Source organism: Miniopterus schreibersii (assembly GCF_964146895.1).
Source record: "Miniopterus schreibersii genome assembly, chromosome: 1".
NCBI classification, from domain to species: domain Eukaryota; kingdom Metazoa; phylum Chordata; class Mammalia; order Chiroptera; family Miniopteridae; genus Miniopterus; species Miniopterus schreibersii.
Genome location: NC_138101.1, coordinates 179,238,640 through 179,372,748, shown reverse-complemented (window position 1 = coordinate 179,372,748; position 134,109 = coordinate 179,238,640). Strand labels below are relative to the sequence as shown.

General features: G+C 42.4%; 3 protein-coding genes and 5 pseudogenes across 12 annotated transcripts; 2 read left to right on the top strand and 6 right to left on the bottom strand.

Moving 5' to 3' along the window:
• Positions 1 to 2,638: 2,638 nt before the first annotated feature.
• Positions 2,639 to 31,883, bottom strand: TTC9 (tetratricopeptide repeat domain 9). 4 transcript variants are annotated; one of them, XM_081119542.1, is made up of 5 exons: positions 31,296 to 31,883; positions 9,025 to 9,207; positions 6,784 to 6,859; positions 3,926 to 3,955; positions 2,645 to 3,851 (listed from the first exon to the last, which is right to left on the bottom strand). In XM_081119542.1, exons 1-5 carry the CDS (start codon positions 31,699 to 31,701, stop codon positions 3,839 to 3,841), a joined length of 708 nt encoding a protein of 235 aa, XP_080975668.1. In that variant the 5' UTR covers positions 31,702 to 31,883; the 3' UTR covers positions 2,645 to 3,838. The 4 variants fall into 4 exon arrangements, with proteins under 4 accessions (XP_080975669.1, XP_080975668.1, XP_080975667.1 ...); XM_081119543.1 differs by lacking the exon at positions 3,926 to 3,955 and having other exon boundaries at positions 2,639 to 3,851; XM_081119541.1 differs by lacking the exon at positions 2,645 to 3,851 and having other exon boundaries at positions 3,858 to 3,955.
• LOC308548283 (ferritin light chain pseudogene) lies at positions 24,127 to 24,626 on the bottom strand (annotated as a pseudogene). Its single transcript has one exon. The product of its transcript is annotated as a ferritin light chain pseudogene (transcript).
• A 29,579-nt stretch (positions 31,884 to 61,462) lies between the features above and the next one.
• MED6 (mediator complex subunit 6) lies at positions 61,463 to 78,130 on the top strand. Of its 2 annotated transcripts, XM_081119518.1 has the most exons (9): positions 61,674 to 61,725; positions 65,107 to 65,195; positions 65,690 to 65,849; positions 67,159 to 67,250; positions 69,402 to 69,484; positions 69,954 to 70,062; positions 73,133 to 73,248; positions 77,078 to 77,105; positions 77,714 to 78,130. In XM_081119518.1, the coding sequence occupies exons 3-9, from the start codon at positions 65,821 to 65,823 to the stop codon at positions 77,842 to 77,844; spliced, it is 588 nt and encodes a 195-aa protein (XP_080975644.1). In that variant the 5' UTR covers positions 61,674 to 61,725; positions 65,107 to 65,195; positions 65,690 to 65,820; the 3' UTR covers positions 77,845 to 78,130. The 2 variants fall into 2 exon arrangements, with proteins under 2 accessions (XP_080975643.1, XP_080975644.1); XM_081119517.1 differs by lacking the exon at positions 65,107 to 65,195 and having other exon boundaries at positions 61,463 to 61,725.
• A 16,662-nt stretch (positions 78,131 to 94,792) lies between these two features.
• Positions 94,793 to 101,074, top strand: LOC308552287 (disintegrin and metalloproteinase domain-containing protein 20 pseudogene; annotated as a pseudogene). Its single transcript has 2 exons — positions 94,793 to 96,854; positions 101,023 to 101,074. The product of its transcript is annotated as a disintegrin and metalloproteinase domain-containing protein 20 pseudogene (transcript).
• Positions 101,075 to 105,846: 4,772 nt separating this feature from the next.
• Positions 105,847 to 109,001, bottom strand: LOC308556858 (disintegrin and metalloproteinase domain-containing protein 21-like; the record flags this gene model as incomplete). Its single annotated transcript, XM_081136563.1, is given in 3 exon segments — positions 105,847 to 106,597; positions 106,689 to 108,617; positions 108,620 to 109,001. Coding segments are annotated over 2 exon segments (2,160 nt in total). The 3' UTR covers positions 105,847 to 106,597; positions 106,689 to 106,839.
• A 5,471-nt stretch (positions 109,002 to 114,472) lies between these two features.
• Positions 114,473 to 116,232, bottom strand: LOC308552282 (survival of motor neuron-related-splicing factor 30 pseudogene; annotated as a pseudogene). Its single transcript has 2 exons — positions 116,149 to 116,232; positions 114,473 to 115,205 (listed from the first exon to the last, which is right to left on the bottom strand). The product of its transcript is annotated as a survival of motor neuron-related-splicing factor 30 pseudogene (transcript).
• A 1,598-nt stretch (positions 116,233 to 117,830) lies between these two features.
• On the bottom strand, positions 117,831 to 120,229 carry LOC308552279 (disintegrin and metalloproteinase domain-containing protein 20-like; annotated as a pseudogene). The gene has a single exon. The product of its transcript is annotated as a disintegrin and metalloproteinase domain-containing protein 20-like (transcript).
• A 3,858-nt stretch (positions 120,230 to 124,087) lies between these two features.
• LOC308556853 (disintegrin and metalloproteinase domain-containing protein 20 pseudogene) lies at positions 124,088 to 126,673 on the bottom strand (annotated as a pseudogene). Its single transcript has one exon. The product of its transcript is annotated as a disintegrin and metalloproteinase domain-containing protein 20 pseudogene (transcript).
• Positions 126,674 to 134,109: the final 7,436 nt, after the last annotated feature.

Here is a 134,109-nt window from a genome sequence, read left to right as displayed (position 1 = left end):
TGCCTCAAATCTTTGGAATGTTAAAACAGCAAAGTAACTTTTGGACTGGGCCTAAGGCAACATTGTGTCCCAAAGAACTGTTTGCAAGGATTACAAGAAAGCAAATATGACTACTGGACTGATGACTACTGTACTGAAAGTTGTTTTGAATCAGCATCTCTATGTAAGCTTACCTGCACCAATAGAAATGCCTGCCTTAACTGATGTAATTGTTCCCCTTTCCTTCCTCACGAATACTCTTTACTTTTGTCTCCTAATCTGAGGAGTTTGGATTTGGATTTCTGCCCAAATCTGAGTTTGGGTTTTTGCCTATATCAGTACTTTTTGAATAGCTATTCTTTTTTTATCTCAAATAAATGCTTTTTGCCTCTTACTTTAGCCTTTTATTTTTAGGTTAACATTTATTTAAAAGAGAATAACTTTACAGCGTTACATTTTTAAAAAGACAGGTGCTTTGTGTGTGCTAGCTAGTTCAGTGTCCAGAGTATTTATTGTTCATTGTCAGAAAACTGATATGAGTTCCAGTTCTGACTTTGTTACTTACTAGCTGTGTGACCCTGAGTAAGTCACTTACCTTCTCTGGACTTGATCCCTCATCTATAAAATGAGAGAGCTTCAGGATTCCTTCCAGCCCCAACATTCTGTTGAAAACAGGGCAAATCTACCTTTCAAATGTAGGCTCACTTCCAGAAAAGCAATTGCATGGAACAGCTGCAATCTCCAAATTTTTGCAGGAGCCTCTGCCTCCTCCCCCTCTTCCATGTCTTAGCAAATATTAATAGCCAAGGGCCTCCGTGAGTGTGGTTTTTAATAGAATTCAATTTCAGTGCATTTAGAGTGGGACTTTTCATGCTGACTTGGTAATTTGAACTGTCAGGCCTGAGGGACCGAATCCATTTTCCCTGTCTCTGCTGCTGGCCCTGGGCTGGTGGGGCGAGAGAGTATAGGCATTGGGAGTGGGAAGCAGGGGTTTCTTAATCAAAGTGGCTGCAGATGAGCTATTCTGACATCACATCCAGTCTCGTCTTTCCAACCTTGAGGCTGGGAGGAGAGTAGGCAATGACTGTTCTCTTTCCTGACAGTCGCCTTCACATTGGAGCTCAGAAGCCACTGGCCTCTGGGTGGAACAACGGGAAGGAAACTGTGTTGCTCTTTGGATGTGACTAAAAGACTGTTGGTTCTGGAAAGCATCAGAATTATCCCAAATGATTGCTATAAATTCTCTGGTATGCTAGGAGACAGCGTGCGGTGCAATAGGGGGCTTCCTCTGCCCCCTGCATCACCCAAGTACTGGTCCTGTTCGACCAGAGTAATCCAAGGGCCTGTCAGAAGCTGTCTTCCTTCTAGAGTTCAGTGTGGAAATATGGAAGACAAACAGACAGGTTTGTCTTCCACATGAATGCAGCCACACTATAAATGAAGAAACTGAGGCTGAGGGAGTGGGGAAGGACATGAATGTTTATCTCATGCTTACTCTGTGCTAGGCACTGAGCTGGGAGACAGGTATTTCTTAATCGTCCCAGCACCCTTTTAAGGGATATATAATATTGTCCTCATGTTTAAATGAGGCCAAAGAGGATCTGAAAAGTCAAGCAACTGCCCCAAGGCCACATAGCCGGTAGATGTCAAAGCTGGCATTCGAATAAAGCTCCATCTATCCACTGCTGAGATGACATCGTCTGAGGTAGTGGAGCCAGGGGCTCTGCTTTACCTGCTGGTCTACCTCAGCAGCAGCTCTTTAACCTGCCTGGTCATTAGAAACCCTTCAGCACTTAAAAACAACAGCACTATAGTATCTTGAGCATTTCCCCATGAGTGATTCAATGGGTCTAAGGCAGAGCCTGAGATTATGCATTTTTAAAAAGCTACTTCAAATTACTCTGATGTTTGGGAAAGCACAGCAGTGGAGCACATGGCTTCTCTTATAACCCAGGTCTCCTAGGATTTCTTTAGTTCTCAGGAGCACAGATCCAATCCAGCCCTGCATTTACCTCAGGTAACATCTGCCACTGATGTGACCTGATGCTATTTTTCATCCATCCCAGGCTCAACGCTCAACATTTATTGGGCACTTACTGTGTGCAGACATGGTGCTAGGCATTCTGGCTGCAAAAATGAACAAAGCACCATGCCTGCCTTGAATATCCAGGGAGTGGGGGAGGCAAACATAAACAGGAGATTCCAATTCACTGTAGCAAATGCTTGCCAGAGGTAGGTTCATGTTGCTTTAGGATTGCAGACTAAGGGGTCAGGGAAGGCTTTCAAGTAGTGATACTTAGGGTCCTAAAGGAGTTAGCAAGGCAAAGAGGGAGTTGGGCAGCTAGGCAGAGGGAACAGCACGGAAAGGCCCAGAGACCCAGAACAAAGGGCTCAGGGGATGACAGGCAGCTGTGCAGCAATGGAAGGGAGGGTAGCTTGAGATGACGACCAGCAGGTGAGCCCAGAAGAGTCAGTGGGAAAAATCACATGCAAGCCCTCGTGGGTTATGCTAAGGAATCTGGCTTCAGAAATGATGAGGAGCCACTACAGATGTTCAAGCTATGGAGCGATATGGTCAGTTGTGTTTCAGAAAGGCCACCCAGACAGAAATGGGAGAGTGAGCCACAGGCAGAAGAAGCCGGCAACAGAGGAACAAATTAATTGCAGAATTAAGAATTTATGTTTGTCCAAAAAAGGACCATAAACAAAATTAGAAAGCAAAGCACTTAGAAAGCATATTTGCCATGTTTCTTGACAAAAATAACATTCTTAATAAAATTACATGTTGATAGTAAAGGTAAACATACCAATATCGAATAAATAGAAAATTCACAAAGAAAGAAGTACAAATAAGCATATGAAGATGTTGTCAGTAATAATCAAAGAAATGCAAGTTCAAATAACATTGACATCCTAATATTTTCCTATCAAATTGGTGAAGATTTGATAAGTGCTAATACTCACCGTGAGTGAGGGTGCAGGGAGCAGGGCACTCTCAAGACTGCAAATAAGAGAGTGCTTTAGTACAAACTCTCCAGAGGACAGTTGGCAACTGATATTAAAATTCTTAAAGATAGCCAAGCAATGTTTCCTTGGATTTTTATCCTAAGAGTCATAGAGATGTGCAAAATTTAGCTGCAAGAATATCTATTGCAACCTTATTTACAATGAAGACTGGGAACAAAGGAAATAACCACCATTAGAAGATTGGTTACCAAATGAGGGCCCATCTGTATACTGGCGACAATGTTGAAAAAGTTTGAGAGACATACAAAAAATATTACGTTCCTGATATAGTGAGGGAAGTAGCACAGGGTGCAGTGTCCACATGCTACCATTTGTGTGACAAAAGAATATATATACATATGTTGGAAAATGCTTAAATGTCTCTGGAAGGATATACAGGTATTGGGAGCAAAACTAGATGCTGGCAGATGGGGTGGGAAAGAGATTTACTTCTTACTACAGAGATTTTTTTAATTTTTAAATTTTGTGTCTACGTACGTATTACATATTCTAAAATATAAATACACATTTTGAAAAGTAAGTTATTAAAGTGTATATATACAGTGTGATCTAGTTTTTGTTTAAAAAACAACAAGCAAACTGTGTATGTGCAGATGTACATTTATCCCAAAGAGAACCAAATGATACATCCCAAAGGATTATGATATTTGTCTTGGGTAGTAGGATTGTGGGTTAGTTTGTCTCCCCTCCCTAAAATTCTACAATACACATATGAGGCTTTTACAATAATTACAGGAAAAGTATAATTTTTCCCCTCCGAAGAGTCTATCACAAAAGTCCAAGCAGGAGACGACAAAGCAGGTGAGGTCCAGGTTAGTGCTCCAGGTAGAGTTCAGCAGTGACATCTGCAAACACAGTGTGTAATTAAATGACAGTCCCCATTTGGGGGAGGAGTGGGGAGAAGGTAAGGTGAACACACCTGATTTTACTTAACAGCTCTCTGAAGTTTCTGTTGGACAAATGAACAGAAAATTCACCACTCAGACAAATACCAGCTAATACCCCCAGGCAGCTTCTTCCTTTGGGATCATTTAACTTTGGGTCACAGTGAACAGAGTTCCAATAAGCATGTGGACCTAAGTCACCAGACAAGCAGGCAGCCTGTACACTTGGACTATGAGGTCCCACGAGGTCGTGTTCACCTGGTTTTGGTGTTCAACCTTTCTCTTGGGAAGGATGCAACAATCTTATCCCCTCCTGTCCAGCCCTGCCACAACTCACTCTTTGAGGCAAATCCTCTCTCCTGACCCATGTTGGAAATAGCTACTCTGAGTCCTTCCTGAATGCAAGACCAAAGGAAGACCCTGCCAGTTTGACCGGTTCTGCAGGCCACCTCTGACCCCATCTTACCCTTCAGATTCTAACAAGCAGTTCACCAACTCACAGGCTTTCTGGGCTGAAGGCTTGGGGACAGGGGGGTTTGCATGTTTGCCTATCCTATGTATACCGCAGGGTAGTTTCAAATTGGGGTCCCGTGAAACCATTTTGGAGGAAGAGGGCAGAGAGAAAGACGTGGTAGGGGTGGGTAGAATGTGGCAGCTATAAAGGCCTTTTCCTTTTCCTCTTATCTAGAGGTTGAGCTACAGGCAAGCAACTGTGGGCCCTTGGATATTTCTAGCACTTTCTTCTGGTCCAGTTAGAAGCCTTTGAGAAGCTATGTGAATATCACTTGTGCTGCTGGCTTCTGGGCCCCTCAGCAGTGATTAGATCCTGCAGTGGTGGAGCCTCTGATTAAACAAATAACCCATAATTAACTCTGTATTCCCTTTTCCTCTCTGCCCAGAACTATGCTTCTTCCCCGATGCTGGGGATGAAGTGAGGAGAGCTAGGTGGGTTGTTTGGATACGTGCTGGCCCTTCAGCAAGTAGAATGAACAATACACAGAAAGAACTGCTGGGTCTTGGTTATCTTTTCCTGGCCTGTCACCTCCCTGTCCACTAGGGAGTCTAGTGCTAGTGACTTTTTTTTTTTTTTTGCTTTGGGCATTTTAAATACAAGAGGCAGCTCATGTACCACCATTGACATAGTCAAGGCTTTTCAACAAAACATACATGGTCCTGCTCTTGAATGGTCGTAACTGCTCGATATACTTTGTAGAGCAGCAGCTAACGATAAAGCAGTTCATAGCTAGACCTCTGGGGTCAGATAGACCTGGTTCAAATCCTAGCTATTCCACTTAAGGCCATGCCACCTTGGGATAGTTAATTTTCCTGGTTTTCAGTTTTCTTATCCATCAAACAGAAATGCTATCTCGTAGGCAATTGCATGAAAGAAATGAGCTTATACATGTAAAGATCTGAGGATAGTGCATTTAATAAATGCTAACTATTAACATTATTGCATCTGTATATATATATTAATTTATACAATACCGTCTCTCACCAATCACACTAAAAATACATGAAAGTGCTTGAAAAATTTAAAGCGTTGTATAAATGATACGTGTCCTTGGTAATCATCTCACGTGAGTCTTTCTCAGCTCTTCCACGGGACCACGTCCTATGCCCCACAGCGTATTGCACATTGACAGGCAAACAATAAGCCCTCAGGAGATGTTTCTTATTGGACTGAAGCAACATGGCATAAAGAACAGATATCAGGAGACTAGTCTGGGATAAAATTAGTTTAAGGCAGGAGAGCCAGTCTGCAGTCGTAATTTATTCATTCAACAAATATTTGTTGAACACATTCTCTGTGCTAGATATTGAGTCCAGCTACTGTCATCAAAAAGAGGAGGTACAGGTCCCACAAAGCCCAATCCCTGGGCTGCCTCGGCAACCCCAGCCTACTCTAAAAGCACAAAGGTGGCAGCCAGTATTGTTTACCACCGAACAAATGGCCCAGTGCTTTGGGGGAAGCCCCATCCTGCCTGGCTGTAAGTAGCTCTGAGTGAGTTGGGGGAGGGAGTAAAAAGGGAGGAGTGGGCTGCTTCCAACAGAGATGACAGGAACTGCTGCCTGTTCATTTATTTTTATTTACACTTAATTAGTCCACTGTTCAGTTGCCCAGTCTATGCAATGCTCTCTCCCTCCCCACGTCACCTACATGGTCAACCCTTGGCCCACTTGACCCTGCCCTTCTGCTGTCACAGCTGCCTGCGGGGGGGATGGGAGAATGGTATGTGTGGTCACCAGAGGGCATTGAGAGTGGGCTTCAGTGGCATGTGAATCCTGGCAGAGTCTCAGATCTCCGAGGGCGAGAGAAGAAAGCACAAGCCAAGACAAGAAGGGGAGGCAGGGGCTGAGGCTGCTGGGGGCGGGGGGGGGGGGAATCCAGTGTACAAATTCACGGCCTCTTTCCAGGCTTAATCAGTGCTCCCGGTATTTGTCTCATCCCTGGGTTTGTCACAGTTGCCTTGAGATGCTCTGGTCTGTCAGAAAGGTGTGGAGGGTCCAGCAGTGGGCTCTGGGCCTGCTGCCTTTGGGATGGTGGTACACCCGGCAGGCTCTGCCTCTGGCAGAAGCTCAGGCTTCCTGGCCTGTGGGAGTCCTCCCCAGCTCCTCAGCTGTCCCCACAGAGGTTAGGTCCCTCTCAGTGGCTGACTTACTAGAGAAGCGGCTATCTCCATTGTCGGGGCAACCCACCAGATTCCAAATTTGTGTCTCCTTTTCACATTGGGAGTAGACAGAGTTGAGGGGCAACAGGAGGAAGAGCTGGGAGGGGGGCTAACGGAAGTGGGGAGAAAGGACCAGAACCCAGGGAGGGGCTCTCCACCAGGGGATGCCTAGAAGTCCAGGGTCAGGTGCAAGTGCAAGTCTAGAGAGGTGTTGTAGTTACATGGCTTCCTTCTCTCTCTGGGAGCATCGGCTGAGCTTCATCTCCGTCAGCTGGATATACCGGATCACGTTGGTGTCTGCGAGGAGAGAAACACACCTTAGGGAACACTTGGTGAGGGCAACTATTTGGTCTACAGCTATCTCTGAAGATCATGGACAGGCCAGGCTCACTCAGCCAAGGTCCGTGATGGCTGAGAGGGCAAGCGGGATGCCAGCATTCTTCTCCACAGCCTCTTCTTTGCAAATGTGGACGGGTCACACTGACCCAGGGACAGACGATAAGGAGAGGAGAGGAGGAGGGATCTCTCCCTTTATTTCTATGAAACAGCATACTCCAGTGCTCCTGAGTCAGCACAGTTAGTTGAGGCTCTGTTTAGAGTTTAACCCCAGGCACCTTAGCAACTTCTCTGAGCCTCCTGTCTTGGCTGCAGGAAACCACCTTCATTTTTGAATGCCTACTCTGGGCCACATTATCTCATTTAACTCTCAATAAGATCCTGTAAGGTATGGAGCATCATCCTCACTGTGACAAAAGGGAAAATTGGGCCCCAGAGAGGTTAAGTGTGATGCCCAAGAAGATACATAGTATGTGGTGCATCTGATTCCAAAGCCTGCCTCTCCTGAGGATCATAATACCTTCCTCATGACATTGCTGTGAGGACCAAAACAGGTTAGTCTAAAAGTGCTTAATCTGCCCAGCCGGGCATGGCTCAGTGGTTGAGTATTGACCTATGAACCAGGAGGTTACGGTTCGATTCCCGGTCAGGGCACATGCTCAAGTTTCGGGCTCAATCCCCAGCAGGGGGCGTGCAGGAGGCAGCTGATCAATGTTTCTCTCTCATTGATGTTTCTCTCTCTCTCTCCCCCTCTCCCTTCCTCTCTCTGAAATCAATAAAGACACATTTAAAAATAAATAAGTAAAAGTGCTTAATCTAATGATAAATATTAGTTGAATGTAATTTTTTAAACTGAAGAGTTTCAAATGACTTTGCTTCATTGTCTTATTTTTGTCCTTATAAGTAGAATCAGACCACCTCACCTCAAACAGGGGAATTATTCCCCAATCCCACCTCTTAAATTAGTGAGCGGGGTATGGCATGGAACAGCTGCTCAGCTCTGCACATACCAGCATATAAGAGTCACAGGGCTGCCTGAGATGTTTACTTCCAGAAGTAGAAACGAATGCTGTAGAAAATGCCAGGCATGGCATCTAGAACAGTGCTGGTATGTAGTAGGTATTCAAGACAATTCTGTTGAATGAGTCCAGTTCTTAGTCCTCAAGTGGGTTACAGTACAGTTGGGGGAACTCAACTGATATACAGAAAACTAATCAACACATAAAAATAATGATATTGGTGTTCTTACAAAAATAAAGAAAAAAGTGTATACATTTGGAGGTTTGCAAATTGATCCTAAAGTTCTGAAAGACTTCTTGGAAGGAGAAGTGCATTTTAAAAAACTGACCATATGAACAACAATGGCAGCATCCAGTCAAAGTCATTGTTGAAATGTTACCTCTTCAGAGAGGCTCTCTCTTACTACCAGGTCTACAATAGCACCCCATTTACTCTTGATCCTGCTTTATTTTCTTCACAGCACTCAACACTACCAAATATTACATTATCTTTCCATTTGTTTACTGTCCGTCTTCCTCCATTATAACCTAAACTCCTTGAAGTTAGCAGCTTTCTTTTGTTCACTGACATCTACCCAGCACCTAGAATAGTTCCTGGACCATTGCAACTGCTTAATCAGTATCTGTGGAATGACTGAATGGCCGAGCTAGTGGTACAGATAAGGCATGCTCTAAGAAATGGGATCCGAATGGAGAAGGCAGAGCATGCTTCCTGGGAGATACAGGGCTCAGCAGTCAAATCATTCCTTTGCATTTTGTTTTGCCAACCAACGTGGCAAAAGGAGGGGCCAAGCTTTCTTACCCACATCCCTGGTTCCCAGCAACAAATCTTGGCACACCATAAGAATTCAATACATGTTTATTGGATAAGGGAAGAAAGCTGGATTCTGGGTTAGAAAAGACAAAGAATTCCATATTCTATTGGAAGAGGTTCCCAAGCTCCCTGGAAGCCAGACCCCAGGCAAATGCATGGGCTGTGTGCTCTCCTCGTTCCAGGTCCTAGTGCCCACCTGACCCCATATTTGCATTTCTCCACCTGCCTGGCCCTGCACCATGAGAGCTGTCTCACTGAGAAGGCCCAGGAGCTGCCAGAGGGGGCTGCCTTACCTGTTGGCTGTCGGGTCCTTGCTTCTTTCAGGTAGTAGAGTGCTTTATCATAGTCCCCAAGGTGGTAGAAGGCCACACCAGACCGGTAAAGGGCCTTGAAGTTCTCCCCTTCCTTCTTCAGGACTTTGAGGCAATACTCCTTGACTCGTTCATAGTTGACCAGCTCCGCCTGGAGCAGGCAGGCTACAGGAAAGACAAAGAAGGGAAGATGCCATCAACACAGCAGCAGGCTCTGAATGTCTCTCTTTGGTTCTTTCTTCCCATCCAGAGAAGTTTAGGAGTGTTGGGGCTTTACATGGGGGGTCATGCCATAAAATGTGTCATCAAATAATCCTGGTTCTAGGACCCAGTTTCATCACCAACAAGCTGTATGACTGAGCAAATTCCTTAGCCTTGGATTATGGGTTGAATTGCGTCCTCTCACGCTTGCAAAAAAAAAGTTGGATTCTGAACTCCCCAGTACCTCAAAATGTGACCTAATTTGGAAATGGGGTTTTTACAAAAGTAATCAAGTTAAAAAAAGGTCATCAGAGTGGGTTCTAAACCAATATTACTGATGTCCTTATAAAAGGGGTGCTACAGGTTGAATGTTTCCGTGCCCCCCACCCCCCAATTCATATATTGAAAACGAATTCCCAATTTGGAGGTAGGGTCTCTGGGAAGTGACTAAGTCATGAGGGTGAGGTTTTCATGATTGGAATTAGTGCTCTTATAAAAGTGGCCCCAGAATGCTCCTTCATCCCTTCTGCCTTGTGAGGGCACAGACTTAGGTGGCAACGCTGCTCCTTCCCGCCAAGACCTGGCTGGGCGGGGTGGGGGAGATGCTGGTGCGCTGCTCCTCTGTGCTCAGGTCTCTCCCACACTGGAAGACAGTCCTCAGTTGCTGATTTTAATCTTCAGGGATCTCACTTCAGCTGTTCTGATCCCTGAAATAACTTCCTAGGCCTCAGAATGGCTGACTGAGACCAGGCATTTCATTGGGCATTGTGGACAAAACACATCCTTCTGCAGAGTGAGGGGCAGGTGAACCACAGCTTTTCAAGTGGAAGGTGTGAGGACCAGGAAGTGGAAGAGAATCTGCCTGATCTAGAAACTAACCCATCAGGTTTCACTGGCCACAGGGCAGGAAGCCAAACAAGTTGACCAAAACAAGGGTGGGCCTGGGCATGGGGTCCGCTATTGTCACAGAGGATCTCTATGTGCTGACCCACCAGGTGCTATCCCGATGAGCTGATGCCACCAGTTCCCCTTCCTTTTCCTCCCCCAGCCAGGGGGTCTGAGGCCCCACTGCCCCTCCCCACCCCATGCCGAGGGTCTGCCTGGTGCTCACACAGCTCTGCAGACAGGGAAGGGTTTCTGCCAAGAGGTCACTGCGTGTGAGCCTCTGGCTGCTACCTGTGGGGAACCAGGCTTCAACATCTATTCCCAGAGCTACCGGATTTCCTGTCTGTAACTTCCCCATGCCCCGTCTGATGTGGTCTCGGCCCTCTTCCCATCCAGCTCTCCACCTCCAAACATACTTCTGTTTGCTGACCTGAGCAGTCTAGGAAACGGACGTTTGTTTTTTAAAAAAACAGCTTTTGAACATCTAAAACGGTGGGGGGTAGGGAGAGCAAAGAAGCCTGGAAATGGAAAAGATTCCCCCTCTCCCAGGGCAAAAGGAACGATAGCAATCAATTTCTGGGACTGATTTGGTGAAAATGTCATGAATTCCCCTACAAATCAGGTGGGAACTGTGACACCTGGCTATGGACTAGGGTTCAGATCTGTTGGGATCAGGAAGGTCACAGGGTGTGGAGCCCCTGCTGGCACAGAGGCAGAGCCCAGGAAGACAGAGAAATTTAGAGTTAGCTCAGGTCGGGGTGGGCTGCCATCCAAATAAGGAACCAGGGGTTCATCAGGGGAGCCAGGCCAGAGCTCTTAAGAGGCTCCAGAGTTGAAGAGGTAAGAGAGTCTGGAAAGCTGCCCTCAGTCCTACCTACAGGTAATTTTGGGGCACCTCTCTAGTCCGGCTGGGGAGCTGTTTAAGGTCCATATAACAAGCCCATAGGATAGATAAGCTGGGGTGTTTTTAAGGCACATTTTAGAGCTGAGAAAGTTAAGAAGGAGAGGTTGACCAGCAGTCTTCTGACGTTTCTTCCACGTCCCTGTGCCTATTACCCAGGGCCTGGGGGCTGCAGCAGACCCTTAGAATAGGTCAGGTCATCCCACTGCCCTTCCTTTACCTCAGTGTTAATCCCTTACCCTGTGTCAGAGGTGGCACCCAATGCCTTACATATACCCTGTCCTCTAATCATCACAATGGCTATGCGAAACAGGTTCTATTTTTATGTTTGTTTGTTTTAGAGATGATGAAACCCAGTTCCATAGAAATTAGGTAACCTGCTGAAGGTCACTCAACTAGGAGGTGGCAGAATTATGATATCCACCCACTTCTGACAGGCTCCCAAGACTGTGCTCTTGACCATGGGTGTCTGTGAGTCTGTATTTGAAGCCTTTGGAAACCCACATAATCCCTGATAAAGGAAGGACAGGTGTAAACTACTTTCCTCTGAGTTCCATGGTTCTTAAGGCCAAAAGTGATGCTTAGCTGCACTAGGCACCGCTCAGGCCACAGGGATCAGGTGATGACCCAAACACTCCATCCACTAGCTCCTTCCTTTATGGAGTTAATGAATTGGTGGGTGAGAGAGACAGATGTTACATTATCTTAGATACTCCAATGTGCCAAGTGCTGTGAAGGAGAAGGGATAAGTGGAGGGAGGGGCTCTCAACCAGTATAAAGCATCATGGGAGGGCTTCTTGGAAGAAGTGGTATTTCAGGTGAGTTGTAAAGATGGAGGGTTTCTCAACCTCAGCTATAAACATTTTAGGCTGGACAATTTTTTGTTATGGGGGATGTCCTGTGCATTGTAGGATGTTTAGCAACATCCCTGGCTTCTACCCACTAGATGCCAGTGTGACAACCAAAAAAACTGTCTACAGATATGGCCAAATGTTTCCTAGGTGGTAAAATCACCCATTTGAGAACCACTGGATGTAGGTGGAAGGGAGAAAAAGCTTTCTAGGCAGAGCCGAGAAAGAGAAGCTGGAAAAGCAAGATAAAACCAGAGCTCAGGAACTCACACAATTTCCATAGTGGTGCAGCCACTATGGAAAGCAGTATGGAGTTCCCTCAAAAAATTAAAAATGGAACTGCCATTTGACCCAGTGATCCCACTTCTAGGAATATATCCTAAGGAACCCAAAACACCAATCAGAAAGAACTTACGCATCCCTGTGTTCATAGCAGCGCAATTCACAATAGCTAAGATCTGGAAACAGCCCAAGTGCCCATCAGTAGATGAGTGGATAAAAAAAGCTGTGGGACATTCACACCATGGAACACTACGCAGCTGTAAAGAGGAAGGATCTTTTATCCTTTGGGACAGCATGAAGGGAACTAGAAGGTATTATGCTGAGTGAAATAAGCCAGTGAGAGAAAGACAAGTACCACATGACCTCACTTATATGTGGAATCTAATAAACAAAATAAACTGATGAACAAAATGGATCCAGAGACATAAAAGCATGGAACAGACTGAGGGATCTCAGAGGGAAGGTGGGGAGCAGATGGGGAGAGATTAATCAAAGAACTTATATGTTTATAAGCATAACCCATGGACACAGACGTTGGTATGGGGAAAGCCTGGAAGTGGGATGGATGCGAGGTGGAGGGAATCAATGGGGGTAAAAAGGGGGACATCTGTAATATTTTCAACAATAAAGATAAAGAAACTTAAAAACAACAAAACACCACCACCCCCAGAGCACAGACTCTTAGGGTCCTGCTGAGAATCTGGGACTTTATTACTAGGGCAGGAGTGGATCTGGAGGGTAAAATGATGGTGACTAGGTTGACTCAAGTGGAGGCAGGAGAAAGGGATTAATTTTAAGTGGCATTCAGGAGATAGAACTGATGAGCATAGGGAACCCCTGAAATGTTTTCTCTCTGTTGTGACATTTGTGGGGGTAGAGAGCTTCATCCAGGACTCGCTGTGGCCTTACCAACAGTCCAGGACTGCTCATCCTCACTGTTGTAACCTGGTCTCTGTTCGAATTAAAGTCTGTAATACAACAGTCTCTGTGCTCTGCTATACAGTGTCGATCAATGTTTTAAAGAGTAATGGGATGGGAATCAGAAGAGCTGGGTTCTAGCCCCACCTTTGCCACTAGCCAGCATTAGAAAAATCACTTTCTCTTTCTGGGCCTCAGTTTCCTATCTATAAAACGAGGGGCCTGCACGTCACTGAATAATTTCTACATCCATTTTGATCTAACAGCCTATGAATACAACAAGGTTCACCACTTAATAGAAGGATGAAATTGTTCCACCGGTTCCTTCGAAAGAAACTCCGTTCTCCCTCTTGCTTATGGGGAGGAATCTTCTGCTGGGAATGAGAATCAGAACTGGTAGAACAGCCATCAAAAGGGCTTTGAGCTCTGGCCAGTGTGGCTCAGTTGGTTGGGCATTGTCCTGTGCACCAAAAGGTTGCGGGTTCAATGACCAGTCAGGGCACATGCCGGGGTTGCAGGTTTGATCCCGGTAGGGGGCATGCAGGAGACAGCAGATCAATGACTCTCTCATCAGTGATGTTCCTATCTCTCTCCCTCCCTCTCCCTTCCTCTCTCTGAAAAAAATAACATTTTAAAAAATCTTAAAAGTGGGGGGGGGGCCTTCAAATGTAAGAGAATTCTCCTGTATGGAGAGATATTTTATTTTTTTGCATAGAGACTGGATTATGCTCTGATGACTTCCCAAGACTAGGCTCTGGGGCAGGATCTTCCCTAAAGGGAGTAAGCACTGCCATGGGAGTCAATCTCAGCAGAGGAGGCTGTGGACTTGGGAAGGCAGGTCTCAGGCTAGATGGAGAGGGAGGTTGTTCTCATCTATGACCCTGACTCTGAGTATATATTTGGATTCAAAGATACAGTCATTGAGGCGCAGAAGGGGTGCAGGATGGGGAGACACATCCACGGTAGACATGTGAAGATGGGCCTGGGCTCCCAGACAACCATATCTAGGAGTTCTTTTGAAAGAAACATTATTGACCTCTGGTATTTGACAAGACTGAATAAATGCTACAACTTAGAATGAGCCAAGCTGTGGAGAATTAAGGCAAGCTTCTTTTCCTGCATGGGGAGAGGTGCTAGAAGAGACACGGCCTTCCCTGAGCCTAACACGGTGACAGCAGTGGTGGCCAGTGCAACTCACAAGAGAAAGGTACATTTGGGAGACAAGAATTGGGGCTGTAAACCTCCAACCACCCATCCCATGTGGAGGTTCCTCTTCCACTGCCCACCTTGGGTGGTTCAGGTATGTTTCTATGAAAAAGGCAGGCAGACTTTCTTAAGGGGTCTGTGGTAGAAAAAGTTAGAGAACCAGCAACTTAAAGAACCCCATTGCACACTCATGCACTCAGACAGGGGAAATCATTTGATATTTCCCAAAGCAACCACACTGAGACCTCCGGCTAAAACATGTCAGGTTCTCCTGGCTCTGGCACCTGTTTTTTGTTTTTCCTGGTACACGCAGGGCATAGTGACTGCCTGGGCAAAGTGCCACTCACTGGCACGAGATGAAGGGAAACTGGATGAGAGGAGGAAGGAGGAGTTTATGTAGCCACTGGTTTCCAGCTGATCCACTGTAGTTCGCCCTTCCCAGCTGAACAGAAGGGAAGCATGGGCTGGGCGGGAGGGAAGGGAAGACCCATTTGGGGCCAAGGGTGGGGTGAAGGAACCTACTCTACGAGGCTGCCTCATTGTTATGGGTTGAATAGTTTCCTCCCAAAAAGATATGTTGGAGTCCTCAGAATATGATCCTATTTGGCGAGAGAGTTTTTATAGAGATTATCAAGTCAAAATGAGGTCATTACGATGGACCTTGATTCAAAATGGCTGGTGTCCTTATAAAAAGGAGAAATTTGGACAAAGAGACAGACATGAAGAGGAAAGACAATGTGAAAAGACACGGGGAGAAGACGGCCATCTACACCCCAAGGAACGCTGGAGGCTACCAAAAGGGAGGAGGGGAGCATGGAACGATTCTCCCTCACAGCAGTCAGAAAACACACACCCCTGCCCACACCTGGATCTTTGAATCCTAGCCTCCAGAACTGCGACAATCCATTTGTTATTTGAAGCCACCCAGGTTGTGGTCCTTTATTCCAGCAGTCTCAGGAAATTAATGCATCCTGCTGCTCACTCCTTTGGGAGGTGGGACCAAGAAGTGGCTATTCTATTACTGGGAGAAAATTTCCCAAAAGTTAATGAAATTATTTGATTGGCTTTCTGATATATTTCAAAGGGCACGGGCATAGCAGCCAAGTAGAAGGAGCTTGTATTGGACAGAGGTGACATTCAGAATACTTAACAGCTGGTACAGGTTATAACCAAACTGAATAGGCACAGAGTACTGTGCCAGTTCTGGGGTGTCCTGGCTGAACATCAGTGGTGGATCTGGAGATAAGAGTCCCGGGCTGGAATCCAAGCTCCACCACCTACTAGCCCAAGCCCTCAGCCTCGGGCATGAGTTAATCTCCCTGCATCTCGCTCCTCTCATGTGTTAAACGGAGGTAATACCTACTGTGTGGGAACTCTTGTGTGGATAAAATGAGATAATTAATGTCTTATATGTCTCAAACAGTGCTGGGCACTCAAACTGATTCTCATAAATGCTAGCTCTTTAGGAAGCCATTTGTCAAATATGGTTTCTCCAGCAACATGTACCTTCATCAGAGAAAGTTTCCCTTTTGGGTCCTACCCACAATGATACATACACAAAGCTACAGTTTAATTTAAAGCAAATTCTCAAGAATAGGTCAGGCCCTGGCAGGTGTTGCTCAGTGGTTAGAGCATCAGCCTACACACCGAAGGGTCACAGGTTCGATTCCCAGTCAAGGGCATGTTCCTGGGTTACAGGCTTGATCCTTGGTCAGGGTCAGGGTGCGTGAGGGAAGCAACCAATCAATGTGTCCCTCTCATATTGATGTTCCTCTCCCCTCTCCCCTTTCACTCTCTCTAAAATCAATGGAAAAAATATCCTCAGGTGAGGATTAACAAAAAATAAAAAGAATAGGTCAGATACATTTCGGGGGGTGATTTGGAGGCTCTTTCTACAGCAGAGCCATGGAACATGGAGCGTGCAGCGAAATGACGGTAACATTTACTTAGGAGGCTGCACCACAGGACTGCTGTGACCCACCCAGTTTCACCTTTCCACGAAAGTGCCGAGGGTCTCTCCTGCATACACAAATGCTTGCATTCAGAGTTCTGCAAACAACTCTCTTCTTTTGATTTCCCATTTTTGTTGCAGGGCCTAGGATGTACATAAACTCACACTTGCCACAAGTGTTTCCCAGACGTAGGTTTGATGCTTGGTTCTACTGAACGCTTTTCCTTTCCAAGGTGTGTTTTCCCTGCTGCGGATGGGCGGGTACATGCAAAGAACATTCCCAAAGCAGCTGTGCAGCCAGAAAAGGGAGCTTGAGGGAAAGAATGGGGTGGGTTTCTGGGTCTTTCTTCTTCTCATAGATTAGACAGCCTCTGAGTCAGCAGCTGGTTCTGCCCCCACCCCTCCACACCCCACACATTAGTGCTGTCTGCTCCCTGTTCTCAGCCCCTTCCCTCACCACGAATGGATGGGTGGATCCCACAGTCGCTATCTGCCTGACAGCTTTATGGATGGGGTCGAGGGAGGGACCCAAAGTACTGGGCTCCTCTGGTGTCCTAATATTAAGGAGAGCTAGGAGCTCTAAAAGCCAGCATGGCAGGCAAATTAATAGGCCTGGATTCTCAGTGTCTAGGGCATGAGAGAGCCCATGAGGGAAGAGGGAAATATTTTCAGCGCAGACGTTGCTGGCCAGGTTTGGTGCCTCTGAGCTAGCTCAAGCAATACAGTGTCCCTAGCACTGGCATTCACTCACTTGTCTTTGAGTTACAAGACCTCGCCCCTCAGGGTCTCAGTGCTGAAGTGGGTAAAAATGAAGGTAATTACGGTCGCTCTCTACCTTTTCCTTGAAGGCTTATTGAAAAAGTCAGTGCTTCCCAAGCTCCAGACCCTGACACCTGACCAGAACCTCAGAGGCAAGTGTTTCTCATTAAATCATCTGTGGAAGCTCATTTAACACAGAGATTCCCAGACCCCAGGCCCGGCAATGCAGATTCGCAGATTCCCAAGAGTTAAGGTGGACCCAACAATCCACATTTTAATAAGTCCCCAATGGATGCCTATAGGTGGGCCTCCTTACCTCCTGAGCTGGTACATTCTAGCATTTTGGATATATGCTTCTTAAGGATCATTCAATGGGTTAAACTATGAGAACCCAGGACAGCCATGGCAACCTCCAGGATTATCCAAGAGGCAAATAGGTCCCAGATGGCCATGTTCTAGAGCTGGGAAATCTACATATGTGGACAAACAATTGTTCTCAGTCAACTTGTGACACTTTAGGCTTTTCTCTTCTTAGTGACTGGAGACTTCTCACTGGAGAAGAGGAGCCTGGCGAGGGAAATGGGGAAGCAGAAGGCTGAGATGTTCCATGATGAGCTCAAGAAAATCTAGCCTGGCACCTGTAGGCAGCATTCATCCATCCTCCCAGAAGGGAAGTAAGAGTAAGAACACATAATTTTTATTAAGCATGAATGGGCCAGGCACTGAAGTTCTAGTATTTTGCCCACTTTCCAGATGGAAAAACTGAGGCCCAAGGTAGTTCAGGCACTTGCCCAAGGCCACAGAGCTAATAAGAGTGAGGGCTACAATTTGAACCTAAGCCTTCTGGTACCTAAGGCTGTGCTCTCAAGCATTATGCACACAACCCTCTAGGATGCTCAACTGCCTATAGTGAATTTTAACTCAGTTCCTTCCTTAACTCAGTAGATTTGAGGCCTGAGTTCTGATTCTTGTGAGGCTTACGTGTGAGACTTGATGGTGCCAAACCATGCTTGCTTTCTATGTATACTTCTCATCTGGAAGTTTTCTATAGAGCACTCCAGAACCTTCTACCTCACTTGTTTCTCTGCATTCAAAGAGAAACCAAGTGCAGAGAATGTATACCAACACTTTTTTTTAAGTTCTAAAACCACCAAGATCTCTCATTTCATTGAGAGTCTACTGTTATCCTAATACAGCTGACATGACACATCTCTGGTTTCTTCCTGAAACATCTTACCTGGTGCTTGTAAACTAACCCCTACAATATTATTTATAATTGAAAATTTTTATTGAGATAGTTGTAGCTTCACATACAGTTGTAAGAAATAATACAGAGAGATCCCCTGCACCCTTTACCCGGTTTTCTCCCAATGGTATCATCTTATAAAACCACAGTACAATATATTGACTATATTATGGACATGGATACAATCCATAGATCTTATTCAGTTTGCCCTAGCTTTACTTAAACTCAAGTGTGTATGTGTCTAGTTGTGCACCATTTTATCACATATGTAGGTTCCTCTACCTTGAAAGTTAAGTTACAGAACAGTTCCATCACCATAGGATCCCTCCTGTTTCCCTTTTATAACTACATCCATGTCCTTCGTGTATCCCACCTCCTCTTTAACCCCTGGCAACCATTAACCTGTCCTCCATTTCTAAAGTTTTAACATTTCAAAGTGTTATATAAATGGAATCATACAGTATGAAGTCTTTTGGAACTGGCTTTTTTTTTTCCCTTTCACTCAGCATAATCCCCTTGAGATACATCCAAGTTGTTGCGTGGGTCAGCAGTTCATTCCTTTTTATTGCTGAGTAGTATTCCATAGTATGGATGTACCATAGTTTGTCTGACCATTCATCTGATGAAGGACATGTGGGCTGTCCTGGGGTATTCTGAATAACGCTTCTATGAACATTCACAGACAGCTTCCATTTCTCTAGGATAAATACCCAAGAGTGCAATGACTGGGTCATAAGGGAAAGCACTCATTCAGTCTCTCACCACTAAGTATGATGTTAGCTTTAGTTTTTTGGTAGATGCTCTTTATCAACATCAGGTACTTTCCCTCTATTTCTAACTTGCTGAGAAGCCCTTAGCAAAGCTCTTCAACAAAGATCCATTCACCATGGCCTGCGCCCAGAGCTTTGGGAGGAAAAGCGAAAGCATTCAAACGAGGTTGATATCTTCAACGACTTCATATTCTCATTCGCCCTTTACTGGCCACGATTTAGCTGTCAAAGTGGTGGGTAAAAGAGCTAAGGTGAAAAACCCATCTAAAATCTTAAAAGCAGAAGGCTTACGTTGACAGTCCTTTAAGGACTATTGGAATCTGCTCAAGAGAGTTGTGATGCCAAAGCCTGAGGTTGGCTCATTTTTGTGGTGCTTGCCACGTGCCACACTGTTCACGGGGAAGGACACAGCCTGGTGCTGCTGCAGCATCCTTACAAGTTCTCCGGGCCGCGGCCCCTCTCACTCTTGATCTCAATGCCATATACACAGAGAGAGACTGGGGTAGCAGGAAGAAGGCAGAACAGGATTATTTTTGTGGGAGTCTTCATTAACACCCCTTTCTTGGGTTGGAAGTGGGACTTTAAAGGGACCAGCTGGGCCATTTGGATTATAATCATGAGTATATGCCCAGAACTATTCAGAAGAAATCCATTGCCTGATATGATCTTTTCCTTGTTGGCTCTGGCCAAGGACACATGTCATGCCCATTGGCAGGAATTCTGAGCCAGGATGAAGGGAAAAAAAATCTCAGAAGCCAAAATTCCATCCTGTTCTCTTTTTGGACTTTAAAGAATGCCTCCCCTATTTTTATATCCTCTCCCACCATTTCTCTGTGACCCCAACAACATCTCTCCTGTTCCCATGGCCTCTCCCACCATCCCTCCACGACACCAACCGTCACGTCGCCAGATACAACTGGGGATAAGTCAGTTGACGGGCACATGTGTAGCAGAAAGAGCACCTGGGTGGCTTCTCTGTGGCAGCGCTGTGTATTCCTAGCAAAGGGCAGGAAATCACCTAAATATCCACCAGCGGGAAGCTGGTTAAATAAATAACAGGACATTGGTATAATGGAACATGACACAGACATCAACATCATGCTGTAAAAAAATACACAATGACACTGAAAAAAATGTTTTCCACGGAAAATACTGGTGGAAAAATAAAGGCTGTAAAAGTTTGTGCAGTACAACTGGGATCTTGTGGAAAACATGAGTGTGTGTGTGTGTGTGTGTGTGTGTGTGTGTGAATTTGTAACAGTGGGCGCCAGAATTCCTCTCGGGAATTCTTACAATCCCCTCACCAACTGCTTCAGTGAAGAAAGTGAAGCTTTGAGATCAGTGGGCTCCTCTGCATAGAAAATGAGAGGAATCTGAGAGCAGGAGAACCTAAGATGTGGAGGGGGGCTGCAGGGGTGGGGGGTGGAGGCTGAGAAGCACGGTAGGTGGCTGGAACCTGCCAAACAAGGGAAGAAGTCAGTGAGAAATTCCTGGTAGCCTGATGCTCAAATGAGTTTTAGGAAAAAGAATTTTGAATATTCAGTTCGGAAACTCCTTCTGCGTCCTGTAACCTGCAGCGAAATCTGGTTTGATTCTACAGCCCAATGCGGTGCCAGGGGCCGTGAAAGGGTAGAAGCAACAAGGGGAGGCAGAACTGGCCCTTGGTTGACCCCCAGGTCAAAGGAGCAGCATCCCATGGGGCTGAGGGGTAAAAAGGAGACCGGGGTTCAAAGCAGTGACCCCAGCATGTGTGAGACAAACTCCTTCTTTTATAAATAAGCTGGAGAAAGGTGGACCTTGAAGTGGGTTGGCTGTGGTTTGGTTTACATGCACGTGTTACATACACACAGAGGGAAGACTGGAAGGAGAGAAACCTAAATAGGAAGAGTGGGTATCTTGGGGTAGGGGGACAGCAAGTTGAGTTTTATTTTCTTATTTGAAGATCATTTATTTTCAACTCTCTTCTGCTATTACCATATTTTACTTTTGTAATTAGAAAACTATTTTTAAAAATCACCCCTATCCATGCTGTCTGCAAAGAGAGCAAGGAGGAGAGGTGAGAGAAAGGCTCCGGAAGATTCCCCAAGCAGAAAGCCTGTTCGTGGGGTGCTGCCTCGGGGGAAACCCAGGCTCCCTAGAGGACCCTGAGCAGTATGGTGGGGGAACGCCTGGAAGCAGGGATTGAAAGGATGGACCAAGGGACACACTTGCTAGTGCTTGCATATGCAGGAGCCCTGGTCACGCCAGGGGCTTTCCTCATTCAACACCAAGGAGGAGCCTGGTAAGCCGGCAACACCAGGCACACAGGGCAGGCAGAGCAACCACAAGGCTGCCAGCCTTGCAGCCTCTCCCTCCAGATCTCCCTCTCACGGAGGCCTTGACTTCCTCCATTTTCCCTTCCCACCAGTAAGCTTCTCACTTGTTAAGCTCCCCAGGGAACTCAACTGATCACAGCCTGCATCTTCTCTCCTAATTCTCTGCTTTTAGACTTAGAACTGGTCTGACGTGTGAGAGAGCCTGAGGTTCTTTCACTACTAGTTCAGTTCAAAGAAAGGGTCAGAGAACCCTGGGGCAGAATAGGGAAAGTGGCAGAGAGCAGACACTGTCTAACCGAAGCTTACTTGCTTGTACAATGGAAGAAGAGTCAATGGGAAGTCAGGATTCAAACCCAGATCCTCTCATGCTAAGTGAAGTCCTTTCCCATTAGGCCACATTGCCCCGCAGGTTTCCTGGGGTCTAGGTCTGCTGCTGCCTGTCTGTTCCTCTGGGTCCTCTCTCTTCCATCCTGTCCTCACTGGCACACACAGGGATACAGTCCTCTCCTTATGTAGATATCGGGGAATAGCCCAAACAAGTTCCCAAGACCCAGGGCCTTCACAACTGGGGGTGCAGGTTTGTTCAAGAAAGGAGCTCAGTTCTGACTACCTTGAGCAACAGGCCCAGAATCATATCCCAAAATGCTCACCCCTCAGGGATCTCCAGCCTTGGGCCAAGAGCGGCAACTCTCTGAGATGCTATTACTTAGCCAGCAACTGTGCACTGAAATGCTTGGTCCTGCCAGTCCATTTCTTAAAAGTTTTTTTTTTTCTTGCCATTAGGATTTCTTGGTCTAATGCAGCCAGAATTGCCAGGTTTCTGACAGTGAATGACTGCCTGCTGACAATCAAAGTCTGAATTTTGGAATAATCTGGGAATATATAGCAGCAATAGGTAATATTTGGTGCTATCAACTTAGATTCTAGGACTCGGGTAATATTGTATGTAGGCTCCCAACCCTGACCCTGGTACCCCTCAGAGACCCTCTGTTGACTCTATCATCCTGGGAGGCTATTACCTTATTTTGGTCTACCCTGAAATTGCAAGATTTGCCTTGGAAATCTTAGTTGAGATCTTTCAATGATTATTCATCAGCACATACCAGTAAACTGAAATAAAAGAGAGCTTGCTTTAAGTTTCCTTCCCAAATCTGGCTGCTACCAGAGAGAAAGGCCAAGGGGGGAGGAGGCTAAAGGGCTTTCAAAGTCCTAGAGGTTTAACTCTTCTAAAAGGAGACCTGGAGGGTATCTGACCCAACCTGCCCTGTTTACATAAGAGGAAACTGAAGCTCAGAGTAGTGTAACTTGTCCAAGGCCACAGAGCAAGTTAGCAGGAGAATCTGGGCTAGAGCCCTCGGTCCCACGGCCCCATGCCATGTTTTGAGAACAGAAAGGATTTAGATTTGGCCTGTGAAGAGCCATGGTGAGCGTCCAGTAAAGATTCCACGAATGAGTGTGTTTCCTTCCGATGCTCTCTGGCTGCTGTGTCTGAGCCACTGCTGGGCAGGACTTCCTAGACTCAGGGGCCAACAAGAATCTTGGACACTAAGCATCTATACCATCCCTTCATTAACACCAGAGGCACATAAATGATATTCAGGACCAGGTTATATCACAAGCTCTGAGCCAACTCTCTTCCCTGACTCAGCAGATTCAAACGGTCACTAACATGCTACTGAGTCCAGAAGGGCATCCCCTTATTGTGGGGTACCATGCTGCCAGGATCTAGCCCTGTGTGTGGACTGGGGTGGTGGCCACTGCAGAAAGAGAGATGAGTCCTATTTGGGATAATAAGAGAAAGTTTGGGATAATTTTGCTTGACATCTTTGGTGTTACTATCAGACAAGTATAGACAAGGCATAGGTGAGATCCAGAATGGCATTAAAAATTATGTTTATAAGGTGGGTTTTCTTCAGGAAAATAAAAAGAAAGCAAAACTATAATTTCTCTACACAGATAATTCCATCATTTTTCTTACGACAGAAAAGCAATACTGCATATAGTTAGAAAAGTCAAACACCAGAGAAAGATTTAAAATAAAAAGTTAAAGAAGACATGGAGGAACCTTAAATGCACATCGCTGAATGAAAGAAGCAAATCTGAAAAGGCTACATACTGTATGATTCCAAGTACATGACATTCTGGAAAAGGCAAAACTATGGAGACAGTAAAAAGAAAACTCAGTGTTTGCCAGAGGTTAGGGGTGGGGAATAAGGGATGAACAGACAGAGCACAGTGGATTTTTAGGGCAGTGAAAACACTCTATGATACCACAGTGATGGATACATGTCATATATTTTGTCTAGACCCACAGAATGTACAACACAAAAGTAAACCCTGATGTTAACCATAGACTTAGAGCGATTGAGATGTGTCAACAAAGGTTCATCAGTTGTAACAAATATACCACTCTGGTGGGGATGGGGAAGGCTGTGCATGTGTAGGGCAGGGAGAAAATAAGAAATATCTGTACTTTCTCCTCAATTTTGTTGTGAATCTCAAAATGCTCTAAAAACAATAAAATCTTAATTAAAAAGTTAGTCTCTGTCCACAATTCCTCTGCCCAGACCCTTTTTCAAGTGAAGTTAACAGCTTCACTTGTATGATTTCTGATAAAATTTTTTTTCTTTTTCTTTTTTGCTGCAAAGAGCTTTATTGTTTCCATTTGGTCCAATGCATGGGAGAGGGCTCCAGGGTGGTTAAAAGAATGGCTAGTGGTTGCAGAGTGAGGCTCAGGCAGAAGCCAGGCACCCGGGGATGCAGAAGGGCCCCTCAAAGATCTCTGGGCTCCAAAGGCTCCTAGTCCTGCTTGAGGGGGAGCCTTTCAAAGAGATACTCGCCCAGCCCGGCCTGGGGGCCGCCAGCTGTGGAGGTGAGGCAGGTGTCGCCCGTCTTCTTGATGAGTTTCACCTCCGGGAAGTGACTCTGCAGAAAGTCACAGAGATGAGGGTCTGTGCGGGCAAGCAGATCCAGAGGGGCCTGGCTCGGGATCCTCTCCAAGGCCATGCGGCTTCCATGGCGCCCTGAGTTTTGCCCCACTCATCCTGGGAAGGCTTCAGCACGGCCTGGAAGAGAACGTGGCCATGGCACTGGTTTTTCATCTTTAAGAGAAGCTCAGCGCCCTTGGGCTTCTCTTTGGCCAACTGGAAAAGTGGCCCAAGCCCTCCAGAGCCACATCATCATGCTGGAAATAGAAGCCCAGAGAGAGGTAGGTGTGGGGCCCGCAGAGGCAGGTTGGCCAGGCGGTTGACAGCAGCCTCCACCTTGGTGGAATATTTCTGACAAATTTGGGAGCTCATGGTTGGTCAGCAATAAGGAGTTAAGCTGAAAAAAAAATGGTGTCGGCTGGTCTTGGAGGCTGAGGATGGCTGAGGTCGTTCCGAAGGTTGAGACTGGAAAACAGGTTGGGGGTGGTCGGAGGCTGGAAGGGGTGCCCCTGGGTCTGTTCCATCCAAACACTGTTGAAGCAAGAGACAGATCCGGGCGACTGCCAAGGGTACTGCTCAGATAATCCTGAATGCAAACACTGTACTATCATATATACTTATGCTAGTTTATGCCCCCCCCCAATGGGAATCATATTAAACACTGTTCTGCATTTTTGCCTTTTCATGTAATAACAGATTTTGGAGACTGGTCTATATTAGCACATGCAGAATTACCCCATTCTGTGTAAGGGCCACAGCGTTCATAAAGAATGGCAGGAAGAAGTTTTCTTTTTCTTTTTTCTTAAAGAAAGGCAGACTGCCACATGCGGCGCCTCATTTGGATGTGCCTGGAGTCTTGGAAGCGTGACTACCCTATGTTCTCCTACAAATGGGCCTTGAGAGCTTGTTTGGAGGTTCTAGCAGGGAGAGCAGCTGCTCGTATACCCTCGACTGAAGACTGATCGTCCTCTAGCTGGGAAGGTCCTCCTCTTCGACCCAGTGTGTAGCTTCAGGAGGGATGCTCATGGTGCAGTGAGGGAGGAAGGTGACACCCGCCTGGCCAGTCAGATCACCCTAACCAACCCTGGTGATCAATGGGGTGACAAATGTCGCTGGCAGACTGCCTTCACATCTAGAGAGAAATTTTCTTTTAAGAGCTGGAAATGACCTTTGGGATCCTAGAATCCAACCCTAGGTTTTGATAAATCAGAAAACTGTGGCCCAAGAGGTCAAATTCCTTGACCCAATGCACCTAGCACATTAGAGTCAGAACTTGTAGTTCAAGTCCCTGTTCACCAAGTCACACTTCCTCTATGTTAATTAGGAAATTGCTGGTTGGTTTATTGAAACAGTTGGTTTTCATCCTAGCTGCTTGGAGCAGGCACAGCCTGGTGGTGAAAGAGAACAGCTGGAAGGAGAAAATGTCTTGGCCTTCCTGTCTGTGCTGCAGCCGAATCCCCTTGCCTTGGATGGGGCACTTCCGTGTATTGGCTGTAGAGACTGACTTCAAGATGTCCTCACCAGTTTCTGGCTAAGAGCCATCCAATTCATTTCCCTTGGAGGTAAACAAGGAGCTTCAGAATCCACTTTAGAAACTCTGCCCAAAGTCTACATTCAGGATGCTATTTCCTTGAAAGCATTCTACAAGTTCCTATTCTCACATCCGTTTTTGGAAGATGGTCTTAGAAGCCCATTTACAGGCTTATGATTTGTTGGTTAAGGTGCTGCCCAAGGAACAGCCTCAGATCAACAATAATTTGGCTAATCAGGTTCTCCCATCCAGATGGCAAGATATTGCCTGAGCTTCTTTACATGCCTCTCTTCTTTCCTCTTCTTTTGACCAATTCTTACCCCAACAACTCATTTTCTGGCCACCAGGCTACCACCTGTCTCTAGCTCTTGACCTCCTTTTCACCACTGAGTTCTTGCATTTGTAATTCATGTATCTTTATACTTGGTTCTTTGGTTCCAAAACAATTTCTGTTGAAAACCCTTTGTCTTAGAACCTGCCTCAGAGTCTGTATGTAATTTTGCCCACTTTAGTCATATCCACCCAGTCATCTTCTAATGTCCCATTGAAGGTTGGCTTCAAGGGTGGGAGACTTATGCAGTCACACAGGACCCATGCATAGAGGGCCCTGTATTCGGCTTAATGATCTGCTGTTGCCTTCTTAAAATTCTTACTAACTTTATCTTTGAAATTGTGTTTTGTAAGTGAAGTCTGATGGGACAGTGGAGCATGAATGTGAGCAGGAGAGATAGGCACACCATTCTTTGCAGCCCCACTCACATATAGCAGTGATAATGCCCCATGAGCACAGAATTCCAGTGGATCCACAATGCATGAAAGTTCAGGAAGACCCAAATCCAGTACAAGGTAAGAGTGTTAGCTCTATAAACAAGCAGACATGCTGGCAGCCCCAAGAGGCTATGCTTTCCATTCAATCTAGAAATTGATTCAAATGCAGAAAGGAAGCAATAGTGTTCTAAGAAACACAAATGACCTAGGAACCCATCATATCCTTTCCTACTTATGTTACTTCCCTGAACTAGCCAACGACTAGTACTGAAAATAATGACATAGAAAGAAAGAGTAGGGTAGCCTACAGTTCCTTTTCCTTTTCTTACTCATCAGAAAGCCAAGTTTGGTAGAAAGTGTGTACATAAAGTAAGCATATAAAGAGGTGAGATAAAAACAGCTGAGTCTGTTTTGTCAGCATTTCCACTGTTCTAATAAGAATAAACTACATATGCATGTATAAGCTACAGAATGTGAATTGTATAATTTATATGTGCTCTTATATTTCCATTTAAAAGTGGCACTGCACAGTATAAAGATGAACATTAATATTCATGCCAATAATTTAAAATTTTAATATTATATTGACATTAAATAGCAAATAAATAAAAAACCACCACGTCAAGTCAAGGGAGAGAGAGAAAGTATGAGAGGAAAAAAAAGCTTTATCTTTTAAGAATTTTAATGACAATTCTCCCGTTTTTTGAACAAGGAGCCCCACAGTTTCATTCTGCACTGGGTCCCACAAATGATGTAACTGGCCCTGGTCCCATGGCTTCAAGTCATGTCCATAAGCACTGATAAAACTGGTTCCCACGTCAAGCCTTTTCGCAGTGTGACTTCTCTAGGCCCTGTCCTGGGCTTCAATTGGGACCAGTGGATATTATCTGCCCCTTTGCTAAAATAAACAAAATATCTCCCAAACATAGCTCTAAATGGGTGGGGAAATGGAGGTAAAATGACACGGTAGGGGCTTACCCAAAGTCACAGAGTATGCCATGGACAGAAGCGTAAGTTGACTCTCATCTTGTCTTTAGATCTAAGGCTGTAGCCATCTCCACTGGCACTTGAGTCTCAAACATCATTTGAAATACCAACAAAGTCATTATGTGTTGCAACCTTTTGATCACACCCCAGCTGGGGCCACCACAGCCCCACAGGAACAGATGTAGAACAAAAGCTCTGCCCTTCAAGAGGTTCTGCACAGAAAATTCCAAGGCCCCAGGGGAGTACGGTTTTGTTCAAGGTCAAGAGGAGTTGACCAACAGGCCAATACAGGCTTCCTTTGCAGGCTTGGTAAGGATTAGATTCCTATATCTCAACAGGCAAGTAAGACTATCTTTTCTAATCATTGTATCAAAGCCATTAGGAATTCTTAAGGAACAAGATGCTTCTTTTCTCTTTCCTTGAATTTCTTAGAGAGTAAAATATGCAAAATCAAGCCCAGGCATCTTGTACCACTGGCCAGATCCCTACGAATCAGAAGAAACTCCAATCCAGAACAGACCACAACCACGGGCACTTCGCAAATTGCCTGTACACCCTTCACGTGGTCCCCTGAAGTCATCCAAATGGACTTTTTAGACTAACATCTCTTAGCACATTCTAGATGACCCCTTGCTATTGTCTTGGAGCCTTTTGTGCAGAGTACAAGGGTCCATTGAGTCTAGGTTTCCTCCAGGAGCCTCACAACAGCCTTTTGTTTAGTGCTGTGATGCCCTTGGCAATACAGCCTCTACCTCCAGGTACTTCTGGGCTAATCCAAATTCCTTCCAACGCCCAAGCCTCCCCCTCTATGCACAGCTGTGCAGAGGAGGATGGATCCTTGAGAGAACATCTTCAGACTGCTCCTGCCTGGAGCCTGCTGCGCTGCTCAGCTGGCACTGCAGCCCCAATGGAAAGGTCAGTTGCCTTTTTGCCAGAACGAACTTGCAGTAGCTGCTTCCTTTTGGCAGACACAAGACGGAAAGGGCCACACTGCACTGCTCTAACTCTAACAATAACAGTGATCATCTTTCCTTCCCTTTCCATTAGATAATAATTGTAAATACACATTTAAAAATTTTATATCGCCATTTAAAATAATCTTCACGAAAATATTTTAATGAGATGTAAGGTGCTTCTGACATAATGGTAAGTGGAAATAAAAGCAGGATACCAGAGATCCTTTGCTTTATAAACAGTTTACATTTTATGTATAGAAAGAAATACAGGAAGGAAATATATCACAATGGATTCCTTTAGGTGGTGGGGTTAAAGGTAATTTTCTATTTTCTTCCTTAGACTTTTCGGTATTTTCTAAAAGACAATACATTTTATAGGTATGGATCACTTTTATAATCCAACAAGAAAGGACACTTTTCTGTTTGCTAGAATTTCTGCAATAGTAGTAACTGATTTTATGCATTGTCCAAAAGGAAACCAACATCAGGCTTCTACTTCTCCAGGTGACTTCTATGTGGATCCTTTCTCTCAGTTGAGTTTTCTATACAGGTTACCTATTAGTTTTTGTTGACACTGCTCAGCTTGTAATCACTCTTCTTTTCTTTTTTATGTGAAACTTGACAATATTTGGAAATAGCCCTGTCAGAACCTTGAATCAAGGTACTGTATTTCTTTCTCCTGGTTATCAGAGCTGAGAGCTCCCAAGAGAATTTTCCAAGTGTGAGGGCTCTGGAGTCTACCTGAGATTGGACTCCAGGGAGACAGAAGCCTACAGGATGCTGACTTTGTACAGCAAGGTGTGATGATAAGAACATAGATTTTGGAGTTATATGGCTCTAGGACCGCAGTGATTTTTTTTCCTTTGCAAAACTGATGATCATTATTTCTTTGAGTTGTTTCAAAGATTTTAAAAGACAATGTATGTAGAGGGTGAGAACCAGAGAAGGCGGCAGAGTGGACAGCTCCTCCACTTCTGCCCCTACCTTCCCCACACTGAAGTTTTTCAAAGTTGGGGGGGGGGGGTAGTAGGGGCAGAAGTGGACGAGCCATCCAGATCTTAACCCCGCCCTGACTGGGCTGGCCTGACCAAAGTCAAACACATCTTTGGTTTCACCATGGAAATATAACCACCACTTCTGGGGTGGAAGACAGGCAGAGCTAGCCACAGGCCAGCAGCCAAAAGCATGGGATGAGGGGCAGCCCCAGAATGCCCATGGATAATACTAACTATGGCTCCATTACCACTCTGAAATCACCGCATCAGTGATCCAGACTGCCTCTTCCTCCACCCACAGCCACTCTGCCCTTTAACTATTCATCAGGCAGTAAGGAGTATGCCAGAGACTTATAGGAAATAGAGGGAGTCATACTGTACCTTGTAAGGATTAAAATATTCCATCTTCACTATGTTACTACTTTACCTGCTGCTGTTTTAACTAGGACTGTTATCAGCACCAACATTTCTACAACTGCTACTGCTATTACTATTAATTTAAGTTTGTAAACTACAATTTTTAAAGTGCTTGGGTTTTGCCCGATGAAAGATGATACTGGACATGGCATTATGGGAAGGCAGGCTGGCACTGGAAACCTCAAAGGGAACAGAGCAGATCTGCACTTAGGAACAGAGCAGAATTATCGATATATATATTTTTTCATCCCCCAGCTGCCTGGGCCCCAGCCACATCCCCAGCCACACCCAATCACTCTCCTGACCCTACTCAGCTCCAATGTCTGTAGCCAATTTAGGCAATTTCAAGAGTTAATGGACTTTTGTTTGGTCAGAGGAGCCGCACCATGCCAAAATCCCACCTAATGGGGTGGGAGAAGAGGAGAGCATGCTTTTAACATACAAGGCCATTGCCTCTGTCAGCATCTCCCACCTTCTAACAGGATGGCCCTGGAAAGACCCAGGCTCTTCCTCTTTTAGTGACTTTAAACTTTCCTGTGCCAAAGTTAAATTTTTAGAAACGTTTATGACTTCGCCCTCAACCCCCAAAGTGAACTCGGGAATGTGTACCTCACCTTCTCACCCCAGGAGAAGGGCTCCCTTTCTCCTCCCACCCAGCAGCCAGCCGGTGCGAGGGCCAGCGCTGCACAGAGCGCGAGTGAGGCAGGGAGGAGAGCAGAGCGCAGCACAGCTCCAGCCCAACCCTGAACCAGGCTCTGGGAACAGGCTCTTCACCTGGCAACCGGGCCCCAGCAGAGCTTGGAGAGAAGAAAGTGGCATTTTGGAGTCCATTTTCCTCACGATGCTGAAGGCATGTTGGCACACTGCCCTTTGCTACTGGGGCCAAGGGAACTTGGGGAAGGGCCTCCCTCACCCATGGGGTCATTTAGGGGGAAGGGGAGGGCCAGCCCTGGCGTCGATGGTACCCGCCGAGAGAGCGCAGCCACTGGGCAGACAGTGGATGCGGGCGGTCCACCCTCGGCGCCGCTTCCCGCATTGGGAAGCTCTAGCAGCAGCACTCGCCGCCAGGCACACTGGGTCCCCTTCTGTCTCTGTCCAGTTATTTATAGGCGAGGTTTATGATGGATGCGGAGGAAGGGCGCGGGATGACAATGAGTTTGGGAAGGTATAATGCCGAAAGTCACACTTTTCCCAAAGCGCCCACCCACCTCGGCTCCTCCTCCCATTGCAGCATGGTCCCAGAAGGGGAAAGGGCGACGCGGGCGCGCCGCAGGGGTCGGCGGTGACCCCGAGGGCCGGGGCCGCGGAACGGGGGCCCGCGCGGCCCGGAGGCCGGGCAGGCCGGGGCGGGGGCCGGGGCCCGGGGGCGCGGCGCGGCGCGGCTCACCTGCCAGGCTGTTGTAGCAGTCGATCTCGATGGCTTCCACGGTCTTGCTCTGCTCCTCCGAGAGGCGGCCGGGATGGGGGGGCCCCGCCGGAGAGGCCGCACGCGAGTCTCGCTCCCGTTCCCCGGCGGCCGGGAGCAGCCCCTTCAGCTCCAGCAGTGCCCGGTGATATTTGCCGATGGCTTCGCGGAATTTCTTGTCCTTGTAGCACTGCGAGCCCTGGCTCTTGAACTCGTGCGCGCGCCGGATGAACTCCGCGGGCTCGGCCGCCGCCCCAGCCTGGCTCCGCGCGGGAGCCCCCACGCCGCCGCCCGGGACGCACAGCGGCGGCGACGGCCGCTGCGCCTCGCCGGCCCCCGGCGGGCTCGGGTTCCCTTTGGTCCCGGCCGCCGAGCCCGTCCTCTCCATTCGGCCGCAGCCCGGCGCCCCGCGCGCCGCGATCACCCCGCCGCCGGCGCCGCCGCGCCCTCCCGGGTTTTAAAAGCGGCGGGCGCCGGCCGGACGTCTGGCGAGCTTGGCCGCGGCCGTGACACCCCGCGGCGGCCTGTCGCCCCGCACTCCCATTCTCCTCGCGGGCTGCGGGAGGCGGCTCTCTCCTCCTCCTCCTCCTCCTCCTCCTCCTCCTCCTCCTCCTCCTCCTCCTCGGATTGCCTTCCCTCCCTCCCCCACTCCCGCGCGGCCCGCCCTCCTCCTCGCCCGCCTCTCCTCCCGCCACCTGCGGGGGGTGGGGGTGGGGAGCTGGCCTGCGTGCGCTCTGGGGCTAGCGGTTTGGGGGACGGCGAGCCTGACTGGGGTGGCCGGGGGTTGTCGCTGACCCGGAAGAAGCTTGGCTCGCCTGAAAGAGGGGAGGATTAATGACAAAGGCGGCCCCATTCTTTCTCATCCAACGCAGTCCTCCGAGACTCGAGGGTGGGGGCGGGGTGTGTAGGGAGCGGGGACGCCTGCGACGAAGCGCATGCAGACTCACCCTCGGTACATTTCTTAGAAACGAAAAAGGGAGGTGCGGCGAGGAGCAGGGGGCATAGGCACAAGCTACCGCTGTTGTCTTCAGTGAGGCGTTAATGTTTTGAGGCGGCGGGGCCTTTCCGGTGTGGAACCGTGTTGCGGCCCAGGGGCGCCGGAACACCGCGCTTCAGCGCGCGGGGCGCTGTGCTCCAGAAGCCCCGGGCGCGGCGCCCCTGGGCGCCGGCAGCCGCGCGGCGTGAGTCACGGCTTCAGAGACGGAACACACCTGTTCCTGTGGGTCCTCGGGCTCGGCGTGCAGACGTTCAGGTTTCCATTTACAGGACGCTGCCGTGCCCCTTCCCAGGATGTCACTTCTTACGTTCATTCGTTCTTCGGTCAGCCCTGAGTGCGGGCTGTTCGCGGGGATTTGTTGAGACCACCGCGCAGTGAAAGATAGGCGAGTGACTGGCCTGCTCTCAAGTTAACTCCAGTCTCCTGAGGAGAGAGACACCACCCACCCTTAGAGCCACTCTACCAGATAAAGATGGGTAAGCCTTACCAGGGAGGAACAGCGAGTGCTGCGAAGCTCCAGTGAGGGGAGAGAGAGGTGGCTTTTTAAGGAGCGGTGGATCAGAAGGCTTTATGGAGGAAATGGCATTGGAGGGCTCTGAAAGGTGGGTAGTAGAATTTGGGCATGAGTTAGCAGAAGGCTGAGCAGAAGACATATCAGCCAGAGTGAGGAAATAGAGCAGAAGTTATGATGTTTGAAATCTAGAGTGTGTTTAGGGCAGACTGGTTTGATTTTGTGACTTAAACAGAAAGGATTCTGTTAAATTATAGAGGCATATGAGTGAAGAATGTGGATTTTACTTTGTACGCAATGGACAAACCTGACCTTTTTAAAGTACTTCCCCCCACTCCTTTATGATGCTAAGTAATGTGTGTGTGTGTGTGTGTGTGTGTGTGTGTGTATTCATTCTAAAGCATTGGTTTTCAAAGTGTGGTTTCCACACCTGCAGCATCAGTGTCACCTGGAAATCTGTTAGAAATGCACATTTACGGTCCTGCTCCAGCTCTATTAAAATAGGAAAATCTAGGGTTTGGAGTCCAGCGCCTGTCCTTTAACAACCCTCTGGTAGGTTCAGATGCACACAGAAGTTTGAGAAACCACGCTCCAAAACCCTGCTAGTCAAAGTGTAGCCCTTGGGCCAGTAGCATCAGCACCACCCTGTTAGAGATGCAGAATCTGTAAAATCCCAGACCTGCTGATCCAGAATCTGCATTTTTAACAAGATCACCACGTGATTCCTACGCCATTTGAGTGTGAGAAGCACCACTCTAAAGGATTTGCGAACTACAGGAGCAGATGAAACTCCCAACCCTACACTGTCACTCAGATATATTCTTTGTTAATAATTTTGATGTAATCCCTACAGGTGGTTTTCTATACATCTATATTTGTACCAAGTCCCCTTTTAACAAACATGAGTGGTATGAGACAATATATACAATTTCTTGCTCTTTATTACTTTATATTATATGTGACTAGTCTTTTAAGGCCTCATTAAAAAAAAAAGTTTATATTGATTTCAGAGAGAGGAAGAGAGAAATAGAAACATCAGTGATGAGAGTCATCCATAAGCTGCCTCCTGCACGTCCTCTATTGGGGATCAAGCTCACAACCGGGACATGTGCCCTGACCTGGAACTGAACTGTGACCTCCTGGTTTACAGGGTGCGTCTCAACCACTGAGCCACACTGGCTGGGCTAAAGCCTCATTTTTAATGGTTTTATAATATTCATTTTATGTCTGGATTATAGTGGACTTAACCATTTTCCTATGGTCAGACAGATTGAGTCCAATTATTTGCTATTATATAGAATACTGAGATAATAAAAATAATAGATACCATTTTTATATAGTGCTTACTTTGTGCCAGGCACTGGGTTAAGCACTTTACATATAATAATTAATTTAATCCTCATAACAACCCAGTGAAATAGGCACTATTATTATCCCCATTTCCATACCAGCTCACAGAGACTTGCCCAGGGCCACACTACTAATATGCAGTAGGGCTGGGATTTAAATCCAAGTAATCTGCTTTCAGAATTTATACTCTTAACCATATTTATACTTAAGTGTTTGTCCTGTTTGTCCTTACAAGAAATTCTGGTGTCAGTTTTTAAAAATGTCTTGAAACATATTGTCAGTTTGCTTTTTGGAAAGGTGGTGGTTCCACCTGCAATGTACTAGTTTTGCAACATCCTTGCGAACATTGAGGGTTAAACTTTTAAAGAATATTTTCTAATTTAATAAATGAGAACTCTGTATTGAATGAGCTTCGAGCTCTTTAATTAGAGTAAACATACTTCACACGTGTAATTGTCATTTATATAGTGCTGAGGGCCTTTATTTGGACACACTCTTAATGTACTAAGTGATACCTTCTACATTCCAGTGCCTTATTTTTCTAAGTGCTTGAACATCTCTAATCTCATTTAATCCTCACCTTAGCCCCAGAGAAGGAAAATGATTGTCTCCTCACACAGTGTTTTCTGACCAGCGAGACGTCATATTTGTTCAGTGGTTAAGAGGCTTTGGGCTCAGATAGGTGTGGGCTGGAATTCTATCTTTGCTGCTTCTTGGGCAAGTTATTCAACTTCTGAAAGCTTCAAATTTTCTCACTCATTAAATGGGGATACTCCTCACTCCATAGAGTTGTTGTGAAGCACACTGTAAGGGCTGAACAGATAGGAAAGTTTAATCATTACTCATTAAATCCAGTCGTTACTGGATCCCATACAAATGTTATGGCAGCCCTGGCCGGTGTGGCTCAGTTGGCTGGAGTGTCATCCCATGCACTGAAGGGTTGCAGGTTTGATTCCCAATCAGGGCACATATCTAGGTTGCAGACTCTAGCCCCGGTCGGTTGTGTATGGGAGGCAACCAATTGATGTTTCTCTCACATTGATGTTTCTCTCTCTTTTCCTTTCTCCTGCTTTCTCTCTCTCCAAAAAGAAAATATCAATTAAAAAAGAACATATCCTCAGGTGAGGAATTAAAAAAGTTATGGTGCCCGGCGTGGCATGGCTCAGTGGTTGAGCATCGACCTAGGATCCAGGCGATCAGGGTTCGATTCCCGGTCAGGGCACGTGCCCGGGTTGAGGGCTCGATCCCCAGTCAGGGGCGTGCAGGAGGCAGCCGATCAATGACTCTCTCATCATTGATTCTTTCTATCTCTCTCTCTCCCTTTTCCTTCCTCTCTCTGAAATCAATAAAGATATATTAAAAATAAATAAAAAAAATAAATTAAAAAGTTATGGCAGCCTGGCTGGTATGGCTCAGCGGTTGAGCATCTACCTAGGACCCAGGAGACTGCCGATCTATTCCTGGTCAAGGCACATGCCCGGGTTTCAGGCACGATCCCCAGTAGGGGGTGTGCAGGCGGCAGCCGATCAATGACTCATCACTGATGTTTCTCTCCCTCTCCCTTCCTCTCTTGGAAATCAATAAAAATAAAAATAATAAATAAATTAAAAAGTTATGGCAGACTCTAGTTAATTCATATTTTCTGACCCTTGGCCTTTTTTACTTTAAGGTGAAGAGAAGACACTGGGGGTTGGGTACTCTAGTTTTTATCATTAACTTCTTACTCAGGTAGGAATAGTTACTGAAGGCAAATATTAGATGAAGATCCATACGTGGGATTTGGCCACTGTCAGAAATAAGACATGGGTCATGACGATTATAACTGTTTAAAGGTGAGAAATACTGATGTGCCAAGTTGCTTTTTGTTTTCCTGCTCTGACCTGGCTTAATGGTACAGTATCTCATGCTTAGATTTGGGGTTTCAAGATAGGGCTGCAAGAGACATGTAATCTATGTGGTTCTCTCCTGTGTATGAAACACAGCTCAACATGAGAGCTTAATACTAGCTTGGATGAAAGAGAGCATGAGCGAGGAAGGGAGGGAATATTATGGGCGGCGGGATGGAGTGAGAGGAGACTTACTATGCCCATCTGTCTTGCTCAGCAGAGCTGTGTGTGTATGTCTAGAACTGTTTTGTTTGCTTGTCTTTAGTATGTTTCTGTCTCTTTCTGAGCCACTCATTGGTAAATGTGTGCTGGTTTCTCAAAAATTGTTTTCTCCTTGTAATTAAATAGGTGCCAACGAGAATTTCTCAAATATCCTGTCATTAACTATTGACCATATGCAGAGTACTATTTTTGAAAGTGAGCAAAGATCCAAATGACAGACAATTTGAGCATGGATTTAGGATTCAGAAACTTACTGCTTCTCAAACTTTACCAGACATGTGAATCCCTATCTTATTAAATGCAATTTCCTGATTCCATTAATCTAGGGTGGGGCTCAAGATTGTGCATTTCTTTCTTTTTTTTAAGTATGTTTTTATTGATTTGAGAGAGAGAGAGAGATAGAAACATTGATGGGAGAAAATCAACATCAATCGGCTGCCTCCTGCAAGCCCCCTAGTGGGGATGAAGCCCGGACCTGGAATCGAACCAGTGATCTCTTGGTGCATGGGTCAGTGCTCAACCACTAAGCCACACCAGCCAGATAGGAGTTGTTCTTTAGATTAGCCAGATTCCAGGAAATTAATCCGTCCACATTTAAAGGGCAGTGGTAGGAACCTGCAGGCAGCTTTCTCTTCCACTTCATGCAGCAGGAATAGGTATTCTAAGCCAGGGCCTCCTCTTAGGAGCTGGCCATCTTGTTTTCTCTTCCTCAGATGCATCACCAAGCATACTTTTTATTGCTTCCATTTCTGGTTCAAATGTGGCAGGACAGAGGGTAGGAAGATTTTGGTCTGTGGGGGGAAAGGGAGGCTCATGTGGGTCTTTACTGTAGGCTGCTTGCTCCAACCTTGTTTTTACAAGGGAACTCTGAACATAAAAACTGGGCATCTATTCAGGTGAAAATAGAGTAGTGTTTTGATTTCTTATCTGTTGATGGCCCCTGAATGTATTGCTTGCTTATGAACCTCACCAGGGAGAAAGATGATTAAGCCAGAGTAGGTTTCTAGGACTCATGATCCTTTGGCCCAATGTCACCAAAACCTCTCCCTTCATTCATCATGGGCAAGCACTGGTTAGATCCCAATTAATCCATCCTATGAATGACCATACCATTAATGGGATAACTCATTACTGCTGAGTTGTGCTGGGAGATTTCTTAGAGAAGATATATGTGGAGCTATTTTGATGGAAAGAACTTGGTGCGGTATACAACAGAAGGCACAGTGCTCCTGCTGGCTTTATGGGTCTCAGGCTCTGTGTCTGCCCTGGGTCTGACCTTGTTTCTGCTTCTCTGAGTCTCTGCCTTTCTCACTGCCTACTGGTCTTAGCAGACTGAAGCCCCCTTCCTTTCTAAAATCCCTGTGGAGCTTGCATACCTCCTCAACAGATGGCATGTGCTTCTTTTTCTCTTCCTTCAGTTCAGTTTCTTAAGCATATGGGAAAGACATATATTTGAATCTCTTTTATACTAATCAAGCTGTTCAGGGTTTGGTCACATGCCAAACAAAACAAAGCTATTTTGAGGATGTTTTCCTAATTGCACTCAACTTCACATTTTACCTGAGAAAATTACAGAATTTCCATCACCAGTTTTTATCCCTACTCAATTTTCAATCATCCTTCTTTGGAAAAGTGGAAGATTTTTAACTATTTCATGCCCAGATTTAGCATTAGCCATATGAGGATAATGTGAGCTTCATATTTTCATTCATCCTACCATTTGGCCCCTCACCCCTACCCCAACAACAAATTTCTCTATAATTCCAGAGTCCAGCTTAGTCTGGCCTTATTTAGAAAAATAAGGCCTCTCTGCTTATCTTTACACTCCTACTACTCAGTCTACTTGGCACTCCCCAACCTTCCCATCTCCAATACCAATTGTAGCCCTCCATGGGGGCCACAATACCAGTTACCTACCACGATACCTTTCCCTATTCACGTGGTCCTGTCAATCCTGGTGTCTGAGCCCCCACCCCTCCACTTGCTAGAGTTATTCCAGTCTTGGCCAATCATATTATTCCGTCTCCCTACCCCACAGTAATTGGTTCAGGGAGGGGCACATGACTTAAATAGAGACTACGAGAAACTTCCATGAGATTTATATATGGACATTGGGAGAGAAAAATTCTTTAAGTTGGGAGGATTTGAGGTGAAGACTATCAGGGGCTGTCTTGCTTACCACCTGGAGAAGGCCTATCTGAAAAATGAAGTTGAACAGAGGCAGAAAGGATATGAGGGTGACAGTGCTCCGATAGTATCGCTGAAGTTCTTAGGTCCAGCAGTTTTTAATGCCAGCTACACTTCCTAGTATGTGAATGAATGAATTTCCTTTTATATTTGAGCTAGTTTGAGTTCTCATTTACAACTGAAAATCTATTGACTTACGGATTTCTTCTCAGGTATTTACTCTCTTCACTCTCCACTTCCTGCCACCTTGGTTTGGCTGATGTTAGCTGGTAGCTATAGCCATGCCTCCTGCCTAGAAAACATGCATTTTTCAATTTCTTTTACACTCATTAAAAAATAGTTTACTTGCCCTGGCCAGATGGCTCAGTTGGTTGGAGCATTCTCCCATACACCAAAAAGTTGCAGGTTCGATCCCCAGTCAGGGCACATACCTAGGTTGTGGGTTTGATCCCTGATCGGAAGGTGCATATCCCAGTTGGGGCAAGTACGGGAGGCAACCGATCAATGTTTCTCTCTTTCTTTCCCCCTTCCTATCTCTAAAAATCGATAAAACATATTCTCTGGTGAGGATTTAAAAAAGTTTACTTATTAATTTATTCTTAACCTTGTATTATGAAAAAATTTAAACAGACACAAAAGAAAGAACACAACAAATCTTCAAGAACTCATCACCCAGCCAACAGAAACAATTAGCAGCAACCAGTATTATTGCCATATGTTCAGTTTTCCGCATGTGCTATATTCTCTCTTAGATTTCTGTGCCTCTGGACTCGCGCTTCCCTGTGTGTTTCATCATTCTGTATTTATTTGCTTGCTCTTAGAACATTGGGCCTTTCAGCCAAAGTCACCCAAATTTGCTTCAAGATTTAGCATAAGTGTTGCCTCCACTGTGAACCCTTATTGACCTCTATTCACAAGTTTGGTGTCCCTTCTGCTGTGTTCTGGTAGCTTCTTTTACATACTTTTATATTACCATAACACTTATTCATTCAACAAACATATACTGAAAATTTTCACCGTTTCAGGCCTTAGAGATCTATCCATGAGCAAAACAGGCTAAAGTCGTCACCTTCATGGAGTGGAGGGAGACTAACAATAAACGTCATAAATAAATTATACAGAATGTTAGAATGTGATAAGGGCAACAAAAAAGGGGAGTTTAAGGGGTATTGGGCATGTGTGTGTGTCTTCAAATTTTAAATAAGGAAAATCAGGTAGGCCATACTTATTATACTGCAGGATGGTTATCTGCGTATTTTTCTGTCTCTACAACTGGACTACAGCTCCTTGAAAGCAGGGATTGTGTCTTATTCTTTTCATAGCCCCAGCACCTACTATAGTAGTAAGCACTTTGTAATGATTGTGGAATCAATGGGATAAATAGAAGGATATAAGATACCAACTTGAAAGACTTTTTGTGTCAAGGAAGTTTTTTAAAAAACAATACATATTCATGGGGAAAAACCCAAATAGTGCTCTCTATAAAAGAGTATGATCATAAAAATTAAATTTTCATTCTAGCCCTGTTCTCAGATCTCCAAAATCCTTCATAACAGCATCCACTCTTACTTGTTTCTTATGCATCACCCCAGAGGTTATCTATCTATCTATCTATCTATCTATCTATCTATCTATCTATCTACCTATCATCTATCTATCATCATCTATCTATCATCTATCTGTCTATCATCATCTTCAATTGTAAGTACTATCTTGAAAATCACTGTATTTCTGTATATAAAGAACTGCCGCATTTTAAAATATAGCTATATGGTATTTATACGAATATATCAGAATATATTTCAACAGGTTTCAGTTGATAGATAGTTTAGTAGTAATGAAGATGTTTTGGTGAGTCACTCCATTAGTTGCGAAGTCAGACTGCACTGTGAATTTGGGGATCACATTTTTCATGCCGAACTAAGTCAACAGCTCCCCGTGAGGAGGAGGTCAGTCTCCCCACCTCTGCATATATATTTAATTTCACTACAACCCCATGAGGTTATTATGATGCTCACATTACAAAGAAGAAGCCTGAGGTTTTCAGAAGTTAGGTAAATTGGCCAAGGTCAAACAACTTGGAAGCAGGGAGCAGGCCTGCCTGACCCCAAAGGCCACACCTTTTGCCACCATTGGAGTTTTTGGTATTTCTACTAGGGATGAAATAAAGAGGATTTACACAGATGGCCTGGGGGACTGTCTTAGATGATCTTTAAGATTCTTTAAGAATATGGAAATGTTCTAACACTGTGCCACCCCCACCATCTATTCTCTGCTGTTTTCTTTCTGGCATTGTGCCCTGGGAGACTGACCCCTGAACCAGCTGGGCTCCTCTGCCCTCTTACTGCTGATCAGCTTTGCTCCAAGGAAAGCATCAACATGAGACTGGAAGATAGGGTATGTGTGAGAGAGTAATGTATTTCTTTCCCACTCCCTCTCTGCTTTGGCACCATGGTTTTAGGGGTGGCTAACTCCTGCCATTATAATAGCTATGTCTGGGCACCCCCTCCTCCCTTGGTCTACCTGGAAACACAACTTCTGCCTTTTGCCCAAATACCTTTCCTCTCTTGCTAGTCTCTGGAGCTTCAACATTCCTTGGTTCCTATAACCATGCCCAGGCTTTTGTAAATAGTCTTTGAATGAAAAGTCTCTTTAGATGAACCATTGCAGTTAAGAGTTTGTTTCCTGCCATGATCCTATTATAAATACTATTTTAAGATGTTATTTCTTCTAGGAGATGTTTAAGGACCTGATACTGAAAGACTCAATGAAATTTATCTCTAATAGAAATTTTTCAGTTAGTGGGTGAGCTGTTTAGAGCTAATCTGTACTTTTTTACTCTCAGTTTCTGTCTACTTGGCAGCAGCCTCTTTGGCCAAGTGCTGAGATTCGCTCTGCTATTCGTATGTAAGGTTGTGAGTATGTGGATTTTTTGGTAATTGTTATTGATGTCACAAATTATGTTTCTATATATTTATACCCATTAACATAGATTTATAGTTATTTTAATGTTTTTATCATTTAAATTCTATGTACCAAAATTATAATAGTACAGGTTACTATATCTGTCCATGTCCATTTATAACATGAAAATGTATGAAAATGTAAAATTCTCTGGTAAAGGTAAATACATGAACATATTGGAGTTAAGTTGTTATCGAGTTAAAATAGAATGCTATCACTTTAATTGCAATGGTGACTTGAAGGACTCTTTTTCATAATCCTTGTAGACCAGGTCTAGTAGTAACAAATTCTGTCAGCTTTTGTTTATCTAGAAAAGTCTGAATTTTTCCTTATTTTTTTGAAAGGCAGTTTTGTTGAATACAATATTCCTAGTTGGCAGATTTCTGTGTGTGTGTGTGTTTTGTTTTGTTTTGTTTTGCTTTCAGCACTATGAGTAAATCATGCTACCCTGTACTGGCTTGCAAAGCATCTGCTGAGAAAACCACTGATAATCTTATGAAAACTTCCTTGTATGTTAGAAGTTGCTCTTCTGCTGCTGCTTTCAAGATTCTCTTTATCTTTGACTTCAGACAGTTTGACTTTAATGTGTCTCAATGTGGTTATCTTTGGATTTATCCTAGTTGTAATTTTTTTTTGCTTGTCTTTTATTTTTGTTTAAAATATTACAGATGTCCCTTTTTCTCCCCAATGACCCATTCCACCCTGTCCCACCCCCCTCCCCAGCCCCCCTCCACACCATTGCCTGTGTCCTTGGGTTGTGCATATATGCATATAAATTCTTTGGTTACTCTCTCCCCTCCACCCACCCGCCCTCCTCCATCCCTCTGACATTTGTCAGTCTGATCCATGCTTCCATGTCACTGAATCTATTCTGTTCATCAGTTTATTAAGTTCTTTAGATTCCACATATAAGTGAGATCATGTGATGTTTGTCTTTCTCTGCCTGGCTTATTTCGCTTAGCATAATATTCTCCAGGTCCCTCCATACTGTCCCAAAAGGTACAAGATCCTTCTTCTTTATAACTGCATAGTATTCCATGGTGTAAGTGTCCCACAGCTTTTTAATCCATTCATCTACTGATGGGCACTTGAGCTGTTTCCAGATCTTAGCTATTATAAATTGCGCTGCTATGAACATGGGGGTACATATATCCTTTCTGATGAATATTTCAGGATTCTTAGGATACATTCCTAGGAGTGGGATCACTGGGTCAAAAGGCAGCTCCATTTTTAATTTTTTGAGGAACCTCCATACTGTTTTCCATAGTGGTTGCACCAGTCTGCATTCCTAGTTGGAATATTTTAAGCTTCTTGAATCCGTGTGTCCATTTCTTTCCTCAGATTTTGGAAATTTTGGCCTGTATTTCTTCAAATAAGCTCTCAATCCTTTTCTGTCTCTCTTTGTCTGTGACTCCCTAATATGTATATTAATCATCTTGATAGTGTCCCATAAGTACCTTATGTTCTCGTTGCTTCATTCTTTTTTTCTTTTTACTCCACTGACTCCAATGATTTCAAATGACTTGACTTCAAGTTCACTGCTCTTTCTTCTGCTTTATGAGGTTTTTGTTTTGTTTTTTGTTTTTAGAACACCTCAGCAAAATAAAATTCCGGTTTATTGTTGGACATTGTTTCACACATACATCAAACAGGCCAAAAAAAAAATAAACAGCAACTTCAGACAAAAAAAGGAAAAAAAGAAACCTTTTTATCTTTGGCCTTTTAACCATCTCATACAAACCAACTACTTACAGTACAGCTAAGTACATACACAAAAAGTTACTGGAATGCTCGGAATAAGATTGTTTTGTTGTTGTTGTTTTTGCTTTTTTACAAGGTTTTTTTTCTCCTTTGAGATTATAATGAACATGGTCACACCACAAGTAAAGTCAGAAGTAGGACAGAGAACGCTCCAAAGGCTGGTTTGGTCATCCCCAGATCATTACAAACGGCTGACCCCTAACAATATGTACAAAAATATAAAATGTAAATAAAAAATACAAACAAATTTTCCTTTTTAAAGTACTTTTAAGAAAAAAAAGCAGGGCCTTGGAAGTTTGGGTTCTTTTCTCCTCCCCTGCTGCAGATTCACGTTGTGGTTTTGGCTGGGTGGCGGCGAGTGCGGGTCATCCGCGGGCGGGCGGGAGTCTCTACTCCAAGGAGACCACGTTTAGGTTCTGAGTTTAGATTCTGACACGGGACGTGGAGGGGGACTAGGTCACGGCGGCCTTTTTTTTTTTTTTTTTTTTAAGTTTAACTTTTCCTTTTTTGCTGTCTAGTCATTCTCGTCGGTTTTCTGCTTCTTGGTGTCAGCATCGTCATCCTCGTCATCTTCAGCGGCCCGTTTCCCCGTAGCTGCCTCGGCCTCCTCACCTTCATCTCCGCCTTGTTCCTCACCGTCACCCTCCTCCTCCTCCTCCTCCTCTTCATCGACCACATTGTGGGCCTCCCGCTCCGCATTCGCCTCGTTAGCGTTCCCGTTCGCGGGCGCATCTCCTCGGTTCCCTGCCGCCTCCAAGTCCTCGGTGGCGCTCTCGGAGCCGGTGTCCACGGCCGTGTCTGACACGGTGGGACACGCCGGTGATCTGATGCAGCGGATTTTTTTTTTCCAAAGCGAGCGCTGGAGGACTCTGGCAAAGAAGCTGCCGGAGTGGCTGTGACGAGTGCGGAGGCGGCCACAGGAACGGTGCAAAGGTGGCTTTTCAGAGCAGCCGGTGGGGACTGCTTCATGAGGTTTTACGTTGAACTCCTATAATAAACTTTTCAGTATTGCTACTGTATTATTAAACTCTGGGGTTTCTGTTTGGTTCTTTTTTATAGTTTATATCTCTTTGTTGATATTCTCATTTTGTTCATGCATTGTTTTCCTGATTTCATTTAGTTGTCTGTGTTCTCTTTTAGCTCATTGAGCATCTTGATGACAGTTACTTTACATTCTTTGTCAGATGATGCATAGATCTGTGTTTCTTTAGAATCTGTTTCTGGAATTTTATTTTGATCCCTTGATTGGTCCATATTTCTATGTTTCTTTGTTTTCCATGTAATCTTTTGATGGGATTTGGACATTTGAAAAACCATCTTTTCCAGTCTTTGTATATTGGCTTTGTGCTGGGGAAGACCTTCACCAATGGACTCGGCTGCAGGTTCTAGGACATTTCAAACCTTTTCTGATCTATTGCTCCCCCTGGTGTCTACTTGGTGTCTACTTGTGGTTCTGCAGCTCTAACATGCTGCTTGCCTGTTTTCAGTGGCTTCCAAACTCTGGTATCAGTCCTTTCAGTGGTCCAAATCAGGCAAGATAGAAACCAGTCCCCCAATTGCCCCCAAATAAGCTAGAATGCTGGGCACGTGGTATACTCTTTTATTTCTATCCTGAGGGAGAGCTCTGGTATGAGGGATTTCCTCTTGGTTGCTCAGCACTGTACTGCAAAAGGGAAGGACAGGGATAGGCATGCCAAATGCTGCAAATATTTATACCTCTTTTGTTGGAATCCCGTCTGTTTTAAAATGACTGGATACTATAGCTTCTTGACTAGTCTCTAGATTTCTCACAGAGTCCCCTTAAGGAGACTTTAAAAAAAAAAAATATATATATATATATATATATATATATATATATATATATATATTAATTGATTTCAGAGAGAGAGAAAAAGAGAGGGAGAGAGAGAGATCGAGAAACATCAATGATAAGAGAGTCACTGAATGGCTGCTTTCTGCACACCTTCTGCTGGGGATCAAGCCCACAACCTGGGCATGTGCCCCGACTGGGAATCGAACCACCATGTCCTAGATCATAGGGTCGGTGCTCAACTGCTGAGCCACACCAGCCAGGCTTAAAGAGACTTTTTATATATTTTTCCTAATCACCCCCCATGGTGTGTGTTTTTTAAAGAAGGGAAGTTTTTTTGTTTTGTTTTTAATCTTTATGAGATATAATTCATATACCATACAATTTACCCATTTAAAGTATACAAATTAATGGCTTTAGTATATTCATAGAATTGTGTAATCATCACTACAATGAACTTTAGAAAATTTTCAATAACCCCAAAATAAACCCCATACCCATCAGGTATCCTCCAGTCCCCTAGCGTCCTTTCCCCTTCAGCCCTAGACAATCACTAATCTATTTTCTATTTCTATAGATCTGCCTTTCTGGGTATTTCATATAAAAGCAATAATATAATATGGAGTCCCTATGGTGTTTTAATAGGACAGACATACTGTATATTTGTTTATGTACCACACATATATCTGTGCTTTATACATAAAGAGATTATTTTACATTCCCCTCCCAAGAACCAGTTTTTATTGCCCCCACTGAGAATGCATCATCCAAGGTGACATGTGGTTTCTGCACAGTATCTTCCTAACTAGCTGCAGATACCAAAACTGTGAGTCATTTGTTGACAATACACGATTATCAAAATGAGGTGTTTGTGTAATGGATTATAATTACTACCACCACCCCCAGAAACTGGGTACAAGGGAATGAACTCTTCATGAGCTTAAATAGAAGTGAATGCAATTTTCCTGACTAGGCTCAAATATGACTTTACAAATGAAAAAAACTGATCCTAAAATCTGGCCTCTTTTACCTGCCTCTACCTTTGAATGGACTTACTGAATAGCTTTCAGTGTCCTCCCTGTTCCATTGCTATTTTTCCTGTTCAAGCCCATGTTCTTTTTTACTTAGACAATAGACAGTAGTACCTCCAGTCATACCTTTCCAACCATCTTTTATATAACTGCCAGATTGAGCTTTCTAAAACAAAAATCTGACCTTTTAATACCCTAAGTAAAAAAGTATCCAATGGTACCCCCAGTGCTTATAGGATAAAGCCCAAATTACTTATCATGGAATACAGTCCTCCAGTTATAGGGCTTCAATCTTACTACATCTTATACTCACTAATTTCATTCATTCTTCACTCTATCCCCAATACCTAGACATAGGGAAATGTTTGCAAAACTTTGAGTATGCCAGGATGCTTCTTGTCTACACATGTTTCCCTTCCTTTATCCTCCCATTTTCTCTCTCTTCTCTCCTTCCCACCCCATCTGGAGAAAACTCATTTTTCATATCAACTCCAATGTCATTTCCTAAACAAATATGTGAATTCTGAAGGGGGAAAAAAGGACATCTACTATGAAGGGCTCCTAACGGCTAACTGGACTCAAATTGTTAAAAAACAGAGGCTAGCAGCCATTTCTGCACAAGGCCTCTTATGCAAACTGCACTTCCCAGAGAAGCCTGTGCTGAACTGTCTGCCTGAACTGCGTTTCTGCCAGCTGAGCCAACCCTTCTAAAGGAGTTCCTGATAGCCTATTTCTTTTTTTTTTTTTTTTAATATATCTTTATTGATTTCAGAGAGAGGAAAGGAGAGGGGGAGAGAGAAATAGAAACATCAGTGATGAGAGAGTCATTGATCAGCTGCAGCCTGCAACCCAGGCATGTGCTCTGACCGGGAATCGAACCCTGATCACCTGGATCCTAGGTTGAGGCTCAACCGCTGAGCCACGGCCTGCGGGGCCTGATTCCCTATTTCAACAGGACTGAGGCTTTCCCCATCCAATGGGAACTGTGCAGCTCCAGCCAATCAGAGAGGCTCTGTTCTGACCCATCAGGACAGTGCCTTTTGGACCAATCAAACTGCGAGAATTCGGAGTCCCTATTTGCATTGAGTATGCCTCAATCAGGGACCAGGGGCAGGGACTCCTAACCCCAGGGCTATATCACAATTGAGCTGTTTTGCACTGAAGAAAGTTTCCTTCTTCACCACACCCCAAATTGGGAATTTCTGCCAGCTTTGGATTCGCACCAATGACCAACCATTAAAAAATCCTTTGCTGAAAATTCGATCCCATTGCCCCCACTGTTTTCTGGGTAGAATTTCTTAATTGCTAGAGTGAAGTAACAGTATAATAATAAGTATTCACAGTAATTATCGACTAAATGAAAAAAAAATGGGTGTGTACTCTTTCCCTAGTTCATTAGTAGAAGAGTTAGCTGGTGGTTGTTGTTTTTTAATGCTACATCACTGTCTAGGAGAGCTTATTCATCCCCGTGGGCCTCAATTACCAACTCTCCACAACTAACTTCCAAAGAAGCTCCAGTTCTGAATCTCTCATTGCTTACCAGATATTCCAGTGGGAAAAATAAACCAGAGGCAAGGATAATAACCTGAAGTCTATTATAATAATCTAAGTGAGAGGCAGTGAGAATGGAAATTAGAGAACAAATTTAAGAGACTTCTGAGATATGAATTGCATCCAGGCCAGATAGGAAGACTCTTGCCAATGCTCTGAAATGCCACAATATGTACTGATGCCTACTTCCCCTATGGTGAAGGCTGACACCGTCAGTGCTCACAGAACTGAGGAGAGTCAAATATTTTCAGAGCACCACTCCTTTTCCCTTCCTTTCTCTTCTCAAAGTCTGACATCTAGGAAATCAGCAGAGTTGGGAAAAAGGAAAGAAAATTCCAGTTTCTCTTCTCCCTATCTGAGCTCCAGATCTGATCTTTGGTCTTGCATTTCTAAGACATAATATATAAAATCAACACTGCCGACTATTCTTAGTGATTGCATGACAGATCAAAAAATTTCCTTCATGCTCTCTATTCACAATTTATGGCTTCTAACAGACTGGCATGCTGGATACCTAAAACCATCTTAATTTATTAGCAGATCTGAGTTATTCTGGATTTACAATGAGGAACAAGGCTCCAGAACAAAATGCTCTGTGTGATCTGTCAGGTCTGACCATTGGCAATTACAAGGCTTTGACTGGCAGGCCTCACGGGGGAAGCTGCCCTCCCCACACCAGACTTGGTGCACAGCCAGTACATTGTAGTTATCTGGAGGGAATTGCAGTCGAGAACTCAGATCCCTTGGAGTCAGCCATGCTCAAAGGCATACCTGCATCCCCAGCCCAGGCACTTCTATTTGGAGTCCTCTTTATCAGGGGGCTTCAGTGAGACATTTTCCAAGCACCTCCACCAAGACCTCATTAGCAGGGGCCCTTGGCTGAGGCAGTTTTCTTCACTTTGACTCAGTACCTTTTGACAGCTAGCCTTTCTCCCCCTTCCTTGCTGTGGCCCCACAGGTCCATACAAAAGCAGGAACTTTTTGTTCAGGACTCTTTGGAAGTGAGATGATATCCCCCATTTTTGCTTCTATTTGATCCTTGCCTGCTGTTCTTCCACGGGGAGAAATATGGAAGACCAGAGTGTGCCTTTCTCTTTTGCCTCTTGCCTGCACTGTCAAAGTAAGTGAGTCAAGTGGCTTGGCTGTTACTTTCATTTTGGCTGGTTATCCTAATTGACCACCTCAACACCTGGCAGCAGCTTGGCACATCTGTTTGGTTTCCCTGTTTGAAATAGGTATAAGACTATTCCATCCCAACCCCCTTCTGTTAAGGGCTTTGGGCTCTTGAAACAAGAGCTTTTTTATTATATATGCCATGCCATATGTTCTACTTTTTCTTTTCACTCCAGCAAGATTCAAATAATTTGAGAAAAGGAGAATGGGTAACCCAGATGCACATTAGGCTACATTGGATAGAATATTGGAACCTCTAAAGCAAAACAAATAGTGATCCTTGGCCTACAGAATAATGTGACTAATTTTGGCCAGATGGAGCATGATTATGAATTAGCTACACGTAGACTAGATTTGAAACACTAAACAACGACCCACTGCATAGCTTTAAATTATACAGATGAGGCTCTTTGCCCATCGTGGTTTAATTATTTTCTTGGAAGACATTATATTTCTTCATTCAGGAAGCCTAATGAATTTTATAATTACCTTTTCCTCTGAAGTCCACAGTGATGTTTCCCCATCTGAATTGGTAAGGAAGAGCCCACAGCAGGAAACATTACTGATGTGTGAAAAAACTCAGGACAGCACTCCTTTGCTGGCATTACCATTTTTGCACATACCCAACAGCCAATTAAGTGCTTGCATCAGTGGGCCTGAGGGAGGAGAGCACATTTCTTTTATCCCTTTGAGGTCTATATTGCTATTAATTTGATAGCTCCTGCCTTAGTTTAGTATATTGTCACCTCTTGTCTGGATTGCTAGGAACTATTGCCTAGTATGCATCTAATTCACCCTCCACACTGACATTTAAGTTCCCATTTTCAAATGCAAACCTCCATTGACTAGCCAATGCCTTTAGGATCAAGTCAAACTCCTAAGCAAATAAGATCTGAAACAAACAGGGCTCAAATGTCCCTTCCAGTCTCATTCTCCAGCATCATCACATTGTATGCTCAAGGCACAATATACTTGCTCTCCTTTAAACAAAATTCCTCCACTTCTGTGACTTTTCACCAGCTATTCCTCTAGTCAAAGCAAAGTGCCCATCTTCTGTCCTCTTGTAGGAAAAATCATACTCATCTTTTGATACCAGTTCAAATTTCAGTTAACATGTTAAAGGCAGAACAGCAAAATGGGAAAGAGTAAGGGTACTGAGGACTTGGGCTCCACCAGTAATCACTGTATGCTTGAGTACTTGTTTAACTTCCCTAAGCTGCTTTTTCCTCATGTGCAGGCTGGTGACTTTTTCCTCCCAGATTTATTGAAGTATGATTGACAAATGAAAGTAATCTATTTAAAAATATATTTATGTTATAAAATGTGATGACTTAATATATGTATATATTGTGAAATGATTACCACAATCAAGTTAATTAATATCCATTACTTCACAGTTACTTACCATTTTGTGTGTGTGTGGTGAGAACACTTTAGATTTACTCTCTTAGCAAATTTCAAGAATATAATACAGTATTATTAACTATAATCACCATGCTGCACATTAGATTCCCCAGAACTTATGACCAACATCTCCCCATTTCCCTCAGCTCCTGACAATGACTATTTTAGTTTCTGGTTCTGTGAGTTGGAAATGTAATTGTAACTAATGCTTACAGAACAGTCACGGGGATGTAAAGTATAGCATAGAGAACATAGTCAATAATATTGTAATAACTATGTAGGAGCCAGGTGGGTACTGGAAATATCAGAACACTTTGTAAAGTATATGATTGTCTAATCACTATGCTGTACACCTGAAACCAATATAAAATAATACTGAAAGTAAATTGTAATTGAAAACATTTTAAATGAAAAAATGAGGTTGTTGGTAGAAGTAAATGCAGCAATCTTTTTTTAAAAAAAATATTTTTATTGATTTCAGAGAGAGGAGGGAGAGGGAGAGAGAGATAGAGCTATCAACAATGAGTGAGAGTCATTAATTGGCTGCCTCCTTTGCACCCCCTGCTGGGGATGGAGCCTGAAACCCAAAACCCAGGCATGTGCCCTGACTGGGATCCAACTGAGATCTCCTGGATCACAGGTTGATGCTCAACCACTGAACCACACCGGCTGGGCAATGCAGCAATCTTTTTAAAATGCTTAGCACTATGCCTGGCATAGCAGAAGTACTTAACATGTAAATGTTTATTATTTCTATTTTTGCTGACATTTTCTCCAACTCTGTTATATTTGAACTTTGTTCTGTTTTAGCTTTTATGTCTAGAATTACATTAATTTGGGTGGTTGAATGACCAAGGTAACAGTTCATTACCAACTCTATTCGAACTGAGATCTCCTGGATCCTAGGTTGATGCTCAACTGCTGAGCCACGCCAGCCAGGCCACTTTTCACTTCGTATTACGATATTGGCTGACATGGCCATTCTGGACCCATGCACAACTGACAGCTGAAAGATAAATAAAAATGAAAAGATGAATAGAAGAAAATTTGTTTTTCTGAGTGATTTGCCCATGAGCAGACAGATGTTCTCAGGCTTGCATATGTATCTTAAAGAACAGAGCCCTGGGGTGCTAGCACAGATAGAATATTGTTTTACATTTCACATGGCTACATCGTATATCCAAGTAATATATGCAGCCATAGTCTTTAATTGCATATATCTACTTGGGAATAACTTACGGCATGGACTGGTGACATGAGAAAAGATGCTCTGTTACAAATTCTGTCATTTTAAACCTTTTTTTCTGTTTTTAGTTTTATTTGGCTATTTTTAAGTTTTTTAAAAAAAATCTTATTTTAACCTGGGTCTGTGAAATGACTTTGAATCTTACACTTCAATACCCACAAGAAAGTAAAGAATTAGCTCACATTATATGTCAGGTTCACAGAAAGCCATACTCACAGGGTCAGAGATCTGTGAAGAAAAGGATCACTTTATCTAGCAGGAAATGGAACATAAGCCCAGAAATTTTCTTCCTACCAACAAATATTTGGTAGATGTTCTAGTATAAATATACTCTATACGTGGCCCTAATAAAATTATTTCTTTATGTTCACATATTTTAGATTTAGAAATAAATAAAATGTAAACTGCAGATCAACTCAGTAGGAGGTAATTATGAGAGAATGCGGAGAGCATAATAACTAGGCAGGGGAGCCTGGTGTCAGAGTTACCAGGCAACCAATCCCCAGAGAAAGTATCATGAAAGTGGATTGGGAGATAGAGTCATCCAATCATCCACATGCCCGGGCAATTAGGTGTCTGAGAAGACAAGGAAATGAACATGTCATCATTTCGTGGAGCCTTAAGAAAATTTCTTGGCAAGTCATCAGAGAGAGAATGAAGAAAGGGGAATGGTTGGCCAACTCAGATTCTATTAACCATTTCCTGCCTTCCTCCTCCTAATCTACTTCCCTCCAACTAAAATCACATTTATCACTAATAGGCAGCATCTACAAAGTAATAAACTTTTTTTAAAAAAGTTTTTCTCCCCATTATAATCTCGCTTATTCATGAGTAGATTTTTGTGTGTTGTGTAAATGTGTGTGTATGCCTGTGCACGCATACACATTTGCTCTCCCGTGAAGTGGGCTGAGAGTGTGAGTGAGGGAAGGGAGAGAAGGGCATTCAAAGTTTACAGGTAGAATCATTTTCAAGGATTCAAAGATATAAGCTTCCCGTGCAGTTCCGGAATCCATGAGAAGCTTAATGTTGTGGGGTTTCAGGATGTGGAGCAGTGGTTTGGGATTGGGAGATAAAACTGAAAAGCAAGTTGGGGACTATTTACATTTCATCCTGTGGTAGAAAATAGGGAGTCAGTAGAGAGTTTAGAACAAGAAAGTACTTTTTAAAAATATATATATATATCTTTACTGATTTCAGAGTGAGGAAAGGAGAGGGAGAGAGAGAGACAGAAATATCCATGATGAGAGAGTCATTGATCGAGCCCACAACCCGGGCATGTGTTCTGACCAGGAATCGAACCCCGATCGCCTGGATCCTAGGTTGACACTCAACCACTGAGCCACGCCCGGCTGGGCAAGAAAGCACTTTTTAAAGAGAAGCTCCCTATAGTGACAATGATCAGGCAAGACAGAATGGGTGTGGGGATTAAAAGAGCAGCAGTGGAGAGGCAGAGGAGGGGGCTGATACAAGAGGACCCTGAGGAGAACGGACAAGATTTGGAGCTACATTGGATGTGGTCAGTAAGGAAGAGGGGAGGCAAGGTTTCTTAGCTAAGATCAAGAATCCAGGCAGGAGGGAAAATCTTTCAGTCTGGGACACAGAACAGCAAGTTAGAGCTGTCCAGTAAGCAGTGACAAATGTGTTCCTGGAACTCATGAGAGAGGTCTGGATTGTGAACCATGGTAACATAGATGGAGACTGAAGCCATGGTGTGAGATCATCTAGAAAGGAGGGTAAAATATAGGAAGAAAAAAAAGATGAGGCATGGAACTAAGGACTAGAGAATTTGTGGAATTCTAATTCTAATAAAAGGAAGGAAGGGAAGCCAATGTAAGAGATAATTAGGAGGAATGGTCCGAGAGGCAGCAGAAATACTAGAGGACAGTACAGCCATGGAGAACAGGTAGGGGCAGTTTTGAGAAGATGCAGTGTTTGTATCCAACACCTAAAGAATGCATTTCCCTCTTAAGCACACATGATCATATAAGGCCTAAAGCAAATCTAAACAAATATAAAATAAGTATTACATAGAATGAATATGTTCTCTGAGAACAATGCAATTAAGTTAGAAGTTATTAACAGAAAGATAGATCTTAAAATTCCATATATTTGGATGTTAAAAAACATGTAAGTGCCCAGCTGGGCATGGCTCAGTGGTTGAGCATCGACCTAGGATCCAGGAGATCGTGGTTTGATTCCCGGTCAGGGCACATGCCCAGGTTGTGGGCTTGATCCCCAGTAGGGGGCGTGCAGGAGGCAGCTGATCAATGTTTGTCTCTCATTGATGTTTCTCTCTTCCCTCTCCCTTCCTTTCTCCCTAAAAAAAATCAATACATATTTTTTTTAGAAAAAGAAGTGGGATGACATAATATGTGTAAATTTAGAAAATGAGAATGTTGAGAAACTGAAACATAGTGATGAAGAGCAGTGTGCCAAATATTTAAGAAAAGCCTGTATGACGAAAAGCTGTTTATCTGGATGGTGACCACAGGGAGGAAGGTGACTATAGTACATTATCAATCATCCAGGAGCATAATTTCCTTTAATTAATCGGAAGTCATTCCCACCCTCTTTATTGAAGAGCTTCTTATTTTTCTCTTTCACTTGTACTCTTGCACTTGCATATCAAATGATGTAAGTCCCCAAATCACAAAGCCCCAAACATGCACACTGTATGTAGGGGAGGTACATATCTATAGAGAAGGGAGTAGATTAACCAGCATTACTGATTTTATAGAAGAGATGGTACATAATAAAAATTTTGTTGTGTGTGTTTGTGTGTGTGTGTGGTTTAAGACAATAAAACCTTATTTCCTGCTCCTGTCTGGGGGGCAATGTAGGTCAGCAGGGTGGCTCAGCACCTGTGGCCAGTCATTCAGAGACCCCATTTTCAATCTATGGCCTTATGGTCTCTCTGACTAGACTAGTGAGAGAGAACTGGCTGGTGACTGCAGAGAAAGTGGAAAAGGCATCAGTGCTTTTAACCATCTTGGCCTGGAGATGAAACTCATCACTTACATTCATATTCCATTGAGAGAACTAGCTATGTGGCTCCATCTAGATGTAGGGGGAGTGGAAAATGTAGATAAGTGAACTCAAGTAAATAAGTTTGAGAGCAGCTAGCTCATCTGCCACAGTCTCATTTGCAAAATGGGAGTAATAGCTCTGCTCCATAAAACTGTGAGAGAAAAATTAGATAATTCATCGAAGTGCTTACTTAGCATAGTGCCTCCTGAGGCATAATAAGTGGTTCAATAAACAGCAAATATTTTTGACACCCATAAACAACTTCTGATTAGAATACTTTTCTGGCATTCTACTCCTTAAAATCTTTAATAGCTTCTCATTTTCTTTGAATAAAATAAAAAAAGTAAATTTACAAAGCCCTCTATTGTCTGGCCCCTCCCTACATTCCCAGTTTCTTCTCACCATTCCTCCTTCACTTACATGATCCAGTTTATTTATATTGGCCTTTTTCTGTTTCTCAGACCAAGCCTTTTCCACCAGGGTCTGCAGTCTGCCTGGAAAACTTGTACCCCAGCTCTTTATGTGGCTGGTTCATTCTTGTCCTGGTTTTAACTCAGATATATCACCTCCTCAGAGAGGTCTGTCCTGACCATCCTACCCAAAGTAGCTTCCTACAGTTGTTTCCTATCTCACTCTCCCCCAATTTTTTGTTATTACAATCTGTCTTACTACTCTGTTTACTTATTGTCTGTCTTTTCCATCAGACCTGTTGGCTGCTTGAGGCCAACTCTTGGTTTGTTTACAGTTTTGTTTTGTTTTTTTTAATCTTTTAAGTGTTTATTTTTTAGTTTTAATTTTTTAAATTTATCTTTATTGTTGACAGTATTACAGATATCCCCCTTTTTTTCCCCATTGATCCCCTCCACCCCTCCCTCCTGCCTTTGCCACACTATTGTCTGTGTCCATGGGTTATGCATATAAGTTCTTTGATTAATCTCTCCCACCCACTCCCCCACCCCACCTTCCCATTGAGATTCATTAGTCTGTTCCATGCTTCTTTGTCTCTGGATCTATTTTGTTCCTCAGTCTATTTTGTTTATTAGATTCCACATATGAGTGAGTTCATGTAAAACTGAATCAGGAAGAATCAGAAAACCTGAATAGGCCAATAACAACTGATGAAATCAAAACAGTAATAAAAAAAAAACTCCCAGCAAACAAAAGCCCTGGTCAGGATGGTTTCACAGGGGAGCTTTCTAATTCTTTAAGTTGTAGGATTAGATAGTTACTAAAAAATTTTCTTGCTTTTTGAGGTAGGCCTGCTATGCTATGAACTTCCCTCTTAGGACTGCTTTCGCTGTGTCCCATAGATTTTGGATGGCTGTGTGTTAATTTTCATTTGTTTCCAGGAAGGTATTTCTTTCTTTCTTGATCTTATTGGTAACTCACTCATTGTTTAATAACATGCTATTTAGCCTTCATGTGTTTGAATGTTTTTGAGTGTTTTTACTGTAGTTGATTTCTAATTTCATGCCCTTGTGATCTGAGATGCTTGATATGATTTCAATCTTCTTGAACTTGTAGAGACTTGTTTTGTGTCCTAACATGTGGTCTGTCTTTGAGAATGACCCACATGCACTTGAGAGGAATGTATATTCTGCAGCTTTGGGGTGAAATGTTCTGTAAGTGTCAATTAAATCCATCTGATCTAGTGTGCCATTTAGAGTCATTGTTTTTGTGTTGACCTTTTGTCTGGAAGATCTATCCAGTGAAGTCAGTGGGGTGTTAAAGTCCCCAACTATGACTGTATTGCTGTTGATCTCTCCCTTAACATCTTTAAGGTTATTATTGATAGGTCCTTATTTATTGCCATTCTAATTCTTTATGCCTATGTTTCTCTATTTCTTCTTATTACAGCAGTCCCTTTAACATTTCCTGGAATGCTGGTTTGCTGGTGATAAATTCCTTAGCCTTTTTTTGTCTGGGAAGCTCTTTATTTCACCATCTATTTTGAATGATAGCCTTGCTGGATGGAGTAGTCTTGGTTTCAGATACTTGTTTTGCATTACCTTGAATACTTCATGCCCTTCTCTTCTGGCCTGTAGAGTTCCTGATGAGAACTTAGCTGACAGACTTATGGGAGCTCCTTTGTAGGTAACAGGGAGCTCCTTTGCTTTTCTCTTGCTGCCTTTAATATTCTCCCTTTGTCTTGAATTTTTGGCATTTTAATTATGATGTGTCTGGGCATGGGCTCCTTTGGATTCTTCTTGCTTGGGACTCTCTGTGCCTCCTGAACTTATGTGACTTTTTCCTTGACCAGGTTAGGGAAGTTTTCTGCCATTATTTCTTCAAACAGATTCTCTAACCCTTGCTTACTTTCAACCTCCTCTGACAGTCCTATGATGTGAATATTGTTATATTTCATGTTGTCCCACAGCTCTCTTAGACTGTCCTCCTGTTTTTTAATTGTTTTTTCTTTTGGGATCTCTAATTGAGTGATTTTTTCTACCCTGTCTTCTAATTCACTGATCTAATCCTCAGCTTCCTCTAATCTGCTGTTTATTCCTTCCAATGTATTCTTTATTTCTGCTATGTCATTCTTAATTGCCTTCATAGTTTCCATATCTTTTTTTCATCCTGTTGAGCATCCTTACAATCAGTAATCAGTATTCTGATAGATTGCTTATCTCCATTTCATTTATCTCTTTTTCTGGAGACTTCTCTTGTTCTTTCATTCAGGGATTTTTTTTTTTGTCTCCCCATTTTGGCTTCCTATTCAGGTTTGTTTCTATGTATTAGTAGGCCTGCTAGGACTCTGTCTTTTTGGAGGGCCTCTGGTGAGGCCAACGTCAGACTCTGTTTGTGACTGGCCTTGAGTATCCTGTTTGGAGGTATCAACAACCCACAGCTTGAGGACCCCTCTGTTGGGGCTGGGTGCATTTGGACAGGACCAAGATGCACACCAAAGTCTGCTTTTCCAAGGGTCAGGTCCAGAAGCAAATCAGGCAAAGACTTAAAGCCTGCAGGTCTGAGGTCTGCCTCTGCCTGCAGGCTGATTAATCTGATTCTCTTAATGAGCCTCAGGCTGTGGAATCTCCACAGGGTGGGGTGGTTGATTGTTATCAGTCTCTTAATGAGCCTCAGGCTGTAGATACTACGTGGGGTAGGGCTACAGGTTTTCTAGCAGTGTGGGGTAATTGCTTCCCCCATAGGCAAAAGCTGCTTGGAAGGTAAATGTCTGCCTCTGCAGTATAGGGGAATGACTCAGCACAGGAATCCAAAGGGGTACCCTCTGAGCTCTATCTCCAGAGCCCACAACCCCAGACTCTCCTCACACAGCTCCAGGCCACTCTGCCCTCCCTCTGCTGTAGGCCAAGGTGAGCGGCTGCACATGAAACTCTGTGTGTTGGCTCTGTTGGAAATATGCTTTGACCATGTCACAAATAAAGACACAAGAAATCAAAAATAACTCAGAAAGGCAAACTGTACTTCTGCAGAAGGGTGCAGACCTACCCAAATCAGGCAAGCAAGCACACTGAACAGGAGGTCTGTTCGGCTTTTATCCCTAATGCGAATGCCACTGTGCCATACCCTATTGGTTAGGTTAAGGCTTCATAATATAAACCAACTGGCTAATTTAGAAAGTGCACATGGGGCGGATTACTATAATGGCAGGAAGTGGGTACATCTGGGCAACTGGACACATGTACTGAATACAAAATGGAGGATGTTAAGGTGGATTTTTGTTTAGTTTGGCCTACCTCAATTACTTTGATAGAAAAGATTATTTTCTTCCTACAGCTCTTTAAGAGGGTGTCTGCATTTCCAGCCATCTCTCCCTGGTAGACAGAAATCTAGATGCTTTTCAGCCAGATGTTATGTGGGCTCCTTTCTCAGTTCTGGTGCTCTTGACTGGGAAGCCCAGCCTGGGGTTTAGGCCCCAGAGTCCTCAGTGGGAGCCCCCCACAGCTGATATATCCCTCTGGGCCATCAGCTGCTGCCTATGGGAGCCCAGCCATCCCTCTTGCACTTCTTGCCAGTCTCTATGTGGGCTCCACTTTTCCTCCTGGGTTATGAGGGTGCTCTCTAGCTCATCTTCAGTTGCAGTTGATTATTCAGAAGGGTTCTTCTATATTTTAGTTGTAATTCCAGTTTGGTCCCGGGAGAGTGTCAGTGTAGCTTCCACTCAGTCAGCCGCCATCTTTAACCTGAGAAAGTCGGTTTGTTTACAGCTTTATCCTCTGCAACTAGAGCTAAGCAAAACATTTAGTAGGTATGAAATAACTGATGACCAACTGAATGAAGGAATGAACTAACTAAAGATAAACAGAAGGTCTTCTCAGCTGGGTCTTTCACCTTAGCCTATCAACATATCCACATTTCCCTATTATTATTTCTGTACAACTTCCAGGTAGTTCTCTAGCTCTAGCCTTCCCTCTTAGCCAAGCTTTCTGAAAGCACAGTCTATACCCAATGCCATTTTCCTTTACTTCTGAACATATACTCTCGTCTGGCGTCTGCCCCAACCATTCCACAGGAACTAGTCTTGTTGGAGGCATCCTCTTTACCAAATCCAATGCTTGCTTCAGAGCTCTTACTTCACTTGTCTGCTTGATATTGTTGAGTACTCCTCTCTTCCTGATACTCTTCTGCTTTGACTGCATACTCCTATAGATACCTGTGTACAGCAGTGGCTATCAAACTGAGGGCAGTTTTGCCCCCACCACCTGGGGAGATATTTAGCAATGTCTGGAGATATTTTTGGTTGTCATAACTGGGAGGGGGGCTGCTAACAGCACCTAGTGGGTAGAAGCCAGGAATGCTGCTAAACATCCTACAATATAAAAGACAGATCCCATACCTCTAGCAAAGAATTATCCGACCCAAAATGTCGATAGTGCAAAGGCTGAGAAATCGTAGTGTACAGAATGTCCTGCAGACACTTCAGGCACAACATGGACATGTTTAAAACTAAGTCATTACCTTTTATCCCCCCATCTACTCACTTACTTTATTCTTAATCTGATTAATGGCACTTATCTTTATAAATCAGTATCTTGGGAATCATTTTTTATTTCCTTTCTCTACCACATTAGGCGCATCTATTAGTCACTAATTCTCTTTTGATGCTATCTCCTAAATGTCTGTAATCATTTCTCTTCCCTCAGTTACCACAGCCTTTGTATGAGTATTGACATCATTTAGTTTGCAATAGTATCCTAAACTGACTCCCTGATTTGAGTTCTATAAACTCCTCCAACTCATTCTCCCTGAATAAGCTTTCTAAAATGGAAGGCCAAACACATTTCTCCCACTGCCTGTAAGTTAAAGGCTGAGCTCTCAGGTCTGGCTTGCCAGGTTTAACATGTACTTATCTACAAATCCTTGTTCTATGGCTTTTCTTCCTAATCTCCTTTTCTCCTCATAAAAACACAAGAAAACAAAAGTAACAAAACAAAACAAAAAGCTTGATGTTTTACACTTCTGTTTTACACATGATGTTTCCCTTTTTGGAATGCCCTCTCTATCTCCTTTCTCCCAGGGCCTCCTGAAAATTTCCTCCTGGAAAAATGTTTTTTTAAAACTGCTCTGTGCACATGCATACTTTGTTGGGACATTCATTACATACATTCCATCCCATCTCAGGTATAAAATTCCTGAGAGGAATAAAGTTTAAAAATTGAAGTGTAACAAGCAATATATTTTTATTACACCTAGATTTAAAAATTTTGCATTCCCAGTCTATTCAGTGGGAAATCCCAATCAATTCATTGTCCTCTCCTCTTGCTCCTGGATTGTGGTTAAATTCTGGGGAGCCTTCATAGTGCCTAAATTTTGAAGAAAGATACTGTAAGCACCCTCCTCTCAGCTGTACAGAGGGCTCCTTCAGACTTTGGGATTCTCTTCTAGGTATTTGTCTTGCTTGCAGATATCATTTTGCTTTTTATGGGGCCACGCTGGAACTTGAGAATTTTTGAGGCTTTCTTGAGACTCTTTCTATGGCTTCTCTATACCATAGAATTATTACCGCCCTGGAATCTTGAGACCTGCCCCAGATTACCTGGAATGCAGATACCAGGTCCTTACAGAGATTCAAGGTTATTCCCCTTCTTTTACTTTTGTTAATATTTTACTTCCGAAGCATTTCCTGTCTTGTGAAATTTTTGTCTCACATGCATCTAATACATTTACGTAACGGGTTTAGGCTTTTAATGGGTTCAAGTGACATAAAAGCTAATGACTTTAAAATTCTTGTCGCTTAGTCCAGTCCCATCCTCACCCTTGAGGGGAGGTAAAAAATAAAATGGCCAGTAGGTTCTAAATCTGACAGCTCGTTGGGTACGCCTGAGGACGCTTTTAAAATTGAAGATGCCCCCTGCCCCCAGATCTGCATAATCAAAATTTGGTTTTTAAAACGATCCCAGTTAATTAAGGTCGAATTCTCGAATCTCTCAATGGTGGGCGTAGGCAGTACTCGCTCAGCTTCTTTTGCCTCGGTCTCCAAAATTGTTTTTTCACTAGTACACCCGGCCTCCTTCCCGCGCGACTCGTCTTCCTCTCGCCCTCCCTCTCCTCGCCGCTCCCCACCTCCCAAGTCCGCCCCTCCTCTGCCAGCCCCGGTCCACCTCAAGCCCCGCCCCTCTCCATCTCCCAGCCCCGCCCCTCTCTATCTTCCCAACCCCGCCCCTCTCCTCCCCCATGCCCAGCCCCTCTCCTTTCGCCCAGCTCCACCTCCCAGCCCCGCCTCTCTCCTCCCCGCCCCTTCCACCTCCCAGGTCCGCCCCGCCCCCTTCGCCTCCCAGGTCGGCCCCTCCTCTCCCGGCCTCTGTCCACCTCAAGCCCCGCCCCGCCCCATCTCCCAGTCCCGCCTCTCTCCTCCCCCAAGCCCAGCCTCTCTCCTTCCGCCCAGCTCCACCTCCCAGCCCTGCCTCTCTCCTCCCCGCCCCCTCCACCTCCCAGGTCCGCCCCTCCTCTCCCGGCCTCGGTCCACCTCAAGCCCCGCCCCGCCCCATCTCCCAACCCCGCCCTCTCCTCCCACAAGCCCAGCCCCTCCCCTTCGGCCCAGCCCCACCTCCCAGCACCGCCCCTCTCCCCAAGCCCAGTCTCTCCTTGGGGCCAGGTCCCTCTCGTCTCCGCCCCTCGTACCTCCTGGCGGTGCCTCTGTGCTGCGGGCCACTTCCCCTTCCCTGCCCTCTTCTAGGTCCGCAGGGTCCTCCCCTCTTTGCGTTTCTCCTCACGGTCCCCGGGATTTGCAACCGGCTGCTTCCGTCGTCATAGTTGTTACGTTTTCTCTGCGCCGGAAGGAGAACCCGCGAACGCTTTAGGAATTATGGCGGCGGTGGATATCCGAGGTAATCTGTGCTGTTAGCCTTTGTTTCTTGATTGAGGTCTGGTTTGGGGCTTTATAGCTCGTGGGGGCAAAGTTCAGGTTCCTTTGTGATGTCTCCAAGCTCTTTTTCTGTGGACGACCCAAGGCTTTAATCGGCTTAGTTTTTACCTGTTCCTTGGCGTCTTTCACAAGTGTCGAAATGAAGGGATTGGTAAAAGCTCTGGGCTTTGAGCCCTCAAGCCTGCAGTATTGTTTTACACATATATTTCTACAGGAAGTATTGGGTCTTTTCTACCCGGGTGAAGGAAGGCCTTTGGTAAGAGTGGGAGGTGGGGTAATGAACCGACGTGGTTTGATTAATCTCTTGGGAATTGGCGTTGTGGCTGCTTTATTTCTGTCGTCGTGCCCTTCGCTTCCCTGAGCCTGAATCCCTAACGTTTTCTTCTGTAAGTTTTGTTTTTGAGTCAGCGGTACCTTCCATTGAACACTCAACAATTAGGGCAAGGGTCGTTTCTTTTTCACAGCTGAACTTTCAAGGTTCTCAAATAATTGAGTCACTGAATAAATATATGGAGACGCATTACCTTCATTGCTGCTTGATGTCGTGCAGCATTAAACCATATATTCTCTTCTCAGCCCACCTACACACATCCGTTTCAGTGAATTTGAAAAACAACAACAAATCAAAACTGGGAATTGTGCTCTGTTATTCCAAGAGTGAACCGGAAGGGAGATTGAAAAATAGCTGAAGATGAGAACCCAGTTCTAAACAGATCAGGTTCCTCCAGGTTGGGAGGAGGGATCTTGGAATTTCCCAGGAAAAAATCAGTGGAGTGAGAGAGCCCCCGAGATTATCTGTTTGTTGTTTGTTGTTGTTAATCCTCACCTGAGGTTATTTTTTCCATTGATTTTTACAGAGAGTGGAGGAGAGGGAGGGGGAGAGAGAAACATTGATGTGAGACACATGGATTAGTTGTCTCCCACATGCAGCCCACCAGGGCCAGGGATGGAACGGGCAACCCAGTACATGCCCTTGACCAGAATTGAACCCCTACCCTTCTTCCCTGAGCTGGCAGGTGCGCCAATCATTGAGCCACAAGGGCCAGGGGCGAATGATTAATGTTTATCTTTTATTGTGGTGATGTCTCCCACAACACTTCCTACCCTTGTAAGGAAAATCTCTTTATTTCTGTTTGAAACTTTGTGGTACTTTCCCTTAAAGAAAGTGTGAATTTTTGTACTTAGGTGCAAGCTGAGATTCAACCCTAACCCCCAGCATATTAAAGAAAAAGGGCTTTCCTTAAAATATGTTTAACTATACCTCTGGCCTGTGTGGCTCAGTGATTGAAGCTCCGACACCACAGGAAAGCATCCAGGTTCAATTCCGGTCTAGGGCATGCACCTGGGTTGCAGGTTCTAGCCCCCACCAGGCATCTTTGGGAGGCAGCCCACTGATGTGTCATCTCACATCCGATGTCTGCCTGTCCCTCCTACCCCCCACTCTCTATCAAAATCAATGGAAAAAAGTGTCCTTAGGTGAAGATTAACCAAAAACAAACAAAAAAGATACTTAACTATAATATGCTCCAGATCATTTCCATGTAGGGTTTTTTGTTTGTATATACTTGATTTTTATTGATTTGAGAGAGAAATTTGTTGTTCCACTTATTTACGCATTCATTGGTTGATTTTTGTATGTGCCCTGACCAGGGATCAAACAAACTTGCAACCTTGGTGTATCGGGACAACCCTCTAATCAACTGAGCTACCTGTCCAAGGCTATATATACTTGATTTTTAAAGGGAAGTGTTTGTGATTCCTTTTTCTATATTAAAGAAAGTAGAGCCTAGCACATGTATTACAAATATATTCTCGTTTTATAGTTATTCAAAATGTCCAGTGATCTTCAGCATTCCTGGATAATGCTCTTACATATTTGTCTTTCATCATAAGTTAGGTTTCCAGTGCCTGATTTTATCACTTGCTGATTGTTAGAGAGCTGTTTTGGGGCTATGTCAACATGCTCCCTTGCTACTAAATAAAACAGAAAAACATTTAGTTCAGACTATTTTCAGATTTTAGCTTTCACAACGTTTTACTTTTTATTTGGATATGTTAGAGTCATTTCAAAGTCTCTAAGATGGGAGCATGCCTGGTGTGTTAGAGGAGCAGCAAAGAGGCAGGAATGGGTGAGACAGTGAAAAAGGTGGCAGGAAGGAGATGAGGTCGGAGAGATAATTGGTGACTTGCTCCTTACCTTCCTATGCATTGCCATTGCCTTCCACTAGGTCCTCATCACCTCATGCCCCTATCTATTGACTAGCCAATATTGTTGGTAGGTAGATTTTTCACTAAACATTTGTTTATTCCTGCAGATTACTCTCTCTCTGGAAATGAACTGTAATATTTTAACAATTTATTGTCAATAACTTATTATGACACCATATTTAGTAGCAAGTTTCCATTATGTTTGTGAGAAAGAAACCTAAAATTGTCCTTTACAAATGCTTTTATATAATCATTCCTAAGGAAATAAAGAAATTTATAACAAAGTTGCTTTAAGCATAACTACTTTAATAAGTGGGCTGTAGTGCTTAAAGCTGAGAATAATGATTATCCTTAGTTGCTTTTCATTAGAAAATCTGTCTTTTTATTTTCTGGCCCGTTAAATATTTGGTTATGGCATGATCCATTTATGATGAACCATCTTAATGGTCTATACTGATTATTTGTTTCCTTGGTTTTATAATGCACACAGCATGTTTTACCTTTATACAGTTACTTTTTCTCACTTGATTCATTTTGTTTGGCACTGCTTGTCACCTTGGATTAGGTCTGACTTCTTCAAAGATGCCAGAAGCAATTACAGTATAGGCGAGGTTCTTCAATTAGCATTACATGGGCATTTTGATGTTTATGACTCACAGCTAGTGGGATTTAGTACAGTCAATGGTATGAAACATCATTGCAGCCAGTAACTAATAAAAGCTCATTAATTAAAGGTATCTAGCTCTATTTACCATGTGTGTTTTTTTCTTTGTGTATTTTGAAAAATTTCAAATTTAATTTTATTCTAAAATATGAAATTGTATGGCTGTAATTAAGGGCATTCTTCTCATATGCCCTTTAACTTTAGCATCATTATTATCTCATTTATAATAGCAACTTCCTAATTTATTTCTCTGTCCCTAAGTGGGAGGTTGCAAACTGGTGGCTCTGGATGTGTTTTCTTTGGCATGCATGTTATTTGAAAACTTTTGAATTAGTTGCCAACATATAAAAACTTAGGATTTCCAATTATTTGAAATACCTCTAGATTTCCAATCCTATCACTCCTCTACCCGATCAAATTCTTCTTTTTTTATTATCTTCACCTGAGGATATTTTTTCCATTGCTTTTCAGAGGAAGGGAGAAAGAGAGAAACATTGATGTAAGAGAGACACATCGATTGGTTGCCTCTCAAACGCACCTGGATAGAGCCTGCAACCAAGGTACATGCGCTTGACCAGAATTGAACCTGAGACCCTTCAGTCAGAGGGCCGATGCTCTAACCACTGAGCAAAACCAGCAAGGGCTCAAATTATTCTTTAAACATAATATACTTTTGTATTTTCCCACCTTTGTATATGCATTCTCTCTGCTTAGAATTACTTTGCTCCTCTTTTTCCTGGATGATCCTCTATTTATTCTTTAACATATAGTGCTAAAACCCTCATCCCATGAAAAATCATTCCAGTTCCCTCAGGTAAGGTATTCTGCTCCCTCCACTATGCTCTTATATCAAATTTATTCATACTTTTATTATAGCACTTATCATGTAGAGTCATCATTGCTTTCTTGTGTACTTGTCTCTTCTGTTAGACTGAGAGTATGTAAGTTAGGTTTGATGTCTTCTATTCATAGTGCCTACAGCATTAGATACATAATATTTGTAGGATTAGATTTTTTTCTCTTTTCTCATTTTTTATCATTTTGTTTCCTATAGATAATCTGCTGGGAATCTCTTGGGTTGACAGTTCATGGATCCCCATTTTGAACAGTGGAAGTGTCCTGGATTACTTTTCAGAAAGAAGTAATCCTTTTTATGACAGAACATGTAATAATGAAGTGGTCAAAATGCAGAGACTAACATTAGAACACTTAAAGTAAGTTATTGTAAGAAGGTGGCATCTTTGCCAACTAGAGATTCTGCAGTGAACAATTCTTTCAAGCTGTGGATCATGAAGTACAGAGTACAAGTTTTGGAAGAACTGGAGTTTTGTTTGGGTTTGTAACAAATTTTGATGGGCAAAGGAATTATTAGTAGTCACTTGTTGCTGAGGAAGTCTTTTCTGTATAACTTCATATATTACTGTCCAGTTAAAATACAGCTATGAGGTTTAGATGTAGATCTGATGAGTGATTTTAGCAATGCAACTGTTATTCTCAACCTTGTTACTATACTTACTGTCTCTTTTACATGTTAATGTCTTTGGTAGGTTTATAGTAGATCTCTCTTTGTATACAAAGAAAATAAAATTTTAGTCAAACAAATGCAAAGTAAGATTCTTCAGACTTAGGATGTTAAGAGTTTATTACTGTTATAAAAGTTTCTGAAGTAAGTATGTAATAGTCTTTTTTTAAAAATCTGTCAGCTAAACATTAGGGGGAATTCATGAAATTAAATTTCTGTGGTATTTTAAATAGCTTTTGCTATGAGATAAATATTTATAACTATTAAGACAACTTATTTTTAAAAAATATATATATCTTTATAGATTTCAGAGAGAGCAAAGGAGAGGGAGAGAGAGAGATAGAAACATCAATGATGAGAGAGTCATTGATCGGCTTCCTCTGGCACACCCCTCACCGGGGATCGAGCCCGCAACCTGGGCACGTGCCCTCACCAGGAATTGAACAGCGAACTCCTGGATCCTAGGTTGATGCTCAACCACTGAGCCACACCTGGCCCGGTGACAACTTATTACTTTTAAACATAATCTGTCAGATCAAAAATACATTGGGGCAAGGATAAGGTTTTTGATATTTTCTAAATAGCAAAATATATTTAGTTGGATAGAATATGTAGTTGACATATACAGTCAAGGCATGAATAGTGTTCATGTATATTTTTATATTTTACATATATTTGTAGATCTCCTAGGTCAGGAAGCATTTTGGTTGCCTTTTTTGAAACATGCTCATCAGAGTACTTTCATGATGAAAATTTATGTTCATCATGAATTTTTGTAAGGAAGTTTTGCTGTTTAAAAACCAAATCTTATTTTATCTTTATTTCACTATCTCGGAAAATAGCCAGTTTTATGAAACAGCTAGGTTTTAGTATCAAACACAGGCAGTGTTAATTCTACTTACAGTGTTGTTGTACTTTTATATAATAATTTGAATGTTCTACTGAATATTTTGTTAGGGCATTTATAGATCTCTGAATGTCTGTGTTCTGTTTTCATTCAGTCAGATGGTTGGAGTGGAATACATCCTTTTACATGCTCAAGAGCCCATTCTTTTTATCATTCGGAAGCAACAGCGGCAGTCCCCTACCCAAGGTAAAATGTATAAACTTCAGCCATTGTTTTCTTCTTAAAATACCATGATTTATTTACTTTGTGAGCTGTACAGTTTTTTTGTTTATTTGCCTTATCAGGTTCTCTTTTGGGCATCCCTAAGACAACGTACATGTTCAGTGCTTTACTAGGGGCACTCAGCAGACTCAGCATATAGTCATGTGTAAGATTTGTTACGCAATACAGTAAGGATACACAGTCAGATCAATAAGGGGAAAAGCCATATCAAGTGGGGTCTGTAGGAATCCATATGTAAGCTTCCTTTTCTTTCCCTCCTGTGAGGGGCCACACCAAGTACACTCTCCAGCAGTGAAATGCAGTCTCGTGTATATTTCTGCTCAGGTAAGTCCATTTGAGACTCTGAGTCCGGAATTTTTATTGAGGGCTAAGCATGTAGACATCTTATGCCTGCTAAAATTCCACACCCTTAGAAGGAAATCAATCATATTTTTTGTACACATTGTCTAGGCAGACTGGTATAGCAGGCATAGTTTTGTCACTTAGGAAACATTTCAAAAGCCAAGTTCCACTAGTCACATGCTTTGACACCAGGGGTCTTCCAGAATGCTGAAAGACAACTCTGCAAGCACTAACAGAGCAACTCGCTATGTTGAAACCACCTCTTCCTGTGAGCACAGTTGTTGGACTTCCAACTGAACCTTGAGCATCCCAAGTAACCCTTTTTTTTCATCTCAGTCCACCGAGTTTAATTCTGTTACAAACTACGTGTTAGGTGCAATTGCACCAAATTCATAGAAGGTCAGTTGAAAATCTTCATTGACACATTCAGCCAAAAGCCTTACCTGGGTTATACTACCAAACATAAACTTGCCTTAGAAATCACACTGAAGAGTAGAGAATTCAGATTTGATTTTGAATCAAAGAGTTACTTGACTCAAATAACACCTATTTCCGAAGATGACCAGCTACATCTCCTAATTAAATACTCTCATCAAGACATTTAATAACAACCCTTCTATTGATTCCACAGAATGACTTGTTAAAAAAGTTGTACTTCCAAAGTCAGGAATTTATTTAGTTTATTTATTTATTTTTTTTAACATATCTTTATTGATTTCAGAGAGAGGAAAGGAGAGGGAGAGAGAGAGGTAGAAACATCAACGATGAGAGAGTCATTGATTGGCTGACCTGGGCATGTGCCCTGACCGGGAATCGAACCCTGATCTCCTGGATCCTAGGTCGATGCTCAACCGCTGAGCCACGCCCGGCTGGGCAAGAATTTATATTTAGTTTAAAAGTCTAGAGTTTCTACCCAGAGAAAAAGAGAACCTTAGTCCTGGCCAGTGTGGTTCAGTGGGTTGGAGCTTCCTCCTATACACAGAAAGGTTGTGGGTTCAACTCCGGTCAGGGCACATACCTAGGTTTTGGGTTTGATCCCTGTTGGGGCTAGTACCTCTTTCCCTTCCCCTCGCTAAAAGTCAATGAAAATATCCTAAGGTGAGTATTAAAAAAAGAGAACCTTGGAACAAAGGCAAAACCAGGGATAAAATTTCCATGGTGAGAGGGTTCAAGGTATAGAAGCTATTACAAGGTGGTACCAGCCTCACTAGCAGCTGTTTTATTCCTTAGGACCCAGGACGGGGGCACAGAGGCAAGTTCAGCACATCTGATATCTTTAGCCTGGGCCCTAATCCCTCCTGCTCTAAGGTCTTACACCCCAAAGTGTGGTTGACTGACAGTAGCATTGGATCACTTGGGAACTTGTTAGAAATGCACTGTGCCTACTGAGTAAGAATCTGATTTTAACAAGATACTCAGGTGATTCAGATGTGTGTTAAAGTTGGAGAAGTACTGCTCTAGGGCAAGAGTTGGCAAAATTTTTTCTGTGAAGCTCCACAGAATAAATATTTTAGCCTTTGTGAGGCTCATGGGCTCTCTCTGATTGCTCAACTACTGCCATACCAGCTGTAGATATTAATGTAAATGAATGGGTGTGGCTGTTTTCTACTATAACTTTATTTTATAAAAATAGGAATTGCCAGGCCCTGCCTTAAGTTTTAATATGGAAAAATGTCAAATTTTAGTTGTTCTTTTAATGAAAATCTATTTAGTAGTTTGCATACATAGCTGTATTCATAGACCATTGTTTTTTTTCTCCTCCCAATTCTTTAGTTATCCCACTGGCTGATTATTATATCATTGCTGGAGTGATCTATCAGGCACCGGACTTGGGATCAGTTATAAACTCGAGAGTGGTAAGTGTCTTCACATTCTTTAAACACTAAAGAAAAGTTTTACTTGAGCTACCTTGCTTTCAAGAATCAAACAGGAGCTCCTTGTGTATGTTAGTATAAAGTGTTGAGTATTAGAATGTTTTGAGCATTGTTACTGTGGGCCAACTCCGTATTAAAAGTATTTACCATAGCCCTGGCCAGGTGGCTCAGCTGGTTGGAGTGTCATCCCATGTACTGAAAGATTGCGAGTTCGATTCCTGGGCGAGGTGCATATGGGAGGCTCCTGGTTGATGTTTTGGGTGAGGATTTAAAAATAACAATAATAATGATAATAGTAATAACAAAAGTATATATCACAGCCCCAGTTCTATAGAAATTCAAGTTCTGAAAAACAGAAAATTACTGCCTTTGCAAATGTAATATTTTGTATATACTTTGGAAATTTTGGTTGATCAAATGAGAAATTCAGAATTCATTTTCTTTTTATAAGCTTACTGCCGTGCATGGCATTCAGTCAGCTTTTGATGAAGCTATGTCATACTGTCGATACCATCCTTCCAAAGGGTATTGGTGGCACTTCAAAGATCATGAAGAGCAAGGTAGGTAGGACACCTAGACCCTCCAAAAACATTTTTTAGTACTCTGAGAATGAAGCTGTTTTCTTTACTGCAGGGGTGGGGAACGTCTGTCCTGTGAGCCGTATATGGCCCATGAAATCATTTGATCTGGCCCTGCCAAGGCAACCACAGGCAGACTTGAAATTCAGTAAATCTAGGAACTTTTTTCATAGCTAATTTTTGTTTAAAATATTGCAGATGTCCCTTTTTCTCCCCAATGACCCATTCCACCCCATCCCACCCCTCTCCCTCCCTAGTCCCTCTCCCCACCATTGTCTGTGTCCTTGGGTTGTGCATATATGCATATAAATTCTTTGGTTAATCTCTCCTCCTCCACCCACCCGCCCTCCTCCATCCCTCTGATGTTTGTCAGTCTCATCTATGCTTCCATGTCATTGAATCTATTCTGTTCATCAGTTTATTAAGTTCTTTAGATTCCACGTATAAGCGAGATCATGTGATGTTTGTCTTTCTCTGCCTGGCTTATTTCGCTTAGCATAATATTCTCCAGGTCCCTCCATACTGTCCCAAAGGGTATGAGATCCTTCTTCTTTATAGCTGCATAGTATTCCATGGTGTCTCACAGCTTTTTTATCCAGTCATCTACTGATGGGCAAGCGGGCTGTTTCCAGATCTTAGCTATTGTAAATATTGCTGCTATGAACATAGGGGTGTATATATTCTTTCTGACTATTGTTTCAGGATTCTTAGGATATATTCCTAAAAGTGGGATCACTGGGTCAAAAGGCAGCTCCATTTTTAATTTTTTGAGGGAACTCCAGGCTGTTTTCCATAGTGGCTGCACCAATCTACATTCCCACCAGCAGTGTGCTAGGGTTCCCCTTTCTCCACACCCTCGCCAGCACATGTTGTTTGTTGATTTGTTGATGGCAGCCATTCTTACAGGTGTGAAGTGATACCTCATTGTGGTTTTAATTTCCATCTCTCTGATGATTATCGACGTTGAGCATTTTCTCATGTGTCTCTGGGCCATCTGTGTGTCCTTTTTGAAGAAGGGTCTATTCAGGTCCTTTGCCCATTTCTTAATTGGGTTGTTTGTCTTCCTCTTGCTGAGTAGTATGAGTTCTTTGTACACTTTGGAAATTAGCCCCTTATCAGATTCATCCTTGACAAATACGTTTTCTCAGACTGTGGGGTTCCTTTGTATTTTGAGGCTGTTTTCTTTTGCTGTGCAACAGCTTTTTAGTTTGATGTAGTCCCATATGTTTATTTTTTCTTTCGTTTCTCTTGCACTAGGAGGTGTATCAGTGAAAATTCCACTACGTGGGATTCTGTGACTTTACTGCCTATGTTTTCTTCCAGGATTTTTATGGTTCTGTGACTTATGTTTAAGTCTTTTATCCATTTTGAGTTTATTTTTGTGTATGGTGAAAGTTGGTGGTCTAGTTTCATTTTTTTGCATGTAGCTGTCCAATTTACCCAGCACCACTTACTGAAGAGACTGTCTTTACTCCATTGTATGCTTTTGCCTCCTTTGTCAAATATTAACTGACATAGCTAATTTTTAAGTTGATAATTTTGTATGGCCTGTGAATGATGTTATAAATATCCAAATGGCCCTTGGCAGAAAAAAGGTTCCCTACCCCTGCTTTGGGCAAACAGCAACTGACAATTTCTAGGTGTGTTTTACTTCTCCTTAGGAAGATTCTTCATAGGTAAGTGGTAATCTTTGATAAGTGCATTCAAGTTTTTTAATATTTGGAACATGCAGAGAAAATCAGTGATGAGGTAATCATGGTATTTCTTGCTTCCTAACTAGAGTCATATTGAAATCAGGAACCTGAATCTCCCAGTCTTAAAACTAGGAGAGCTGCTCTTAGAGCTGTATCCCCAGGTGGCCAGTCTGTTTTCTGATCTTTCCATGTTATGACCTGTTGTGATGCCAGGTTCCCTAGTTTTCATAGCTGCTAATCTGCTACTTGTTCTATACCATATTTTACCAATAAATACTAGAAGTGTGTCTATAGCAGTGTACCTGTATTCTGTATTTCCTTCTCTGAGAAAGGAATTCAGAATAAATTACTAATGGAAAAGTAGCCTTCAAATAGAATTCAGACTTGTGGCATGAGTGGTCTCTCATATACAGTTACATTTATTCTTAATAGTGGTTGTAGGCTGTAACATCAGATGTAGGAAAGTTTACATCAGTTAAATAAGGTTCTCCTATGAGCTCTTTGCCCCTATCCTAATGAAATATTTGGAGTAGAACTTATCTAGAACTCTTCATTTAGAGACAGTCCCCATAATATACAACCCCTCTGGGGAAATTCTATGTCATTAATTTCAGAATTTCTCTTGTAAGTTCTTTTCTTTCTTGTCTTTAGGATCTTCTGTTTGGTTTGTCCTGTTTTTTTGTTTTGTTTTTTCAGTGAATTATAGTCTTCATAATTGAGGATGGTAACTTGGGGAGTTTGTGAAAGTTGCATTTTCCATTTGCACTTAACTATGTTTCATGGGAAAAGACCATTTAATACACTTAAAATATACACAAGATAATTTCAAACAAATAATCTCGATTACGATTTCAGTAATTATGGAAAACTTTAGCCTTAAAATTCTTTTTTCTATCCATGCTTATATACTAAAACTAAAGTATCTTCTTTAAAAGGTACCTTTTATTTATTTTAAAAATATTTTTATTGATTTTTAGAGAGAGAGGAAGGGAGAGGAGGAGAGAGAGAGAAACATTGATAAGAGAGTAAAACATCGATTGATTGGCTGCCTCCTGCATTCCATGCCTCCTGCCAGGGATCGAGCCCGAAACCTTTGCACCTTATGATGCTCTAACCAACTGAGCCATACCAGCCAGGGTGACATCAGCTTTTTAAATGTTAGAATGTTAATTTCATTTAAGAGGGAGAGTTGGAACATTTCTGTGTATATGCTCCGTTTGACTTATTTGGAGGATTATGTTTGAACTAGCAGCCATAAAAAATAATGAAGTTTGAGTATATTCATGGTGGACAAAGATTTGTAAAATATAAAACACCAAACTAGGCAGTGTTTTGATTTGGTCTTCATATTTTAATAGATAAAGTTAAACCTAAAACCAAAAGGAAGGAAGAACCAAGCTCTATTTTCCAGAGGCAACGTGTGGATGCTTTACTCCTAGACCTCAGACAAAAATTTCCACCCAAATTTGTGCAGGTAATAAGAATGTATGTGGTAATTTTGATTTGATACTGTTTCCTGGCACATTTATTTCTACTTTTAAAAATTATTTTTATTGATTTTTAGAGAGAGAAAGGGAGAGAGAAACATCGATTTGTTGTTCCACTCATTCATGTGTTCGCTGGTTGCTTCTTGTATGTGCCCTGACCAATGATTAGCTTTGGGATGACTCTCTAACCAACTGCCACCCAGCCAGGGCCTGGTATATTTATTTTTAATTGAGAACTGTTTCAGATGTGACCTAAAAATACTGATTTTCCTCATTAGTTAAAAAATGATCTCTGAATCAAAGGAGAGGTTTTCAAAGACTTAATGGAGAAAGCAGGTAAAAGGAATGGAAGTAACACTGTTCTGTGCTCTTAAGTTTAATTTCTCATTGAATTTCAACACACTGTGAGGACTACATATAGATAATATTCTCATTCAAAGTGTTGCCAAAAATGTCATAGATAATAACAAAATTAGAATCTGAACCTCATGCTGTTTTTACTCTATGTGCTCACTTCCAGCCTGATGTAGTAGATATCTAAAAATGACAGAATAGTTAAAACTTTTGTAACAAAAAGAACAACATTTGAGGCAGAAGGTTTGCCATTATAAATGGAGGAGGCAGGAGTAATAGTAAGAGTTACATCATAATGGTGTTTAAGTTTTATGAATTCCATTATGTTATTTTGGGGGTGTTCCAATAGCAATTGCAAATCCACCTGCCATTCTACTAAATGAACTTTTGAAGTGAAATAGGTATGAGATGGAATATGTGAACATGTTATTCTCATGGTTAGTCTCATTTCTTATGGACCCTTTACAGGGCTGTGTATACATAAGGTCATATGCACTGCTTTTCTTGTGGGGGGCCTAATTAAGAGATTTTTTAAGGGTAATTTTAGATTAAATGAGATTTTTCACACCATGAGATGACTTTAGAACAGCCTTCCTTTTCCCCTTTCCTGACTTCACTCTGTAAGAGATATATGCTATTGGAATGGTGATGTGGTAGTGAAGGGAACAGAGGACACAGTTGGAACTCAGGACAGGAAAGCCAGTTAAGAGAAATCTCATGATTACATGAAGATGAAACAGTGTTTGATGAATAAATGAATTATAGCTGTGTGTAGGATGATCAGTAATCACTATAGAGTGTAAGAAGTTAGGTATGGTTGATCATTTATCCAGTGAGTCCTGTATAGTATATACTGGGGAGACTGGGGGAAGAACACCTAGACCTGCACAGTACAGTAGCCATCAGGCACATGTGACTAATGAGTATTTGAAACATGGCTAGTCCAAATTGAGTTATGATATATGTGTAAAATACATACTGGGATCAAAGACTTGGTAAGAAAAAATGTAAAATATCTTATTAATAATTTAAAATATTATATGTTGAAATGATAATATTTCAGATATATTTGTTTTAAAATATAAAATGTTTGTGAAAATGTGACTACTGGAAAATTTTAAATTACATATATAACTTGTAATTGTGGCTCACGTTATGTTTCTTTTGGACAATGCTGATATAGAAAATGGGACTAGAACATGCAAAAGAAGAAGTATGAGTGTTAATGAACATATACTCAGAAACCGGAAAGTCCTTAATGTATTTTCCTAGTTCCTTGAGGTATAAAGTTAGATTGTTTATTTGAGAACTTTTCCTTTTTAATATAGGCATTTATCACTATAAGCTTCCCTCTGAGTACTGCTTTTGCTGCATCCCATAAGTTTTGGTATGCTGTGTTTTCATTTTCATTTCTCTCCAGATAATTTCTAATTTCCCATTTGATTTTTTTTTTGACCCATTGGTTGTTCAGGAATGTGTTGTTTAATTTCCACATATGAGTTAGCAGAAGGAAAAATATAATAAAGATTAGAGCAAAAAATAAATGAATAGAGACTAAGGAACAGTAGAAAAAAATCAGTGAAACTAAGTTGGTGTTTTTTAAAAGGTAAACAAACTTGATAGACTTTTAGTTAGACAAATAAAAAAAGAGAGAAGACTCAAGTAAAATTAGAAATGAAAGAGGAAACATTACAGCTGGTGTCACAGAAACAAAATCGTAAGAGATGAGACTACTATAAGTAATTATATGCCAACAAATTGAACAACCTAGAAGAAACTCCTAGAAACATATAACCTACCAAGACTGAGTCATGAAGAAATAGGAAATCAGAACAGACCAAAAACAAAGAAGGGGACTGAATCAGTAATCACAAACCTCCCAAGAAACAAAAGTCTACCACCAGGTGACTTCACAGGTGAATTCTACCAAATGTTTAAAGAGAACACCAATTCTTCCAAACCCTTCAAAAAACTAAAGAGGAAGGAACACTTCCAAATTCATTTAATGAGGCCAACATTATTCTAATACCAAAGACAAAGATACTACAAGAAAACTAGTCCTGTATCCCTGGTGAATATAGATGCAAAAATCCTTAGTGAAATACTAACAAACTGAATCCCACAGCACACGTCATAATCAAGTGGGATTTATCCCTGGGATGCAAGGATAGTTCAACATACTAAAATAAGTCAATGTGATACATACACCATATTATCAGAATAAAGGATGAAAATCATACTGTGATCTCAATAGATGCAGAAAAAGCATTTGAAAAAATTTACCACCCTTTTGTGATAAAAATGCTCAACAAACTAGGTAGGTTTATAATTGTTCAATACAATAACAAATAAATAATAATACAAGAATAAACTCTGTTTGTGGTGCTCACAGCTGTAAACCTACTTTTTACCCACTCTGTATATGTATGCATATGTGTGTATGTATGTATGTATGTAAAGGTGTAATAAGTTTGAAGGTAGGTAGATGGAAGGGGACTTGCGTCATTAATCTTCACCTGAGGATATACTTTCATTGATTTGTAGAGAGTGAGGAAGGGAGAGAGAGAAACATTGATTAGTTGCTTCCTGTATGCACCCCAACTTGGAATCAAACCCTCAACCTAGGTATGTGTCCTGACCAGGAATAGAACCTACAGCCTTTTTGGTGAATGGAATGATGCTCCAACCAACTGAGCCATGTGGCCAGGGCGACTTTTCTGGTTTAACATAAGAGGTAGAGTTATCAGCTGAGGGTACGGTGTAGGCTGTGAGCCTTGTGGAGGAAGGAAGAGGGGGAAAGTGTTTTAAAGCATTTAACTTGAGTAATAGGAAAAGGGAGACAACAGAACTCAGTTGAGTAAAAGAACTGCTGTACAAAATGAAGGATCTGACCTTGTTCCTGGCTCCTGGTGCCCCCATCATTTTTTCCCTCTGCAGTTTGCTTTTTAATAGTATACTCATCAGAAAGCTTATGTTCATAAAAAAATACCTCTTTTTCCTCTGTGCTTCCCATACCTGCCAACTTTAAAAGTCAGACTGGTCATCCAAACTTCATTCTACTTTTTTTCTGGCTGATATCCCCTAAGCAGAAAAATCTCTAAAGTCTTGAAAGGCTCCATTTTCCCTTCCATTGGATTCTACTTAGCTGATATTTGTAAATCAGCGTAGCCTGGATGCAGAGGCAGAGGGCTTTGTAGGTGTTCAGGGGTTATGTCTGACTCTCTTGTTCTAGTTTTAGATTTGTCTTTTCTGGAACAGGTGAAAAGGAAGTAGAAAATGCTAAATTTATTTTTTATTGTATGTACATGGTTTGTCTTCATGAAGTCATTTATAATGTAATTTGAATGAAGGTGTAATTTTAATAAGAATTATAAAGTCAAGAAGAAAACTTTGCTAACCTGCCCTGTTTCCTTCTACTTCTCCCTCCTCCCTCTCCTTTGTTTTCTCTTTTTTTAATTACAGCAAAAGTCTGGAGAAAAGCCTGTCCCAGGTACGGTTCATCTGATATTCTTGTTAAACTTGAAGTAAGACCAAACAGCCTGTTTAACTCAGCATCAACGATAGCATGTGAGATGAGCTACTGTCATTTTGTCCTTCTAGGCTCTCTGATTGTAGTTTGTTTCTTCTAACGTTTGAGATTTGCCGAACTGCCAAAAGATGGTGCTTTTGTGGTAGTGATATTAGTACTTAAAAGATGAATCAGAATGGGAAGAGTAGGAATTAGGAAGGGGTGGAAAAACTGAGATGATTTGAAGTTGTTGATTCAAGTTTCAGTGTGGAAAAGGGTCTTCAGGTTCATCATTGAAAAGAGAAGAGATACTGAACTATCCATTGAACTGGGTTGAAATAATCGTGTATAATATCTTATTTAAATGGCATGTGTTTTTGTCTAGTATTACAAATTTGCTTGCGTTATGTTTCTGGGTTGTAAATGGGTTCCTATACATCTGCCTGATGAAATAGCTAAATTTAGAACTTGAGATAAGCAGTTCTAAATGAATTGGAAAGAGTCTGAGCTATTCACATTAATGTTTTCTAAATGGATCTCGTCCTTCCGTCCTTCTTCCCCTCCAAAACATATCTGCTTTTGATGGGTAGTGGATCAGACAAAGAAAGACACAGAACCTGCACCAGAAGCTGTCAAATGTGAGGAGAAGGAGACCACAAAGAACATCCAGCAGACAGTGAGCGCTAAAGGTCCCCCTGAGAAACGAATGAGACTTCAGTGAGTATTGGACAGGAGAGAAGCCTGCAAGACTTCTGTCCATTATTACACCTCATTACTGTGGCAGGCTCTCGAGCTTTAAAATTCTTTGTCACAACTCTCTCCTTTGTACAGAATGTGCTTGTTTTTTAAGAAAGGATATAAGTACCCTCATGCTTTCCATATGGATATTTGTATGTATCTTTTGTAACCTTTCCCCTGCAGGACTTGAGCAGCCCCCTCCCTCCCTCACATGTGTACTGCTTATATATGTTTAAAACCAAATAAAGATATTTGTCTAAATTCCTTTATCATGATTTCCCCCCCTTAATTTTCTCTCTGAAATATTTCCAGGTACACTTTGTAAACACAAAGGATTAATGTTAAAAGTAGTAACTAAGGTTATTTTCTCTTTGAGTTGCATATCTCTCAAAATTAAAATAATAAAATTACTAACAATTTGAATGATAAAGAAATGGAAAAAACCTCACTCACCTATACCATCACCCTACAAATACTATAACAGTTTTGTGAATGTTCTTTGTCGTTTTCTGTGCATAGATATTTTAGAAACCAAAGCTTGTAGTTATTCTGTTCATATAATTTTACTTTATCATAGTATTATGTTTGTTGTAAGCACTTCTCCACATTTACTTAATTTTTATAGATTATTTTAATGACAGAATAATTCCTGTGAGTGTATGGTTTCTTAAACTTTTCCTGTGTTCTACTTAGGTTTTCCCCTGTTTGCATTATTTTAAATAAGGCTGTTGATTTACATTTACCTATAATGACTTTTCAATATTTAGTATTTATTTCCTTAGGATGGAGTTCCAGTGGTAGAATCACCAGAATCTGTACTTTGCTCCTAGGCGATATTTCCAACTTATTTTTCTCAAAAGGTTTGGACCAGTTGTCACTTAAACAGCAAAGTATGAAAATTCCAGCCCCTCCAGAATTTTACTATCACTATGTCATTTTATGTTTTTAGTGTTAATTAAGAAGCAAAAAATGTTTTTTTATTATTGTAACTGGTTGAATAATCGCTCATCTTCGACTTTTGCATTTATGAAATGTCTGATTTTTTTGTATTGTGTAAGATTTTTCTTTCAGCTTTTTATTTTAACATAATTCAGGCTTACAGAAAAGTGTAAAAATAGTATGAAGAATTTCTACATATATATATACACACACACACACACACACACACACACACAGACGCCTTTTGCCTAAATTCCTCATATGTTAACATTTTTCCATATTTGTTTTATTCTTTAATCTTTTTCTGTCCTCTCCCCCATATCTAACTCTTGCCATCAGTTGCTGTTTTCCTCTCTCTCTCTATGTATATATATGATACACATGTATATGTACACCTTTTACTTTTGGATCAAGAGCCAATTGCAGATGTGATGCCCATTTCCCCTAAGTACTTTTGTGTGTATTTCCTAAAATCAAGGCCATACAGTTATCAAAATTAAACTGGTATGATACCATTACCTAATCTGTAAGCCTTACTCATATCTTATCAGAGGTGGCAGGAATGTCATTTACAGCAAAAGAATATCCTGAATTACGCATTGGATTTTGTTGTACTGTCTCTTTAGTCTGCTTTAATCTGGAATAGTTCTTCTTGTTTTTCATGACTTGATATTTAAAGAATTTAGGCCAGTTATTTTGTTGAATGTTTGTAAGTTTTCTTTGATATATTGTCATGATTTAATTCACCTCACACACTTCTGTCAGGAATAACATGGAAAAGATGCTTGTGGAGGCACATGCTATTAACTTGCCTCTTTTCTGGTGATGTTAACTGTACTTGGTTAAAGTAGTGTCTGTCAGGTTACTCTACTATAAAGTTTCTATTTTTTCTTTTGTAATTTAGAGGTATCTTGTGGGGGAAATAGTTAGAGGTTCTGTAAATACCCTGTTATTCCTCAAACTTTCACCCACTAGTTAGCATCCATTGATAATTCTTGCCTGCATATGATGGTTGCCAAATGGTGATGTTTCTGATTCCAGCATTCTTCTATGTCTATTAGTTGACTTTTTGCTATAAAGATGAGAGCTTTCCTTTCTCCCTTTCTTATTTATTTATATCATTTTGGACTTCTAGATTCTTATTTTACTCGGTGAGTTATATTTCTTTACTAGTATTACTTATATTGATGCTCAAATTGTCCCAGCTTGGGCCAATGGGAGCCCCTTCAAGTTGATTCCTATGTCCTTTTGAGATGACCCTGTCATTCATTGTGCATTTTCTTTACATTTGGGCACAGTAGGATATTCCAGGTTCTTCCCAAATCTGGAATCAGCCATGTCTCTAAGGTCCCTAGTTCCTTTTGGTAGAGAATGCATTTGGAAATCAGGATATTTGTGCGAGGCATGTTTGTTTGCTACTGGGGTGTCATTGCTTCTAGGCCCTCTCAGCTGACAGAGTTAAGAAATAGATACATACTTAGATATAAGTGAATACACATACATCTCCACTCGTATATTTATGTTCATTAAAAGCCATCAATTTATACTCATACCACCAATTCCAGTCCAACACCACAGGGTTGACTCTGTTCTATATGTGTAATTCTCACCTTGATGAGAATTTTGGTTCCTGTTATCCACAGTATTTTTATTTACTTGCTTAATCCTATAATATCAAAGTAGTTTTAGAATCGCTAACCTATACCTCTGCCAAAAAGAGATCCCTAATTAGAGTTCAGAATTTGCTTATTTCTTCCTATGTTTAGCTTGAAGATACATAGTTTAGATATTGTGTTTAGAAATTACTTTGGTTATTTTTCTCTCTCTCTTCAGTGTGGTTACATTACTCACTTATTAGATTGTTTGCTTCATTTGCTTCTTATTGTATTGTTTGGGGGCATGTGAGATGTCAACTTGGTTCTAAATGTCAGAACTGTCAAAAAAGATTCTAAGTATCATACCCCTTCATCCCCTGCCCTATTCATTTCTTCTGTCTTTTCCACGTCATTCCTACCCATCCCCGCAAAGTAACCAACCTAATTAATCTCTAGTTTACCTGTACTGTATTTATTTTGCACACATGAATAGATATTTTCTTATTTCCCCTTCTTATACAAAAAACGGCACATTATATAAACTTTTTGTACTTTGCTTCTTTTCTACTTATTTAAGCATGAACTTTTGACATAAAGATATTAACTCTGTCTTTGTCGTATTTGCTTCAAGTACTTTTCCAGCAAAGCTCCTTTTCCTACAGCTACATTACTGCAAAATATCACTTACAGAAAAGCACACAAAATATTAGACTACAACTTACGGTACCTGCGTAACTCAACATGAAGGTAAAGAGATTGAACATTGCCAGTCCCCCAGAACTTTATGTTCCCTTCTGTTTACAATGCTGTCCTTCTGATCAGAGGCCATCCTTATCCTCAGTTGTATGGTAATTACTTGTTTACATTTTTACCATATAACGATGTATCCATAAATAAATGTTTTTGATTTCCTATTTTTTCTAATTTTTTTTTAAACTTATTCTTTTATTTAAGTTTAGTTGCTATACAATCTTACATTGGCTATATTAGTTTCAGGTGTGCAATACAGTGATTTGACATTTTGTACCTCACAGTGTGATCACCCCACTAATTCTGGTGATCATCTGTCACCATGTAAACTTATCACAATGTTATTGACTATATTCCTCTTCCCCTTTTCACCGATTCCCCCAACCCGTCCCTTCTGTAATCAGTCCCTTTTGGATTTTTATAGAGACTTCATTATGTAGACATAATTAATTAAATCATTGACCATTGGTGATTAAACGCAGTCTCCAGCCATTTCCTCTCCCTGGGGTTGGGACTGAAAGTTCCACCCCAACCCTCTAATCACATGGTTGGATAACCAGCCCCCATCCATAAGTGACCTAGGGGTATTACAAACATCACATCACTAACATCACAAAAGATACCTCTGTGGCTCTCCTTAGGAAATTCCTAGGGTTTTAGGAGCTCTGCCAGAAAACAGATGAAGACCAAATATATTTTTCTTAATATAAACCACAGTATCACACCTAATGATTAGTGATGTTGAATATCTTTTCATGTGCGTATTTGCCATTTGTATATCTTTTTTAACAAAACATTTTATTTTTATTTATTTATTTTTAAACATATCTTTATTGATTTCAGAGAGAGGGAAGGAGAGGGAGAGAGAGATAGAAACATCAATGATGAGAGAGTCATTGATCAGCTGCAGCCCGCAACCCAGGCATGTGCCCCGACCAGGAATCGAACCCCGATCGCCTGGATCCTAGGTCGACGCTTAACCGCTGAGCCACACCCGGCCGGGCAAACATTTTATTTTTTAATTCTCACCTGAGGATGTATTTTTTCCATTGTTTTTCTGAGAGAGTGGAAGTGGGGAGAGAGTGAGAGACACATCAACTTGGTTGCTTCCAGCATGCGCCCCAACCGGGGCGGGGGACCCAGCCTGCGACCAAGATCCGTGCCGTCGGCCAGAATCAAGCCCAGGACTTTCAGTCCTCAGGCTGACGCTCTAACCACTGAGCCAAACTGGGTAGGGCTAACAAAATATTTATCTTAAATAATCAAAGTGATAGGGAAGATTTATGTATCTTTGGAGAGATATTCAAGTCCTTGGTACATTTTTAAATTAGTTTTTTTGTGTGTTGAGTGGGAGTTTTTATATATTCTGGATATAAATCCTCTATTAAGTATGTGATTTGTAAATATTTCCTATTCTGTGGGTTGCTGGTGATTTTGGTGTCATAGCCAAGCAATCATTGCCAAATCTAATGTCATTACGTGTTTCTGCTGTGTTTCCTTCTAAGTATTTTACAGTTTAGGCTCTTATATGTAGGTCTTTGATCCATTTTGAGTTAACGTAGGATGTTAGGAAAGGTTCCAGCTTCATTCTTTTGTGTGTGGATATACAGTTTTCCCAGCACCATTTGTTGAAAAGACTGTCATTTCTCCATTGAAGAGTCATGGCACTCTTGTCGAAAATCATTTAGCCACGTATGTGAAGTTTTCTCTTTGGGTACTCCTCCATCGATCTGTATGTCTTTGTGCCAGTACCACACTCTTGATTACCGTAGCTTTGTGGTAAGTTTTGAAATCAGGAAGAATGAGGCCTCCCACTTTGTTCTTTTCTTTCAAGATTGTTTTGGCTGTTTGGGGTCCCTTGAGATCCCATGTGAATCTTAGGGGTTACAGTTCTGTACCGCCCATTTTGTCAAAGTTTGAAGATAGTTTTATATATTTGTCCTATTGTTCTAGTTCTTATGATGTAAGCACATTTGGTGCTTGTAACTCCACCGTGGCAGAAAACAGAAGTCTAGTAGTTTTAAATTTTGTCAAACACATTTTATACTTTTTTTTAATCTCTTGAAATAATCATATTTTTTTCTTTTATTCTGCTAATGTGATCAGTTACACTGCGTTTTTTACTCAAATATTAAGCAGTCTTATATTTCAGGAATACACTCTACTTTGTCATGATGTCTTTTTATTGGAGTCAGTTTGCTAAGATTTCATTTAGGATTTTTATATTTAATTTTATGTGTAAGATTGGTCTGTAATATTCTCTTTTCTAGACGTTCTTTTTTGTTTTGGTAACTAGGTTATGTCAACGTCATAATCAGTTGGGAAATATTCTCTCATGTTCTGTGGAATAATTTTGTAAAGAGTTTTGTTATTTCTCAAACATTTGGGCAAAAGTTACCCATGAAACTTATTTTTCTTGGGTAGAAGACATCTAGTTAGATTCACTTTCCTATCTATTCAGATTAAAAATATTTTTATCAGATTTTATAAATTATATATTTCTACTAATTCATTTGTTTTAGGCTAAAGGTTGTTTATATATTGTGATCTTTTAATGTCTCTAGGCTTTCTAGTTATGTTCCCATTTTTCCATTCCTGACAGTTATCATTTATATCTTCTCTTTTTCTTGACCAGTGTTGCAAACATTGTTTTATTAATCTTTTCAAAGAGCTGTGCTTTTCCTTGACCTCTCTGTTGCATGTTTGCTTTACTCACTTAGTGAATCTTGGTGGTTTATATTTGTAATTGAGGATCTATACTGAGCAATATATTTACTCAGATTACATTTCTATTTATATATAAATATATATATATTTATGTTTTTCAGTGAATGGAGGTTATGCCTCTGGTGATTTGGGGGGAGGGGACAGGATCTGTAAGTAATAGTGATGTCAGAGGAACTGAAGGGCCAGACCTCCCAGACACGAGTGCGAATGAGGCTCTTGATATTTTCAGAAAATGAATTTTCTGAGACTCACATGGAAGGATGGGATGTGGAGGAAGGCTTTATTTGCATAAAGTTATACTTCTTGGGTTCCAAAGTCCCATGCCTCTTAAGCCAGTCCTGGTAAAGGGGCATTTGGGAGTTCAGCAAAGCCAGAAACAAGACCAGTGCCCAGAGTTTCTGTTCCATGTTGCAGCCAGGTGTGTTTAGTGTTCAGGCCAGATTAAAGCCCATAAGTCCATGTGTGGAGCCCAGCATGGCTGTGTGCCATGTGCTCACAGGGGAGTGCAGCCCCCTGCGCAAGTCCCAAGAGGGTCCAGCGCCCTGGAGCCAAGAGCAAGTGGCTCCTTTGTCTAGAAGTTTATATATTTAGATCTTGCAACGGCCACTCCCATTCTGGCCGACTGTCTGTTTCCGGGTGTGATTGACAGGCAAGCATTTTCCCATGTCACTCCAACCTTACTAGATATGTGCCTAGACTGTCTTTGTCCAGTCCCTCCCCCATTGATGAGCAGGGAACAGACTTGGACAGTGTTAAATGTAGCTTTTTGGCAAAGCTGTATAAATGGCATGGTTATATCGTCTTCCCTTTTACTCCTTTCCTGTTAAATAACAACCTGATTATTACAACAGTATCAGTAGATCTTCTGGGTGTGGTAGTTTCCCATCCCTCTGGTAGCCGTAAGTTACCTGAGGCACTGACTTCCTTGCCTTCAACACTAGTTACTTCCTAGAAATGTTTTCTGTCCTTGCGGTCTTCAGCGTTACAACTTCTTTCTTCCTTTCGGTCTTTTTCTCCCCCTTGCTCGCTCTCTGCTTGCTTCATTTCTGTTGCCTTTGTGAGCTATTCTTTGTCAGGGGGTCCTAGTCTGGGCCCTTTTCCTTTTCTCTGCTCCCTCTACTCTCAGGAAATCCTCAACCCTGCTTATGACTTTTAATTATCTTCTCTATACCGGAGACTCACAAATGTATATATTTAAGTGAGATTTCTTTGCTGAATTTGAAACTGATTATTCATTCAGCTTATCCCCTTCCCCCCCACTTGTCTCTTTCTCCATCAGTGCAGGTCAAGGGAGTAACAATAAGGGTCCTGAGGTGGGAGTATGCTTTGGTGTGTTAGTGGATCAGCAAGGAGAACAGCTGTATGAACAAAGGACAGAATAAGTAGGAGACGAATCAGAGAGGTAAAGAGGGAGGGACGGGTAGGGGCTGCAGCAGGCGTTTTGGGTAGGACCTCGTAGAACACTGTATAGACTTTTACTGTGAATGACATGGGAAACCATTGGAGTATTCTGAGCGAAGTAATGATAGGGTATGACCTGTTGTAACAGAATTTACTCTCTCCTGTGTGGGAATTGAGTGCTGGGGATAAGAATGGAAGCAGAAGACAAGTTAGGAGGTTATGGGAATAATCAATGTGGGAGACGATGGTAGCTAACCAGTAGGATAATTGTGGGTGTGGTGAGAAATGATCAGATTCTAGGTAAATCTTGAAGGTTGAAACAGCAGGAGTTGCTGATTGGATGTGAGATTGGACAAAAAGGAGAATCAAGGGTGACTAAGATTTTTGTTCCGAGCCTCTCAAAGGATAGAATTATCACTAACTGAGGTGGGGAAGACTGTGGGACAAGCTGGTGTAGGGGTGAGGGTGGGAGGGAAGATAAAGAATGTAGTTTGGACATACTTATTTTGAGATGCCAATTCAACATTCAAGTGGTGATGCCAAGTAGGCAGCACAAATCTGGATTTTTAAAGAAGGCCCCGCTGGAGATACACGTTTTGGAGTTATCAGCATATATGTGGTCTTTAATACCGTGAGACGGGATGAGATCACCAATAGGATGAGTGCAGAGAGGGAAAAAATGTCCACAGACTGAGCACTAGAGCACTCCTTTAGAAGTGGGGAGATAGAAAAGAATAACAGTGAAGTCGCTGCCAGTGAAGAGAGCCTATGAAAACCAAATGCAAAAGCAATTCAAGGAGAAGGGACATCTGACTCCTATATTAGATTTTAACATCCATGAGCAATATCAGTCTTACTTGCTGTTGTATCCCCAGCATTTCTAAGAGTGCCCAACATCAGTAAATATTTGTTGAATGAATGCACAACCATGTCCATTATACAATGACTAACATGTTCTGGATGACTTAGACAGCTCTACCATAATAATACTGGCCCAATTTGTACTTTGGAACTTGAGCAACACCATTGCTCAGCAAGAGGCTAAGCTCTTGCCCTTCACTTTTGCCCATGGGGAGCAAAAAAGTGCAGAGGCACCACTGTCCTCTCCATCCTTACCAGTTACAGTTATTTTACTTGTGCTGTCTCCAATGTCTGGAAGAGCCTTGGAAGCTTGCAACCAAGGAAGTAAAAATTTGTGGAGATTAAAGTGTGTTCAAGGTGTTATTGATACTAAGTGACAGAAACTGGGTTCTCAAACTTTAAAGTTTATATATTGTCTTCCATGCCATGCAGATTTTAAGCTCTTACTTAATGATTAAGAGCAAAGTCTTGGTTCAAATACTACTTTTCCAGGTATGTGCCATAAGTTATCCACTCCTGTGCCCAGTTCTGCCAACTATAAAATGGGGATAATAGCAATACCCACCTGTTAGGACTGTTTTGAGAGTTAAATGAGTTAGTATTATTTTAGGTTGGGACCTGATACTTGCTCAGGACTCAGTAAGTGGTGGCTATTTTCATTATCACCTTTTCTTCTGAGGTCATTCAGCTTAGTTGTCACCTCTCTTGGGAAATGTATCTGACTGTCTCCCCTCCACCCCAGTAACTTGGGCTTCCAAGAACCCTGTACACACCATCTTATAACACTTAACCATTCCACTGTAATTCTGTATTTTCATGTCTCTTTACCCCAGATGGACACTGAGCAGCTTTTCAGGGCAAGAGAGTCTTCACAGCTCTGTACAGTGTTCTTGACACTACACACATGCACGCATGAGCTTGCGGTTTCTATAGCCAGGGTAGTAACTATAAGGCTTGGCCTATTTATTATTTTTATTTTAGACACTACTTTTTCTTACTAGATTCCTTTGTGAAACTAATTCACTGGAGATCTTTTGGGATCATTGCTTGCTTTTATGAAGACCATAAAGACAGAAAGCACGTTTTCCTGTGCTTTCTTTGACGCTATGACTTTTGCCTTTTTATATCTCTTTACAATTTTTTGGTTCCTTATCTGGCTATTTTGTTTATAAGCCTTGTTCTTTCTGCTGATTTGCTCTAACAGTTCTCCTTCAGATATTACAAAGGGAGCCTGTGTCTTTTAACGCTTTGTCTTAGTGATTATGCCACACATTTGTTCCCTTAGACCTGGTTAAAGGGTGTAGCCACAGAGCTAATATGATGAACGCACTGGAACACGTTTCCAGCGTTTCCTACTGAGTGCAACCCTATTGAAAATGGAGAGAACTGAGTACTTACTAAGGAAAAGCAAAAGACATTTAATTTCAGAAGTTGGCCGTTTATCTTTCAATTAAACAAAGAATCAAGAAAACCTACCTTTGATCACACTTTCTAAATTAATGAACTGTGGTCATTGGGCAATGATCATGCGGTATCTTCTCTTTCCAAAGATATTTTCTTTGAACCAGTGAATATTTTGTAACCCTTCCATTTCCTGTTCTAAGTTGTAAGGATATTTTCTTGATTAGGGACTCTTAAAAACAGTGTACTCTGATAAAAACATAAGGTACTGAGCCCTGGCCAGTGTGGCTCAGTTGGTTGGAGCGCCATCCCTTACTCTGAAAGGTTGTTGGTTTGATTCCCAGTCAGTGCACATACCCAGGCTTCAGATTTGATCCCGGGGGGCGGGGGGCACATACGGGAAGCAACTGATTGATGTTTCTCTCATACATCAATGTTTCTCTTTTTCTCTCTCTCCCTTTCCCTCTCTCTAAAATCAGTGAGAAAAGAACATACCCTCAGTGAGGATAAAAACAAAACCGTAAGATATTGAGGTAAGGAAAAACTGTGTGAATAGAATTATTGTGTAAAGAATTGTGAATAGTGAGGAAGGGGACTGCCCCTTGGAGCTGAGCCACTGTCTTAGCTTTCTCCGTAGCCTGTGCACTCACAATAAGAAGAGCTCACCAACAGTGGCACTGCTGTTCATCGTTGCACTCTCCTCTCACGACATTTCTGTAATTTTTAGTCATAGTTGAGGGTCAAAGAACCGACACAGCTCCTTCTAATGTATATCTTGCCTAGACCTCACAAGGTGCCATCTTTTCCTTGTCCAGTGTCAGCTGTATTCCTGCCAGAGTGGTAGTCCATTCCCCAACACTTTGGTACCCTTAATATATATCTGAGTTCTACGGCATTGTCTCATTTTACACTGGGGATCGTTTCTGTATTCTCACAATGCACTCTTCCACACAAAGTACTTGGAGGGCATCTTTTGTATGTTAAACCTTTTATACCACAGTGGCCAAAATGATCTTGCATATTAATTGTTGAATAGCAGCTCACAGAGGCTCCTTACTGTTTGGCCAAAATATAGTAACATTGTTTGTTGTGACTGTTGCACATTTTGTGATAACAGTAGGTACTGTCACCACAAGGCATCTCATCCTACACATAGAAATCCTCAGGGCACCACCTTGACCGTCCATGGCACCAGTCAGAAAGGTCGCATTCACTGATGTGTATTCTACAGGGCTTTCCAGGAGAGGTCCAAGAGCATAGCACGCCCACGGTTTTCAATTCACAGTTGGAGCCGCAGCAAGCGTCCTTTCTGCACTGACGTTCTGACCCACAGTCTTCTTCATCGTCTACTACCTTGTTACCATGTTCCAATGGGGTAGCATTTCAAAAAGCCAGTGTATGTTCGCCTGACAGATTTCCTCTCCCGTGGTTAATGAGGTTTAAAGAACTTCCATGACTGCAGTTGCAGTGTTGTTTTCCTGCATACACAGAATTTCTCCATGTAAGACATGCCAAGGTTATGGCCCAGCTGGTGAGCAGTAACCACTGCAAAATGAAAGAAACCCTCTTTGATGCATTTACAAACTGCTGGCCCAAAATGAGGGTAGCATACTCCTGAGTTTCAAGCCAGACCAAATATATTAGAAAAACTCTTGCCCACAAAGAGATGCCCAGAATAATGTGGCAAACAGAGATAAAGATGAGCACTTCCACTCACTGGAATTGGCAAGTAGTTGATTACGTCTTGAAAAGCTTCCCCTGGTTCCAAATCTCAGCCCCAATTAAGGAAGCATGAAGGGCTAGCTGTGGATAGATGGAATCTACTAATTTGATCACATTGAATATATATTTCTTCTGCTGCCTTTGAGACATTCCTGTTTGGGTAATTAAAACTATAGCTGTCCATCTATAGGACCAACTCCACAAAGGGCCTGTGGGTCCACCAACTGGGAGTTTGGTGGTGGTTTTGAATTCTCTGCCTCCAACTCCAGCTTCTGATGCTGGATTTCGTCTTCTGTCACGCCACATTTCATTGCTGGGAATTAAGTCTTATCTTGTTACTGTGTATCTTATACAGTTGCTGTTCAGATGTGGTAGAGTGCCTTACCGGCGGGCTCGATTTCATAAGCGAGATTGTTTATCTGTAACATCCCTTGAAGGGCCCCCAAACAGGTACAGAGGAGCATGTGGACTCGGGCCACTCCACATCACCATGATAGTAGTAGTCATCCTGGACAACGGGCTGGCTCTCCTGGAGGGTGTGCCGCTCTGTGTAGGTGAACACTGGCAGTCGTCTGGAAACCAGGAGGCTCTTAGGCTGTAGACAAATGCTGTGGGTGCCGCCCTCCAAGCACAGGCTGGTGCTGGGGGCACGGGGCCTTCCAGGAAATCACCACTAGGGAGGGGCCTGAGTGCATTTGAACCCAGTGAGTATTCTGCAATTGTTGGATGTCGTGTTTTATATGTGTCAGTTAGGTTAATTTGATAAACCTTGCTTAAATCTTTTTGTTTTGGTTTGGTTTTTTGGTCTGATCTATCAGTTGCTCAGAGAAGTGTGTTAATACCTACAAGCAGATTTTGGATTTTTCTCTTTCTCCTTTTGATCTCTCAACATTTGCTTTATATATTTTGTAAAAGGGGAAAGATTTGTACGCTCTGAAGAGAAACACTAGAGTGCTTTATATCTTTGAAGCTATTTATTTAGATACATATTCCTGTTGAATTTTATATTAAATGTATCTTTATGTAACTACTTCATCATTTCTATTAATATGGTTTGTTTCCTTAATTTTGCCAGTGTGAGTTAGTAAAATATTGTAATTATTCTGGAGTAGAAGTTCTTTCCTCTCAATTCAGATTGAACTTATTCCTCTGGAACATGTTGAATTAGATTCTGATTTGCATTTAGAGCCAATAAAGGGTGTTAAGAGTACATTTTGAGGAGACTAGACATTCCCTTGCAGGACAACTTCCCTAGCAGAGATAATGACAGGGTCTCAAGCTAGAGGTGGCTAGACTTCTCTCGGGAGAGGGCTGGGTTCTCTCCCTGCTAAAGGAGACTCAGATACTTGCAGGCTCTAGATATTCAGAATCAGTCAAGTCCAGCTGGAATTCCCCTTTGCAGCTGTCAAGGTTTTCCCCCTTCTCAGCATCCTAACTTTCCCGCTCAAGTCTTGGCAAATCTATGTATTCAACTTACACTGTGGTTCTCTAACTCCACAATTAAAATTTGACTTTCTATGAGGTTGACTCTGTGTCTGAAAGAAAGGAGACATTCTTTTAGGTCCACGATTATCAGCTCTCTGAGCTGAGAATTTAGAACTGTGAGCTTCATTGTATAAATTCTACAGGAGAATTCAGTATAGCCAACCTGCTCCTCAGTCCTTGAGATACTTACCATCACAGCTGGGTCCCCACACACTTGCTTCAATAGGGCACTTCATCACAATCCACATTCGGTGGCAGTTTAATTATGATGCCAGTACATGCTCGTTCCTCATTGGACAGGAGTTCAGCAGTGTGTTAAAGCCATGGACATGCCCAAACCAATCCCAGAGTCCCGTTTTGTCTGTCTCTCTCGGCAGCACTCTTGGTACCAAGTTCTGTATCTGTCAGGATCTAGTCCAGAAGAAAAAAATCCACCAAGCGTAATTAATATAGGGAATTCTTTAAAAGGTGCTAGAGACCGGAAAAGGTAAAAAGGAAACAATACTGAGGTACATAGGTAGGAGTTGCCAGAAGGAGACCCACCCCTAAGAATGGGGGAACAAAAGGAAGAGGTCGAGGTTATCATAACATAGAAACTCTTATAACGGGCCTCATAGATCTAGACCTGGACTGTAGAAGATAGGGCATTGCCCAGGCGATGCTGGTAATTTAGGAACTCAGAAAAGGAGCATTGTGGAGCTGATAGCTGTACCTCTTATAAAGTAATGCTGAGTTGGTGCTGGCTTCTTAGGGAATTGGAAGAAGTTCCTCCAAAACTGTGACTCGGATCTCGGAGAGAGGTGCTACATACATGGGGCTTGTACCAAGGCAGGTGGTGGTGTGACCTGGAACATCAGAGAGGGACACTGGCTGACTGTTGTGGGTTGCCTAGGGTACTGGAGCATGGCTCTATACAAGTGGTTCTCAGGAGGGTTCACTGTCCCCCGGATACTTGTACCTGTGATAGGCCTTGATGGAACTGGTTCTGGGTCTTTGTGGTAACCTACCCTCACCACCAGAGCAAGGCATCATTGCTGGGGATTCACAGAAAGTAACAGCAGGCAAATAGGTGGTAATAAGTCCCTTGTTCTCTCCTTTTGTCTTTCATTCTCCCTCTAGTGCCCTGATTGGTAGAACTTCATCCCGGAAGGCAAATAGCAATGGAGAAATACACCATGCAGAGTCTTAGCTCCAGCTTCATAGACAGAGTATAAGTTTTAGTTTTGGAGTTTAGGAAATACCTGATAATCAGCATAAGAAAGGGCTGCCAAATGCTGCTATAGTTTCTCTTGTGACAGGTAATGGCAGGTGACATGAATGTGATCTCTGTGAAGCTGTATGATATTCTTCTTACTCTTACTATTGAAAGGGCTGGAGGGCGCCCACGGGACTCGGACCAACCTCACAAGAGTGGTTGACAAGCAAATGCTCGTTTTGAAGGAACTGCTGAGCTAAAGCCAGCCCTGATATTATTTATTTTTATGTCTTATTTAGCTGTGGCTCACTAAATCGATTTCATGGCCCTGTATGGTTTGTGAAACACTGAATTAGCCCGAGATTGAGAGTGAATGGAGGCATGGAAGATAGGAGTTTTAAGGAGTTGAAATAGCTGTCGGAAGTATAGGTGGTGCCAAAAAAAATGTATACATATTTCAAATTATTATAAAAAGTCAAGTGTTTATTAACGTATAGTTCATTTTCAAAATTTAAAAGAATCTACAGAAATGAATACTTTCTTTTGTCAATGCCTGTTTTCAAACTGATGACCGTTCTGGTCCAGGCATCGCTGATAACTTGAAGCAGTGGAGTTGCAAACATCAAGAATCATTTTTTTCAGTATTTGTGCGCCTTCAATTTGTCAGCTGTTGCCAGTTTTGTACCATAAACTTTATCTTTTTTGTATCCTCATAAAAAAGTCTAGTGGATAAGTTTTCTTTGTTCTAAGCTTAGTCTGGCTTCGCGCGTTATTTCAAATCAGCTAAACCTGAAAAGGAGTGAAAATTGAGTTATCGACTGTTAAAGTGTGTATACATTTTTGAGGGGAAACCCTAGACCCCCCCAATAATGTATACACACTTTGAATAATTATAAAGGCAGTGTTTGCACTTCAACTGCATTTTCAAAATTCCAGTAGCATTTTAGGATGAGTTTCCTCTGTTTAAAGCTTAGTCTGACTGAAAAGAAAGAAACATCAGTTGAGCTATCAGCTGTGAAAGTGTGTATACATGTTTTTGGGACACCTGTAGAGGAAAGAATTAATGATTGCTACAGAGGATACACTGCTTGAAGTGCCGGTAATGCTAGAAAAGAAGGGCTTTGGAGTAACATCAGTACCATCACATCATTGATGGTAAGGTTAGATATTCCCTCAGAGCTTGTCTTTGGAGTCATGCAGTGTTGACAGAGACTGGTGAGCACCCTCAAAGACTTTCGTCAGTAAACTTTTCTATTACCGCCACATCATGTTTCTGACAAAATTTAGTATGGGTTATTTTCTTTATAACATTTTATTGTTAATAATTCTCTTCCAAATGCGTATCCATCTTAATAACCCCAGATCTATAGCAAGTACCAAGGATATCATGACAGTCATGAAGAGGAAATCTGGTCATTAGGATTTCACCTCTGTCAGAGATGCTTTCTCTAAAAGGTTTCATCTAGCATTCTTGGTTTTCAGTAGCCATCCATTAGTTCTGGAATATTATCCAGATGTATGCAGGCATTCTTTTCTTTTTAAAAAAAAACTATGTTTTTATTGATTTGAGGGAGAGAGGGAGTGAGAGGGGGAGAGAGAGAGAAACATCGATCAGCTTCCTCCTGCACGCCCTCTACTTGGGATCAAACCCGCAACCCAGGCATGTGCCCTGACTGGGAATCAAACCGGCAACCTTCTGATGCCTGGGGATACTTTTAACTGATAGTCAGTGAATGAGAAAAATTAGCTTTTGCCTGAGCTAAAATTATGTTTGCAATAGGAGTCGTGATGTAAGGCCACTTGAATTGTGGTCTTTTGAACATTTTAACAAACTGATTCTCGGTTTAAACTCTTCAGTCCAGCTTTCTCTAGAGAGCTCAACTAATTCGCCAGCCATGTAAAACATGTAATAGAATCTGTGTTTATGCAGCCAGGATGAGTCTCTTATGATTGAGAGCATGATGCACTGGGCGGGGTAGAGAAAAGGCTGCTGCCGTCATGCTGTGAGTAGAGGCAATCAGGCTGTCTGCCTTGCCCCAAAATAGCAGCCCCACTCCCTGTTACTCCATCAGTATGGCTGCCTCCCTGGACATTCGTCCAGTCTTTTCTGCAGATAAGATTGCATTGTAAAATAAAAAATTATCTTCATTGGAGGGGGTCTCTCAAAACTAATGAGTCCCTTAAGTGGGGCTTACTTTGATTGGTAACTTCAAACAGAATGGGAGGGGGGGTGTAGATAAGATGTCTGCAGAAGAAAAGAGATGGAACAAACTGTTTGAATAAAGGGACCAACAATGTTGGGTTTTGGATGGGGTGTCCACGTACTTGTTGAAGATAGCAGAGCATCGGTAGATTTGGGATAGAAGAGAAATTTGGAAGTCAGATGTCAGTTTTTTTAATGTGGAAAATTTTTATGCCAGTTTACATGTTTAGAGAATAGTCTGTAAGGAAACTTTATGTATCTCCCATACAGGTTCAACTATAATCCACCTGATAAATCTCCTTCATCTGTTTTTCTGGAATCCTACCTTTTTGCCACCTCCTCCCCTTACATATGTATAAGAGCAACCTCGGGTATTTTACTGATTCAAGCCTTGTCCCAACTGAAGAATCACTTTTTACGCCACTTTCTTCTCTCTCCCCCTCTCCCCCACCCTCCTACCCTACCCACCGCTCTTTAGCTCTGTTTTCAACTTCGAGCACTGCAGCTCTGATGGTCCAGCTCTTCCAAGACAGATCTGTAAAGGTCAGCCCTGCACCCTGAGCAGCTCAAAGGGAGAAACTGTACCAGCAGCGCCTCATGCCCGGCCCTCTCCTCTACCATGGACAGGTGGCTCCATAATGATAGTTCCATAATGGCAGCGGGTGAGGCCCCGATGCACATCAAGGTCAGTCTTCTGCTGCTGTGGTTTGGGGAGTGTCTGTCCATTTCTGGCCACTCTCAGGCCAGCCCCTCCCAGCGCTTCTCCTCCCGAGAAGTTGTGATCCCCTTGAAGGTGCCCAGCAGGGGCAGAGATGCTAAGGCTCCAGGCTGGCCCTCCTACAGCCTTCAGTTTGGGGGCCAAAGACACATTGTCAACATGAGGGTCAAGAAGCTCTTGGCTTCCAGACACCTACCAGTGTTCACCTACACGGACCAGCATGTCCTCCAGGAGGATCAGCCTTTTGTTCCTGATGACTGCTACTATCATGGTTATGTGCAGGGTGTCCCCGAGTCCCTGGTTGCCCTCAGTACCTGTTCTGGAGGCTTTCAAGGAATGCTACAGATAAGTGACCTTGCTTATGGAATCGAGCCAATTAGGTTTTCTGCCACATTTGAACACCTGGTGTATAAGATAGATAGTGATGATATACAGCTCCCACCTATGAGATGTGGCTTAACAGAAGAGAAAATAGCACGTCAATTGGAGCTGCGAGAGTTCTGTAGGTCCACTCTGATGCAAAGTTCTTATGTGGGCTGGTGGACTCACTTGCGATATCTTGAGCTGGTAGTGGTTGTGGACCATTTCCGATACCTTTTCTCTGAAAGTAATGTGTCACTAGTGCAGCGTGAAGTACTTGATGTTGTCAATATATTGGGTATCTTCTATCAGCCTTTCAAGGTTGATGTAATTTTGACTGGAATTGAGGTCTGGGATAAAGGAAACCAAATTCCCACCGATGACATAGTTCAGATGCTGGAAGACTCTGCTTCCTGGAAGCTTCTCCAACTTGATGCCTGACTGCAACATGATGATGCCCGTCTTTTCATAAAAAAATATTTTGGCAGAAAGCTTGGTATTGCCTACATCGGAGGACTATGCCAGCATCCTTTTAATTGTGGAATTGGTATATTCCAAGGCAACAGTCTGTATTCTTTTGCCATTACTGTGTCCCATGAGCTTGGTCATAATTTGGGTAATCAGCACGACACTGAATGGTGTGTGTGTGTGTGTGTGTGCTTCCCAGTGGTGCATAATGGCTCCTACCGTGCAGGGGACAACTAAATTCAGCAACTGCAGTTGTGCCTACTATTGGGACCACACTATGAGTAAAGGCATGTGTATTTACCCTCCTCCATATCCAGGGAATGTTTTCAGGTTACAGTATTGTGGGAACCTAGTTGTTGAAGAGAGAGGAGTGTGACTGTGGATCTACAAAGCAGTGTGAACATCACCCCTGTTGTCTGCTGAACTGCACTCTGAGGCCTGGTGCTGCTTGTGCTTTTGGGCTGTGTTGCAAAGACTGCAAGTTCATGCCATCAGGGACTTTGTGCAGACAACAGATGGGTGAATGTGACCTTCCAGAGTGGTGCAATGGGACATTCCATCAGTGCCCAGAAGATGTATATGTGCAGGATGGGATTCCCTGTAGTGACGGTGCCTACTGCTATCAAAAGAGATGTAATGGCCATGACAAACAGTGCAGGGAGATTTTTGGTGAAGGCGCAAAGAGTGCGTCTCGGAATTGCTATAAAGAAATCAACTCCCAGGGAAACCGTTTTGGCCACTGTGGTCTAACTGGTACGGCATACCTCAAATGTAATACCGCAGACATCCTCTGTGGGAGAGTTCAGTGTGAGAACATGTCAGTTATTCCTAATCTGGTAGAACATGCTACAGGACTTCAGGGTCAGTTCAATGACACCACTTGCTGGGGTATTGATTATCATTTGGGGATGTCCATACCTGATATTGGTCGAGTGAAAGATGGCACAGTGTGTGGTCCAGAAAAGATGGGCATCTACCAGAAGTGTGTCAGTATGGTCCATCTGCCACAGCCCTGTCGGTGTGAGACCTGCCACATGAATGGGGTCTGCAATAATAAACAGCATTGCCACTGCAACCGTGGGTGGGCACCTCCCAACTGCACGCACAAGGGCAATGGAGGTAGTGATGATAGCGGCCCACCTCCTAAGAACCAAGGACCAGAGGCAAAGTTGGCTTACGTGTCGTTATTGTGCCTTGGTCCTTTGTTTGCTTTCTTTTTGTATCGCTTCCTTGTGCTTTGTAAGAAACATAAAAGGAAAAATAGAGAAGAGGTAAAGGAGGAAGAGGAGATAAAGGAGGAAGAGAAGGAACAGTAAAGCTCCTGCTTCATTTTAAAAATCTCATTTTTTTAATAGTAGAGAAACATGTCTACTATTTAAAGCAAAATTTAAGGATCTCTCATGTCTGGATCATGTTATACTGAAGGATTCCTAGCATGTTCTTAACTTCCTCTTCAGTGTTTCAAGCAATATTAGAAGTTTATTATTTCTGGAAATCATGTATCTTTTTTTTTTAAAGAATTTTTATAAGAATTTATTTGAACCCTGGCTGATGTGGCGCAATTTGTTGAGTGTTGTCATGTGCACTGAAAAGTCACTGGTTCAATTCCCAGTCAGGGCACATGCCTGGGTTGTGGGCTCGGATCCCCAGTACGGGGCATGCAGGAGGCAGCTGATCAATGTCTCTCTCTCACATCGATGTTTCTCTCTCTCTCATTTCCTCCCTAAAATCTATAAAAAGACTTTTGAAAAAGAATTTATTTGAGCCAAATTGAGAACATGCTGGGGACCAAGATCTCAGATGCTCCGTGGAAGTCGTCTCTTTATGTACCTTGAGCAGAAGAACAGCAAAGACACATTTTGAAGCTGATGTTTATCAGATCTAAACCTTCTCCCACCTTTGTTCTGTAAGATGTAATGTCTGGGATGTGCCACTATATACCCCATTTCTGTTTTGCCAGCACTCTTCCAGGTAGCTATGCCAAAAGGGGGCAGAGAAGTAGCCTGGAATGAAAGATGAGGGGAGAAGAGAGTTTAATTCCCTGCGTGCTAAAAGTTACACTTAGTGTCATTTTGGCTGGGACCATTCACTCTGGTAGCTATGCTTGGTTTGGGGTTCCAGTTTTGTTGGATTTGTTAGAACCACCTTCATTCTTCCTGAGAAGTACCAGCACCAGTTAGCCACTGACACCTTCAGAGATCTGAGTTGCAGCTCTGGGGTTAGCAGGGTGATTCTCCTCTGAGTTCCTGAAGCATGAGCACTAGCTGGTCACTTGCCCTCCTTAAAGGGCCTTGGTCCCTGCTCTGCAGAGGATCTCCTTTAATCATGAGTACTCTAATAAGCTCAACTTCTTTTCTTTGTTCCCCTGGCCCTAGGGCTATTTGGTACTTTATCAGTAATTACTCCATTGTGATAGTTTAAGTTCTCCAGAAGCAGACACTCAATTGGAGTTTTAGTGTCTAAGATGTTTATTAGGAATGAACACCTGGAAAGGAAAGCATTCTGTGATGAAGCCAGTTTTACAGACAGAGAAACTGAATTATTTTGTAGGCCTAAACAAACCTTGGCCAACTTGGATGAGCACTGTGGACCAAATATTTCCTGTCATATTTTTCTTGCTTTGGGATGCAATGGCAGGGCCTTCATACCCTAGTTATAGATGAAATGTAGGTATTGGTGGTTCTGGACCTCACCTTCACTGCCTGTTCCATATGATTGTTTCCTTGAAGTTATAAAGTTTAATGAGGGCAAGACCTCTGATTCCTGACAATCCAGTACTTTGTTTTCTCAAAAATATTTGGAAGAATTAACTGTTGAAATCCTTTGTGAACCTATGGTTTCAGATTCAATCCCTTTAACAGAGGTAGAACTATTCAGTTTTTTAATTCTTTGTGTCAATTTTGGTGAATTATGTTTTTCAAGGCATTTCTCCTGTTTTCGTATTTTCCTCAAAGTTATTAGCATGAAGTGTTCATAGTATCTTTTCATATTTATGTCTCTAATTATGTCTCCTTATTCTTTCCTTCCTGATACTGTGCCTTCTCAATTTTGTTCTTGATCAATTTTCTATGTGCCTGTGTTCCTTTACAGTTAAAGATTGTTGTTTTCTTGATCTCTTCTAGTGAAGTTACTATATCCAGCACAGTATCCATGATCGGAGCTGCTAAGTTTATGGTAATTTACCATCACTCACCAAGACCCATTTGATTCTTTGCCGCAGAAATACTATTGAATTAAATGGGAATGGATGTGGATCACCACCTGCAACTGTTAAGTGGCCTCACTAATCTCTGCTGTCTCACTCATGATGTGTTAGTGTTTCTGTCTTACTATGGAGATAGGTGGGTATGGAGGAAATATTTAAGGCTTCTCACTTGGTCTTTGCTACCATAACTCTGACTTCACAGGTGAAAGAACCATTTTGAGGGTCCCGTCATCTCCTGAATTTATTTACTCAGGAGCCAGGGAAATTACCACAGAGTGGGTTCATGGACCTATCGGACCCACTGTGAGATGCCCTTGGATCAGGATTTTATTTAACATGGTCTCCTTCATGAGGCATTTTGGATTCTGTGGTATCTCTGTCAGGTCAGACCTTGCATTTGATAGTCTTCAAAAGATCTGAGTATTCCCCTTTCGCCATTGTGTAGTTACTCTGGTACATGTGTGTCCATTTGGGGAGCAAGTCCCTTTGGGAAACAAGGTCCAGTTGGGGAAACAAGGTAAGGGATGTTCATTGCATATATTTGTGGTGACATTGCAGGGTGCTTCCTAACGGTACCTGGTTTTTCCTTCAGTTGGCAATGGGTCAATGATTGATCTCAGGATTTGAAAATTGGTTGAGATACCCGTTGCAGAAGTTGGCATCAGTATGCTGATCACCACTTTTTGAATCTTTTTTTGTTGTATAATGCAATAAATGCCTTCATTGCCTGCCCTCCTATATCATCCCTAGGAGAGCCAAACTCTATTAGACATGGCCTCAGATATACTTAGGTCAGGGCCCATTACAGTAATTATACCCACCTGTTTCTAATAGTTAAGGACGAACACCTTTTTAAAAAAAAATTTTTTTTTAATTTATCTTTATTATTGAAAGTATTACAGATATCCCCTCCCCCGGTCTCCTCCACCCCGCATCTGCCGCCCACCCCCCCAAGACTTCACCACACTATTGTCTGTGTCCATGGGTTATGCATATATGCATATAAGTTCTTTGATTAATCTCTCCCAACCACTCCCCCACCCCACCTTCCCACTGAGATTCATTAGTCTGTTCCATGCTTCTATGTCCCTGGATCTATTTTGTTCCTCAGTCTATTTTGTTTATTAGATTCCACATATGAGTGAGATCATGTAAAACTGAATCAGGAAGAATCAGAAAACCTGAATAGGCCAATAACAACTGATGAAATCGAAGCAGCAATAAAAAAAAACTCCCAGCAAACAAAAGCCCTGGTCAGGATGGTTTCACAGGGGAGCTTTCTAATTCTTTAAGTTGTAGGGTTGGATAGTTTGCTGAAAATTTTTCTTGCCTTTTGAGGTAGGCCTGCAGTGCTATGAGCTTCCCTCTTAGGACTGCTTTTGCTGTGTCCCATAGATTTTGGATGGCTGTGTGTTCACTTTCATTTGTTTCCAGGAAGGTGGTTTTCTTTCTTTCTTGATCTTATTGGTAACCCATTCACTGTTTAATAACATGCTATTTAGCCTCCATGTGTTTGAATGTTTTTGAGTGATTTTACTGTAGTTGATTTCTAATTTCATGCCCTTGTGATTTGAGATGCTTGATATGATTTCAGTTTTCTTGAACTTGTAGAGACTTGTTTTGTGTCCTAACGTGGTTTATCTTTGAGAGTAACCCATGTGCATTTGAGAGGAATGTATATTCTGCAGCTTTGGGGTGAAATGTTCTGTAAATATCAATTAAATCCATCGGATCTAGTGTGCCATTTACAGTCACTGTTTCTGTGTTGACCTTTTGTCTGGAAGATCTATCCAGTGAAGTCAGTGGGGTGTTAAAGTCCCCAACTATGACTGTATTGCTGTTGATCTCTCCCTTAACGTCCTTAAGGTTACTATTGATAGGTCCTTATTTATTGCCATTCTAATTCTTTATGCCTATGTTTCTCTATTTCTTCTTATTACAGCAGTCCCTTTAACATTTCCTGCAATGCTGGTTTGCTGGTGATAAACTCCTTTAGCCTTTTTTTGTCTGGGAAGCTCTTTATTTCACCATCTAGTTTGAATGATAGCCTTGCTGGATAGAGTAGTCTTGGTTTCAGATCCTTATTTTGCATTACCTTGAATACTTCATGCCCTTCCCTTCTGGCCTGTAGAGTCCCTAATGAGAAGTCAGCCGACAGCCTGTGGGAGCTCCTTCGTAGGTAACGGATTGCTTTTCTCTTGTCGCCTTTAAGATTCTCTCTTTTTCTTCAATTCTTGGCATTTTAATTATGATGTGTCTGGGCTTGGGCCTCTCTGAATTCTTTTTGTTTGGGACTCTCTGTGCCTCCTGAACTTGTGTGACTTTTTCCTTCACCAGGTTAGGGAAGTTTTCTGCCATTATTTCTTCAAACAGGTTCTCTAACCCTTGCTTACTTTCGACCTCTCCTGGCATTCCTGTGATGCGAATATTGTTACGTTTCATGTTGTCCCACAGCTCCCTTAGACTGTCCTCCTGTTTTTTAATTGTTTTTTTCTTTTTGGATCTCTGATTTTTTTTCTACCTTCTTCTAATTCGCTGATTTGATCCTCAGCTTCCTCTAATCTGCTATTTATTTCTTCCAATGTATTCTTTATTTCTGCTATGTCCTTCTTCATTCCTGACTGGTCATTTTTCATAGTTTCCATATCTTTTTTTCATGCTATTGAGCATCTTTACAATCAGTATTCTGAACTCTGTATCTGAGAGATTGCTTATCTCCATTCCATTTAGCTCTTTTTCTGGAGACTTCTCTTGTTCTTTCCTTTGGGGCTTTTTTTTTTTTTTCTTTTTTGTCTCCCCATTTTGGCTGCCTATTCGGGTTTGTTTCTATATATTAGGTAGGCCTGCTAGGACTCTCAGTGTTTTTGGAGGGCCTCTGGTGCAGGCCAATGTCAGACGCTGTTTGTGACTGGCCTTGAGTACCCTGTTTGGAGCTATAACAACCCACAGCTTGAGATCCCCTCTGTTGGGGCTGGGTGCGTTTGGACAGGACCAAGATGCACATCAGAGTCTGCTTTTCCAAGGCCTGGGTCCAGAAGCAGATCAGGCAAAGACTTAAAGCACTCTGAGGTCTGCCTCTGCCTGCAGGCTGATTAATCTGATTCTCTTAATGAGCCTCAGGCTATACAAACTCCACAGGTAGGGAGAGAGGTTTTGCAGCAGGGTGGGCCAATTGCTTCCCCCTCAGGCAAAAGCTGCTTGGAAGATAAATGTCTGTCTGTGAAACATGTCCTCTCCAGTTTGGAGGAATGGCACAGGAATCCAGAGGGGTGTCCTCTGAGCTCTATCTCCAGCATCCACAACCCTAGATTCTCCTCACACAGATCCAGTCCCCTCTGCCCTCCCTCTGTTGGTGCCCAAGGTGAGTGGCTGCACATGAAACTTTGTGTGTTGGCTCTTTAAGAGGGTGCCTGCATTTCCAGCTGTTTCTCCCTGGCAGACAGAAACCTGGCTGCTTTTCACAGCCAGATGTTATGTCGGCACCTTTCTCAGTTCTGGTGCTCTTAGCTGGGAAGCCCAGCCTGGGGTTTAGGCCCCAGAGTCCTCATTGGGAACCCCCACAGCTGAGATATCCCTCTGGGCCTTCAGCTGCTGCCTGTGGGGGCCCAGCCAGCCCTCTCATGCCTCCACACTTCCTACCAGTCTCTATGTGGTCTCCACTTTTCCTCCTGGGTTATGAGGGTGCTCTCCAGCTCGTCTTCAGTTGCAGTTGATTATTCAGGATGGTTTTTCTATATTTTAGTTGTTCAAATATAATCAAATTCCAGTTTGATCCTGGGAGTGTCAGTGTAGCTTCCACTCAGTCCACGGCCATCTTTAATCTCCCTAACACCTTTTTTTTTTTTTTTTTGGGATTCTGGAATCTTCTTACCTTCACTGACCCTAGGGAGCCCATTTCTAAAGCACCCTGTCGAGTCATCAACCCAGGCCTACAGAGACAGCCACTGTTGAGGTCCCAATGCTGACTGCTTTCCTCTGCTTGATGTGCATTTCCTACTGCTTGAGTGAAGACATTCCTCCAGGGCCTTCAGAGTGATGGGGTTAGTGGTGGTTTCTCTGGCCTTTTCTAAGAAATCCATGCTAAAACACCTTCCCTGAATATTGTGACCCCCAAATTCACTTCTCTGCCAAAGTAGTTTTAGCATCTCCACCTCAACTATTATAGTTCAACATTTCCAAGCCTCAAAGATGCAGCACATTAGGATCAGCTCTGGGTATCTTTGCAAGAATGTTAAATCCTGAGCACCTCCTTATTTATAAGCTTTCCCTTGTATAATGTTATATTCTATTTCTCCTGAAGCAGTATCCTCAGGATCTGTTTCTATATATTCCTGGCTTCTGATGGCATATATTAGCCAGCTCCCGGAGCTCTCTTGACCAGTGATCTACTTCCTCTTATCCTAAGAACTGTACTGACCCTAGTTATTGGTCTAGATGCAATGAGAGAAAGTTAAGGACAGATCTTTAGGAAGATTAGTATAATCTTTGGTGAAACATGGTATCCAGGCAATGAGAGGCTGTTCTCTTCTAGCAAAGGGTAAGGAGTGAGTTCTGTTGGCCTAGGGAGTTCATAAGAATCTCAGGATTCAAATTTTCAAGTGCATCCACTCAAATGTCCTCATCCTGAATCTCAGGATAGCATTTCTTCCTTAATAGGACCTCTGATTTTTACATAGGAAACATACCAGAACTCTAAATTCAGTAATCTTTAAAAATCTGCATATTTATGACAAACCTTGGGTATTATTTTCAACACAGTCTATAGAATGAGATTCTCCTCATAGAGGTCTTAGGACTTTTGTACCATGCCCAACTTATTTGGCCTGAGCCTGTCTTTTTCTTTATTCATGGCTTCTTCATCAGTTAACTAACTTCCCAATTCTCATATTTCTAATTCAAACATGAAAGCTATTGTATAAGCGAGGGCACCCCTTCCATCTGTACCTTATCTTAACACACCACAAGTAAGAGTCTTAGTTTCTGATGTTGCAGCACACCAGTTGTCACAAATCCACTGGCTATAACTATGGGTCCTAGTAGCCTTCTGACAAGTAACCGTCCAATTCTAGAATCTCACATCCTATGGATCTGCCTTTTAAGGAACACTTCTGGTACCAACTGTCCTTGACTCTGAGATAAGAATTTGAGTGTGAGCAGTTTATCTGGGATACTGTCCCAAAATGTGAGTGCATGGTGAAGGAGTGGGAAACTAAGACAGGAAAGGGTTAAAAGCAATTCAAGCATATATTAATGGGTGAGTGACCATTTGAGCAACCAGGACACAATTCTACTGTGGCCTGTCTGAGAGGCACTGTTAGACACCTCACAATTATCCCATGAGGACTGGGGGAGCTGTGAGACATAGTCACAAAACATCTCTCATTGGTTAACAGTTGCTTCCGGCCTGCTCCTGAATGGGCCAAGCACACTCCTGTAAAGTAGAAAGGCATTAGTGTATTTAGGAATTGTCACCAGTATAACAGAAGATAGATTTGCATTTAATCCTTGCCTTAGCATCTGTTTTCTAGGGAACCTGGATACAGCAGATGCTGATGGCCCCACCCTACATCCCCTTGTCCCACCAGTGTTCACTGGCAGCTACAGTAAACAATATCCATCTCTGACAGTTTCCTGCTTTAAGTGTTGTACCTCACTTCTTTTCCTCACAGCTTTCTCCTGCACCATGGGATAATATTCCGAGGTGTATTTCACATGACTTCTTCTGTGGGATAGCCCCAGTAGCCCACAGTGGGAACTTGCTCAGTAACATGCTTTTTTGTGTGCTTCCAAATAAACTAACCCCACCTAAATCCTGGTCTTATCATCTACTTTTTTGGGAATCCAAAGAAGATAGTACGTAAGACTTTATGTTTGTAGTAGGAGGTTAATTCTACAAAATTATAAAAATATATAAATATAAAACTCAGTAAATATATTAGGTTGATAAATTTGACTATCATCAAATTTAACTTTTCTTTTTAACAAAAAAAAACTTCAAAAGACAATCAGTAAATTGGAACAGCTGCTATTTGTCTCCAAATGGCCATATATACTTAACACATGTAGATCTTCCTCCAAGTTTAATCAGACTGTATTCTTGGTTCATGCATCCCTGGTTCTGTGGCTCCACGAGATGTGCTGCTCCTCTTTCTGTCCCGGCTGGTGCACTGTCAGGCTTTCTCCTGGTCTGCTCCTAGAGCGCCTCAAAGGGACGGCCACAGAGTGACAGAAGCACACAAGTAGACACATAACATTTCACAAGGAGATGCCTTTCTAAAGGTAGGATGTTTAACCTCTATTGAGAGAAAAATTGGAGTTTTCCAGGGCACGGGTAGGGATGGGGGTGGGGAAGGGTGGTAAACAGCATTTTGGAAATGAGAATTACATGTACAGATGTGCAGACACATGACACAACCAAGTATACTCAAAACAGACAGCCAGAGGATGCCAAGTGTGCAAAACATAATAGAAAACGATATCAAGAATGCTGTTTGACTCAGTTTACAAAGAGTGTCATTTAGAAGTTATCTGGACCATATATAGAGGGTGCCTGATTAGATACGTATTTTCTAGAGACAGGATTTCTAAAAACACTGTGAATAGACTGAGAAGACAAATTGGGGACAAAGAGACTGGAGGACTAGAAGCAAAGAGCATTGTAAATACACAGTATTTTAAATATTCAGGGCCCAGTTTTGAGTAGGAGCTTCAGTGGTTTTAAAAACAGGACAAAAGGCCAGGCCGGACGTGGCTCAGCGGTGGAGCATCGACCGAGGATCCAGGAGATTGCGGTTTGATTCCCGGTCAGGGCACATGCCCGGGTTTCGGGCTCGATCCCCAGTCGGGGGCGTGCAGGAGGCAGCTGATCAGTGACTCTCTCATCATTGATGGTTCTCTCTCTCTCTCTCCCCCCCCTTCCTCTCTCTGAAATGAATAAAAATATGTTTTTTTTTTTAAAAAAAGGACGGTTTATTTTTACTTTTCCTAATTAATTTCATGCAATTAATTATATTATTCCTTATTGCGTATTATGCACTGTTGTATGTTTTGGGATAAAACAGTGTGCAAAACAGATAAAAACAACCCTGCCCTCATAGAGTTAGAGCAGACAAACTTGGCTAGAAAACAGAGAGGGTACAGCGCCAGGAATTTTTATTAAACAACAATTTGTTTACACTTTAACAAAAATTTCTTTCTTTTGGTTACCAAATAAACCCAAGACTTTGGGTGGAACAAGCGATACTATCATCATCATTTTCAGATTCTGAAGCAGAATATTAGAAATTTTAAGTAATTTTCCCAACTTTATTACATCTCTTTTGATAGTAATAGGCACTGCCACTACAGGGAATCCAGTCCTGTGCATATCCATCTTCTGGGCACTGAAAAGATGATGTCCCATTGCACCTCTCTGGAAGGTCACATTCATTGACCTGATTTCCACAGAATTCTGTTGATGGCATGAACTTACAGCCTTGACTTGTTCTGTGCTTATCACTGGGAAAACATTTCCATGATTCCAAATCCCAATCCCAATCAAAATCACATAAGTACCCAACTGCTGAAAAATGGTATCCACTATGCTGACAGGAAATGTAACCTCTGTACCTTTGAGAAATTACTTTGGGAATAAATGGAGAGGCAAGACTCACCCATGGGTCTTTAGATGTCGGTCTCCTGGCTTTCCTGTGAGTCATATGTGTACTCTAGAAACACAAAGAGCACCAACTCAGAGGGAAACGAGCTTTACTTGGTGCTTACACAATGAACAGTAGTTAGGAAGGTGCTGGAAATTACCTTTCCTTGATGGCAATGTTTCTGATATTGACTGAAAGGAAGGTCTCTTCATTTTTCTGTAAACTTAGAAATGTGCTTCAGGCATGTAACATTTCTACTCCAAGAAACTAAATCTTTATAATGCATAAGATATTAAATTAGAGGCATTTTCTTAATCTGAAGGATGAGCCTTCGTCTCCTTGGGACCAAAATGTTTTTGAATATACATAAATACAGTAGTCAACAGTAGAAGTAAAAGAGACACACTAAGAATCATAACTAGTGGAAAGAAAACTCCTTTTCTGGCAGATGCTGGGCCACTGTCAACACTACCTCCATAGCCTCTGAACAGGCAGTAGGGCGGGGACCACCCATAGCCACAGTGGCAGTGATGTTTATTATTGCAGATTCCCTTCATGTTGCAGGTCTCAGGCAGGCAGACTTGTGACAGGAGAGGGAGACTGACACACTTCTTGTGTATGCATATCTTTCTTGAACCACACACGGCGCCATCTTTCACTTCACCCATGTCAGGTGTGTCCATCCCTAAATGATAACTGATACCCCAGCAGGTGGCATCATTGATGTGAGTGTGCTGCAAAGTAGAGTGATCTCTTAGGTGGGGAATGTCTCCCACATTCTCACACTGAACTCTCCCACAGAGGATGTCTGCGGTATTACATTTGAGGTATGCCGTACCAGTTAGACCACAGTGGCCAAAACGGTTTCCCTGGGAGTTGATTTCTTTATAGCAATTCTGAGACGCACTCTTTGCGCCTTCACCAAAAATCTCCCTGCACTGTTTGTCATGGCCACTACATCTCTTTTGATAGCAGTAGGCACCGTCACTACAGGGAATCCCATCCTGCACATATACATCTTCTGGGCACTGATGGAATGTCCCATTGCACCACTCTGGAAGGTCACATTCACCCATCTGTTGTCTGCACAAAGTCCCTGATGGCATGAACTTGCAGTCTTTGCAACACAGCCCAAAAGCACAAGCAGCACCAGGCCTCAGAGTGCAGTTCAGCAGACAACAGGGGTGATGTTCACACTGCTTTGTAGATCCACAGTCACATTCCTCTTCTCCTTCAACTACATCATTCCCACAGCGCTTCAGCATAAGGACTTCCCCTGGACTTGGAGGATTGTGCAGACATGATCCCTGGTTTAAAGTGGTCTTCATAAAATCTGCATAACTACAGTTGGTGAATCTCTCTGCTGGCACTCTGATAGCATTCATGATGCAACCACTTTGCCCACACAAACAGAATTCTTCATCATGCTGCATGCCCAAAGTATGGCCTAACTCATGGGCCACGGTGAGGGCAAAAAGAGACCAGGGGTCTCCTTGGAAATTATTAACTCCACAGTCAATAGGAGGACGACATATTCCTGCAACATAGGCTATACCAAGTGTACGTATAAGTGAATTTTTAATGAAAATATGTGCAGCATCATACTGTAGCCGCAAAAGACTGATTTGTTTCCACTGAGCAAAATCCTCCAGAACTTGTTCTATGCTTGTCATTGGGAAAACATTTTCATGATTCCAAATCTCAATCCCAGCCAAAATCACATAAGTACCCAACTGCTGATAAATGGAGTCCACTATGTTGATAACAAGAAATATATCCTCCTGCACCTTTGAGAAGTTACCTTGGGAATAAATAAAGAAATTTCGATCTACCACCACAGCCAGCTCCAGAAACCATGAGTGGGTCCACCAGTTATCAGAATTTTGTTTCAGAGTTGTTTTCTCAGCCTCTTCAAATCCCAGTTGTTGGTGTGCTATATTCTTCTTTGTTAAGCCACATCGAATAGGTGGGAAGTGTGTCTCATTAGTGTTTATCTTATACACCAGGTGTTCAAATGTAGCAGAGTGCCTTATTGGCTCGATTTCATAAGCAAGGTCATTTATCTGTAGCATTCCTCGAAAGCCTCCAGACAGGTACTGAGGGCAACCAGGGACTCAGGGACACCCTGCACATAACCATGATAGTAGCAGTCATCAGGAACAAAAGGCTGATCCTCCTGGAGGACATGCTGGTCCGTGTAGGTGAACACTGGTAGGTGTCTGGAAGCCAAGAGCTTCTTGACCCTCATGTTGACAATGTGTCTTTGGCCCCCAAACTGAAGGCTGTAGGAGAGCCAGCCCGGAGCCTTAGCATCTCTGCCCCTGCTGGGCACCTTCAGGGGGACCACCACTTCTGGGGAGCTGAGGCACTGGGAGAGCCTAGCCTGGGAGAGGCCAGAAGGGGATAGAGACACTCGAAGCCACAGCAGCAGGAGAACTACTCTCATGGACACCCTGGCCTCACCAGCCTCCATTATGGAGCTGTCATTATGGAGTCATCTGTCCAGAAAAAAAGTGTGAGACACTGTTGGTCTGGCTCCTTCCTCTGAGCTGGTCATTGTATAGAGCTGACCTTTAAGGATCTGAATCCTGGCAGAGTTGGCCATCAGGGCTGCAGTGCTGAAACTGAAAATAAAAAGAAGGGTGGGGAAGGTGGTGGGATTGGGTAAGGAAAGTGGGAGAGAGAAAGAATCAAGTCATGAAAAATGATTAATGAATCATGAAAATGCTTTGGAATTGCTTTCAATAAATGGGGGTGGGAAGTTAGGGTTATAGATAAGACAGTATGGGCCATATGTTGATAATTGTTGCAGTTAGGTGACAGGTACCTGGGTTTTCATTTAATCTGATTAGACTTGCATAGGAGATATGGAAATGAAGATGCCTGACCCACTACTATCAATCTCCTGGACTCTGAATTCAGTCCTATCAATACTCCTTTACGCTGATTCAAATCCCTCTATATCATCCATCTGTACAGCTTCCCCTCTGACTTCTGCTGTCTTTTCTTGATGACAAAGGAAGAGGGAGAGAGAGAGAGAAAGAGAGCCAAACTGAATCCTAAACTTCTTCATAGAGCTCCCCATATTTACTTACCTTACTAAATTTGAGCTTCAGCAGAATTTACTGCTTTCCCTAAAGCTCACAATAGAGAAATCCAATTCTCAGAAGCCCTATGTACCTCATGGTCTAGAGCCTGGGTTCCTATTCTAGACAGCCCACAAAGTCATCTCCAAACCATTCATCCTGCTACATTTGACTGCACTAATTTTTAACCTTCCTTTCTCACTTTTCCATTAATCATTCCCTATCATTCTTGTACAAACTTCAAAGTCTGATACGTGAATTATTCGCCACCCAAAATCCCACCTTCATCATGAACAATGATAGCAAGTATATAGACAACGCATCTAAAAACCAGAAGGATTTTTCAACATTTTTTAACCTCTAATTCAGTTTCAGTGTACTTCAGTTTACCCACCCACAGTCATAATCTATACCTTGTCACCAAACGAAGCAAAACCAAACCATTTCTTACATCCTAAGCAACTTACCAATAATTTTAATCATTCCAGCTCTCCCTTACTCCTGCTATACCTATTCCTCAGATTCAAAGAAAACCCACATACTTTTGTCTTTCATTATCTCCCATTTCTCTCAATCTCATGTCCCTGTCTTCAGTTCCATTCCGTTTGAACCTAGGTGACCAGCTCTATCACTTCAACCACTTTATGCCAAAATCTTTAACTCCCTAAAGCTCTACAGTAAACTCTAATTTTCAAAAGAAACAAAACTGGTTTAATTCTGTCATATACTATATTTCCATTTCTGTGTCAAAATTACCATATACCACTGCGGGGGAGAATCTCAAAACAATTTGTTTGTGAAAATCTTAAGAACGGAATGCATAGTCAAAACTAGAAAGATTTGTGCTGGCTCCTCACCCTAAGGGATAGAGACAAGAACTCACCTGGTTACTTCAAACTCTCCTACGCCACGTTGCTCTTTTCTCCATTCATTCTCCTGGACATTACATTTACACATCCTTAATATTCTGAGTTCCTAATTTACATATAGTGCCAGTAGTCCATACCTTCTGGTTGCCTTTCAATCACAGTTAAATAGTTAACCAAGTAGATTTCATCTTTTCTTTTCTAACATATAGTATTCAAGTTTATAATTTATTCTAGACTTGCTATGTGGATGCTAGTAGAGGGGGAGGACTTGTTTCAGTCTGAACAATATCCTTAGCATTAACCTACCTAGAGAGCTTGGATCCATATGAGCACATTCCATTGCTAATGGATAGGCACTTTATTCCAGGTGCAAGTAGCTCACAAGAGAAAAACAAAGTTCATAGATAAATTCAACTATATAAAAATTTCCAAGGGCAAAGATCTCTAAATTGGGTGATACTCTCTTTATCTCTCTTGATATGTTTGTTACTTATCATGGAGTGGCAGTTGTGGATGGAATGTCGGAAGGGCTAATAAAAATACAGTGTGAAGACGGCTGATAAGATATGATAAACCATGTCATAATATTTTTCTTAGAGCTCAGAGGAGGCAATAATAGGAAAATGCTTCAAAGAATCTTTGCACCATACTCTTTGCCCTTGTTATATTATTTCTAGGACCCCAGAGACCCAAACTCCTAAAGGAACATCATTCTACCATCAATAATGTAAAGTGGTGCCATTAAAAATCCATATGCTTGCCCAGCCGGTGCGGCTCGGTTGGTTGAGTGTCATCCCATGCACTGGGAGGTCACTGGTTTGACTCCTGGTCAGGGCACATGTCGGGGTTGTGGGCTTGATCTCCAGTAGCGGGCATGCAGGAGGCAGCCAATCCATGTTTCTCTCTCATTGATGTTTCTATCTCTCTCGCTTCACTAAAATCATTTTTAAAATTCCATATGCTCTAACATTATTGGGATCTCAAAATAGACAACAGCCCTCCTCCATATGTTTTATCAACTCTTCCCTTCCTCACAGCTATTTCCAATTCCTCAAGACTACTACCTACCCATATCTCCTCTTATTCTATCATGCTCAAATGCACTGTTTTCCCATTGTCTGTCATTAATGTTGACTCATTAGCAAGTCATGAAATCAGTTTAATGGGTCATAAGCTGCAGTTTTTTTCTTTAAGGAAATTGAATAAAAATATCAGAGGACATTCCTAGAAATTCCTTAGCAACTCTTATGCATATGGTGCCAAAATTTGGGGGGTGTTTGTGTATGTGGCTACTGGGGCACAATATAAAATGGATTTCTTACTCTGGAATATAGTAAAAATATACATCTATAGTGATGCCAAATTCAAAGACAAAATGGCTTCTAGGATTTTCACCAGTACAAACCCATCTGCATCCAAGCCCATTTCTACTTTTCCTTTACCCCACTCCATAGTCCAGTCTCAGGAGACGAGTGATCCTCCCCCGGATTCAGGTAGTAGCCCCTCATCTTCTGTTCCAAGATCACATCTACGTATTTGAGGACTGAGCCTGTCAATTTTCCCTACTTTCAACTCTTCCCTATTTACCAGTTTTTAACTGACAGTTAGGGTAAGCAATTCATTCTGGTTTGCCCTGGGCTGTCTTGGTTCCTGGCTTTTAAACTGCAAGTCCCATATCCCAGCAACCCCTTCAGTCGTAGGTAAACTGGAATGGTTAGTCACCCTATCCACAACACCTTACCCCACCCATGCTCAAGGAGAACAAAACAAAAATTAAACTTCCCATTATCCAACATAATATTCTGGCTATCAACTTGTACAGAGTCAAACTTGGTTAATACCCTTTTAAATTACCATATTCAATATATTTTTAATTATACAATTTAAAACCTTGCTATTTTGTTTTATACACATGTTTTTTAAATTGCATGTCCTATTATAATGTTTTTAAGAAAAATATGCTCACAATGGTTTATGAGAGAATTTATGGTATAATATTTGCCAAAATGTATCATCTATAAGATTTCAACTATATAAATATTGCATAGAGTAAAAACTAAGTCAATAAAATATTAACTCTAACTCTGGGTAGATCTCTTTTAAAGGGATATAAAATCATGATTTCAGTTCAGTTCCTGGAACAAAGTCAATTTTCAGATACAGAATCTATTGACTAAGGAGATCAGTGGGTTCCTAAGAGGAAGGACATATCAACATTATAACAAACATATAATGTAACCATTATGTTTGTTCTTCCCTCAAGAAACCTACAGCCATTTTCGTGGGAGTCTGTATGCCAGAGATAAATATTTAGAGTTGAGAGGATTATTGGGTATAGTGTCTGCACTGACATGGATACCCAGAGCTCCAAAAAATCATCATGGACACTGTTACAGTGGCAGCCTTTGGACATCAGTCAGTAAGTGGAGTCCTAGCTGACGTAGAGATTGCGATGGTTCAGTGGTCTTCGGGACACCCTAGGTAGATAATTGGGATTGACATCTTCAGCAGTTAGAATAACGTCCTCATAGGGTCTTTGGTGTCATCTTACCACAGGTAGAAGTTCTTAAATGGCCCTCTACCCCTGGCCGGTATAGTAAATCAAGGACAATATTGTGTTCTGTGAGGGAAGGTGGACCTAAGTGCCATCATTAAAGACTAGAAGATGTAGCAGTGGTTGCCTCTATCAGATCCCATTCAAATCACCAATCTGGCCCCTACGCAAAACGTATTGATCCTGAAAAATGACCTTAATTACATCAAGCTCTAGCCAGTAGAATCTCTTAGTGTAGCTGCTGGGTCAGATGTGCGGTCATTGCTAGAGCAAATTAGCATGGCCTCAAGTGGAAGGCATGCAGCCATTAATTTAAAAATGTGACAATTTCTATTCTATCTTTTTTTTTGAGATTTTAAAAACACTTTATTTAATAAAAATTAAACATACAAAAACTGAAATTAACACATTAAAAAATTCACCATCTTCCATTAACAGGAAGACACTTTTCTATGCATATATTTGGCTTAAACTCAAGTCAGGATAACTATGTTTACTTAACACCAGCAAATGCTGACAACTTGATCTAATTAACAAAAAATTGCAAACACAGCTACATGAACATAATATACACGGACATTACGGTCGGATTAATGCACAAGAAATACAACAAATTTTTAATGATGAAACATTAGTACTCTTGCTCATTAATTTAGCCTTGGTTTTTTTTTCGTTTGTATTTTTACAAAAATAGTACCCACACTGTTTACTGGGCTATACATCAGCTTTTTGTTTTCTCATATAAACATTTCACATCCAAAAAAATGGTACCACTACCATAAGTGAAAAACCAACAGGAAAAAAGCAAATGTACATAAAAAACACCCAAAAACATTAGAAAAGTTAGCTGGTCCTAAAACATGGTTTCTTACATAAAACTAAAACTCAATGTAAGTAAAAGAGCTGGATACATTTTAGAGATGGCCTAACAGGCTGAGGAAACAAGTTATTGAAGGAAAACCTCAAAATGGCCTTTGTCATTTATAAATTAACCTATTTTTAGGCTTAACTGGCCAACAGCTAAGTTTAAGTGGGAAATAAGAAAAAAAATTTAAAAGATCTCTGGAAGTTTGGCGTTTTGCCTTGATGTTCCAGTGAATTGCTAGAATATGTGGCAAGTTCAAAGCTTCTCAAAGTTCCAGGTTAGGACTTCACAAAAAGTATGGGCCTGATATTACAAAGATCAACAATTCATCTAACTGCTGTATTTAAACAGCCATCTATCTAGAAAAGTTGCTTTACCCAACAAACTGAGGAAACTGGTGGTAGCAATGAAGCAAGTTAAATGAATAGCGGTTATCAAAGCCATTTCTTCAAGCTTCATTCTACCGAAGGCAAACAATGACGACAATGGCATCTGCCTTACTCATCTAACAAATAATTTACCTTTAGAAAAATATAAGGATAAAAAGGTAAATGTAAAGCCCTGCAGAGATGAAATCCAACTGCTTTTCTGATTATTAAGGCATCAAATGTCTGACATTATATTTAGAGGTATCTTGATACTGTGTCATAGGCTTGTCAGCAATTCCACAAGTTCCTACTCCAACTTTGCCAGTTACACTCTCATGTGAAGCAAAAATACTCCTCTTTACCTGGACTTTTTTGTTTTTAGAATAGGCCCTGTTGTTGAACTGTTGCCATTTCACTTTCTGGTCCTCTCTCTCCTGCTCAAGATCTTTTATTCTCTGTGGTTTTTTCAAAGCTTTCTTCTTTTTATATTCATGCTGCGGGGCAATCATTTCTTTTTTGGACATAGGTTTGCTGCCACTGTCCTCCTTGGCCTTCCTTCCTTCTTCTACAGGCTTGAGGTTCAACAGTGAGTCACTTCAGCATTGCCATAGCCAGCAAAGGTGATTGCAGCAGTGCTGTTTTCTTCATCTATCTCCTCAATCTCCGCTTCATAACACTGTCTATCTTCACTCCAGATTGCCATACACTTGTCCCCTACGTTCCAAGAATGAGTGGGCTGAGTAGAAGCAAAACAGTCTGAACTTGCAAGAGTTTCTGAACGTTGAGTTGACAGAAGGTCTTTGGTTAGTTCTGTAACTTCTTGTAAATCTTTCTTCAATTTTAGGAAATCTTCATTCTCTCCATTTCCAGACAGTGCAACTTCAACTTGCTGAATGAAGTTCAGCTTTGTAGCTTGCCAGCTGTTTTGCTAGATCCTCTCACATCTTGTGTGGGGTTAGGGGCAGGGCGGCCAGAAGGGGTCAGGGCAAATGAGCCCAGGGGTGGCAGCAGCAAGAAAATCTCCTGAAGGAAAACAAGGCGCCTCATCTGGAAAGAACATCTGCAAGGAGGGGGGAGGGAGGGGAGCTGGGAGCCAGGCACTGGGAGGAAGAAAAGACTAATAATTTCTATTCTCATCAGAAAACAATTTCATAAAGAGCCAGGCTTCATGTGCCATGGATAAACATTTGGAACTCTGCCCCCAACGGTTATATTCACTTGTCCCCCTTGCCTTTGCCCGGTAACAACTCCATTTCTCCATATGCCAAAGCCCTAGAAATAGGGTTAAATGAAATTTAAGGCTAACCCTGAGCATTTCTGCTCTTATGTTATAATTAGGAAAAGTCCAGCTGTGTTGACTAGGCTGTAAGGGATCTGTCTGGAATATCTGGCACCAATTAGAAACCACTTTTAAGGAATACACATGTTAGGCCTTAACATGACACAGCCACCTCTTTAGAAGTTATGGCATATAACCTGAATTGTCAATGCTATTTAGAAACATTTTAGACTTTCACGCCACACCCATCCTTGGGTCAAAAATCTTACTTCACACTTTTGGAGAGGGAATGATAACCAAAGAAAACACACACACACACACACACACACACACTCAAACTTACTGTACTACAAAATAAACAGCCTGAGGGAAAAAAAGGCCCTTAAAAAATGCAAAACAGATCAGTGAGGATATGAACCAGTATTGGGAAAGTGGGGAAAAAAGAGAGAAAAGGTTACAAGGCCCAGAGTTTACATGCTTTGGTAAACAGGCTGCTGAAACAAAAACAGAATTGCCACCAGCCCTAAGAAGACAGTCTAGTTTCAACAATTGCCCATGGATCAGCAAGAAATAACCCTCTTAGGAAATGGTCATCCAACCTCGATTTTAGGAGATACTGATGACAGTTGCTGATGGAGCGCCCATATTTGATAAGAGTAAAGGAAGCAGGGGCTCAGGCCCATCATGGATGAAGGTCCAGATCACTCGACCAGAGAAGCCACCCAGACATGAAGTGCTGGCCATGAGAGCTCTATAAAAGATGGAGAAATTACACTGTCACAGACTGGCGATCCTAACGATTCTGCACTGCTGCATCCTTCCTCCACCATTTGGTGGCTGGCCTCATCTGGATCCCATATTTTCAGAAAGAGATCTAATCTTTGGCCTGAGACATTTAAATATCACAAATACAACACACCACTTATCAGACTCTGTTCTAGTGCACTGTTTCTGAAGTGACTGCTTCCTGCTCCCTTTTACCTAAAATTTTGTCTTCATATATACACAGTGTCCCCCCAAAACGTATACACACTTTAACAGCTGAATGCTCAATTTGAAATATTAAAGGTATTTTAATAAAACACGGCCTTTGTAATTATTCAAGAATGTATATACACTATTTGGCAACACCTTAAATATCAGACAGTTGGTGTCATTCTGTAATTTATAGACAGGCTGTGACTAGTCAATTCCCGTGATTTTAAATGTTAGATACTATGACACAATAACCCGAGGCCTTAGGAAATGATGGATCAGTCATCAGTGGCCCCTTCCTTATGTGAAAGCTTTACAATAAGGAGGGATGCTGAACTCATTATACTTGGAATACCCCAGCTTTAGCACAACCAAAGAAGAAGAAAAATGACAAGAGTTGGCCTATAAGTGCTTAAAGTGGGCTGGCTTTTCTTAAAGGCTTTTTTGGAAAAAAAAAAAAAAGAAAAGAAAAGCAATGTTTTTACTGATTTCAGAGACAGAAAGGGGAAGAGAGAAACATCGGTGATGAGAGAGAGTCATTCATTGGCCGCCTCCCGCATGCCCCCCACTAGGGATCGAGCATGCAACCCGGGCATGTGCCCTGACTGAGAATCAAACTGTGACCTTCTGGTTCATGGGTCAACCACTGAGACACACCAGCTGAGCTTAGAAGATTTTTTGATCATCACACAACCTTATAAAAATCTATTTCATCTCTGAATGTAATTGGGGAACCTGAAAATGTAAACTTCAAAGACTTCAGGCAAGATCACATAAAGAGCAGGTGCTAGCACTACTGTTGACATCACGGGCCTATGACACAGAAGTTTTTGATCTTCCTACTCTGTGTGCTGAGGGAATCTCTTTATGCTTATTTGACACTACCAATAAAATGAACAGATAACAAAAATCTAGCACATAACCAATTGGGCAAAACTGTTATAACAAAGGGCACACCACTGCCCACAAGATCTTCTACAGGAGCATCTCCAAGACATAAGAGCCAACATCTTAAGTACAGGCCCTCTGGCTAGCGAATCTAAGAGGTCCTACTGGCATCTACAGGAATTTTAACAATATGGCCACACATGATATGTTAAGTGAACTGAAACACACAGAATGTTTTTCAATTTCCAAGTCACTTTATTTCAAGATGACAACCTTGGGATGAATAGCTGTAGGATGATGCCATTCTCAGAGTGATTCTTGATCGATTCTCCCAGTAAGTGCCAATGTGATTTTTCTCCATTGTGTAGGTTCCAGTTAGCATTTAGTAAAGTTCAGGGGATTCTGTTTCTTTCCCAGTTTACTTTTTACCCCTTCTTTTATCATCACCTTCATCATCATCTTCAGTTAAGTATGTAAGCCAACCCAAAATGAATGCAAGGAGTAAAAGGGCTGATCGAATAAAGAGCGCAACTAGGGCATGGTTTACATTAACACTTATTTTGCCGCGAACACCTGGTTCTCTGTCAGGTGCAGGGCCACTGTCCACACTACCACCTGGTCCTGTTTGGTTACATCCTGGTGGATTCCACCCTCGTTGACAGTGACAATGTTTCTTATTGTTGCACACCCCTCTGAAATTGCATGTCTTGACATCACAATCATAACCCATAGTACACTTCTGTTTCACACAAAATTTTCCTGGCCCACATGTTGCACCATCCATTACAAGTCCGAGAGCTGGTTCTTCTGAGCCAAGGTGCAGATCATATCCAAAGCATACTTCTTGTTGAATGTCTTTTACTATTAGGCGACAAAATGTAATATGATCACCTCCACCAGGTACTTCTGGGACATCACGACAGTGCAACATTCCGCAAAAAACATCATCTGGTTCACATTTGTGAGTTCTTTTTCCATAAAGGACGTTCACCAACCCACAGTTTCCAAATCGGTCACCTACTGCATTCAGTTCCTTATAGCACACTGGCGAACCATCTCTTACTTGGTAGCCAAAAAGGGCCTGACACTGCATATCATGGTCACTACAGTTTCCGCTCACACAAACGGCTAATCCTGAACACGGGGTTCCATCCTGGATATAAACATCTTCTGGACAAAGAGCCGTTTTCCCGTCACAGTATTCTGCTAGATCACAAATGCCAGACCTCTCCACACAAATCCATCCAGGTTTAGCAGGTTTACAATTCAAACAGCAACCTCCTCCACTGCATTGACTGCCAAGGGAGAGGGCACAATTGGTCTCACAACATTTATCTTTAGCACAGTCTCTAAAGGTGCCACAGTCACATTCTTCCTTCTCATTTATGATCTGGTCACCACAACGAGGAGCTATATAAGGAAAATTACCATATGGTTCATTTTTATGAGCCAGACAGTTGGGAAAGATAGCCAGACGAAACTGGAATCGTTCATAGGAACAGTTGCTAAACATATCAAAAAGACCTGGCTTAGGAGCCATGACACAAAAGGTCCTTCGAAAACATCTACAACCAGTTCCATCATGTCCCATGCCCAAACCATAACCAAGTGCATGTGCTGAAACAGAGGCAGCTAAAAATATATGATAATTTGCTACATATACACCCATTGCCCCCCAGTTGGGGTTGCATACTCCATCGTGGTGGCTAAAATATGTATCTCTAACCAATTTATGTCCTGTAAGAACAATGAAGTATCATGAGGAATTTCTTTATAAAACCTCCAAAATTTCCACAAACCAAAGTGTTCTACAAGTTTGTAAGAATTCTCATGATTGGTTACGTCCGTAGGATCCCTATGTTGCCATATGCACATAACGCGTATGTGGATGACTAGTTGATTTTGAAAATAAATGGTATGCATTATGTTGTTTATCATCACCATGTTCTCTATTACCCGTGTCATATTACAGGACATCACAAATAATGAGCTAGTAACTGTATAGTGAAGTTTCGCGTATTGCTTATGGGTCCACCACAAATACACGGGCACAGCTCTAGGGTTTTCAGCAACCATTGCCTCTTCATATGCTAGATCACCATCTTCTTCTCGATCTTACACCTTTCATTCTCTGCTGACTGTTCTTCTGACACAAGCAGAGAAACCACATGCTCAAATTTGGAAGAATCCTCCAGTGGTTTGATTTCGTAAGTGAAGTCATCCACCTGCAGCATGCCACGCCGACCCCCACGGCAGGTGTCCAGGGTGCCCATGGACCCGGGCACTCCTTCCAGGTAGCTGTAGTAGTAGCAGTCTCGAGGGACAAAGGGGTAGTCCTCCTCCATGGCACCTTGGTCATTATCGGTGATAACAGGAAACTGTCTGGGCAGCAAGTTCTTCTTGACCTTCATGTGAACCACATGCCTACGGCCCCTGAAGTGAATTCTGTACGACAGCTGGTCTTGCACCCCAGCTCCACCCACCCTGTGGGACACCTTCCTGGGGATCACAATTTCAGAGGAAGTGAAGCGCCATCCTGGCAGGGCATGGGAGCAGCAGACCTGGGACAGGAGCAGCCAGAGTAGAGGCAGCCAGAGATCACCTGTCAGGTGGGCCTGGGCCCAGGCAGGCCCCATGAGTGAGGCAGCCTGTGACCAAAGAAACTGCAGGCAAGTGGGAGGCAGGCAAGACTAACCTGCAACAGCACCTTTCCCAGCTGTGTAGTCAGGAGGAGAGCAGAGAGAGACTGGAGGTCTGGCACCCCCAGAGAGGTGGAGCAGGGAGGGGGCAGCTATTACATAACAATGGCGCATTCATCAGGGGAGGCTGTGCTCAGGGATCCAAGGAGCCTGCGCTGAAAGGTCGCTTGGTCTCTTGGAAAAGACCCAGGGGAAGAATAAGTGGATTTCCTGGTGAGATGTGTGATCTTTAAAAACGGAATCCCACACGACTGAGCGTGAAAACAGAGAACTCACCCTTGAGAGAATGAGGTACAGGAATGGGCCCACCCAAGGGAATACACAGTCTGCATCGCTTATCAAATTTTTAGTAGCAGCTACCCTCGTAGTGTGTGAGAGAGCCTACTGAAGACATGGCCAAAATGCCAGCCCTGAAACACTACTCTGGACGGACAGAGCGCCCTCCTTCAGCGTGCAGTGTCTGTGTTAAATCAGAGACCGCTATGTGGTGCTGTACATCCGTTACGCAGAACACATGGGACCAGGAACCAAGGAGTAGGAGCTGGGTGGCCCAGTTTCCATTCCTCTTACTGACCCACTGGCGGCTGTTCCGCTGCCCTCCCTGCACCTGTGTAGTCTCCAGGGCTACAGGTCTTGGCCCACAGGGGATGTGCTTTTGCCAGGGACGTGGCACGAGTCCCACAGAATTGCAAGCTACAGCTGCCATCAGGGCACCTCACACATCTTGTGTCCAGCTGGGGAGAAGGGGAGTTGCCATTTTGGACAGAGTACTAACTGATTCTGAGTAGCAGGGGAGGGAACGGCTGCTGCTGAACCTCGGTACAGCCATGGAGGATTATATGTGGAATCCAGGTGACTCACTTGGGAGCCACGTGGAACTCCCTTGGGCAATGGTAACTCCGAACGGACCTGTGTAGCCAACTTGACCCAGGAGGCCTCAGACCCCTCAAGGATAAAGGAGCAAAAGATTTTCAACAAATAATACAGAGAGTCCTCTCATTTCCCCTTACCTTCCTTCTACTCTGCCCCGTTTTCTTTCTTTGGCTTTATACCTCCTACACCCCATGACCACCTAAAAGTGCCGCAAGGCTTACAGAAACAGCTGTCAGAAATACTGTTCTGTTGGTTACTGGGACTCCAAACAAAGGGCAGGAAAAGAGGAACCATCCCCATCCACAAGTTTTGCAAAAGGTGGAAACTGCCACTGAAGTTAAAACACGGGAGGGTTATTCAAATTCTTTCCATCTTAGAAAAACCCTGACCTTGGTTCCCGCCTGGTCTTCAGGCATTCCCTGATAGGCTTCAACCGAATGAAGAATTTAACCTCTATCTGAGGCATGTACATCTTTGTTTTTTAAAATAACTTGGTGCCATTACATGAGAAAGGTTGGGCAAACACTGGGTGGCTGGGTCAAGAACAGCACCTATCAAAGAACCCTAACTTCCTTGGGTGGGGCTGCAAGTCCTCCTCCTGGTCTCTGTTCTTTTTTATAGCATGGAGATTGCAGGCTGCCATTCTTCTGCAGGTCAACCCTCTGCCAGACTCATGTCAGTATTTGCCTGCTTTTTGGAGTCCTTTGGATGAGCAGAGAATCAGGCTTACTGTAAGGTTGGGCAAGTCCCTCCTTCTATGTCAGTCCTCTTTAACTAGGGGAAACCCGTAATCCGCCCAACCCCTGGTCAGATTTGTGCTAGCTCTGTGGTGTGCCACAAAGTTCCTGACTCTATTACTTTCTTCTGAAAGTGGCATGATTTCAGGAAGTACAGTCTTGAACTGCAGGGGCCCTTTGGTTTCTTGGGCAGGTCACACTTGTGTAGCGTGCCACCTTAGAACAGAGGGTATTAGAACAGCGATCACACCACGGGCTGCTTACTTCGGTTGGTCCAAAGGAGGCAAGAAAGAAAGCAAGAAAGATTTTGAACAAATTCTAAGACTTTGAGGCTTCCTTTTAAACAACTTCAGCCTTCTTCCCCTCCCAAAGACGTTGTCCTCCTGTCTACCTCTGTAACTGTGTGTCTCATAGCCCCACTCCTTTCTCACCTCCCTCCTATCCTGATCCCTCTCTTCCTTTCAGCCCCACTGCTCCTCTTCCTCACCTTCTGCAGCTCCCCCTTACCTTTGTCCTGGAACTTCACCCTTTCTTGATATGCCAAAGCCCTACAAATAGGGTTAAACGGAACTTAAGGCTAACCCTGAGCATTTCTGCTCTTATGTTAACTGGGAAAAGTCTAGCTGTGTTCACTAGGCTGTAAGGGATCTGTCTTGAATATCTGGCACCAATTAGAAAACACTTTTAAGGAATACACATGTTAGGCCTTAACATGACACAGCCACCTCTTTAGAAGTTATGGCATATAACCTGAATTGTCAATGCTATTTAGAAACATTTTAGACTTGCACGCCACACCCATCCTTGGGTCAAAATCTTACTTCACACTTTTGGAGAGAGCATGATAACCAAAGAAAACACACACAAACACACACACACACACACACACAATCAAACTTACTGTAGTACAAATTAAACAACCTGAGGGAAACAACAGGCCCTTAACAAATGCAAAACAGATCAGTGAGGATATGAACCAGTACTGGGAAAGTGGGGAAAAAAGAGGGAAAATGTTACAGGGCCCAGAGTTCACATGCTTTGGTAAACAGGCTGCTGAAACAGAAACCGAATTGCTACCCACCCCCCACCCCCTACCCCCACCCCCCCAGGAAGACAGTCTAGTTTCAACAATTGCCCATGGATCAGCAAGAAATAACCCTCTTAGGAAATGGTCATCCAACCTCGATTTTAGGAGATACTGATGACAGTTGCTGATGGAGCGCCCATATTTGATAAGAGTAAAGGAAGCAGGGGCTCAGGCCCATCATGGATGAAGGTCCAGATCGCTCGACCAGAGAAGCCAACCGGTCACAAAGTGCTGGCCATGAGAGCTCTATAAAAGATGGACAAGTTACAGTGTCACACACTGGCGATCCTACCGATTCTCCACTGCTGCATCCTTCCTCCACCATTTGGTGGCTGGCCTCATCTGCATCCCATATTTTCAGAAAGAGATGTAAACTTTGGCCTGAGGCATCTAAATAGCACAAACACAACACACCACTTATCAGACTCTGTTCTAGTGCACTGTTTCTGAAGTGACCGCTTCCTGTTTCCTCTTACCTAAAATTTTGTCTTCATATATACACTGTGTCCCCCCAAAACGTATACACACTTTAACAGCCCATAGCTCAATTTGCAATATTAAATGTATTTTAATAAAACACGGCCTTTATAATTATTCAAGAATGTATATACACTTTTTCGGAAACACCCTATGTGTCAGACAGTCGGTGCCATTCTGTAATTTATGGACAGGCTGTGATGAGTCAATTCCCGTGATTTTGAATGTGAGATACTATGACACAATAACCCGAGGCCTTAGGAAATGATGGATCAGTTATCAGTGGCCCCTTCCTTATGTGAAAGCTTTACAATAAGGGGGGATGCTGAACTCATCATACTTGGAATACCCCAGCTTTAGCACAACCGAAGAAGAAGAAAAATGATAAGAGTTGGCCTGTAAGTGCTTAAATTGGGCTGGCTTTTCTTAGAGGCTTTATTGGGGGTAAAAAAAGAAAAAAAGAAAAGCAATGTTTTTAGTGATTTCAGAGAGAGGAAGGGGGGGAGAGAGGGGCAAACATCGATGATGAGAGAGAGTCACTGATTGGCCGCCTCCCGCATGCCCCCCAATGGGGATCGAGCATGCAACCCGGGCATGTGCCCTGACCGAGAATCAAACTGTGACCTCCCGGTTCATGGGTCAACCACTGAGACACACCAGCTGGGCTTATAGGCTTTTTTGATCATCACACAACCTTAGAAAAATCTATTTCTTCTCTGAATGTAATTGTGGACCTTGAAAATGTAAACTTCCACACATGATATGTTAAGTGAACTGAAACACACAGAATGTTTTTCACTTTCCAAGTCACTTTATTTCAAGATGACAACCTTGGGATGAATAGCTGTAGGATGATGCCATTCTCAGAGTGATTCTTGATCGTTTCTCCCAGTAAGTGCCAATGTGATTTTTCTCCATTGTGTAGGTTCCAGTTAGCATTTAGTAAAGTTCAGGGGATTCTGTTTCTTTCCCAGTTTACTTTTTACCCCTTCTTTCATCATCACCTTCATCATCATCTTCAGTTAAGTATGTAAGCCAACCCAAAATGAATGCAAGCAGTAAAAGGGCTGATCGAATAAGGAGCGCAACTAGGGCGTGGTTTACATTAACACTTATTTTGCCGCGAACACCTGGTTCTCTGTCAGGTGCAGGGCCACTGTCCACACTACCACCTGGTCCTGTTTGGTTACATCCTGGTGGATTCCACCCTCGTTGACAGTGACAATGTTTCTTATTGTTGCACACCCCTCTGAAATTGCATGTCTTGACATCACAATCATAACCCATGTCTGCATGAAAAGTACACTTCTGTTTCACACAAAATTTTCCTGGCCCACATGTTGCACCATCCATTACAAGTCCGAGAGCTGGTTCTTCTGAGCCAAGGTGCAGATCATATCCAAAGCATACTTCTTGTTGAACATCTTTTACTATTATGTGACGAAATGTAATATGATCACCTCCACCAGGTACTTCCGGGACATTACGACAGTGCAACATTCCGCAAAAAACATCATCTGGTTCACATTTCCCAGTTACTTTTCCGTAAGGGACGTTCACCAACCCACAGTTTCCAAATCGGTCACCTCTTGCATTCAATTGCTTATAGCACGCTGGAGAACCATCTCTTACTTGGTAGCCAAAAAGGGCCTGACACTGCATATCATGGTCACTACAGTTTCCGCTCACACAAACGGCTAATCCTGAACACGGGGTTCCATCCTGGATATAAACATCTTCTGGACAAAGAGCCGTTTTTCCGTCACAGTATTCTGCTAGATCACAAATGCCAGACCTCTCCCTACAAATCCATCCAGGTTTAGCAGGTTTACAATTCAAACAGCAACCTCCTCCACTGCACTGACTGCCAAGGGAGAGGGCACAATTGGTCTCACAACATTTATCTTTAGCACAGTCTCTAAAGGTGCCACAGTCACATTCTTCCCTCTCATTTATGATCTGGTCACCACAACGAGGAGCTATATAAGGAAAATTACCATATGGTTCATTTTTATGAGCCAGACAGTTGGGAAAGACAGCCAGACGAAACTGGAGTGCGAGATAAGAACAGTTGCTAAACATATCAAAAAGACCTGGCTTAGGAACCATGACACACAAGGTCCTTCGAAAACATCTACATCCGGGTTTATCATGTAGGATGCCTAAACCATGACCAAGTGCATGTGCTGAAATAGAGGCAGCTAAAAATATATGATAATTTGCTACAAATACAGCCATTGCCCCCCAGTTGGGGTTGCATACGCCATTGTCGTGGCTAAAATATATATCTCTAACCAATTTATGTCCTGTAAGAAGCAATGAAGTATCATGAGGAATTTCTTTATAAAACCTCCAAAATTTCCACAAAGCAAACTGTTCTACAATTTTGTAAGAATTCTCACGACGGGTTACGTCCGTAGGATCCCTATGTTGCCATATGCACATAACGCGTATGTGGATGACTAGTTGATTTTGAATATAAATGGTATGCATTATGTTATTTATCATCACCACATTCTCTATTACCTGTGTCATATTACGGGACATCATGTATAATGAGCTTGTAACTGTATAGTGAAGTTTCGCGTATTGCTTATGGGTCCACCACAAATACACGGGCACAGCTCTAGGGTTTTCAGCAACCATTCCCTCTTCATATGCTAGATCACCATCTTCTTCTTCAATCTTACACCTTTCATTCTCTGCTGACTGTTCTTCTGACACAAGCAGAGAAACCACATGCTCAAACTTGGAAGAATCCTCCAGTGGTTTGATTTCGTAAGTGAAGTCATCCACCTGCAGCATGCCACGCAGACCCCCACGGCAGGTGTCCAGCGTGCCCATGGACCCGGGAACTCCTTCCAGGTAGCTGTAGTAGTAGCAGTCTCGAGGGACAAAGGGGTAGTCCTCCTCCATGGCACCTTGGTCATTATCGGTGATAACAGGAAACTGTCTGGGCAGCAAGTTCTTCTTGACCTTCATGTGAACCACATGCCTACGGCCCCTGAAGTGAATCCTGTACGACAGCTGGTCTTGCACCCCAGCTCCACCCACCCTGTGGGACACCTTCCTGGGGATCACAATTTCAGAGGAAGTGAAGCGCCATCCTGGCAGGGCATGGGAGCAGCAGACCTGGGACAGGAGCAGCCAGAGTAGAGGCAGCCAGAGATCACCTGTCAGGTGGGCCTGGGCCCAGGCAGGCCCCATGAGTGAGGCAGCCTGTGACCAAAGAAACTGCAGGCAAGTGGGAGGCAGGCAAGACTAACCTGCAACAGCACCTTTCCCAGCTGTGTAGTCAGGAGGAGAGCAGAGAGAGACTGGAGGTCTGGCACCCCCAGAGAGGTGGAGCAGGGAGGGGGCAGCTATTACATAACAATGGCGCATTCATCAGGGGAGGCTGTGCTCAGGGATCCAAGGAGCCTGCGCTGAAAGGTCGCTTGGTCTCTTGGAAAAGACCCAGGGGAAGAATAAGTGGATTTCCTGGTGAGATGTGTGATCTTTAAAAACGGAATCCCACACGACTGAGCGTGAAAACAGAGAACTCACCCTTGAGAGAATGAGGTACAGGAACGGGCCCACCCAAGGGAATACACAGTCTGCATCGCTTATCAAATTTTTAGTAGCAGCTACCCTCGTAGTGTGTGAGAGAGCCTACTGAAGACATGGCCAAAATGCCAGCCCTGAAACACTACTCTGGACGGACAGAGCGCCCTCCTTCGGCGTGCAGTGTCTGTGTTAAATCAGAGACCGCTATGTGGTGCTGTACATCCGTTACGCAGAACACATGGGACCAGGAACCAAGGAGTAGGAGCTGGGTGGCCCAGTTTCCATTCCTCTTACTGACCCACTGGCGGCTGTTCCGCTGCCCTCCCTGCACCTGTGTAGTCTCCAGGGCTACAGGTCTTGGCCCACAGGGGATGTTCTTTTGTGACAGTTTTAAGACACATGGTGGCTTTTTGCCTTAAGCTTGGTGGACATAATACGTCAACATGACATGAAAAGAGAGCATGGTGAGGAGAGTGGAAGCTTCTCTCTCTAAGAATTTTGAGGAGAGAAATATATTCTCACACACTTTATGAAAACTGAATGCATTTGGGCCGAGTTATGGAAAGAAAGTGTAAAGAAATGTCATGAGTAGGAAATTCAGGGCGTATATTAATAGTTTCTTGAAGAGTGAAACCTACATCTACCCTATGTCCCGGCGATTCTAGCCCTAGGAAATTATTCACTGAGTCTTGCACATGAATGTTCATAGCAGCATTATTCATGAATTTATCCCACCACCTGGAACCACCAGCACTTAATACAGCAGTGGATAAAGAAATGGGTATATTAGTGGAATAACCAGTAAATCAGAAGAAAGTTCTGTTATGTGTAAGAACATGGATGTATCTCACAGATACGATGATGAGGAGGAGGAGGAGGATGACGACAGAAAGAAATCAGACCAAAGGAAGTTAATATGTGATTTAATTTCCATAAAGTTTTAGAATAGTCCAGAATCAGTTCTGGGAATAGAATTTAACGTGGTAGTTTCCTGACGTGGGAATGGAGGGAACTTTCTGGAGTGATGGAAAACTTGTGTATCTTGACGGGGGTGTGCTATAGATTGAATGTTTGTGTAGCTCCCAAATTCAAAGGGTGAAATCCTAACCCCCTAGGGGGAAGGCATCAGGCGGTGAGGCCTTTGGGAAGTGATTAGGTCAGGAGGGCAGGGCCCTCAGGAATGGGATTAGTGCCTTTATAAAAGATACCTCAGAGGGATCCCTCACCCCTTCTGCCTGCCTTGTGTGGTTACAGGAAGAAGGTGCCATCTATGAACCAGAAAGCAGTTTTCACCACACACTGAATCTGCTGGTGCCTAGGACTTGGACTTCCCTGCCTCCTGAACTGTGAGAAGTAAACTTCTCTTGTTTAGAAGCCCCCTTGCTCTCTATGGCATTTTGTTATAGCAGCCCAAACAGACTAAGACAGGCTTGTGGTTACAAATCAAAATCCATCACGCTGCACCCTTAAAATCTGTGTATTTTATTGCAATGCTAAGTATGCCTCAGGAAGTTAATTTTGTATAAAAGTTCTGACTTCAGCCTCTTTTTGACCCAGTCTGAAGAAACACATCATTAACTTATCTCACGCACCATCTTCTTTACCTTTTCAAAAATCATTTCAACATTGAATTGCATGTGAATGTACTCAAGTCCATATAGGGAAGTTACCAAGAAGAACTTATCTCATCTGTTTTCTTTTTCTTTTATATATATATATATGTTTCATTGATTTCAGAGAGAGGAAGGGAGCTGGAGAGAGAGAGAGAAACATCAATGAGAGAGAAGAAACATTGATTGGCTGCTTCCTGCACACCCCCTTACTGGGAATCGAGCCCACAACCCTGGGCATGTGCCCTGATTGGGAACCAAACCATGACCTCCTGGTTCATGGGATGGCGAGCCAGGCACCTATTTTCTTCTCTTATGGATCATATCTTTCAGTTGGGAAGAGTAACTCACACATTAATATTTAAATGTTTAAATGTTTTATGCAGCACTGGAAGATTTTTTTCAGTATCAGTGCAATATGGAACATTTGCAAAGTTATAAGCATGCCTTGACCTCAGCCTGAGATGAACTGGCCATGATTAAAAAAAAGATAATTTTAAGAACAAAAAGGACTGTGAATGGTATAAAAATGAATAGAACTAACTGTATTGGTAAGGATTAGAAAAACTGATGAACTCAAACATCAGATATGTATTTTTGGAAAATGGAACAGACAAGAAAGTTCGGCCATTTGGGACAGAGTGATAGTAAGTTACCCATTTTTCATTTATGTTTATTGGGAGGGTATTTGTGAGGACAGGGGTGATACAAGGATGGTAATGTTTGAAAGATAATTAAGCTGCTTTTAGCATTCAGGCCATAGAAAAAGTATAGCCAGGAAAGCTACTACACAATATGTTGCACAAATTCATAGGCTATCTGAATGGTCTGAAGAGGATTGTTCCCATACATGGAGAAATCAGAAATGAGTTAGTTTTGAGTAATCATGTGTGTATGTTTACCCTTTCAAAATTCTTCTTCATTTTATTAAAAAAGCTAAAGTCAGAAAAAAGTCTTTGTGAATTTTTCTTTTGCATCTCACCTGTCAACACTTGTACCAACTTATATTATCTCCTGCTTAAGGGAGGGTAATGTGGGTATTTTGGGAGGAGGAAGGAGGGTGGTAAGTGTGGGGGTATTCAATATGAGAGTTAGGATGTGGTGACAATTGGACGCTGATTCATGTATTTTTCCAATTGAAAAACTGCATGAGATTTTAAACAAATCATGGTTTTAGAGTCAGTAAGATTCTTAAGAATATCATGGACCAGAATATAAATTAATATTTTATAAGCAAAGGTGTACTTATGGTAGAATTAGGCTCTACTATTACAGAAAGAAAAAAAGAAAGAGGTTTGGATATATATGAAAATGAGAGGTAATTCGATGGATTTTGCAATAGTTGTAATTCATACCATTCCCTATGGTGATAAATGAAACAGGACCATGTTTTGCTAAGTGGCAGTCTTGAAACAATTTGTGGGTTTTAATGAACTACTGTGTTGTTTTGTGAAATCATACAGATTTTATTTACTTATTTATCCTCACCTGAAGATACGTTCATTGATTTTAGAGAGAGAGGAAGAGAGAGAGAGAGACTGATCAGCTACCTCCTGTACACACCCGGCAACCTTTCCATGGATAGGATGACGCTGCAATCAACTGAGCCACCCGGTCAGTGTAAATCATACAACTTTTAAAAGTTTTGTACTGAGAGTGACATCAGTAAAATGACAGACTAGGAAGCTCCAAGCTCTCCTTCCGCCACAGTAAAACTGAAGAAAAACAACTAGAAACTATCTGAACCAACTTTATAGGAGATCAGGGGAAAAAATAAATGTTTCCAGCAACCAAGAAAAGGCCCAGTCAGGAATAAGCCATCTTTGCCCTGGCTGGTGTTGCTCAGTGGTTGGAGCGTAGGCCAGCATATCAAAGGGTTATGGGTTCAATTCCCCTTCAAGGGAATATACCTGGGTTGCAGGGTCCATCCCTGGCCCTGGTCCAGGCACATGCAGGAGGCAACTAATTGATGTGTCTCTCTCACATCGATGTTTCTCTCCCTCCCTCTCCCCTTCCCTCCCTTCCTTCCACTCTCTCTAAAAGTCGATGGAAAAAATACCCTCAGGAGAGGATTAACAACAATAACAAAAAGGAATGAACCATCTTCAAATTGCTTCAGGAATTCATGGGAACCTTTGTGAACATATAAGCTCAAGACGAGCTAAAGGAACAGTCTTCAGAGAGCACCCATAACCCTGAGCAGTCTTTGAAACTTTTGTTTGAAAAAGTCTCCAGTGACTTTCAACAAATTTCTTTTAATCTATACCCAAGGATATGTTTTTCTTCGATTCTAGAAAGAGGAAGGGAGAGGGAGAGAGAGAAACATCGGTGTGAGAGGGAAACATCGATCTGTTGCCTCTCGTATAGGCCCTGACCGGGGGATTGAACCCACAACTTGGGTATGTGCCCTGACCTGGAATCAAACCCATGACCCTTTGGTCCACGGGACGATGCACCAACCAACTGAGCCACACTAGACAGGGCAACAATCTAATTTTTAAAAAGCATCACTAGGAAGGATGAAAATAATTTCCGGAGTTACCACATTTTAATAAAATATCCAATTTTCAACAACTAAAAAATCACAACACATACAAAACTACAGTAAACCGTGGCTCATTTGAAGGAACAAAATAAGCTGACAGAAACCATCCCCAGTGGAGCACAGACATCAGACTTACTAGACAAAGGCTATAAAACAACTGTTTTAAATATATTCAAATGGTAAGGGAAAACCTGTACAAAGAGACAAAGCAGGACATTATGTACTTATAAAAGGGTAAATTCACCAAGAAGATATAATAATTATAAACATATATGTCACAAGCACCCGAGTTCCAGAATATGTGAGGCAAACATTGACAGAATTGAAAGGGAAAATACAGATTTATAAAAATAGTTGGATGTTCAACATACCACTATAAATATTTGATATAATGAGGCAGAGTATTGATAAGGTACTAGGACTTGAACCAATTGGACCAACAGAGATACACAGAATTCTCTACCCAACAAGAGCAAAATACACCTGTAACTGAAAAATAAATAAAATAAAAAAGAAATGGACCTTGAAATTATATTATCACAAAATGTGAAGTCAATATTTTAAAAATTTAAAGTAGAAAAATAAAAGTATACACATTCTTTTTTAGTTTTTGTCTTTTGCGTGTGTGTGTTTTTGGGTTTTATTGACACATAATTAACATATAACATCCTATTAGTTTTAGTTGTACAACATAATTATTTCATATATGTATATATTGAGAAATGACCACCACAATAAATTTAGTTAACACCCTTCACCATACATAGTTAAAAACTTTTTCTTGTGATGAGAACTTCTAAGACCTATTCTCTTGACAGCTTTCAAATGTACAATAATGAGACACATGTAATAGAGAATGCAGTGGTCATAAACAGCATCCTGCATAGCATTTGTAACCATAATACTCTAGAGGTCCACATGCATATGATATGTATATGAAATGGGTGGGATTAGGTGGATATGTATAACTGGCCCAATGTTGCAGCTGCTATAAATTGATTTGGTCTATGGAAATATTGGGGATGGTGATTCACTATTCCTCATGATACTTCATTGCTTCTTACAGAACATGAAATACATGGGGTGACCTACTTTTCTAACTTTGATGTAGTATGCAACCCCAATTGGAGAGTAGCACATGTATGTATAGCGGATTATCACTTATTTTTAGGTGCCACTATTGGGGCACACTCACTAGGTCATAACTTAGGCATTGATTATGATACACCTGGCTGTCGGTGTTTTCAATAAAATATTGAAGTAGGAGGGGGTAGGAGCAAACAGGAGATTGGGAAGAAAAAGTGACTACATGACACGAAATATGCAAAAATAGAGCAAGTTGTGAATAAAGTCCCTCAAGCTGTGAGGCAAAGTTTCCACTAATCTTGTAAAAACAGTAGGCTGAAGTAACCAAGATTCATACTTTTTATATACCTCAAAGTCATAAGGCCTTAAGTAGAAAGGCTAGTTCAGACTGTCGCTTTGTGTGTCAGACTACCAATATCCATTCTCACCTTTTACTTATAATAGTAATCCTGGTTTCTTTCAGTTGGCACATTTCTATCTCACTAAAATATGACATATCCTAGGCCTCCCTTACGGTTAAGTATAACCGTAAGACCAGATTTCTGGCTGAGATATAAGAAGTGTATGAAACTTCCAAGAGGTCTCCATAAAAGTATGGAGTGAAACTTTCTTTGCCTTTTCTTCACTACTTTCTTGGCGTGTGAAGATGAGGGTGGGAGTTCCAAAACCCATTTTGGACCATGAAGCAAAGGCCACACTCTGGGGAGGGGGCTGGAGAGAGGACAGAAAGCTGGAAGGAACCCGGGCCTCAGTGACTAAGGAGCCTTGATATGAGGCCTGAACTATGGATTTCCAGAGTTCTTTAATACAAGAGAAATAAACTTCCATCTTAGCCTATTGCATATAGAATTAAGTGAATATCTCTGCCACAGTGTTCCTCCAGCATCTGTTTGTAGCCTATTTTTTCAGTGTCATCACCTACCAACTCATGCTTTTTCTACTCATAGGCTCTGTTGTATTTGCTATTCTCTAAACACCCCCACCCATTACTATCCTGATTCCATCATTTTTCTGAATTGTTCTCTCTGAGCAGAAATCCATATATCCTGTTTTCTTTCTTCATACATATTAAAGTTTCCTCATTGTTAAAAAACTATACTTACATTAAGATATAAAGTCAATTTACATGCCTAATCTGTCACCCCACTTATTACCAGCATTTCCTGAACATAGTTTCCTGAGCAAATAACTGGTGACTCTTCCTTTTACTGCCCTACGTGTTTCTCTTAAAGCTGTGTGCTCAGGTGAGAAAGGTAATCTTCCTAGGTACAGGCTAGTGATTTCCCCCAGTAGTCCCCAAGAAACTTTTTTCCCCTCCAAATTTCTTCATTGATAACTTCCTTGATTTCCCTTTCCTATTTCTATTTTATCTCTTCCCTCTCAGTATTCCAGCGTCTCTTACTTATACCATACTTTTTTAATTTATCATACTCCATGTTTTATTATGATCATTTTATTCACTCATTCAACCAACTTATGTTGAGGAGGGTTGGAAGTGAGGGTGGTAGGGATCTGAGTTTGAAGTTGAGGCGCAAGCTTTAAAATTTCATCTCACTTAATCCTTTCAACAACCTTTTAAAGATCTATGATTATGCCCTTTTTCAGATGGGGAAACAAGGGAGACAATTATGTTACCTGCTCAAAGCTCGACAACTGGAAGAAGATAAAATCGAAACTTGAGATCAAGCCTTCTAACATTATCTCGTTTTCTTTTCCACTGTTTCCTATTAACTTCTCTCAGGATTAGCAAATAAAAGGCCTTCCTGAGGAATCCACCTCTTTCTTTCTTTGTTTGGTAAACACTGTAGCTTCTGTTTTAATTATTTAATCTGAATTCGAATGCCTTAATTGGAACTGCACTGTTCAGTCCCCCAGAGTCCCCGCTAACTGCTGTGGTCTAACTCCAGGTTGTTCCCACATTTAAATCACCTTCTTGGCCCTTAAGGCTTGTCAGATTTTGACCCCTTAAGCTTCCTTCAAGCCCTGTTTTGGAATTCCACCTTCAGGGTCTGGAAGGCCCGGCTGAAGTCACAGTTC

Coding starts and splice junctions, on each gene's coding strand:
- TTC9 (XM_081119541.1), bottom strand. CDS start 31,701: ATGGAGAGGACGGGCTCGGCGGCCGGGACCAAAGGGAACCCGAGCCCG. Junction 9,208..31,295: donor CTGCTACAACAGCCTGGCAG/GTGAGCCGCGCC, acceptor TCTTTCCTGTAG/CCTGCCTGCTCCAGGCGGAG. Junction 6,860..9,024: donor AAGGACCCGACAGCCAACAG/GTAAGGCAGCCC, acceptor CTCTCCTCGCAG/ACACCAACGTGATCCGGTAT.
- MED6 (XM_081119517.1), top strand. CDS start 61,704: ATGGCGGCGGTGGATATCCGAG. Junction 67,251..69,401: donor GCGGCAGTCCCCTACCCAAG/GTAAAATGTATA, acceptor CCAATTCTTTAG/TTATCCCACTGGCTGATTAT. Junction 69,485..69,953: donor CAGTTATAAACTCGAGAGTG/GTAAGTGTCTTC, acceptor TCTTTTTATAAG/CTTACTGCCGTGCATGGCAT.